General features: G+C 46.4%; 4 protein-coding genes across 8 annotated transcripts; 3 read left to right on the top strand and 1 right to left on the bottom strand.

The window, feature by feature from the left end:
• The first annotated feature begins 3,573 nt into the window (after positions 1-3,573).
• Positions 3,574-4,508, top strand: LOC102513645 (olfactory receptor 24). Its single transcript, XM_014554788.1, is given in 2 exon segments — positions 3,574-3,901; positions 3,904-4,508. Coding segments are annotated over 2 exon segments (933 nt in total).
• Positions 4,509-50,475: 45,967 nt separating this feature from the next.
• Positions 50,476-66,104, top strand: LOC102521301 (mucin-16-like). The gene is made up of 6 exons (XM_032466361.1): positions 50,476-50,610; positions 55,688-58,291; positions 60,708-60,818; positions 62,844-62,954; positions 64,059-65,986; positions 66,042-66,104. Exons 1-6 carry the CDS (start codon positions 50,520-50,522, stop codon positions 66,102-66,104), a joined length of 4,908 nt encoding a protein of 1,635 aa, XP_032322252.1. The 5' UTR covers positions 50,476-50,519.
• LOC102521789 (mucin-16) lies at positions 66,079-122,620 on the top strand. 3 transcript variants are annotated; one of them, XM_032465553.1, is made up of 45 exons: positions 66,079-69,404; positions 71,004-71,108; positions 74,627-78,460; positions 79,223-79,753; positions 80,959-81,083; positions 81,177-81,244; positions 83,759-83,931; positions 85,900-85,935; positions 86,156-86,221; positions 86,898-87,028; positions 87,124-87,191; positions 89,199-89,371; positions 90,787-90,822; positions 91,077-91,142; positions 92,672-92,796; positions 92,964-93,031; positions 95,236-95,408; positions 95,708-95,743; positions 95,999-96,064; positions 97,512-97,636; positions 97,728-97,795; positions 98,710-98,882; positions 99,517-99,552; positions 99,887-99,946; positions 101,118-101,242; positions 101,334-101,401; positions 101,863-102,035; positions 102,304-102,339; positions 104,906-105,030; positions 105,127-105,194; positions 107,146-107,318; positions 108,731-108,766; positions 109,698-109,763; positions 110,667-110,788; positions 110,890-110,957; positions 111,111-111,283; positions 112,694-112,824; positions 113,174-113,241; positions 114,041-114,189; positions 115,295-115,455; positions 115,792-115,859; positions 119,387-119,553; positions 120,680-120,721; positions 120,931-121,010; positions 122,439-122,620. In XM_032465553.1, the coding sequence occupies exons 1-45, from the start codon at positions 66,116-66,118 to the stop codon at positions 122,532-122,534; spliced, it is 11,826 nt and encodes a 3,941-aa protein (XP_032321444.1). In that variant the 5' UTR covers positions 66,079-66,115; the 3' UTR covers positions 122,535-122,620. The 3 variants fall into 3 exon arrangements, with proteins under 3 accessions (XP_032321444.1, XP_032321443.1, XP_032321442.1); XM_032465552.1 differs by having other exon boundaries at positions 74,627-79,753; positions 92,675-92,796; XM_032465551.1 differs by having other exon boundaries at positions 74,627-79,753.
• On the bottom strand, positions 105,304-143,146 carry LOC102522028 (zinc finger protein 709-like). Of its 3 annotated transcripts, none has more exons than XM_032465554.1 (6): positions 137,658-137,791; positions 131,007-131,133; positions 130,749-130,809; positions 128,548-130,365; positions 126,457-127,210; positions 105,304-109,006 (listed from the first exon to the last, which is right to left on the bottom strand). In XM_032465554.1, the coding sequence occupies exons 1-4, from the start codon at positions 137,658-137,660 to the stop codon at positions 128,601-128,603; spliced, it is 1,956 nt and encodes a 651-aa protein (XP_032321445.1). In that variant the 5' UTR covers positions 137,661-137,791; the 3' UTR covers positions 105,304-109,006; positions 126,457-127,210; positions 128,548-128,600. The 3 variants fall into 3 exon arrangements, with proteins under 3 accessions (XP_032321445.1, XP_032321447.1, XP_032321446.1); XM_032465556.1 differs by lacking the exon at positions 105,304-109,006 and having other exon boundaries at positions 127,080-127,210; positions 128,548-129,155; positions 129,240-130,365; XM_032465555.1 differs by lacking the exons at positions 105,304-109,006; positions 137,658-137,791 and adding an exon at positions 142,840-143,146 and having other exon boundaries at positions 127,080-127,210.
• Between the last annotated feature and the right edge of the window lie 448 nt (positions 143,147-143,594).

Below are 143,594 nucleotides of genomic sequence, written 5' to 3'. Positions count from 1 at the left end.
CAATTTTGAAAACCATGAGACCTCTACAAAGAGCATTTCTCTCTCCTTTTTTTGTATATATATTCTTTTTATTGAAGTATAGTATTTTTATTGAACAGTTTGCAACATTGTGTCAATTTCTGGTGTAGAGCACAATGCTTCAGCCATACATGAACGTACATACATTCATTTTCATATTCTTTTTCACTGTAAGTTACTACAAGATATTGAATATAGTTCCCTGGGCTACAAAGAACGTTTTTAAAAGCAGCCCTTAACATGGAGTGTAGGGCACTTTTGTAAACACCCTGAAATGGTATGCAAAGTAATACCAAAATGTGTATTTTTCTGGGGGAAGGCCCTATCATTTTAGCAGAATCTCCAAAGGATCGTGGGACAAAAATTGCTAAAAAAAAAAAAGCCAAAGTGAGAATTTTTAAGATCTATTCTTTCAGCAAGTTTCCAGTATTCAGTACAGTATTACTAACTATAGTCACCTATAATGACTGTATATTAGATTCCCAAATCTTAGTCTCCTTACAACTGAAAGCTTGTACCCTTTGACCCAGCATCTCCCTGTCTTCCACAGCCCTGGTAACTACCCCTCTGCTCTCTTCATGCAAATTATCAGGGTGGAAAATGAATTTGACTTTTTAAAAAATTTCACATATAAGTGAGGTTATCTAATATTTGTCTTTTTCTGCCAGGCATATTTCATTTAGCATAATGTCCTCTAGATGAATTCATGTCAGAACAAATGACAAGATTTCCTTCTCTCTCATGGCTGAATAGTACTCCACTATACATCCACACCACAGCTTCTCTATCCACTTCCCACTGCTAAACACTTAGATTATTTCCATATCTTGCCTATTGTGAATAACACTGCAATGAATGTAGGAGAGCAGATATCCACTTGAGAGATAACTTCAGCTATATATTCTGAAGTGGGATTACTGAATCATTTGGTAGTTCTATTTTAATTTGTTGAGAAACTCACCCTGTTCTCCACAGTGGCCCATGAGGGCACAAGGATTTCCTTTTCTCCATATCATTACCAATACTTGTTATATCCTGTCTTTTTGATAAAAGCCATCCTAAAAGATGTGAAGTGGTGCTTCGTTGTGAGTTTATTTCTCTGATGATTAGTGAGGCTGAGTACCTATTGGCCACTGGTGTATCTTCTTTAGAAAAATGTCTGTTCAGGTCCTTTGCCCATTATTTAAGCTGATTATGTATGTTTTTGCTTTTGAGTTGTGTAAATTCCTTATATATTTTGGATATTATCCCCTTATCACCTGGTTTGCAAATATTTACTCCCTCTCCATAGGTTGATGCACATTTTCACAGTATTAATTTTTCCAGCCCATGAATACAGGATATCTTTCCATTTGTGTCTCCTTTAATTTCTTTCATCAGCATTTTATAGTTTTCAGCATACAGATCTTTCATGTCCTTGGTAAAATTTATTCCTAGGTATTTTATTCTTTTTGATGATAGTGTAAATGGGATTGTTTTATTTATTTATTTTTCAGATAGTTTGTTATTAGTGTATAGAAACACAACTGATTTTTAAAATTGAAATATAGTCAGTTTACAATGCTGTGTTAATTTCTGGTATACAGCATACTGATTCAAATATATATATGTGTGTGCTTGTGTGTGTGTATATATGTGTGTGTGTGTGTATATTCTTTTTCATTATAAGCCATTACAAGGTATTGAACATAGTTCCCTGTGCTATACAGTAGGATCTTGTTGTTTATCTATTTTATATAGAGTAGTTAGTATTGGCAAATCCCAAACTCCCAATTTATTCCTTCCCACCTTATTTCCCCCCTGGTAACCATAGGTTTGTTTTCTTTCTTTTCTTTTCTTTTTTTTGGTGGAAGAAAGGAATTTTAATTTAAAATTATGACTTAATAGGTCAATAGCTAAATGATGGATAGATTTATTTTTAAATTGAATTACAACGTTGTGTCAGTTTCTGGTGTACAGCATAATGTTTCAGTCATACATATACATACATATATTTGTTTTCATATTCTTTTTCATCATAGGTTACTACAAGATACTGAATATAGTTCCTTGTGCTATACAGTAGAAACTTATTGTTTATTCTATATATAGTAGTTAGTATCTGCAAATCTTGAACTCCTAACTTATCCCTTTCCATTTCCTTCCCCTCCTGGTAACCATAAGTTTCTTTCCTATGTTTGTGAGCCTGTTTCTGTTTATAAATAAGTTCATTTGTGTCCTTTTTTTTTTTTTTTAGATTCCACATATAAGTGATACCATATGGTATTTTTCTTTCTCTTTTTGGCTTACTTCACTTAGAATGACGATCTCCAGGTTCATCTATGTTGCTGTAGATGGAATTGTTTTATTCTTGATGGCTGAGTAGTATTCCACTATATATGTGTGTGTGTGTGTGTGTGTGTGTGTGTACATATATATACCCCTGCAACTTTTTTATCCAATCATCTGTCAGTGGACATTTAGGTTGCTTCCATGTCTTGGGTATTGTAAACACTGCTGCTATGAACATTGGGGTGCATGTATCTCTTTTGGATTAAAAGTCCCTCCAGATATATGCCCAGGAGTGGGATTGCTGGATCATAGGGTAAGTCTATTTTCAGTTTTTTATAGATCTCCGTACTATTTTCCATAATGGCTGCACCAAACTACATTCCCACCAACAGTGTAGGAGGCTTCCCTTTTTAAACTTCCTTTTGTTAGTATTTCTTGGCACGTTTTTAGTGTTACGTCTCCCTTCAGCCCTCCTGTGTCATTGCCGCTTAGGTGTGTCTCTTGCGTACATGGGGTGATGGGGATTTCTTTGTCCAACCTGAATCTCTGTTTTCCTAATGATTAGTTTAAGCCATTTAAAACCTTTGTTACAATTACTTATATATTTTGTAATTTTTAATTGCTTCTTTATATCTCCTTTCCTAACTTAAAGTGGCTTGATCAAAATCTCTATTTTGGTTCTGCCCCTGCTATAATTTAGAAGTTATATGTTTCTATACGTGTGATTTTGGTGGTCATACCTAAGTTTTAACAACATACACTTTATGTAGAAAGCCCAAAATGCTGTTGCAACAATTTTATTTTAATTTCCCTTTTTGTCTCATATAATTTGTGCATGGTATTTTAATCCATATATTTACAAACACATTCTCATTATTATTGTTATTAATATTGTTAATATTTTAAAAGTCAATGTTTTGTTCACTTTTTTTCTACGTTTATACCAATTTCTTGGCTAATCATTGCTTCCTGAATAATGTTTTTTTCTTGACTCAATTTGTTTTATCTTGAAGTAAATCCTTTAGTAGTTTTTTCAGCAAGGGTTTATACATAGTCTACTCTCTCAACCTTTGGCTGAAACAGGAATATTCAGGGGAGCATCCTTGAGCCAAAGATTGACATATGAGTTGCTGTAAACACTTAATCATTGGTTCAAGATGCAAGACATATGTAAGTTGATATCACAGACTGGAGATTAAGTGTAATCTCTTCTTATCTTCCAGAACCATCTCAATAACACTCACGTAACTTCCCCCTTTCAATACTTCCAGAGGAAGCACATCTATGGAACCAGACAACCAAACCAGGGCATCTGGGTTTATCCTCCTGGGACTCTCAGAAAAGCCAGAGCAGGAGGCCCTCCTCTTTGCTCTGTTTCTGTGCATGTATGTGGTCACAGTAGTGGGGAACCTGTTGATCATCCTGGCCATCGGCTCAGATGCTCGCTTCCACACCCCCATGTATTTCTTCTTAGCCAACCTCTCCTTGGTTGATTTTGGCTTGGCCACCAACACTGTCCCCAGAATGCTGGTGAGCATCCAGATCAGGAGCAAATCCATATCTTATCCTTGCTGCCTGACCCAAATGTACTTTTTCCATTTCTTTGGCATCATGTCTTAATGGCCGTGATGGCTTATGACAGGTTCATGGCTATCTGTCACCCCTTACATTATGCCACCATCATGAGCCCACGCCTCTGTGGCCTGCTGGTCGGTGGCCCATGGGTGTTTTCCTGCCTCATCTCCCTCACCCACATCCTCCTGATGGCCCGTCTGGTCTTGTGTGGCAACAATGAGTTGCCTCATTACTTCTGGGACCTCAGTCCGCTGCTCAGACTTTCATGCACTGACACCTCGGTGAACGAGATCTTTGTGTTCATTGTGGCAGGGATGGTGATAGCCACACCTTTCATCTGCATCCTGGCCTCCTATGCTCGCATCATTGCGGCCATCATGAAGGTCCCCTCTGCAGGTGGCAGGAAGAAAGCCTTTTCCACCTGCAGCTCCCACCTGTCCGTGGTCACCCACTTCTATGGGACCACCATTGGGGTCTATCTGTGTCCTTCGTCTGTCCGCACAGCCGTGAAGGAGAAGGCATCCGCTGTCATGTACACCGCAGTCACCCCCATGCTGAACCCCGTTATCTACAGCCTGAGGAACACAGACCTGAAGGGGGCCCTGAAGAAACTTTTTAACAGAAAAATCACCTCATCTTCTTGACCACCAGGACACCTGGGAGCTTCCAGAGAGTTAAGATCGAAACATCTGGGTTCTTGGGCAAAAATTTGGGATTGTGTGGGTTGGGAGAGCAACCACTTTGACTTCAATTGCAGAAGCTTTAAAGGTAACCTCACGGTAGCCCTGTAACTATATTTCTCAATTACTGGGGCTACTAAGGGTCCTTTTGGGTCTGTCTCATGCTGCATTCCTACAAGGATTTGTCTAGTTCTAGCAGATTCGATTTATCCTGGTTCAGAACCCATTGAGCACTCAACAAATATTTACTGAGTGTCTATTCTGGGTTTGATGTTAGATGCTGGACATAGTGTCATGAGCAGGAGATACAAATGCCCCCACAGTTTATAGTTGAGTGTGGGAGAAGATATTGAACACTTAGTTATAATAGAATGGAATATGAACCTGAGTGGAATGATGGAGTACAGTCGGAACACCCAGCAGAGTCTGGAAGGAAGAATCAGGGAAAGTCTCCTGGGAGGGATGATCCCAAAACCCAAAGTATAAGATGGTGGTGTTCAGGCAAAGGGAGGAGAAAAAGCGTCTCAGAAAAACACGACGACACTTGGAAAGATGAGAGAGCAAGAGAAAGAGAGAGAAGAATGCATCCATGAAGGGAAAAATCTTGTTACGGTGAATGACTTGGGGATGCTAGGTCATTAGGGCATTAGGACCAACCTGAGTTGGGCCTTTCTCCAAAGAACCAGGCAGTTAACTTGACTTCCAGGGACCAAAGTCAGGGGGCAAGTGGATGAGTTAGACAGCCCCTACCCACTCCCATCACTTATCCTATCTTCTGGCAGAGCAAGATGGCTTGTGCTAGATAAAAGTTGTGTGAGGCACAGGGGAGAAAGAGATTCAGACCGTGCACTAAGAAAGCAGAGGAACCATCGCTGGATGGCATGTATCTTCACAGACAAAGAGGAAGATACCAGTCAATTGAATCATGAATCTCTAAACCCAAGGAAAAAATCGAGGCATGTCTCAACTGACATATGTGCCTGTGGAATGTATACACTGCTTATACCAGGAAGTGAAATTTGTTTATTGCAGATTTTCCTTATGCCATCTTACCACGTTTCTTTGTTTTTTAACTGAAGTATGGTCAATTACAGTATGTCGATTTCTGGTGTACAGCACAATGTCCCAGTCATGCACATACATAACATATTTATTTTCATACTTTTTCATTAAAGGTTATTACAAGATTTTGAACATATTTCTCTGTGCTATACAGAAGAAACTTTTTTTAACCTATTGTTATATATAGTGGCTAACATTTGTAAATCTCAAACTCCCAAATGTATCCCTTCCCCCATATCCCTTTCCCTGGAAACCACAGGATTGTTTACTATATCTGCAAATCTGTTTTTGTTTTGTAGATGAGTTCATAGTGTCCTTTTTTTTTTTTCAGATTCCACATGTGAGTGATATCAAATGGTATTTTTCTTTCTCTTTCTCGCTTACTTCACTTAGGATGACGATCTCTAGGTCCACCCATGTTGCTGCAAGTGGCATTATTTTATTCTTTTTATGGCAGAGTAGTATTCCATTGTATATATACCACAACTTCTTTATCCAGTCATCTGTCGATTTACCACGTTTCTCTGCACTGTCTCATTTCATCATTCTGAAGTTCCTATGAAAGCAGCACATTATATTTATGTCTAGTGTGGAGTAGCCCTAATACACACACAGAGATCTATGACTAGAATGAAATGGGCAGTGACTCTGAATGGGGCCAGAAGTTTTCAAATGGTGCTAAGGAGCTGACACCCTCTTAAGCAGAATGGCTTTGAATAATCGTACATCTAACTTGCTTCTGTTGCTTTCCTTTCAAGAGAGTTAAATTAGGCTTTCTCAGTTGAACAAACAGACCTCCAGCCCTGGCCCTCTGGTAGGTTGGACAGACAGTGAAAAATTCACTTTCTGGTAGATAGTCTGGTGAAGAAAATCCAGAATTTAAGAATACTGGAGGGGGAGGGTATAGCTTAGTGGTAGAATGCATGCCTCGGATGCACAAGGTCCTGGGTTCAATCCCCAGTAACTCTGTTTAAAACAAACAAACAAACCTAAAATTATCCCCCCCATTAAAAAAAATTTAAAAACCCAGCAGAATACTAGAGTTGGCCAAGGGGAACCCATGAATCTTTTTGGAATAATCCCAACTCAGGGGAAAGTTGATTCACAGCCCTCCTGCCACATGAATGTAAGTGGTTACAGTCCTGTGGGGAGCGGACTGGAGTGGCCAGCGATGGGAATGGATTAGAACCTGGGGGCTCACAGAATTCCGTGAACACCTGTTTCTTGTCTGAGTTGAAGCACTTTTTTAACCTCTTTCCCTCTCCTGTGCAATGAGGGATGCCCCGCCCCAATAAAAATCTCTTAAGATTCTGTCAGCCAAACTATCTCTGCCCTGTCTTGTGTTAAGAAGTTAAGGCCACGACTCCAGGTGAGAGTTGTCCTGGTGGCCCTTACAATATCAACTTCCAACATCTGTCAGCATTGATATATGTTTTATGATTCATTCAACACATATTTACCAAGTGCCTAGTTTATGCCAGCTACTGTTGTAAGCACTGGCAATAGAACAGTGAGAGAGAGGGAGAGGGAGAGGGAGATGGAGAGAGACGCCCTTCCCTGTGACTGCAGAGGTTTAGCGCAAGGGAGCTTCTTGGCGGGGAGGGAACGAGGTAACCGTTCTGTATCTTGGTATCAGAACAGTGACTCTGAAGGGGCTAGAAAACTTAAATGGTGCTGCCTCTCCAGATCCCACAAATCTACACGGGATAAACCAACAAGAACGGTACACCAGAGAAAAAGTTAACTTCACTAATACTCATTTAAAAATAAAATTGAACAATAGAAAACAAGTCAGCTATTCCCAGTTCAGCAGGGAAAACACCATAAACAAAGAGATAATCCATGTGCCAAGTCATTACCACGGGTGAGAAGGACTTCAAAGGCATAACCAAGGGTATGTGACAGCGGCCAAGGGGGAGGGTGGTATTTTAATCTGGGGATTTCAGTCTCTATTAAGGTTGGGGGTTTCTGAGAGCAATGAGTCTCTATTAAGGTGACCTCTGAGCTGAGCCCTGAATCAGGCCAAGAGGGAAAGTACTCTTCTGAAAAAAGTGGGAACAGTGTCCCAGAAGAAGGGAACTGCACATGCAAAGTCAGGAACAAGTTAGTATTTAAATAAGTTTTAAGGGGTTGTCCATGTTTTTATATATATATATATTTTATTTATTTATTTTTTTTATTTATATATTTAGTGTGTATGTGTGTGTGTGTGTGTGTGTGTGTGTATATATATATATATATATATATATATATATATATATATATATATATATAAGATTTATTTTCTTCTTAATCCTGGAACACAATCTCGCAAGCGTTATAAACCCAACATAGAACTTGGCTTAAAAAACCAACAGTTATTGTCTTAGAGTTTCTGTAGTGCAAGAAACTGGGCGTGGCTTAGCTAGGTGACTGTGGCTCAGGGTCTCTATAAGGCTGCAGTCAAGACGTTAGCATCAGGGGAGGGGATAGCTCAGTGGTAGAGTGTGTGTTTAGCATGCATGAGGTCCTGGGTTTAATCCCCAGTATATCCATTAAAAAATAAATTTAAAAAAAATGTAATTGCCTCTGCCCCCCAAATATTTTTTTAATATTGTATTTTAAAAAAAGAGATGTTAGCAGGGACTGTGGTCATTTCATGTATTTTAACCTGACACTGAGACGATCTCAGTTCTTTAGTCATTGATGACAGTTCCTGGACATATGGAGCTTTTTATAGGGCAGAGAGAGACAGAGACAGAGAGGGAGGGAGAGAGAGAGAAGGGGGAGACAGGAAAGGATGAGTGAAGATGAGGAGGAGGAGGATGCAAACAAGATATAAGTCACTATCGTTACAATCTAATATGAGAATGAATTTTTAATCATTTTTGCTGTATTCCATTTGTTGCAGGCAAGTCACATGTCCAGCCCACATTCAAGGAGAGGGCATTACACCCAGGGTAAACTCTAAAGGGCAGGGGCCTTTGGGATATTAGCCATCTTAGAGGCTGCCTGATGCACCAACATATTCCTAGAGACATCCTTTCAGGCGGATTGACCCACAGTGTCACGGGGAGGTTGAGGGCCTTCTCTCTCAAAGCTGGACGTTGGTGCTGGCCTGGACGCTCTGAAATCATGCAGTTCCAAATTAAGACACACGGGGGCAGCAAAACACATAGCGAAGACGCCTCCTGTCCCTCAAGTCCTTGGAACTGAAGTTCCCGGAGGGGGGCGCTCTGTACCAGGCACAGACTTACTAATCTTTGTTCCTTACCCCACTCCCACCCCAGCGCCTTCACAAACTCATAGCTTCCCAAGGGCTTCCCCAGTTGGGGCACATTAGGAGAGCGGCCTTAAGTGTTCCGAATTTCCCATCCGTCGCAACCTCAGGCTCCCTGAATCTGTCCCCTCTTCCCACTGCACCCAGGATCCGCAGTGTCTGGGGTCCAACTGGGTAAGGTTCACTGGACCCTTGTTCTTTGCGAGGCGGGGAGAGAGAGAGAGAGACAGAGGCGGTGGGGGAGAGAGAGGGGAAGATACTGCGATCACGATTAAAACTGCAACAACAAACATTTATGGAGTCCAGAGGCGACCTTGGGACAAGGTGGGATATAGTGTCCACTTCATCAGGGGGATGAGGACCAAGGCGGGATTCGGAGGCGGACACAGCGAAGGTGGAGAGACAAGATTGACAGAGTAGTTGGACGTTTAGGACACTCAGCCTTCCCTTAGCAGATGTTCACAGGGGTCCTACAATGTTCCTGACAAGTCTTAGACCTGGGAATACAGTGGATTGCTTGGTGAACCCTCTGTCCACCAGGAGCTAACATGCTAGTGTCAGAGTCCATGAACATAATAAGTAAATTAAGGAAGATATGTGATCCCATTTTTTTGAGGAACAAAATAGGGATGAGGGTGGAGGGGTACCTTGTAATTTTCTTTCTAACAGCTTTATTGAGCTATAATTCAGAAAGCATACATTCACCCACTGAAGTGTACAAGTCACAAAAAATAAATTTCTTCTGTATAGCACAGGGAACTATATTCAATATCTTGTAGTAACTTATAATGAAAAAGAACATGAAAAAGAGTATATGTAGGTATGTGTATGACAAACATGCTGTATGCCAGAAATTGACACATTGTAACTGACTGTACGTCCATTAAATAAATAAATTAAACTTATGGATGGTTCAAAAAATAAAAAATAAAGTGTACAGTTAAATGGCTTTTACATCTTTTCAGAGCTGTGCAACCATCACCTCAATCAAGTTTAAAAGATTTCCATTACCCCAAAAAGAAACTTCATACTCAGTAACATTCCCCATACACCGTTTCCTCCCCACCCCACAGCCCCCAGTCCCGGGCAACCATGAATCTAATTTTTGTCTCTATAGATTTGCTGATTCTGGGCCTTTTTCATAAGTGGAATGTACAATATATGGTCTTTGAGACTGGCTTTTTTCACTTAGCATAATGTTTGCAAGGTTTATCCTTCATTCCTTTGTATGGCCAGGTAACATTCCATTTTATGTTGATTATATGTGCTAAGATACCACATTTTGTTTATCTATCCATTCATCCGTTGATGGACATTTGTGTTGTTTGCACTTTTTGGCTGTTATGAGTAATGCCGCTGTGAACATTCACTTACAAGTCTTTGTATAAACAGGATTTGAAGGTTTTAATTTATCTTTACTGAGGTATAATTGACTTATTTAAAATATTTTTTATTGAAGTACAGTCAGTGTACAATATTGTGTCCATTTCTGGTGTACAGCATAATGTCCCAGTCATGCATATCTGTACATATATTCATTTTTATTATATTCATTTTATTTTATTTATATCATTCTTTTAGTGTTTGTGCCCTGCCCTCTTCCCTCCTGTCTCAGATCTGCGCCTTGCGAGCTGGGTCACCTTGGGCAAAGTCCTTATCTCCTCTATGCCTCAGTTTTCTCTCTGTAAAATGGGGACAATAGTAATAATGATATCCGCCTCTTTGGATTATGGGATGATTAAACATAATGTGCGTGGAGAGTTTAGGGCCACATGACAAACAGTGAGTACTCAGTTACCATCATTACTACTGATGAACCCCTCCGTCAGTTTTCTGGGGGTCCACAGAGCTATTGATACCCTGTTTTAGGGTCAGCAGGAAGAGGCACAAGTTTGCAGCCAGGGCTGGTGGTCAGTCGGAGGGGAAGGCAGCTCTAAGACTCTGTGGTTTTTCCCTCACTCAGCCTCAAGGCTGATTCCCATGAGGAGACCAGAGGCAAATTCAAAAGGCACTGTGTCAAAGCAGGAAGTTAAGTACACGAGGTGTCTGCAGCTTGGGGGGCAGCAGGGAGGGTGTTTTGTGGGCTTTGGGGACCAAGATCGGGGGTCACTGGGGAAGGAGGAGGCCTCTACACAGCTCAGTGGTGGAGGAAGCTGTTCTGGGAGCCCCTTGCTCAAAGGTCTTTGGGGGCCTGAAATCTCCAGCAAACACCATATTGTTAATGAATTTTCTCTGCCCGTGGGAATAAAATCAGCAAGATTGATTGATGATGTCTGCCTGGGCCTGAGCAAATGACGAGTATGGTGTGTATGCTGGTATCTGTCTTCCCTGTTGTTGGTCTCATTCATTCCTTTATGGAGCACTTATGAGTTCCCAGAAATGTGCCAGAGATGAACATCGCCCTGATTGGAGCTATGCCCGGGGCAGGGGCCTGCACAGGAGGGCGTCCGATGTAGGGGTGGGGAAAACAGAGAAGGCTTTCTGGAAGATTACCCCCGCCGAGCTGAGTTAGCCAGGTGAAGTGGGGAGGGGTGGATGAACAGAAAGAGCATTCCAGGAAGAGGTGTACGTGGAGGCCAGAAATCACAATTGTACTTTCTGGGAAGTTGGTGAAAAACAACAATAGAGTCTACAAGGCATATGACTGAAACATTTCTTAGAAAATAAAGTAACTAGCTGGAAAAGTGTCAAGAACATAGCCATTGGTTTGTGTTCCTCTTCCCAAAGCGTGAACTTCACAGGGACAGGGGTCTCGTGTGTCTTGCTTCCCACTGTAACACCACCATCTGCAGCAGGACTGTGGCCGGGCGTGCTGGTAAACACTTAACAACCAGCTCTTGGGGTGGGGTGGGGGGGATCCTGTTTGTAGTGTTTGCCAGTTCCCGTGGTGTCAGCACTCCCGTCATTGGCTGATCGCAAGCAACAGAGTCACGTCGTGGAACGTGGAGTTAGGAAGGGATGTGCAGTAGCTCCGAATTCTCACCATGAAGATGCAATAGACAATGTCAAGCTCATGGAACATTAACATAATTGCTCAGTAACATAATCAGGAAGTGATGAGTCTTGAGTATGTATTTATTACCTTTGTTTTTTAATATATTTAATCCTAAGTTTATATAGTTAAATTTTTAATGATGCCTGTGCTTAAAAAAAAAAAAAAACTTGTTTGCAGGACTCCTGACAATTTGATAATTGGCTCTTGTGAGCTGAGATGAGCCGTGACCTCACTCAGAGCAGATATATGGTGAATATTTGTCGAATGGATAAATTAATTTACCAGAGTCAGGCATTCTTGCTGAAAAGCATCTAGACAATATTGATGAGTGTTTATGAAGATGTGAAAGCCCTCTTTTTATTCCCTCACATACTGGGATAACCACGCTTTTCTGTGTGTCTGTCTGGACATTTTCTGTACAAACACATAGGTCAGAGGAAGATGTTTGTTTTGTTTTGTTTCAGAGGAATCTGTTTAAACATGCTGGTCCCCTTCCCCTCTTTTGATTCTATTTTTATGTCTTATTCTATTTTTTTAAATTTTTGTTTCAAAAATTTTATTTATTTGTCCAACAGTGCACTCTGGAAATTATTCCTCTTGGTCCGTCAAGAGCTACCCTGTCTTCTTGTTGGCTGCTTCCGAGCTCTGTTGTCCAGGACGGCAGCCAGTAGCCACATGTGGCCACCGAGCCCTTGAAATGTGGCTACTCAGTCTGCAGAACTGAATCTATAATTTTGTTTAATTTCAACTTAAATGTGAAAACTGAGACTCCACTCAGTGATCAGAAAACATGTAAGTGCATTTGGAAATAACTTCGGTATAGGAGTCTACTTTTTTTAACTGTAAATTCCATGAAATCTAAATACAGATCAAGTGACTCTAATGAAAATCTGGCATCTGAATTGAGATGCGCTGACCATGTAAAATACACACTGGATTTTAAAGAACTTAGTGTGAAAAAAAGAATGTAAAACATCTCATTAATAATTTGTCATGTTAGGGGAAAGCAGGGGGAGGGATAAACTGAGAGTTCGGAATTTACACATACTACTATACGTAAACAGATGAACAAGGTCCTACTGCAGAGCATAGGGAAGTATATTCAATACCTTGTAATAACCTATAATGAAAAAGAATATGAAAAGGAATATATATATAGATGTGTGTATATATATATAGATGTGTGTATATATATACAACCGAATCGCTATGCTGTACACCAGAAACTAACACATTGTAAATCAACTAGCCTTCAATGAAAAAACAATCATAATTTGTGACGTTGATTATGTGTCGATGCGACAGTACTTTTCGATAGGTTGAGTTCCATAAAATTCATGATCAAAATTAATTTTACCCTTTTCTTTTTACTTTGCAACATGTGGCTGCTAGAAAGTTTAAAACTGCATGTATGGTTCATATTCTTTTTCTACTGGACAGCACTGGGCTAGGTATTTCTGATCTGTTTGGTGACTAAGGTTTTGCCCTGGAAAGAAGAGGTGTTAATTTGTCACGAGCATGTAAAAGGTGCCCCACATCAGGACAGATACTTTTATTTGTTAATAATACTCATTAGAGCGCGCACTGAGTAGCAATTACTCTGCCCTGGACCAGGGATTCTCTATCTTGACACTTTTTTCCCCTTTCTTTCTTTTTTTTTTTTTTACTTTTTAAAAATTGAAGTATAGTCAGTTTACAATGTGTCAATTTCTGGTGTACAGCATAATGTTTCAGTCAGACATATATGTATATATTCATTTTCATATCCTTTTTCATTATAGGTTACTGCAAGATACTGAATATAGTTCCCTGTGCTGCACAGAAGAAACTTGTTGTTTATCTATTTTCTATACAGTAGTTAGTATCTGCAAATCTCGAACTCCCAATTTATCCCTTCCCACCCTCTTCCCTACCTCGACACTCTGGACATTCGAGGCCAGATAATTCTTAGTTGTGGGACCATCCCGCGCCTTGTGGAATGTTGAGTGGTTTCCCCTGCCTCCACCCACAGGGTACCAATGACACTCTCTCCTCCAGTTGTGCCAGCCAGAAATGTCTCTGGACATTGCAAATATTTCCAGACATTGCCAAAAATCACATACACACACACCATTAAGAACCATTGCTCTAGGCTAAGCTGAGTGCCTTATCTCACTGAACTCTTGCCTCCTGTGGTAGGAATCATCTCCACCTTGCAGATAGGCAACTGAGGCTCAGAGAGGTTAGGTGGCTTGCTCAGGGCCACACAGCAGGACTGAGACCCAGACCTCCCTGTCCCTGCTCCGCTGCCCTGGGGGCAGCACCCCCCTGTGCTTTGGCTTGAGCAGCTCACCAGGATGTCACCCACCATGTTCTCCTCGGCTGGGCTCCCAGCCCAGCCCTCCGCGGCACCAGCACTCACTGGCCATGTGCCCACGAGCTCTGAGCCTTAGTTTCCTCATGTATAAACTGAGCTTGCACGAGGCCCTGAGTTCCCTCGGGTGTGATGAGAATCGAATTGTATTCCCAGGAATGAGAGCAGGAAGGGCAGGTTCAAGGCGCCTCACTACTCCTGCTTGTATTTAGTACAACACACTCACAGAGCAGGCCTCCTGTGAGCCAGGCCATCCTAACCTCTTTACACAGCTCCCTATGAGGTGGTTTCTTATCCCCATTGGCAAGTGAGGAGACTGGAGGCTCAGAGAGGTTGAGTAACTTGCCCAAGGTCACACAGCTGGTGGAGAGACAAGGCAGAATTTGGACTCTGGCCATCAGGCTCCAGCGCCCATATACTTGACCACTGGGCTTACCTGGGGGCTGATATGTGTGGCAAATGCACCAGAATTTGGGGAGACAGAACCAAATCCCGGGAATCTAGTCTTTCTTAGCCTGACCCGGGGTCCTGGTTCTGTTGGACCCAGACTCAGATCCTGCATTTACATCGCGAAGAGCTGAGCAGTGTCAAGCCCCCTCCCCCATCCTCCTGACCCTTTCCCTTGGTCACGTGGGAGGAGACAGTGGAGCCACAGCTTAAGGACAATGGGACGGCTCAGTTACTAATGCCGCTTCTGGGCAAGGTTCCTGCACTGCCCAGCAGGACGAGGGGGATACAGCTTCTTGGTGGGCTCGAGGGAGCTGGAGGACTCAGGAGCCAGAAGTTCTGCTCAGACCCTCTGGGCTCTGGGCTCTGGGTCCAGTTTGGCTGAAAAACTCATCCATGTTAAGGGACACTGGTCACCCCTGCCCCCTGTGCTGCATTTGCAAAGGGAGGCTTGTGGGCAGTGTAACCCAAAGGAATCAAGTGCCTCCTCTGGGTGGCCCTCTTTGATTTCCCCTCACTCATGTTGTTACAGAGGCCAAACTCGTTCTGCTCACTGCATCGCAGGCCAATAAATCAGGGGACGAGCTGTTGGGGCAAGGAATAACGACTTTATTTGAAAAGCCGGCTGACCTAGTAGGTGGCAGACTAGTGGCCTGGAAAACCATCTTACCCAAGTCAGAATTTAGGCTCCTTTTATACTAAGAAGTGGGGGGGGGGGGTTGGTTGGTGCAAACTTCCTGGTGTCGGAGTCCTTTGTTCTTGCAGCTGTCCACGTGGGTCAGGTCATGGTGTCCCTGTAAACCTGAAACAAGTGTTATTTTCTATTCTGCAACTTTTTATCTCTATATAAATAGGAAAGTGACCTTTATACCTTTAAAGGTCAGAGCCTTGAGAACGGGCTGTCCTTACATTTCAGATGCTAGGCAACATTTTTTCACAAAAGGTGCAGACCCAGCATGACAAAGCCCAGGAGACAGAGCACACACAGGGTCAGAGTCAAAGGAACAGATCTAATATGGAGTCAGATTCGTTCTTCCTTATTGCAATGTCAAGTACATTTTTACTGAATATTTTCATCCATTCACTCAGCCCCCCATTCATTAATTTATTCATGTACTTACTCATTCAGCAAACATATTCTAAATTGTTATGTACTGGAGATGAGCAATAGGACTGAGCTCTGTCCGTCAGATCTTATTCTCTCCACTCACTTCTGTGTGTCTCTCCCCCTGACTCAGCCACAGTGGCCTCAGGAACATTCCCACCCCAGGGCCTTTGCATTTGCTGTTGCCAACAATGCTCTTCCCCAGGCATTTGGAGCTTTGTCATGTGTATATAACACATCCTCAGATGCCTTCCTTGACCACCCGGCCTGAAGGGAGTGTCCCCTGTGCAACCCTCCTTGATGAGTCACTGACTTCTCCCTCTTTTGACTCCCTTCCTAATAGTTACTGGTATCTGAAATGACCTTGTTATATTTATTTGCTTGTTTAGGATCTGTCTCCCTAGAAGGCAGAGATGTCTGTCTGTTTTGTCCATTGGATGCTGTGTCCTTTGAACCTGGAAAAATGCCCCCTCAACACACACAGTAGGTACTCAGTACATGTTACATGAATGGATGAATGGATGGATGGATGGATGGATGGATGAGTAGATGGAGCTCATAGGCTTGAAACAGAGCAGCCTTGAGAATACATAGGTGCAAAAAGTGAGTTCAGCTGGTCAGAGAGGCAAATAGCAGCAAGGTGCTGGCACAGGGGACAATACGAACAACCTCCTCAGTGGGTCAAGGGCGTACCATAGGGTCTTGTAGGATGAGCAGTCATTTGCTAAGTGGGCGGAGGGAACAGCATGTGAGGCTGAAGGAATAGAAAGGATCAGCATATGGGGCTTTGGGGAAGATACGAGGTTCAGAACTGCAGGGGTGTGAGCTGGTGTGAAGACAGAGCGAGAGAACAATGACCCAGGAGGGAAGCACTGGGCTGCGAAGGGAGCAGAGACCACCTCCTGCACACAGGACCCGAAACCCAACATGCAGGGCCCAGAGCAAGATGAATTTTTTTCAGTGGAGGAGGGGAGCTCAGGAAGGCAGCAAAAGTGCCTGTGGCCTAAGACAGCAGTGAAGGGGCCCTGGGTCTAGGGGACATGCTGGGGAAGTGATGTCTGATGGAGTCTTTCCCTGACATCATGGGGGAGCCCGGCAGGCTACCTCACACCCATGGGTCCTTGTCTTCCTGAGAACCCAAGCAGGCTGAACCAAGGGCCAGGGAGCCAATCAGGGCCTGGGACCAGGCGAGGGGGCCTTTCCCAGCCCCACCCAGGCTCAGAGGGATTAGGCCAATTGAGCACATTTGATACCCGCGGGATCTCAGCCACCTGGTGGCCTGGCCGTGGGGAGGAGGCACCGGTCATGTCTGTGGGCTCAGCCGGGGGGCTGCACCAAGGGCAAGGAGTGGCCCCCATGCCTTCCTGATGCCTTGAATGGCCGGCCCGTGGCAGGGCAGCCCTGGAGGCCGGCAGTGGCTCCTGGTGCTGCTGGCGCTGAGATACCTGCTGCCTACAGGTGAGGGACTTTGCTGGTTCTGGTCCTCGGGGAGAGGGGAACGTGGGTGCACAAGGGCTTAGGCTCATTCTTGGATGGTCTCGAGTGTTAACTGCACTGGGTCTCCCTTTCCAGCTTGGTCTCCCTCCAAATGGTCAACTCTTCCATGTTTCTAAACATCTCACCAACAAAGACCACACTCCCTTCCCTTCTCCCCTTTACTCTCCTTCGGGACACCTGGCATGACATTCCACTGTTACTTATTTACTTGTTTGTCTACCTCTGCCTCCTCTAGCTCATGAACCCCATGAGGACAGTGAACTGTTTTTGTTCCCTGATTTGTCTCTAGAGCCTGGAACGGTGCTTGGCACACAATAGGCCCTCTGTAAATATCTGTCTTGTAACCCAGGTCCAGTCCGGCCAGGGGTGGGGAGCACAGTAGCTGAAGTCTCAAATTTGGGGTTTGAATACCACCTGCACCAGTCACTGGCTGTGATCCTTGAAGCCTCTTGACTCGGCCTTTCTGAGGCTCGGTTTTCCCCATCTGCAAGATGGGCATGATGATGAACAGCCCTTAGCTGGCAGGGCATGTTGGGAGGATTCATGGGATTGCGGAGCTAATGGCCAGCGTGCTGAAAGGTCAGTGAGCACTGATGGTAACTGTTGTGAAGGGGGCAGGGCACACACGGGTGGGGTGAGGGGCAGGGACGGGACCCAGTCTGCGTGGCACCCAGAAGAAGCAGCATTGTCCATGCAAGCTGGTGGGGAGGCGGCAGGTAGGATTTATGATAACACAGGAAGCTTAAAGATACCAGCTTCTCTAATGGCCTCATTTTATTGAGGAGAAAACTGAGGTTCAGAGGGGGTCAGGATTTTCCCAGGGCCACACAGCAGGAGAGGTGAGTCCAGGTCCAAGTCTCCTCTCTCTTAACTCGGCCTACCGTCTTTCTGCCTCCCCTGGGAAGGTCACGTAGCCACTCAATGGGCATTTATTTGTGGAGTCCCTGCCGTGTACCTCCATAGACTAGAGGACGCAGGAGGCCCATGGCGCTCCCAGGGAAAGAGACGCACGCGGTAGGGAGAGGCGAGGAGTTTGGAAGTTGTATTAGCTTCCTGCACCAACCCTGTTTCCAAATAAGGTCACATTGTGAGAGGTCCTAAGGGTTAGGACTCCAACATCTGAATTTGGTGGAGGAGATAGTTCAACACATAACAGGCGATGGGAGAAGCGAAAGCAGCTGAACTCTGCTGGGCTGTGGGGTGGGAGGGGAACCGTCTCCAAGGACAAGGAGTTTCAGGTGAGCCCTGTTGTCAGAGAAGGGCTTGCACAGGCCTGAGGCAAGGGGTGGGAATCCCAGCCCCAGGTGGAGAGGCTTTGTAACCAAGCAGGACCCTGTGGAGCCTGCCAGGGTCAGGCCCCTGCCCCATGTCCTCTGCTGCAGCTCCTCTCTGAAGCACCCAGATAATAGTAGCTCATGTATATTTCCTGAGTTTTTCAGATGCTTAAAACCACCACCAAAGGGAAGAAATGAACTACTTGATGATCCAGAACGTGTAGCCCCCAGAACTCCTGGCGCCTAGGGGTTGACAGTGTTGACCGCCCTGTTAGCTCGGCATCAGCCAATCAGAGAACTGCACGGGCTGATCAGGCACCCTGCGACCCCCTCCCTCACCTGGGCTTTAAATAGGCTTTGCTGACCCCCTTCCGGGGGTGTGGAGTTTTTCTGGGGCCTGAACCATGCGGTCCTCCTTGCTGGGCCCTGCAATAAACTTTTCTCTGCTCCAAACTTCGATGTTTCATTTTGTTTGGCCTCATGGTGCAGCGGGCACGTGAACTTGCAGGAGTCCGTGCCTGGGGCAGGTCGACCCCAGCCAGGGGCAGGTCCTTCCCTGGGCCCCAGTGGCTGCTGGCACTCACTTGGCTCCGGGAACTGGGAGGAACGCTCCTTGACAGGCTCCAGCCGCCCTACACCCTACAGCCCAAGGCTGTTCTGAGCCCAGAAGCCTCTGGGACTACGGTCTACATTCGGAGTCGCCTGGGGGTGAGTTGCTTCAGCTCGTGCCGGCTAGGAATTCTGTCCACGCCATCTGGGCTCACTGGGAGCCACTCTGGGTCCGTTCTCTTTTGGCAGCTGGGGCCGTCTGTTTGGAGGTCGCCATTTGGGAGTGGAAGTGGAATTTTTAGACACCTCTGATTGTCCACGTGACCGTAGCATATTTGTTGTTTTGTGGTTTTGTGTGTATCGTTTTGGGGTGAGCCACTCTGGCTGCACAGGATGAGAAAATTCTACCCGCTCCATCTGGGCTCCTTCCCTTGCAGGGAGTGAGCCACTCCGGGTCCATCTCTTTTGAGAGCTGGGCCAGTCTGTTTGGAGGCCTCTGTCTGGGAGTGGAAGTGGAATTTGGGGGCTACAGCTTGTCAGATCTTTTGTTTGTGGGACTATGTTGTTTTCACGTGTGTGTCACAACTTGCATTGGTCGGTTAAGACGTCTTTGAGTAGCGGGGCTCGTGTGTGATGACACCAGGGTGTCCTTCTCTATTGCGCTGGCCTCGCCTGTGGCGAAGCGTTGGTCAGGATGTTCCCATTCTAGCCTTGGCCTTCCATTCAGCATTGTCTCTGATGGGGCTCTGGTTGGGGTCCTCCCCTCGTGGACTGACGGGCATTGGTTAGGATCTTCCCTTTTGGGCTAGGGAACTGTGACCCTGAGAGACCATTTTTAATTGTTGTTTGCTTGATTTTCTGATAATTATTCAAGGCTGATGTTAAGTGTGGACAATCAGACCTCTGTTTTATCTTATATGTAATCCTCTTAGAGTATATTTTGTAATACTGGGAGATACTCAGCTATGCTCCCATAAATAAAAGAAAATATTTTTATTGTAACACTGTGTGACCTCAGTGCTCCCTGAGATCAGGTAAACAATAGCCCTAATTGCTCTGCTATTATGTCAAAGTGGGCCGTTTACAGTTTGGCTTTTAGCTTGGGTGTGTGGGTGGGGGTGTGTGTGTGTGTGAAGTGTCTTGACACCTGAGTCGAAATCCTGTTCTCTCTTCCTAATTTTGCTGAAAGTGAGGTATCTGAATGTGAGTGAATGATACATATTTTATTGTCTATTACTTTTATTGCTTTAAACTGGAGTGGATATTTGGGAACTGGGGGGAAAAAATCCCTGAAAATAAACAAGATGACTGGGTTTTGCTTAAACCTTTAGAGGAGGAATTTGTATTTCTCTTTCTGTGCCTTTGAGATGTAAATGATCTACCTGGGCTCTCGAGGAAAAGTTTTTTGTTTTTTTTTTTTTTAAACTCAGGCAGGAAAATTGAGATCTCTGGTTCTATCTGTCTTTATGTAAAAATTAACGTGTAAAAGAGCTCTGTTTAATTGACTTAAAAGTAAGCACTTACAAATTAAATACTTCTAAGTATAAAAGAAGCTAGACGACAAATTTTAGGCTCACATGATCTAGGAAATATTCAATATTAAATTAATATCTGATATTAAAGCTTGCTTAAGCTTGTTGGTATTGTTGCAAAAAAGTCTGTTACACCTCAGTTGTGACAGCAACCTGGATCCGGGAGAGACCAAGCAGCACTCGGAGCGTTGGAGAACTCAAGTTTATTACGCCAGCGGGCCCAGAGGAGTTAACACTCCAAGCTCTGGACCCTGTCTGTTTACACAGGCTTTTACAGGCTGCCAGTTTACACTTTGCAACATCATATGCAAATAAGGTATAACAAAAGTTGACTAATTAGGAACAAGCTTTGTAGAAATGGACCAATCAGGAAGGAGAGAAATAACCAATCAGGAGTGAGCTCCATACAAATGAAGTACTACAAGTGGACCAATCAGGAGTTAGCTCAGGGAACTAATAGAATTTCAGGGTAAGTTCCACTTTCCTAGAAGTAAGCCATTTCAGAGTCAAAAAGTGAGATAGAGCCTCTGGGCCAGGGAACTGGATGGTGCTGGCAGGAGAGTAGTGGCCCTGCCTGGGGGTCCTGCCGGTCTTTTTTTATGGGGCTTCCCACCTCAGTATAATCAACACAGACGTGTCTTTTATTGTACCTTGGTTTACTGAAGGTCAATAGGTTCATGTTGTTTCTGTTGCAGAGTTTGTCAGAAAAAAATGCAATTAACTTGGTATGACAAAATTCTTATAAGTAAATTGAATTCAGCTCACGCGCAGTTCTCTAATTAGTTGATGTTGAGGGAACAGTGTGGTAAACTCTACCAACCCCTAGGCGACAGCAAGTCTGGGGGCCAGGTGCTCTCCATCATCAAGTAGTTCATTTCTTCCCTTTGGTGGTGGTTTTTAGCATCTGAAAAACTCAGGAAATATACAAGAGCTACAATTATCTGAGTGCCTCAGAGAGGAGCTACAGCAGAGGACATGGGGAGGGGTCTGACCCTGGAAAGCCCCACAGGGTCCAGCTTGGTTACAATTTGTCCTTACACAGACAAGTTCAGGATGCGAAGTCACAGGGAGCAGAGAGGAGGGCTGGGGATGGTTTGCCTCGTTTTTGTCATTCAGAGGACTGCAAAGAATTCGTAAGAACCAGATCTTATAGGAGCAAGAGTGTTAAGGGTCTGAGGTGAGAGCAACTGAACCTGGCGGGAGGGGGGGGGCGTTGTACAACCTGTTTCATCCCCCTGCTTCTGCTCCCCGGCTCCTGTCCTCAGGATAAAATCCTAACTGGCCTGAAACTGCTGCATTCTGCTCTCCTGCCTCTTAGCCTCTTCCTCCAGCTTCACAGGCCTCTGCTATTTCCAGTGAGGTTTGGGCCACAGGGCCTTTGCACTTGCTATTTGCTCTACCCAAGTGTTCTCTCTGTCACTCTCCTCAAGGCTGGCTTCTTTTCATCATTCAAGGTGTGACCAGCTTCTCTTAGAAAAAATAATACAGGAAATACCCTCTTTTAGAATCTGCAGAGCATTGAAATACCTGAAATTGTTCTAGACTGTATGTTCTATAAGAGTGACACCCATTTGGGGCCCCATGGCCTAGATTGGAATTCCAGCTGAGATGTGTGATGAGGGGCCTCTGTTTCTTCCTCCATAACAAGGGGAACATAGAAAAGTTTTAATAAGGATTAAATAAACAACTCTTAGAACATACAAGAGACACAGAACAGGGACTATACATAACTACACACTTTTATGTTTGCTGTTTTTGTTGTTATAATAATAAGGGCCTTAGCTTGTAGTATAGAATTTAGCCCATATGAGACTCTCATACATGTTTATTGGATGGATGGACAGACGGGTAGCAGGTTTCTGAGCAGAGCAAGGCAGTACCAACCCCTTTCTAAGCTCTGGATGTGACTTGGATCAAAATGGAGAGCCCAGCTGAGGGAGGCTGGGTCAAGGGAACTGTTCTGCCTGGGGCTTTTCAGTTTATACTCCCAGCCTCCAAACTCCCCACTTAAGAGCTCAAATGTCAGATAAAACAAATGAGTGAGAAATGATCTAAGTAAACATGGTCATGTCCGGCTTTGAGGAGTTGGCATCTTTAAAACCAAGTTTCGTTTTAAAGGAGCCCCAGCTGACTCATCTCTCAGCAGCCCTGGGGAGCACACAGCCCTTGGCTGAAAGCCAGAGAATTACTCTCTTAAAGTTTCCATTTGTTCCAACTTCTCTTTTTTTTTTTTTTTTTTCTTTTTTTTGCTCCTCTCCCATTTTTGAAGGGAAAAAAAATGCTCCCTGCCGTGCAAAGGAAGGGGTACCCTCCCACCCACCCCTGTCAATATTGCTTTATTGTTGTGTCCCCGCCCCACCTCCCCGCCCCAGGGCTGCTTTTGCAGTCTGGCAGCAGGGAATGATCTGGAGGCTTCCATCAGTGCTGTAAGCCTCCTGACCAATCCTATTTGGCGAGGATTAAAGAATGTCAGAACTACTTACCTCAAGTCTTCTCAAGGCCTGCCAGGAAGTCATTCATATACTCCAGGCCTCTGGGCGGTTTCTGGGCTCAAATGTCAGTGAGAATGAACAGAGAAAGGATGGAAGCATAGAGAGTGAGAGATTAAGTGAGGTGCCTGTTTTTCTGCCTTTTTATCCCATCTATCAAGTGCCCGCTGTCACAGAGTGTGGCTCGTGGACAGGCAACAAATGTTTGTTGGATGAAGGAGCCAAGATATTTAAATCAGTGGCTCTCAAGCCAGACTGCGTATCTGAATGCCTTGACGCTTTAAAAACAATTCTACACCAGCGCTCCACCCCAAATTGGCATTTTTCTTTAGAAAAGCTTGTGCAGGACATTTGAATGCACAGCCAGGATTGAGAACCACTGTTGGGAATTAAAAGTTTTGAATGATGGCCTAGGGCTGGATTCAGGCCCAGGGGTGATGTGTTTGATTTGCTGCACCATCTTAAGAATATTCGCATTACTCATCAGTACTTCAAAATCTGGTAGTTTATAGAGTTTCCAGGTTTCCAACTTCCTTTAAAAAGTTGGAAGGTCCAAAGGGGAAGGTATAGCTTAGTGGCAGAGTGCCTGCTTAGCACGCATGAGGTCCCAGGTTCAATCCCTGATACCTCCACCAAGAAATAAATAAATAAAATAAACCTAATTACTCCTCGACTCAAAAATTATTTTTTGAAGATCCAGCCATCTGAGGTGTACCTCCCAGCAGAAGCAGAGCAGCAGCTGTCTCTCTAGATGGAGCAGAAGGGGGTCTTCCATTTGCCACAGTCCCCACCACTCTCTGTTGCCCTCCAGATGCTCAGTGAGAGTTCCCAGTTCCCTCCTCTTCACAGTTACACTGCTGGTTCTTCCTGGAATAAAGTTTAGGGGAAGGTGAAATATTCTTGAGTTAGCATCTCCAAGTCAAGTGGGAAACGGGAGCTTCATAGTCCCAGAAACACAGGAAGAAGTATTTCTTTATAGAAGTCAAGATTATTCTTCTGTACTTGCTATGCAAAGCCTGCTTCTCTTACAGTCCACTCGTTCCATCACAGACATATGTCAGTGGGTAAAGTGTGGTGGTTGAGAGAAAGGGTCCCAAAGGCTTCTCAGTACAGTAGCCTCTAGTCACATGTGGCTGTTTATAAAAAAATTAAGTTCTGTGGCCATAGTAGCCACATTTTGAGAGCGCAGTAACCATGTGGGGCTGGTGGTTACTGTATCAGATGGTACAAAACACATCCATTGCTGCTGAAATGGCCAGTGGTCAATCGGACAGCGATACTCTGGAGTGAGGCTTCCAAGGTTCAAAGACCTGTTTTTCTACTTCCTAGTTGTGTGACCTTGAGCAAAGGACTCTACCTTTCCTTGCCTTCGTTTTGTCATCTGTAAAATGGGTTTATTTAACAATATCAACATCAAAGTGTTGCAAAAATTCCATGACTTAATATACGTAGGCTTTTAGAACAGTGTCTGGCACATGGTAAATGCTTATTAACACTGTAAAAAATTTAATATTTAGGTTATATTATTAATGCTATTACATATTTAATAACAATATATTATATTATATTAAATATATTATTTTGTAATATATTATATAAAATTATATCATAAAATTATAAAAATACAGTAAATATATGATAAATATAACAATATATTGTTATATTAATTATAGAACAAATATATAATATATAATTATAATCTATAATTATATAATATATAACAGTATCTATTAATATTATTACTTATTTTACTATAATTATATTATCATATATTTATTATATATTAGTCTATACAATTATATAATTATAATAATTGATTATATTCTTGTAATAGCATTAATTAGCATCTATTATTAACATTAATGTTGTTTATTTTACTATAATAATTATTATTGATATACCTTCCTGTTCCAGATGAGTTTCCCATCCCCTTTTTTTGTTATTTTAGTGGCATAATTAGGTTTATTAATTTATTTTTTAATGGAGGTACTGAGGATTGAACCCAGGACCTCATGCATGCTAAGTGTGTGTTCTACCACTGAGCTGTACCCTTCCCCTCCCATCCCCTTTTAATTTTCATTCATAATCTGTAAAGTGCATATTAATCTACATTTTATCACATATACTCACATTTCTACACTATGTATGAGGAAACTGAAGCCCAGAAAGGTTTTGTCACTTGCTAAAGGTCAACAGCATTGAAAAGGTACAGCTGGGATACAGTCCAAGATTGATAGGTTCCGATACCTGTGCCTGTCCACTCTACCATGAGTTCTCTTGAGGCAGAAAGTTAAGCAAAGGTCCTGGGGTAGACGTCACCAGGTGTGTCCTGCCTGTGATGCACTGGCCGGTTTTGCTGGCATGCAGGGTATGTGGAAGGGAGGGGTGCAGAAGGAAGGGGTAAAAAAAATGAAGCTATGAGGGAGGGGGGTTGGGGCCAGCCAGAAACTGGCAACAACTTAAGGATTTGGAGGCTTCATTTAGGGAGCAATGTAGTACTTTAAAAAGCATCTGATCTGAGATTGGGTTATGCCAGTCAAAATAGCAGCCCACAACTATTGAGTGAAAACAAACCTTGCTTGTGGGCCTTCTCACAAAGTCCTTATAAGAACCTTTTGAGGAAGGTTTTGTTGTCATTCCCATTTTACAGATGAGGAAGTGGGCTCAGAGAAGCCCCCAAAGCTGGCCACTGGTGGACTCAGAATTGTACCTCAGTGCCATCTTCCAGGCCTCACTGCGACACTGCTGGCCAGGGACCTGCTTAATCCGCGACCTCGGGGAAGGTCTTAATCTGGGTGGCAATTTCTGGTGTGACAGTTGTCACTGAAAAATGCACGCTGAAAATGAAAATGAAAAGTAGAAAACGTACAATCTAAAAGTTAAAAATTACGTTTTATCCTGTGGACTTTCCAAGGACTTCTAGCCCAGGAGGCAGCCTCTCAGATAGCTCTGAGGGATCAGAAGAGGTCAAGGAGGAGCCAGGATATATAGGAGTTTTGGGACAAAAACCAAGTAGCCAGAACATCAAAAAATTACTGTTAATTAAAGAAAACCAGATATCTCAAGTTAAGGAAGTTAGCACTTTTCTATGGGGACATGCAAAAAGTCTGGGCTCATTGAAATCATTCCTTTGATAAGCACCTTAGCTTTCTGGGCCAGTATCTTGTTCTTTTCCATCCTGAGTCCTCTCTGGCTGCACTGTTGAGAGTGGCTGAGGGCTTGAGGACCACAGCATCCTTTGTGCCACATGATGAAGTGTTTTCCCTAGAAGAATTTGCATAACAAGGATGCTGAGATATCTTTGACCTGTGAGAACTTCCAAAGATGTGTGACATCACCAAAGTCAGAGCATGACCCTAGGTGGACAGGTCCCTCTCCCCCGGGCAGACTGGCTCCTCCTGCTCCCCCCTTGCCTCCCTCTTCCTCCTCCTCCTCATTCTCCTTCTCCTCCTGCACATTCACTGAAAGAAATCCTCTCAGAGATAACAAGACCAACCCCCATTTCAGGAGACCAGATGAGGAGAGAGTGGTAAACGTTGCCTTAGATTATGAAGAGGCTGCGACATGCAACTTTTGAGGGAGGTACAAACCCTGGTGCCGAAGAATTCCTTGATGCTTGAGAAAATAGAAATAATTTCCCATGTTGGGGCAAAACCATACTCATACAGGAAAAAGCACGAGGGGTGAGAGGATGGCCATGTCCCAGGTCTCGGTTGAGCCCCTGGGATGCACCCTGCCAAGTGTGGGTCCTTAGCTTTGTGCAGGAAAGAATTCAAGAGCGAGCCACAGTTGAGTAAAGGTAGGTTTATTCAGAAAAATACATACTCCATAGACAAGCTGTTTCAGAAGGCAAGAGAGCGGCCACATGGTGTGGGGGTTGTTAGTTGTTATGGGCTTGGTAACTTTGTATGCTAACAAGTGGGAGGGTTATTCCAACTCCTCTGGGGGAGAGGGGATGTTCCCAGGAACTGGGCCATCACCCACTTTTTGACCTTTTATGGTCAGCCTTGGAACTGTCATGGCGCCTGTGGGAGTGCCATTTACCATGTTAACATATTACAGTGAGGATGCAATGAAGCTCAAGGTCTACTAGAAGTCAGATCTCCTGCCATCTTGGGCCTCAAGGTCTACTGGGAGGTAAATCTTCTGCCACCTTGGTGTTAATTGCTGTGTCATTTCTTGAACGGCCGTGCCCTGCTGCCATCCCTCCTGTCTCAATATGGCAAAGAGCTTTGGGTGGAATTAAGAAAGGAAACAAATGTAAGTTGTGTGTAATGTTACATGTGTATCTCCATTTTTTTCAGGAAGAGAGACCATAATTTTTATAGTCCTCACAGGGGCCTATGATTTCCCCCCACAAAAGTTCAATAACCATTTATTCTTTCATTCATGCATTTAATAAATGTCTATTGATTATTGATAATGTGTCAGGACAGACTCAGAGGTCAACATAAAAGGTGGTATCACTATTGTGATTAATGATTCTGTAAGTCATTACAATTATTAGTCATATTAAGCTTAAGAATTATTACAGCAGCTCATTCCACCATTGACTTGATGTTCACACGGTGACTCACTGTGCTGAGAGCTTGACATGAATAATCCCACTTAACCCTGTCAACAGCCATATGAGATGGGATTTCTATTTGTGTACGTTTCTATTTGTGTATGAGTAGTTGAGGAAACTGAGGGTCAGACGGATTAAAGAACTTGTCAGGAAACATGGCCGATAGGTGTTAAAGGTGAGGTGTGAAAATTGAGGTCTTAGGGTCCACACCCCTCTTCTGCAGGTGGATGGTGGTTTTTCAAAGGAAGGAGAGGAAGAGTAGGGGAGAACATTTAGGGGTGGCTAAGGGGAGGGAAAGACCAGGGGTGAAGGGGAGAGAGAGGATGGAAGAGAAACATTTGAGCACAAGCCCCTTTTCACTGTTATTCATTCTACAAACATTTATTGAGCACGGACCGTGTGCTAGGCACTGCACTGGGGATGCAGTGGTGAACAAAATAGACATTGCTTTTGCCTTCCTGGAGCTGATGTTCTGGAGGAGAAGGGACCAACAAACGAGCAAGGAAATGTATGTCAGGTGGTACTAATGCTATGGAAAAAGGGAGACAAGAGAGAGTGGGTGACAGGGATGTTGGGCTGGGGTGGTTTGTGAACAGGTGACATCTGAGTGGAGGACTGACTGAGGCAAGAATGTAGTCATGGAGATATTTGGCGAAAGGAGGTTCCAGGCAGTGGGAACAGCAAGTGCGAGGGCCCTGAGGCAGGAGCAAGCCTGAGAAAAGGCCAGGAGATGGAAGTGAAGGAGAGGAGGAAATAGGGGAGGGGCCTGAGGCGGGGGTGGGGAGGAGAGAGAAATCTATAGGTCCTTGGCAGGAATTTGGCTTTTACTCTGACCTAAATGCAGGTCCATAGAGCTCTGGCCCATCATGCTCTGCTTCTTATTTTGAGCAACCTCCTTCTGGCTGCTGCTTGGAGAACAGATGGGTGGGGGCAGGGGCGGAAGGCAGAGAGGCTGTCGGAGGAGAGGATGATGGCTGGGCTAGGGAGGTGCCAAGAAGAGGTCCACTGGTGAATAGATTTTAAAGACCTTGAAGGATTTGCTGACGGGCTGGCCACTGGAAACAGGGCAGGTGCGTCATGATACGGGGAACTCAGGTGGTTGAGAAGGGAAATTGGAGGTGCCCCAAATTAGTAGGGTCTGGGGGTGAAAACCCTCAGTGGATGAAAGGAATAAGCAAATGCACTTTCGTGGAAGTGGGAAAAAGGCAGTTTTGCTCTTTTTAAAATTTAAAAAAATTTTTTCTAATACCTTTACTGTACAGGAACCATGCCATAATAAACTGCACATATTTCAGATGTACAATTTGATGGATTTGATAGATGTACACACCCATGAAACTGCCACCACAATCAAGATGGCTAACATTTCCATCACTCCCCAAGAGGTGCAATTTCTGAATTCCCAATTTATCCCTTCCCACCCTCTCTACCCCTCTGGTAACCATAAGTTTGTTCTCTGTGTCTGTGAATCTGTTTCTGTTTCATAGATTAGTTCATTTGTGTCCTTTTTTTAGGATTCCACATATAAGTGATATCATATGGTATTTTTCTTTCTCTTTCTGGCTTACTCAGAATGATGATCTCCAGGTCCATCCACGTTGTTGCAAATGGCATTATTTTGTTCTTTATGGCTGGGTAGTATTGTCACCGAGTCAAGACTCATTCTGCTCGCCACACGACAGGCCAACAAATCGGCAGACGGGGTGTTGGGGCAAGGAATAATGACAACATTCTTTTTTTTTTAATATTCGTTTTCATATTTTTTATCATTAAAGGTTTTACAAGATACTGAATATAGTTCCCTGTGCTTTGCAGAAGAAATTTGTTTTTTTATCTATCTTTATATGTAGTGGTTAATATTTGCAAATCTTGAACTCTCAAATTTATCCCTTCCCACCCGCTTTCCCCCCGGTAACCATAAGATTGTTTACTATGTCTGCAAATCTGTTCTGTTTTGTAGATGAGTTCATTAGTGTCTTCTTTTTCCTTTTTTTAGATTCCACATATGAGTGATATCATATGGTATTTTTCTTTCTCTTTCTGGCTTACTCCACTCAGAAAGACAATCTCCAGGTCCATCCATGCTGCTGCAAATGACATTATTTTATTCTTTTTTTTATGGCTGAGTAGTATCCCTTTGTATAAATATATCAAACTTCCTTATCCAGTCATCTGTCGATGGGCATTTAGGTTGTTTCCATGTCTTGGCTGTTGTAAATAGTGCTGCTATGAACACTGGGGTTCACGTATCTTTTCTAATTAGAGTTTTCTCTGAATATACGCCCAGGAGTGGGATCGCTGTGTCATATGGTAAGTCTATTTTTATTTTTTTGTTGAATCTGCATACTATTTTCCATATTGGCTGCACCAAACTACATTCCCACCAGCAGTGTAGGAGGGCTCCCTTTTCTCCACACCCTCTCCAGCGTTTATTGTTTGTGGACTTTTGAGTGATGGCCATTGTGACTGGTGTGAGGTGACACCTCACTGTAGTTTGCATTTCTCTGATAATTAGTGATATTGAACATTTTTCATGTGCCTGTTGGCCATTTGTATGTCTTCACTGGAGAACTGCTTGTTTAGGTCTTCTGCCCATTTTTGGATTGAGTTGTTTGGTTTTTTGTTATTAAGTTGTATGAGCTGTTTATATATTCTGGAAATTAAACCTTTGTCAGTCACATGATTTGCAAATATTTTCTCCCATTCCGTAGGTTGTTGTTTTGTTTTGCTTATGGTTTCCTTTGCTGTGCAAAAGCTTATAAGTGTAATTAGGTCCCATTTGTTTATTTTTGTTTTTATTTCTATTGCCTGGGTAGACAATATTGCCCTAGGAGAACATTGCTAAGATTTACGTCAGAAAATGTTTTGCCTGTGTTTTCTTTCAGGAGGTTTATAGTGTCTCATCTTAAATATAAGTATAGACAACATTAAGTATAGGCAACATTCTTAACTCAAAGCAAAAGCAACAGAATCAAAAGGTTAAAGTAAAAGGAACAAAGCCAACATGGAGTCAGATTTGTTCTTCCCTATTACAAGGATGCTGAGTGTATGAGAGGTAATTGAAGGCATGACATGACCTGGGAGAGTGCCTGGCATGGCATGATCAGAAGGGATGAGATTAAAATTCTTGTGTTGTTTGTACCAGCTAGCAAGAGACAGTTGTGAAATTCTCAGTAACTTTGTAAGCAGGTTGATAAACACAGCCATTATTTAAAAAAAATATAAAATTATAATTGTTACATTAAAATAAAAGCAGTCAATACTCAGAGCTCATCACTTTCTAATTATTTTACAACCTTTTCGTTTTTGAAAAGTCATACAGGTTAGGAGACCCAAGACACTCAGATAAGGGGCTTTTTCATTCCACGAAAATGATCAATATCTTAGTTCAGAGGAGGACGAAAAGTTTTCTGGGTCAATTACATAGGCTCATTTTGACCATTTTTTCTTTACCTGCAGAATAGAGGTCTCCATTCAAATGTATAACACTAAGAAGTACCATCGCTTATTCACTCAGCAAACAGGTATCACATTAGGCACTGAGCTACACCTGGGTCTTCTCACCTTCTAGGAGTTTATGGAACTGAAAATCTAAAAGCTAAGAGAGAGGGGGAAAAAATCATAACCACGCCATACAAAAGCAATTGATTGTTCTGACCTTTTGATATTGTTCTTTTGTGGGTACTTACATCTTTTGGATATTTGAGAGTGTCTTGTTTCTATAAAAAATTTTTTTTTACTAAAGCATTTACATGTCTGTTATCATACTATAGAAAGCATTTTGCATTTTTTTCCATTTACTTTACTTTACATTTTTTTCCATAACTTTTAAAATTCCCCATCAGAGATGTAAGGTATTTCTTTCAAATTAGAAATACAACAGCAACTTTGACCTCTTTACCTGCTGCTCCCAAATGCTTGAGGGTGAGCCTTCAGTTACTCTGATTGCTGAACATTTCCTTTCTTCTGAATGAAGGCAAATTCAATCTATCATGATCTGGAAGTGATGCTGATAATTGATAAAATACTGATTTTACTTCCTTTGGATATATACCCAGAAGTGCGATACTGGATCATATGGTAGTTCTATTTGTAATTTTCTGAAGAACTGCCATATCATTTTCCATAGTGGCTGCACCATTTTACATTGCTACTGACAGTGCAGAAGGATTCCCTTCTCTCCACAGCCTCACCAACACTTGCTATGTCTTGTCTTTTTGAGAATAGCCATCTACCACGTGTGAGGTCATAATTCATCATGGTTTTGATTTGCATTTCCCTGATGATTAGTGAAGTTGAACACTTTTTCATATACCTGTTGGTCATTTGTATATCTTCTTTGAAAAAATGTCTCTTCAGGTGCTCTGCCCATTTTTCAATTGGATTATTTGGTTTTCTTGCTACTGAGTTGTGGAATCTTAAAAAAAAAAAAAAAGTGCTGAACTCATAGCAATAGACAATAGACTGGTGGTTACCAGAAACTGGGGGAGTGGGGAAAAAGGAGACTTTTTTTCTTTTTTAAGTAGCATGGAGATAACAGGGGGTGTGTGGATGGGGTGTCATGGAGCGTTATTGTTTAATGGGATACAGAGTTCCAGTTTTGCAAAACAAAAAGATTTCTGGACATAGATGGTGGTGATGGTTGCACAATAATATGAATGTACTTGTTACCGAGTCCGAATTCATTCCACTCGCCACACAGCAGGCCAATAAATCAGGAGATGAAGTGTTGGGACAATGAATAATGACTTCATTAGGAAAGTCGGCAGACTGAGACTATGGGGGACTTACGTCCTGGAGAACCATTTTCCCCAAGTCAGAATTCAGGCTTATTTTATACTAAGAAGGGGAGGGGGTGTGGTTGGTTGTTGCAAACTTCTTGGTGTCAGAGTTCTTTGTTCTTGCAGCTGTCCACATGGGTCAGGTCGTAGTGTCCCAGTAAACCTCCAACAAAACAAATGTTATTTTCTATTCTGCATCTTGTACCTTTATATGAATGGAAAAGTATTAATATCCTTAAAGGTCAGAGCCTTGAGAATGGGCTGTCCCGTATATTTCAGGCTGTAGGCAACATTCTTTTACAAAAGGAGCAGAACCAGCACGATTAAGCCCAGGAAACAGAGCACAGGGTTAGAGCCAAAGGGACAGAGCGAATATGGAGTCAGGGTTGTTCCTTTCTATTACATACTTAATACCAAAAATACCAGTAAACTATATAGTTAAAAAGGGTTAAGGTAGAAAATTTTGTTATGTATATTTTTAAATAAATAAAATAATAGAAACACCATTGGGAAAAAAGTTTAAATTTTTAAAAATATTTTGCTGTATTGAGTACTACCTAGACACTGTGTCAGACCCACTGTGTGAACGATCTCCCTCAAGCCCCACAGACACCTCAGGCAATAAATGTTGTGTGGAATCACAGGAAATTGCCCATACTGGTTTTTGACCACAAAAAATGGCAATTTAATAAGGTTCTACCCATTATGATCCTCACTTTTAAGCTGAGGAAACTGAATCTTAGAGGCATGAGGTAATCTGGTAAAAACTGCAGAATTTAGGCAGGAAGAGAGGCCAGGGTTTCAGTTCAGGTTTGACTGATTTTTGGAGCCCAAACTTGATTTTCTTCATGGCCTTTCTGCCAACAGCTGCTGGGAGGAAAAAGGCAGCTTTTCTTCCACAGAAGGGACAAGCTGGGAGGCCTCCTAGGTAACTTAGAGGGGTTTCACTGTCACACACGCCCCCCCACCTGGGGCTGGTGAGCCCGGTGGTGGAGAAAGCCTTGGGCAGCACCAGGGCAATCCTTGTTCCCAGCATCCTGCTTCTCAGTTTGCTCTGGAGAAAATACCCACCCAGGAGCTTCCCATTTCTCAGTTGCGTGCCTGAGATCTTTTTCTTTAGCTTTCTTGAGCTACAATGGACATGTAATACTGTGTAATTTAAAGGTGTCCAATGTAGTGATTTGATACACTAATCTATTGCCAAATGATCGCCACCATAGCCTTAGCTAACACCTCCGTCACATCATATAATTATCATTTTTTAAAATTTTTATTTATGTTTGTTTATTTGAAGTATAGTCAGTTTACAATGTGCCAATTTCTGGTGTACAGCATAATGTTTCAGTCATACGTATACATCCATATATTCATTTTCATATTTTTTCATTATTGGTTACTACAAGAATTGAATATAGTTCCCTGTGCTAGACAGAAGAAACCTGTTATCTATTTTATATATAGTAGTTAATATTTGCAAATCTCAAACTCCCAATTTACCCTCTCCCACCCCGTTTCCCGCCAATAACCATGGGTTTGTTGACTATGTCTGTGAGTCTATTTCATTTCTTTTTGTGTGTGTCGAGAACATTTAAGTTCTACTCTAGAGGAAGTGAGTAGATATTTTTCCAAATGAGACCTGCAAATGGACAATAAGCGCCATGCATCACTAATCACCAGGAAAACACAGATCAAAACCGCAATGAGATACCTCCCAGACTGTAGAATGGCTGTCGTCAGAGACAAGTATTGGCAAACGTGTGCTTGAGGGCTTATCCTTTGGGAAAATGATCTGCCCCACGCCTGTATCTTTCTCAAGGGCTTAGGAGTGGGGTGGGGGCATGTCTTCCTGGAACTATACTTACAGTGTTTAATTGTTTAAAAGCTTTCCACTTCAAATTGGGGTCACAGCTTCTCGATGTCTGCTGAGCCCATTCATCTCCCAGGTGTGTGCGTGCGTGACCCCGGTCACCTCATCTGCAGAGGAAAGTGGTGAGTCAGCCCCAGGTCAGGAGGCACCCAAGCCCTCTGGGGATGCTTTGTCCCAGAATAGGTTCGTTCTTTCTGGGCTCTCACACCTGCTGCTTCTTCCCTCTCAGGTGCTGTGCCAGCACTTAGTGAGGCGTGTGACTTCTTGTTTTGGGAAACAAACACCTTTTCACTGGTTGCAGGGAAGTGAGTCTCGCAGACCAAGTTTACACATTGTCAGCTTGGAGTCTGTCCTGTTTCCTGGGATATGCCAGGCCAATCGACAACTATGATGCTTTCCTGGGAATATTACTCTGTTATAAACAAGCACCCTGACACTTGCTAAGCCTCGGCTTCCTTACCTGCAAGGTGTCTTTGGGTAACACCCACCTCACTGGGTGATTGTGACAATTATTATAATTAAATGATGAGAGTGATCTTTACCCAGATCCTGCTATGTAGCAGGCACCAAATCAGAATCAGAAGGCTTTCTGAAACCGCACTGGTATTTGGTAATTGGCTTTTAAAGGATTCTTGTATGAAAAAAAATTTTTGACAAGGCTGAAACCATTTCAACAAATTCTCTATGGGCTCAAAAATTGGGTCCTCAGAGAACCTAAAACTGTATTTTGAAGAAACTGTTGAAGAAAAGAAAAGGGAGAAGGAGAGAGAAAGAAAAATAGAGGGAAAATACTGTCCTCATCTTGGGGTATTCCTTTAGGACCACGAACATATAAATTGTTTGGATTTCTCCCTTTACATTGGCTCAGAGCCAGTTAAACTCAATGTTGATTTAATATAAAGCTCTTTATTAACATGAAAAATAGACACCAACCTTTTTAGACATTGCTTTATTTTTTCCCCCTCTGGTCTCCACACTTAAGTTTTACCTTGTGTGTAGCTTTATATAGCTTCATTTTTACTTTGAATGAGAAGGGGTCTACAAGCATAAATACTATATTAACGAAAAAATACCTGCAAGGTACATGGTCCATCTATTTTTTTTTTTAAATTAGGGTTGTTCAAGCTAAAGTCCATAAACTCCTGGATGAGGCATAAATAGACTTCAGATGGTCAGTAATCTTCCTGTGTATTTAGGAAGTGGGTTTGGGTATCTGTGCATCCCCTCCCTGCCCTCAGAAGATTAACAGGTTTCATCAAATTCTCTAATGGACCCATGACCTCCCCCCAAAATATTATGCACCTCTGCTCTAGGTAGTGTACATGTAATTGATCAAACCAGATCATCAGAAAGTAGGTTGCACCCCTCATTGGTATGATCCACCCAAGCTTTAATGCATTGGGTTCAAACTGGGGTGATTCTGCCCCCCAGGGGGCATTGGATGATGGCTGGAGACATTTCTGTTTGCCACACCTGGGGAGAGGGCAGGATGCTGTGGCGTCTAGTGGGGAGAGGCCAGGGATGCCACTAAACATCTTACGTCGCATAGGGCAACCCTCCACGACAAAGCATTATTCAGTCAGTTCAAAATATCAGTACCACAAGGTTGAGAAATCTAGTTTAAACTAAATTGACTGTTGAAATCTCAGTCCTGGCTTGCAGTCAGAGGCGTTACAGGAACTGACGGTTTGAAGCCAGCATTGCATTTATAGTACCGATGTCTCTGCACATGATCCGTTGGGTATCACTCATCACCGTTCGGGCTGATTGCAGTGACACCTCCAAGAAATTTCTTTCAGGTTCAGCACCAGTTGAAGCTTGGGCTCTCTTGAGCAAGAAGTATGATTTTAATTTCTAGATACAGGGCATCCGATTTGTTCAACAAGTATTTGCTACCTGCCTGTCCATTGCCAGCCACTGTTTGGGCTCTGGGGACAAGCAGTGAACAAAATGGATACAGTCCCTGGCTTCCTGAAGCTTTCACTCCAGTGGGAAAACAGACACTAAATAAGCTACATAATGTATAATTACTGGCTACAAGGGAGAAGGAGTCATTTGGGCACAGAGAGAGCAGTCTGTGCAAAGGCCCTGGGGTGAGAGAGAGCACTGCAGTTTCAAAGAATCCCTGGCAGGCAGAGTTGTGCGTGCCCTGAGGGGGAGAAGGTAAGTAGTGCAAAGCTGAGGAGACAGACAGCAGGCAGACCATGCAGCCTGGACCTCGTAGGCAGTGGGAAGGCTTTGATCTTTGCCCTGGAGACAGAAAGAAACATCTTAAACTCTGAGGAGGATGCACTGTGAGGGGGTAAGAGCAGATGTAGAGGAAAAGGAGACTTTGCAGTTGTTCAGAGGAGAGTTAATGATTGCTTTGGCATCCATCCATTCATCCAGCAAATAGTCACTGAATGTCAGTATTGCCCAAATATTCATGCTTTAAATCTCTGCAAGGACTGTGGAGCAGCAGCATTGTTACCAAGTCCAAACTCATGTCTGCTTGCTGCAGACAGGCCAAGAAATCAGGAGATGAGGTGTTGGGGCAAGGAATAAGGGCTATTCGGAAAGCTGGCAGACCGAGAACATGGCAGGCGAACATCCTAGAGAACCATCTTCCCCAAGTCAGCATTCAGGCTCCTTTTATACTAAGAAGGGGACAGGGTGTGGGTGGTTGTTGCAAACTTCTTGATGTCAGAGTCCTTAGTTCTTGCAGCTGTCCACGAGCATCAGGTCATGATATCCCGGTAAACCTCCAACAAGACAAGTGTTATTTTTTATTCTGCAACTTTTTATCTTTATATGAAAGGGAAAGTGTTATACCCTTAAAGATCAGAGCCTTGAGAATGGGCTGTCCTGTATATTTCAGGCTCTAGGCAACATTCTTTTACAACAGGTGCAGAACCAGCACGACTAAGCCCAGGAAACAGAGCACAGGGTTAGAGCTAAAGGAACAGATCTAATGTGGAGTCAGATTTGTTCTTCCCTATTACAGCATCATCCGTGGGTTTGTTAAACATGAAGAACCTCAGCAAGACCTACTGTATCAGAATCTGCATTTAAACAAGTGGTTTCTGTGTGGGTTAAAGTTTAAGGAGCAACACCGTTAATGTCAGCAACACTGACAACATTGTCATAAAGAGCGGAAGCCGCCGTGGCCAGTACCTGGCATGTGCTGGTGACTGTAAGTGGTAGTGTTGCCATTTTCCATTTGTATTATTGCAGCTTCCAGAACTGAGCGGCTTCTGGGGTAGCTGTTTGCAAGGATCATTTGTAATCACTGGTATTTGTTATTCAGGGAATGTTTATAGAGGAATGCCTCTTTTAAACTATACTTGTGGTTCCAGATTTTCTGAATTACCCAAGAGGTGACACTCATCCTCTCGTCGCTCTCTCTTCTCCCCAGGAGGAGTCACTCACCCTGACACTAGAGCTCTGCTAAGCGTGGATGCAACCGCAGGGACTCGGGGTGGTCACCATGTGCCCACATCTCCGCCTTCTGCAGAGGGGCTGTGCCTGGATGTGCCTGTCTCCCCTGGGAGACCTCCAGGGACGCGCTCACTGTCCAGAATCAGGAACATGAGTGATTCTTCTGCGGGTGCCAAGAGGCAGCCCAACAAGAGAAAGCTGATCAGAAGGGCAGTGTCCATCCCAGCCTCCCCAGGCGCCAGAAGCCAGGGATGGGACCCAGGAGGCACCAGGGCCCTGGTGCATCCAGTGCCCCCTGCCCAGACACCTGCTCCTCGCTCAGAACTGAGGCACCTGCCAGCCTCCCTTTCCAGGACCAGAGACAGTAAGTCTTTGCTGTTTTAATCTTTCAAGTAGGCATTGCCTTGGTAGTTCAAGTGTTTTACTGTCTTTGGTTCTGTGTTCATTGGTTTGACGGATGCTGAGGTTGTGCCTGATGGGAGAGTCACTTGTTTTCACTTGTTTCTTTTTACTTTTGTTGTGCGTGCTACTAGAAGATTTTAAACTACATTGTATTTTAAATTGCATTATGTTTCTACTGGAAGAACTGCTGGAGGGGCACACAGATCAGCCTCTGCTCATCTCTGCCCCTCAGTGCTGTCCTGTGAGCGTAGGTCAAGGTGGAAAGGGACGGAGGGACCAGTGGCTATTCTTATTGGTCTCTGGCTTCGGACTTCCTGGGTTTGAATCCCAGCTCTCCTGCTCCCCGCTTGTGGACACATTTCTTAACCCAACGATCCTCAGCATCTTCAACTATAAATCGTGGGTGGAAGAGCTGTGCCTCTCCTCTGGGTTTCTGTGCACCTGTAATAAGATAACATATGGCAAAGGCTTAGCACAGTGCCTGGCTCATGGAAATCCCCAGCAGGATGGTTCCTTAAAAGCCCTTGGCTGGGGACCCACCAAGTCACCACCTCCCTGGGACTGAATGTATTCTTTGTATATTTCAAGAGAGCCAGAGCATCTTGGCCTGGGCACTCCTGGTCCAGCCCCACCTGAACACTTCCTTACAGCCCTGCCCAGCTGCTTCTGTGGACACTTGGGATTAATAGCCCGTCATGGTATTACCTGAGCTGCCCGACACCCACAGGTGTGGCTGGGAGCCCACGGAGGCCAGTAGGGCGTGACGGTCACTAGACCAATTGTGCAGTAGGAGGGAGTCCTCCTGCAGACGGGAAGTGCCACACATCTCTGCTAGGGATGGAGGGAGTGCAGGCTGACCTCTCCTGCCGGACCAGCCAGCCAGAGCCGGGTGTGTTTTCAGTGCCGGATGTTAGGGGAGGATGGGGCGCCAGCTCCTGCCCCTGCTTTGTTTTCCAGCTCAAAGCATCAAGCAGACGTGTCTCACTGGCACCAGCTTCATTCACTCACTCACTCGTTTGGCAAATATTTATTGAGTACCTGCTTTGTGGCCGTGCTTGTGCATGAAAGAAGCACAGCAAGCAATATGATCAGGGCCTCTGCTCTCAGGAAGGGAGAAAATCAAGGTTGTTTAAAAAAAAAAAAAGTGAACACAGAGCTGGGTGAGTGAGGGGGTGGGGGCAACTTCAGACAAGGTGGTCAGGGAAGGCCTCTCTGAAGAGGTGACATTTGAGCCAGAACTGCAATGGTGAGAGAGACCCTGCAAAGGGAAAGGCATTTCAGGCTGATGGAACAGCCTATGTGAAAGCTCTAAGGAGAATATGTGTGTGGCGTGTCCTAGGGGGAGCTTTAAGAAGGCCAGAGTGGCTGGGGTGTTGTGAAGAAGAGTCATGTGAGATGAGGTCAATAGGGTGGGCATGTGCTAGCTTGGGTGGGGCATTTGTATCAGTCACCTAATGCTGTGTAACAAATTATCCAACCCCCTCCCCCTAAAAAAGTGAAGGCTTAAAATAACATTTGTTATCTTACAGTTTCTATGGTTGCAGCTTAGCTGGGTCTTCTGCCTCTAGTTCACTCATGGGCTGCAGTCATTTCAAGGGGCTTCACTGGGGAAGGATTTGTTACCAAATTCACTGTGGCAGGATTCAGTTCCCAATGGGTGTTGCATTAAGGACCCTCAGTTTCTTGTTGGCTTTTAGCCAGAGACTACCCTCAGTTCCTTGCCACGTGGCCATTTGCTTCATCAAAGCACACAAGCCAGGAAGGCAATAGAGATTCCAACAAGGTGGAAGCCACAGTCTTTTATAACCTAATCACAAAAGTGATGTACCATCACTCTTGTCATATTCTGTTCATTAAGTCCAGCCCACACCCGAGGTGGGGGTTGTCAGGAGGTGAGGATCATCGAGGACCATCTTTGAAAGCTACCTGGTAACTTCATTTATAACAAATTATGTTCATGCCTCTTAGAGCAACTGTGGTTTCAGGGTGGGTTCTTATCTGTGGCTTGAGAAAGCCATCACAGACAGAATCTTTCAGATCCACATTTATGATGCTTTGCTCTGCAAGCCATTCAGGATGTGCAGAGCTTACATTCACAGAATGTTGAAAGTAATATCAACCAGCCATCAAAGCAGCTGCTTCAAGTGGCAGTCACAGAGCAAACTTCTCAGCCAGCAAATGGTGTTTGGGTCTTAATATGAGCACAGTGAACTAAGTAGGTGCTTACCTACATTATTTTGCCAATCTGCCTCTGACAGAAGAAGAAGCCAAGGGGATCTCACATTGGAAGAGAGAAGAAGACTTTGTAGCTCTAGAGGTCAGAATTTGGACCAACAGAGGGACATTATCATGATTAAGCATGAGAATTGAGTGAGGTAGTGAGCTCCCCATCACTAGAGGCATGCAAGTAGAGGCTAAAAGACTCCACATGGGTGGAGAGAGAGTATAGCCCAGTGGTAGAGTGTGTGCCTAGCATGCATGAGGTCCTGGGTTCAATCCCAAGTATCTCCATTAAAAATAAATAAGCCTAATTACCTCCCCCACCAAAAAAATTAAAATAAAAAAACTCTCCATAGGGAATGTTGCAGCAAGCCCTCATATGTTGGGCAAGACCTGAGCTTTTTTTTTTTTTTCATGTCATTAAAATCTGTCACCATGACATCATTGTAAAGTCCACTCTTGGGAAGTTCCTCCTTAAAAGAAAATAGATGAATAGTCCTGAATCCCTCAGTGATCTCTGAAGACCTCAACCTGGATGTGGATCCTCTGCCCTGACCCCTGCACACCTGGGCTCAAGGTCTCCTCAAGGAGTCCTTCCCAGAGATGTCACTGCTGCCACCACCTTGGAGAAGGATTCCTGGGGCAGGACATCTCAGCTGCAGTGTTGTGATGCCTTTGTTAGTACATTTATGTAGTTAACAGATGCGCGCTCAAGTACACGCATGCAGGCTCTGCCCTTGGACATGCCTGGGTTCAAATCCTGAATTTGCCTCTCCTCCATTAAATGATCGATCAAGTCAGATGATTCCTCTGAGCCATGGTTTTCACATCTGTACAAAGGGGAAGATACTGTGAAACTGTTAGGTTTGTTGCCTGGCAACTTGAAGAAATAAAACAAAATCCTGCGGGTAAGCAACTTAGCGTACCGTAAGCCTTCAAAGAGGCGTTAGTGGTGATGATGGTGACGAGGGTTGCTGGCTTGTTGGTTGACTCATCTTTTCACATGGTCCTTCAGCAAACACTTCTTGGAGTCTGGGCATCCCCATCCCTCCGTGCCGCCCGCCAGCGGGGTGCCTTTGGGGACTTAGCGTCACTCCTCCGAGCCCGTGCTGTGAAGTCCCTCTGGACTGGTCCCCCCAGTGAATCAGTTTCCCATGGCCGCTGCACCAAATCACCGCAGACCTAATGCCTTCAAGCAAAACCAGTTTATTATTGTTCAGTCCTGGAGCTCAGAAGTCTGAAAATGGGTCTCAGTGGGTTAACATCAAGGTGTCAGCAGGGCTGAATTCCTTCTGGAAGGCTCTAGAAGAGAAGCTGTTCCTTGCTTTTTCCAACTTCTAGAAAGTGTTCCTTAGATCATGGCTCCTACTTCCATCTTCAGAACCTCTGTGTTTGAAACCAGTAGCGTCTTTGAATCTGACTCTCCAACCTCTGCTTCCCTCATCACATCTCCTTCTCTGACCCTCCTGCCTCCTTCTTAGAAGGTCCCTTGTGATGACACTGAGCCACCTGAATAAGCCAAGATAATTTCCCCAAGATCCTTAATTGAATCACATCTGCAAAGTCTCTTTTGCCCTGTTAATTCATACTTGCGGGCTCTGGGAATTAGGACTTGGGCATCTTTGGGAGGCCGTTATTCTGCCAGCCACACCTGGGTCCCCTGCCTGCTGGACTCTGCCACCTGTCTCTCCAGATTCTCCCAGGGCCTCTCTCCCCTTGAAGGAAACTTCCACCCCAGCTCACCCTAGTCTCGGGGCTAAATGCCCCTCTGCCCTGCCTTTGGTACTTCTCACCCTACACATCTCCACACCAGCCCCAGACTAGGGTCACCACGTCCCCAAATGAGATTAAATTTCCACCTTGTAAATCACCTGACATCACAGTGGCACGCGAGCTGTTCCTTACTGCCTGCCCCCTTCAGATCATTCTAAAGCCCCCTCAAGGCCGGGGCTGTGACTCTTGCTTACCGCTACATCCTCATACCCGGCTAGTGGCAGCCCCTGGGAATAAGCTCAGCCTAAATTGAGTTGGCACCCCCTTCCTCCTGTAGCTGAACAGGACCTTGTGGGGCCTTCCAGGGTCAGACCCCTCCCCCATACCCTCTGCTGTAGCTTCTTTCTGAAGGACCCAGGTAATAGCATCTCATGTATATTTCCTGAGTTTTCCATATGCTAAAAATCACCATTGAAGAGAAGAGATTAACTATTCAATGATCATGAGCACATGGCCCCAGATCTCCTGGTGCCTGGGGGTTGATAGTATTGGCCACCCTTTTCCCTCAACATCAGCCAGTCAGAGGATTGTGCACGAGCAGATCACATGCCCTGTGACCACCACCCACCCCCAGGCCTTTAAATATGCTTTGCTGAAACCCTTTGGGGAGTTCAGGGTTTTCTTGGGCATGAGTCCTCCTTGCTCGTCCCTGCAATAAACCTTTCTGTGCTCCAAACTCCGACATTTTGGTTTGTTTGGCCTCACTGTGTGTTGTATACACGAACTTGGTTTTCCTTCGTAAAGCTCCTGCCCCGCAGCTGGCTTCCCTGTTGCTCTGTCCCGGCGTGCCTGTTTCAAGGCTGCAGTAGCGAAGCACCACAAGGTGGGTGGCTTCAACAGCAGAAAGGGACTGCCTCACAGCTCTGGAGGGTCGGCGCCCACGACCAGTGTGCTGTCAGGGTGCTTCCACCCGAGGGCTGTGGGGAGAGAGAATCCGTTCCCATCCTCTCTTCTCGCTTCTGGTGCTTTGCTGGTACCTTTTGGCATTCCTTGACTTGATGCATCGCCCTGCTGTCTGCCCTCATCTTCCCATGGCATGCTCCCTGTGCACGTCTGCCTCTGGGTCCAGATTTCCCTCTTTTGTAAGGACACGGCCATATGGGATTAGGGCCCCTACTAATGACCTCATTTTAACTTGATCATCTGGAAAGATTCTATTTCCATGTAAGGACTAGGGGTTAGGACTTTAACATTTGGGAGTGGGGCACAGTTCAACCCATAACATAAGGCTTCCATCATCCATCCATCGTCCATCCATCCGTCGTCCATCCATCTTATCTAACCACCTTAATTTTGACACATTCCAAAAAGTTGCATTATCAGTACCATTCACCCTGAGTACATCGTACAGAGCACTAGAGTTCAATATTTGTGTACAGATTTTTATCTTTTGTGATCAAATATATATTCAGTGAAAAGCACAGATCTCAGGTGTAATTTTCTAACTTGGGACAAATGCACACATTGCTGTAATCCAAACTTCTGTCTCATTCATCTGTATATGTCCAAAGCTTGGTGCCTGCTGACTGGTAAGTGAATGAATCAGGCAGTAAACTCCTTTATTATTATGTATTTTTGGCACACCTACTTTGTGTGAGGTGCCCTGTGTGATATTCACAAATCTAGAGGCTGTAAGAGATATAAACACAGATATGCGATCCTGTGATCAGGCTCTTTGGCGGAGGAAGTTGCAGTGTGCACTGGAAACCTGGGGGGGAGTTAGGCATTCTGTCTGTGGAAGGCAGGGGCAGAGGGGTGCCCAACATGAATCACAGAACCTGTAAGCAAAGACTTTGAAGGAATGTGTCAGGTGAAGAGAGGGAGGGCAGCCCTGGCAGAGAGAAAAGGCTCAGGCAGAGGCTTGGACGGGCCAGGAGATGCCACGTGCTGTGTGGGCGAGTGGATGCTCTGGTGTGGCCGGAGCCCTGGTTTCTGCAGAAGCTGTGCTTAGGTGAATGGGGGGCAGGTCCCCAGTCAAGGTGAAACTTAAGAGCCAGGCTGGAGAGTTTGGACATGATCCAGAGGGCAATGAGAAGGCACTGAAGAATTCAGACCAGGGGCGGGGCACGGACAGCTTTGCGTTTTTCAAAGGTCATTCTTTTGGCTAGGTGGAGGGGAATTCAGAGAGGGTGGAGCTGGAAGAAAAGGGTGAGTAAAGAAGCTATTTTAAAATGTCAGAGATGACAAGAGCTTGAACTAAGGTGAGGTTGGGGGCAGAGAGTCAAGAATTACGTAGAAGTTTCCGAAGGGTCTAGGACAGGGCTGAATAGAGCGCGCCCCCTGAGGGCTGATTCCCAAGGCTTCTGTGCCGTTATAGAGCTACATTAAATAGAATAGGCTTCCCTTCTCAACTCCGTGGAGGAAATTCTAGGACTTTTTTTTTTTTATTCAACAAATGTTTCAGGGCCCATTGTGCGCCCTTCACAGGAGATAGAGCCGTGACTAAGATAGACCCCGCCCTACCCACCAGGGTAAACGGAGACAATAAACAAGTAGACCAATGGAGGATAAAATTTAGAAAATTGGCATGTGCTAGTGGGGCATAAACAGAGAGGATGATGAAGGGTCAGGTGATGGAGAAGGCAGGAGAGTTTGGGAGGTGGTGAAGGCAGACCTCTCTGGGGAGGTGATATCTCAGTGGAGGCTTGAGGGATGGGAAGGTACCAGTTTTGTAGAGTCAGGCACAGTGGGAACAGCATGTGCAAAGGCCCTGAGGTGCACCTTCCAGCAAGGAGACCAGTGTGGTAGATCAGAGCAGGGGTTGGGGGGAGCAGAGAGAAAAGAAGACCAAGAGGTGGCTGGAGCCAGACCCGAGGGCTGTGGAGGTCTTGGTGTGGAATTTAGATTTTACTCCAGGTGTGGTACGAGGAGGGCACTGGAGGGTTTGAAAAGATGAGCTGTAGAGAAGGATTCATAGCAGAGCCAGGAGGGAAGCAGGGAGCCCAAAGAACAATGGTTGTCATGGCTTCAGGTGAAAAAAAATATTCTTCAGATGGGTCTCGGTTCCACACTGCCCTCTGCCAATTTGCATTAAAACATTTTTTTTTCCACTTAAAAAGTTTTAAGTTAATTTTAAGAAACTTTTTTGGAGGGATAGCATCTACCCAGTAAAGTGCACAACACCCTCATCATAAAAGCATGACGCAGTGAATTTTTACTTACGTGTGACCTCCGTGCAGCACAAGGTACAGACATTCCTTTCCTTTAGAACATGGTTTTTCAGCCTCCCCAGCACTGATGTTTGGGGTGGGACAATTCTGTATGGGGAAGGGCTGTCTTGTGTGTTGAAGGATGTTGGCCTTGACCCCAGCCACCAGTCACTAGATGCCAGTAGCACCACACCTCTCAGTGTTGCTCCCCCCACCCCCGGAAGTTTGGACCTTTTGACTATCTTTACCCATTTCCTGCACCCCCCACTCCCCACCTCTGGCAGCCACCAATCTGTCCTCTGTCCTATCGAGCATGGTTCTTTAGATTCCACCTGTGAGGTCATTCAGTACTTGTCTTTCTCTGCCTGACTTATTTCACTTAGCATAATACCCTTCACATGCATTTTCTCCTATTTATGGCTGAATAATATGCCAATGTGTGTGTGTCATGCTTTCTTCAGCCAGTCACCCGTTGATGGACACTAAGGTAGTTTCCATGTCTCGGCTGCTGTAAATAGTGCTGCACTGTACGTGGAGCTGCAGATATCTCTTTAAGATCGTGATTTTATTTCCTTTGGGTAAGTACCCAGAAGTGGGATTGCTGGATCATAGGATAGTTGTATGTAAATTTTTTTTAAATGCGCCAATTTACATTCTCACCAGCAGTGTGTAAGGATTCCCCTTTCTCCACATCCTCACTAGCGTTTGTGATCTCATCTTCCACGGCAGCCATCCTAACTGTGGAGGTGACATCTCCTTGTGGTTTTGATTTGCATTTTTGATGGTTAGTGATGTTGAGCACCTTTTCACGTACCTTGTGGCCGTCTGTATGTCTTCCTTGAGAACACTTCTCAGTTTTGATGTCCCCAGGCAGTGCCAAAGTTCCCCTGGGGGCATAATTGCCCCTGATTGAGAACTGCTGCTCTAGAAGTTTCCTTCATGCTCCTTTTCCAGACAGTGTCCCCATCCCCAGTACATTACGGACTTCCATCCCCATCCATTAGTCTTGCCTGTTCCTGAACATATTTTGAAGGGAAACATACTCTGCCTCTCTGCACAGTCTCACGTGAGTTATAGAACTTCATTGTGCCTCAGTTTCTTTCTCTGTGAAATGGGTGGATGAATGCACCACCTCCTAGAACCAAAGGAGCCATTAAGGATCACAGCTTCTCTCAAGCTTCCTCTACCTCCACCTTTTGTGTGATATTTTCATGGAAGGCTCCCCCTTGTCTTCGAAACCCACTCCTGCTGCTGCTGGTCCTGGGACTTCACTGGGTTTCTCCGCCCACTTCTCTGACTGTGCCTCTGCCACTGGCTTTTCTCTCTTTCTGCCCAGGCAGTATCCTCAGCCCTCTTGTCTTGCTCAGCCAGCCAGCCCAGCCTTGACCTTTCCCCTCTGCCCCCAGCAATGCCATCCGAAGGCAAGGCTGGCTCAGGCCCCGGTCGTTCTGGGTACAGCGGAAGCCAGAGGAGGCTTTGCTCCTTCTCTCATCCTTTTCTTTCCACGCACCCACAGAAGGGCAGGCAGCCCTCTGAGAGCATCCACAGACCTGCCTCATCTTCCCCAGGTCCCGAGGGGTCCAGCTGACATAGCCAAGCATCATTAGGGGCAGAGAGGGGAATGTGGATCCCACCCCATCCTTGTCATGTGTGCAAGGACCGCCAAGCTGCAGGGAGGACAGAAAAGAGAGGCAAAGGTATTTATAGTGAATTTGACTGAAGTTAAACCAATCAATCGATCAATCAATCATGATATTATCATAAATAATGAAGACTATTTATAGTGGGGAGTACTCAGATCACAGACCAATGTTATTGAGTAGAAAGAGAACCCCAAAACCCAAGGCACATATAGACTTTCCAGTTACCACATTAAAAGAATAAAAAGACACTGGAGCCGTTCATTTTTTTGTTTAATTTTTCACTTTTTTTGTGCTTTATTTATTTTTTTATTGACATATAGTCAGTTTACAATGTTGTGTTAATTTCTGGTGTACAGCATAGTGATTCAGTTTTATGTATATATAAATATATATTCCTTTTCATATTCTTTTTTTTGTTACAGGCTATTACAAGGTATTGAATATAATTCCCTGTGCTCTACAGTATAAACTTGTTTATCTATTTTATATATAGTAGTTACTATCTGCAAATCCCGAACTCCCAATTTATACCTTTACCCCTCTTCCCCTCTGGTAACTGTAAGTTTGTTTTCTATGTCTGAGAGTCTGTTTCTGTTTTGTAAATAAGTTCATTTGCATAATTTTTTTAGATTCTACATATAAGTGGTATCATACGATATTTCTCTGACTTCCATCACTTAATATGACAATCTCCAGGTCCATCCTTGTTGCTGCAAATGGCATTATTTTGCTCTTTTTTATGGCTGAGTAGTATTCCATTGTGCATATAAACCACAGCTTCTTTACCCAGTCATCTGTCAATGGGCATTTAGGTTGCTTCCGTGTCTTGGCTGTTGTGAACAGTGCTGGAGCAGTTCATTGTAATCATCTGTTGTATTTAGCCACTATATCCAAACAGTCATCATTTCAATAAGGAACCAGTATAAAATGACTAAGGAGACATTTTACATTATTTTCTTGTACGACATCTTCTAGATCTGGTGTGTATTTTAAGCTTCACAGAGCATATCATTTCAGACACTAGATTTTTAATCTGAACTCCTTGATCTGTATTTAGATTTCATAAAACTCCAGTCAAAAACGTGCCTTCCCATGCCCAAGCCATTCCAAGCCTACTCAAAAACAATGTTTTAATAATTGAACTGAGGATTTTTTTTTTAAAACTCAGATTAAGTGAAATGAAAAAATTCAGTTCCTTGGTCACACTAGCCACATTTCAAGGGCTCAGTAGCCACATGAGGCTCTTGGTGGATGGTCCTGTGGGAAACAGAACATGAACACCATCACAGAAAGTTCCACTGGACAACAGTGCGGCTTTAGATCAGGGATTTCTTATCGGTGTCACTGTTGACACTGGGGGCTAGATAATTCATTGTCAAGTGGCGCTGTCCTTTGAACTGTAAAATATTTACCAACATTCTTGCCTTCTGTTCACTAGATGCCAATAGCAGCCCCCTCCCTTTCCCTCATGATAACTGAAAATGACTCTAGACATTGCCAAATGTCCCCCGGGGGAAGAAAAATAACAGTTAGGTTAGAAGTACTGATCTCCATCAAAACTGAGTTCAAAGCCTAGCTCTGCTCTGTGCTAGCTGAGTGACTTTGGGCAGATCCCTAAGCCTTGGCATTCTCATCTGTGCAATGGGGCAATGAGTAGCACGCGGCCACTCTGTAAAGTTGCTGTGAGGGTAAAACCTAGCTGCAGTGATGCGGCGATGACCAGAAGCCATGTCCCTGTGTGGCCAATAAACAGCAGCTGTGATTAGTCGTCATAAACCTAAACCCATTAACCCCTGGGCGCCCCTCGTAAGAGCAGGGCAGCTCCTGGACCCTGAGACCTCACACACTGATGGCGCTTGTCATGTCCTCGTGAGACGGGATTTGAATCACTTAAACAGGCAGAGTTTGGAGAGCCCAGGGGCCTGGGGTCTGGTCCCACCTCTGTCAATGATCTTGCGGGTCCTAGTGCTGTTCTGGTACCCAGTTTTCCCCTCTGAACCCGTGATCTGCCACCGGACCCACTGGCTGGGCCTTCGTTTCTCTGTGATCATTTTCTCAAGGAAGAGAGGGGGTACCTGGCAGACAATGAAGGGAGGGGTTGTGGACAAAGGCCACACTCCACTTCCCCCTTCCTCTGCCTCCAGGCTTGGCTGACGCTGTGTCTTTTTCCTGGAATGCTATCTTTCCTCTCCCCACCTCCCCTGGCCTATCTGGCTCTATCTCATCCTTCAGGACTTAGGGTATGTGGCACCTCCTCCAGGAAGCCTTCCCTGATTCCCTGCCCCCTCCCAGTCTGGGACTGTGTTTCCCACCAACTTCTATGTTTCTGCCACCCCAGCTTGATCATCTCCTTCTTGGCCAGGCTGCATGCCCAATGTGTAGTTGGGGCTCGGTGTGTGTCTATGCTGAGAGTGTGAACAGGGTTAGTGCAAGCAGGAAGAAGAGTAGGTTAGCAGGAAATTGCATTGAGCGTGGGAGGACCTGGGATTTCCGATAAGCTTGCCTTGGCTACAGGTCCATGGAGTTTGGCTCTGGGTACCAGATGCAGGGGAGATGTGAGGTTCCATGGGGTGGCCACTGCCTGCCACCGTCACACCGGGCACCTACATGTGCCGCCCCATGGGCGAGAAGATAATCCCACCTGTCTGCTACTAGAGGTTTGAGGGGTGGGACGAGGGAGGATGAGGGTCTCCTGAGTGCCTGGACAAGGGGGAGCATGGGGGTTTCTGAGGATCATGTACCTAAGGAGGCTCACCTGGCCTTCCGTGCTGGACAGATGGTGGGGCAGAGGCAGTTTCTGGGGGAGCTGTTTTAAGAGCCCAGGCCTGGGGTGATAAGAACCGTATGGAGGCTGAGAGTTGTCAAGGAAGAGGCAGAGGCCCAGATCCCCTCCCTGCACCCTGTGCTCCTCTCCACCCCTGCAGGGGGCAGCTGGAGGGCTTGGCTGGGGAGTGAGGACTGCAGCCCCTGTGCTGGCTGCACAGGGTAGAGCAGGGGACGGGGATGGCATGGGGTGGGCTCTGAGGGGCTCCCCACAAATACAAGCCAGGCCCTCATCTCCCCTGGCAGCCAGGGAGTTCCCACATGGGAATGCAGCCTCCCTTCCCCTCCCGCACATTCCAGAACCCTCCGAGCCAGCCGTGCCTCCCCCAGGGAGAGTCCACCAGGCTGGGTCTGGTGGTGCCAGCCCCTGAGCAGGAAGCTGTCAGGTAGAACCCAGGGGACCTGAAGGAACAGGACAGATCTGTGCCCAGGCCCCTGTCTGCCTTTAGCCCAGCCGGACCCATGGGGGTCTCTTGGTTTGACATCAGGCTTCTTGGGAGCCAGGCTCCGTCTGATGGGTGGGGGTCCCCCTGTGTCCCTCTTCACATCAGCCTGCAGGCGTTAGTCACTACCAGGACACTGAATAATGCCAGCTGAACTCTGCCAGCAGCAGCGCCGCTGCTTCCCCTCGGGCAGGCCCTGCCCCTCTTGGGAAGCTCAGCAAGGCGTGTCCTCACCACCCTCCCAGGATCCTGGCCGGACTGGGCTGGGTTCAGTCGCTGGGACTCATTCAGGGCATGAGGAGCACTGCCCGGGCGGGTGGGCAGGAGCATGGGCAGGGAAGGCCCCGCACAGCCGGGGCGCCATCGGCGAGACTGCCTGGTGGCTCTGACCGTGACCCTCCTCCTCACCTGTGGGCCAGGTAAGCGGGGGCTGGGCTGGGACCAGCGGAGGAGTCGGACAGATTCCTGGAGGAGAGGGGTAGGTGGGACAGGCGCCTCAGGCTTCCTAAGCCCCGCCATGGGGACATCAGGGAGGGTTTTGCTTTTGGGCAGAGGCCACCACCACAGCCAGCCAGGTGAGGCTGCGTTTTCCAGATGGACTGGGGAGAGTTCACGAAACCACTGCATTGTGAATTAAATATCGTGGGATCAGAGATGCCCGGGCAGTCCTTCCTTCTTTCACTGGCTCATTCACACATTCATTCCCTAGGTGGTTTTGTTTTGTTTTGTTTTTTTAATTGACACCTCTGATCCCAGTACCTGTGCTCCGCTCTCAGGTGGGAAATGAGCAAGTCCCAGCCCCAGGCTTCCAGGAGCTCCAGGCTGGTGGGTGAGGCAGAGGGTTGGCCGGTCTCTTGGTACAGGGCCGAGTAGAAGTTTTGCCACCTTAGTGCGTGGAGAAGGGGGAAGTTTGCCTAAACCACAGGATGGTGTTGGGTTGGCAGGATCTCTACAGGCGTGATCAGTGGAAGAGGGGAAAGGGCACTGCTGGCAGGGAGAACCGCGTGGGCAGAGGCCAGGAGGCAGGCAGGTGCCGGGTGGGTTTGGGTCGTTCAGTGTGATGTGAGCGCGTCTGCACTGCCTGGTGGGGGATGCCGAGGGGAAGGGTGGGAGCAGAAAGGCAGCCTGTGAGGGTCAGAGGAGGTGCATTCTTGGATCCCCAGAGTCCCCAGGGGGACTCTGCAGCCCTGTTGGTCATTTGGGGTTCAGCTTGAGCCTTGCTAACCAGAGAACGCCCACCGGCCTCGGGGAAAGGTGCGAGTCCAGCGTGGTGCTGGGGGAAGGGATGAGGCCCTCTCCGTTGCAGAAGGGGGGTCCAAGGTCCTCCACGTATGACTCCAGGGCTGCCCAGAACCCTGAACTCTTTTACTCCAGCTGCCTCCTTGGGCAGCAAGTCAGGCCTTTCCGGGCAAACCTCTCTGGTTTCCAAGGTAACCTAAGGTTTGTAGAACAGATGTCAGCTATGTGCCAGATACTTAAGTATCTGTTCATTTACTCATCCCAGGAGAAAGCACTGTCCTCAATGCTTGGCTGGGAAAGGGAGGCCATCAGGGCCTGAAGGGGAGGGGTTGGGATGGCGGGTCCCGCTTCCCTGTCCAGAGAGGGCTTCCGGCCTTGGACACTGGCAGCCTGGGGGCCACCTGTGGTGTGTGGGACGCCTCCTTGCCCCTCCCCAGACTCAGGCCTCTCTGCAGCTCTTGGAGCAGGTGGAGAGGGTGCCCCAGCCCTGAGTCATCCAGGCCCGCTCCGGCCCCGGAAGAGCTTTGCGGTCGGACACCATTGTGAGGCATTCACACAATGGCCTGGATGGTGGGCGGGTTTGCACAGGACAGTTCCACCACCTCCGATGGGGCGTGTCCCCTGGAACTGTCCCCAGGGCATGTCACCACAAACAGAAACTGCTTAACTGCTTTTGACCCCAAGGCTCATTCAGAGTCTGATGCTGAGGGCTGTTCAAACTGGGCGGACTTCTGCTCCTGCCCCAGGGAGGGCTGGCTGCCTGGACTAAGGCTTGACACCGCTCCGTGCTTCCCCATCACTTCCACAGTACAGGGGACACCAGGCACGGCAGGGATCCCCCTGGAATATCAATTCAGACACCCCTGTTGTTTCCAAGATGTGTAGTTTCCTGCCATTTGGCCCATGCACACTTTTGCCTGCCCATATCTAGCTACCTGCCTGCTCTGACACAGTCCCTGGGTCTGAGTAGATATGCAGTGAATATTTGTTGCATGAATAAAGGAGGCCAAAAAAACCCAAAAAACAAAAAACAAAAAAACCAAACCTCACTTGGTGAGAACTACTGGTCTACCATCTCATTCCCCAAAGTCGTGACAGATGCCCTGACAGCCTTAGAGGATGCTAGTTTCTGTGCAAAGCAAAACCCAAGCTCAAGCTGCCAGCACTGGCCTGAAGACAAGCAGAACATATTTTCTGACAGCTGCAGCCTCCTTCTGAGAGCCCCAGGACAACCCCAGCCCTCAGCTCCCCTGAGACTCCTTTGGAAGCACCCAGCATTGCCACCTCTTCCTCTCCAACCTCCCCCTCCCTATAGGGCCTTCGGGGGGAGCCCCTGGGTCTGACCACTAGGTACTCAGAGGCACCCCCTCTTGAGCCAGGGCTCTGTCCCCGATTCTGTCATGGGTTCAGCTTCTCTGTTTGGGGACACCCTTGGGGACAATGTCCAGCCTATTTTTTGAGTCCCTATCTTCTTCACAGCTGTGTCTCTAAGAACATGGCTTCTGGGGCATGAACCTTGAAGGATGTTCCGAAGACAGCAAACTGTCTCTTAGAAATGTGCCAGCAGCGACCACGCCTGAACCTACATCCCAGATAGCTCACAGCCCGCCCTGCCCCCATGCTGGGGAGACCCAGCTGGGTGAGGGGTAAGCCCTGGGCTCTGCCGCCTCCCAGCATCACTCAGTTTACAAGGAATGAGCCTCTGCCTTCTGCCGTGTGCTGGGCGGTGTGGGCGGGCAGCTTTCCCCTGGGTGCATGAGCAGGAATTCTGAATTCTGGCTGCATTCCTGTTTCAGGATTTCTTCTGGGCTGTCTGAGACTCCCTACTTCCTAGATTGATTACCCTTGTCTTCACAGGCAGTTTCATTTTTGCTTGTATTTCTTTTTTGTTCGATCTTCATCATCTTGTCAAACCTATTATTATTGTTAAGCAGGGTAGCCATAGGGTCATGCTAGCCACCATCTTTCAGGGTATCAAGAACAAACTCCTGCAAGATCCCCAGGAGTCTGGGGGCTCTTGCCCCCAACCGCCACCCCAAGGGAAGCCTTATGTGTCTGATTGCACCCTGCTACTTATAAGCAAGGGTGGGTCCTCAGCTCGAGGGGTGGGAGAGCCTGCAGTTTGCCTGCTGGGGAGGGAGGACCAGGCCTGTGGCATCTGGGACCTGGCAGGGTGGATAGGAACCAAACAAAGAGGTATTTCTGGCAACACTGGAGTGAGATAGGGAGACATCTGTCCCCCTTGTCTTAGTTTATCCGGGCTGCTGTAACAAAAATACCGTAGACTGCGTGGCTTATCCTCACATGGCAGAAGGGATGAGAGAGCTCTGTCTGTGTCTCTCATCAGTTTGGACTCATGGATTTTTAAGTTTTCAGTGTGTTACAGTCAATTACTGTTGAGACTCTCTTGATGCTCGAAGTGTCCCCAGTTGGCCTTTGAGGCTCCCTCACGTTGGCTTCTGTGCCCTTCCATTCATCGAGTGCCTGCTATTTTCTGCACACATTCTTTGTCCCTTCGTTCATTGATGGGCACTTAGGTTGTTTCCACATCTTGGCTATTGTAAATAATGCTGCGATGAGCATAGGGGTGCAGAGATCTTTTCAGTTTAGGCTTTCTGTATTCTTGGGATAAATGCCCAGAAATGAAATAGCTGGGTCATATGGTGGTTCTATTCTCAATTTTTTAAGTAATTGTCATACTGTTTTTCATAGTGACTGCACCACTAACAGTATTGGAGGGTTCAGTGCAATCCCTACCAAAATTCCAATGACATTTTTTCACAGAAATAGATCAAAAAAGTCCTGAAATTTATATGGAACCCTGTATAATCAAAGCAATCTTGAGAAAAAGGAACAAAGCCAGAGGTATCACAATCACAGATTTCAAACTTTATTACAAAGCTATCATAATCAGAATAGCATGGTATTGGCAGAAAAACAGACTTAAGGACCAATGAACAGAATTGAGTGCCTAGAAATAAACCCACACATTCATGAACAATTAATTTAAAACAAAGGAGCAAAGAACATAAAATAGAGAAAGGATAGTCTCTTCAATAGATGGTGATAGGAAAACTGGACAGCCACACAAAAATTTAAAACTAGATCCATGTAATTTTGTAATGAACTTTATAGAAGAAAACAAATGAGCAGTGATGTTTACTGTCCTTCTCAGACTTTCCTGAAAACTCCTAATGTTCTAAAATGAGCTGGTATTAACTTTGTCTTCAGCAAAAAAAAAAAAAGAAAAGGCATCATTAAGATGCAAGTAATGTATGCTCATCGTAGAATACTTAGAAAACTCGGTAGAGACAGAAGAATGAATAGAATAACTAAAGCTGAACCGTAAATGATGACTAGGTGTTGATCTGTGAAAAGGGCGTGGTGATGATTGCAGAGAGAAGGGAAAGCTGAGTGAAGAATTAGGAAGTTTGCCTGGGGAAGTGTAACAATGTCGCCATGGCTTTAAAAAGACAAGTGGATGGATGTCGTAGGTAAGACTGGAGCAAGGATGCTCGGACTCAGCACTGACACGGGGCCGGGTAATTCTTTGCATTATAGGGTAGTTGGCATCCCTGTTTCTGACCACTAGATGGAAGTAGAGTGCCACTAGTTGTGACAACGGAACATGCGTAGTTGATACATACTCTCTGGAGTGAACAGTCATACCTGGTTGAGAACCTCCAGGTTAGAGAGACAAGGAGATGGATCATCAAGGGCAATGATACACTAACGAACTCTGTCCTGTAGGCACTGAGGATCCATTGAAAGATCTGACGGAGGGAACTTTCAGTTTAGGGAATTTTCTGTGCTTCCAACACCCTCCTGTTTCTCTTGCCCAAATTTATGGATTCTCTTTTTAAATATAAATTTAATTCTTATTACATAGTCTTACATCCTTTTGGGGGGAGGTAATTAGGTTTATTTATTTTTAATGGAGGTACTGGGGATTGAACCCAAGACCATGCATGCTAAGCACAGGCTCTACCACTGGGCTATATACCCTGCCCCCCAAAATTTATGTATTCTTGATCAAAGGAGTTGCCCCACCTCCCCCAAACTCCTATACTCCTACAGACACGGCTTTGTCCAGCAGACGCCCAGAGATGTCCCCACTACATCTCGCATCACACACACACACACACACACAATTGCAGGAGCCCTGTAGGTCAGCAGCAGCCAACCTCACTCAGAGGACCGTTTTTAGCCTTTCAGACCAAAGAGCAAATGATGACCCATCCCTACTTTAACCCGCAGGCGGCACTGTGACAGCGGTGACCACCCCGCCCGTAACACTGGGCAGCACCACTGAAACCACACTGAAGAATTCCACATTCACAGGAGCCAGAGACTCAGCCGGCATCAGCACCACCAGTACTTTGATGTCTGAAGAACGGGGGATTCCTGCCAACTTCAGTGTCACCAGTGCTTCAGGAGTGAAAACCACATCTCCGTCTACCACCTCTGTCCCAGACAAGACCAGCGTCCACCCACCCACGACTGCAGAGGTGACTGTGGAAAGTCTGCCTGCATCTGCGGCTTTGTCTGAGCCTGGGACCCCTAGCAGGGAGGACAGCTGGGCTACCACCTCTGCCCCCTCCCCAGTTGCCAGCACCGCTGACAGCGGACCCACAAGTGCAGCTCCGGTCTCCAGAGCACGCCCAGGGGTGGCGCTCACAGTCCCCGCCTCCGCGTCTGAAAGGCACAGGCCCAGCACGTCTCCACCTGAGAGCTCTGACTTCTCCCAGACGTCCACTTCCAGCGCCCAAACCGAAGCATCCTGGACCAGCGCGGGCACACGTCAACACTTAACAGGACCCCAGCTCACCAGGAGGACAGACACAAGTCCTGGAGTGGAATCATCATCCAGTGAGGCAAGTCCTGTTACCACGGTCCCTGCTACCTGGGTGGTACCTGACTCCACCGCCCCAAGCACAGGCTTCACTGAAATAACACCTCCCAGAGAAACGTCTGCAGCCCCACCCACCCTAGAGGCCACATATGGTCCAACCACTGGTGAGTTTGCTCCTTCCACTGAAATCTTAGTGACAGGAAGCAGCGGCGTGGGGATCAGCCAGGATACAACAGAGCTAATTATCACAGCCTCAGAGTCACCTGAAACAGCCACAGATGTGACCCTGGACGTCACCAGTGCTCCAGAGTCCTTGTCTGCAGAGGTGATCACATGGGCTGCTGGCTCAAGTGCTCCGGGAGAGACAGACCCATCCTCCAGCAAGGGTTCTACCGAAATACCTGAGACATCAGCTACAGGGACTGCAGATTCCTGGGAGGGAACCAGGTGGGATGTGACTCCATCACTCCCTGGGTATCACTTTTCTCCTGATATGAGCCCTGCGGGAGACATCACGATACGCACCAGCGGTCCTCCGTTGCTGTCCGCCTCAGTTCCTGATGATACACTATCCTGGTTCAGCACGTCTTCAGACCATTCCATCACCTCCTCTGAGGACCCAGGAAGGACAGAGCCCAGCTCTCCTTTCCCTATCTCTGGAACAGCAAGTGAGGCAGAAACAAGTGCCGAAAGAGTGACAAGCACACCTTCCCCTCTGGCCCACCCATCGCCATCAGGGGAAGCGACAGCCAGGAGCGTCCTCACCTTTAGCACCCGCTTTGAAACCACAGACTCACCCAGCAACTCCACAACCAGCACCTTGGCTTTGGAACACTCATCTGGTTCTGGTCCCCTCGACATCATCAGTGTTCCAGGCGTAAAAACCTCATCTCCTTCCACCACTTCTGTCTCAAAGGAGACCACCACCCATCCATCATTAATTAGAAAGGAGACCAAGGAAACATTCAGTGCATCTGTTGTTCGACCTGAGACCTCTGTTCTTGGAAGAGAAAACAATTTGGATGAAACCTCTCCCCTCTCCCCAGATTATAGCACTTCTGACAGCAGAAGCCCCCACACCGCGTCTGAAAGGCACAGCCCCAGTACATCTCCACCTGAGAGCTCTGACTTCTCCCAGACATCCACTTCCAGCACCCAAACCGAAGCATCCTGGACCAGCGCGGGCACACGTCAACACTTAACAGGACCCCAGCTCACCAGGAGGACAGACACAAGTCCTGGAGTGGAATCATCATCCAGTGAGGCAAGTCCTGTTACCACGGTCCCTGCTACCTGGGTGGTACCTGACTCCACCGCCCCAAGCACAGGCTTCACTGAAATAACACCTCCCAGAGAAACGTCTGCAGCCCCACCCACCCTAGAGGCCACATATGGTCCAACCACTGGTGAGTTTGCTCCTTCCACTGAAATCTTAGTGACAGGAAGCAGCGGCGTGGGGATCAGCCAGGATACAACAGAGCTAATTATCACAGCCTCAGAGTCACCTGAAACAGCCACAGATGTGACCCTGGACGTCACCAGTGCTCCAGAGTCCTTGTCTGCAGAGGTGATCACATGGGCTGCTGGCTCAAGTGCTCCGGGAGAGACAGACCCATCCTCCAGCAAGGGTTCTACCGAAATACCTGAGACATCAGCTACAGGGACTGCAGATTCCTGGGAGGGAACCAGGTGGGATGTGACTCCATCACTCCCTGGGTATCACTTTTCTCCTGATATGAGCCCTGCGGGAGACATCACGATACGCACCAGCGGTCCTCCGTTGCTGTCCGCCTCGGTTCCTGATGATACAGAGTCATGGTTCAGCACGTCTTCAGACCATCCTATCACCTCCTCCTTGGACACAAGGATCCCTGGGACCATGGCAAAAACAGAGCCCAGCTCAGCTTTTGCTCTTTCCAGAACACTAAATGATGCAGAAACCAGCACTCAAAGAGTCAGAAGTACAGCTTCTCCTCTGGTCCACTCATCTCCACCAGCGGAAGGTACAGGTAGGGACGTTCTCATGCCGAGCACCTGTCCTGCTACGACAGACTCACCCAGCATCCCTGCAGCCAGCAGCTTAGCTCTGATATAGTCAGCTGGTCCTGACACCTTCAGCTTTGTCAATGTTCCTGAAATGAAATCTAGATTTCCTCTATTTACCCCCTCCTCCTCAGTAGAGACCAACCTTCGCCTATTTATTACTGGAGAGGAAACAAAAGAATCTTTGAATCCATCTGTGTCTCAACCTGAGAACTCTGCTTGCAGAGTAATGACCACCTGGGCCATCCCCCCTGCCCCCACCCACCGCTTCCCCTCCATGGACACCCAGAGTACACATTCAGCCCAGTTTTCTTCATCCCACCTAGTGAGTAAGCTTAGAGCCCGAAGCAGTGCCTCATTCACAAACTCAAACAGCATAGCCCTTCCAAAATCATCTCCCCTCCCTAGGACGTCTGCTTTGGCTTCTGCAGTAGTGACGCTAGTGTCCAGCTGCGACACCTTTCATTATTCCACTCTGCCCCAAAACACAGCTTGGCCAGAGACCAGTTTTCAATTTGAGACAAGATCCCCTTCAGTAGCAACCACCGTTTCAGCCTCTGCTATTCCTCTGCCTGCTTCTTTGGTCTCTAGGTTCCCTTCCCTGACACCCACCTCCACGGAAAGGACTTCTCTTAGGGAGCCTTCCACAGCCACCCTCACAACAGAGACCACAAGTGGCCCAGTCACTGCCCATTCTACAGCTTCCACCAATATAAAACCCACGAGGGGGTATGACAGTGACAGGAGGCTGGGGACAGCCCATTTTGCCACCTCTCCTTCTGAGACATCTGCAGATTTTATCTCAACGTCTCCATCTCAGTCCACGGGTGCTTCTAGCTCAACCACTCCAAGGACAAGCCAATAATTATTTGGCACATTTTTTGATGTCCTCTGTCATTTGACCCTTTAGGGGTTACAGTTTCTGGGGATGGAACCAGCTCACCTCTGACTCCACAAACAATTGCAGTTGGCTCATCTCCTAAGCTTGGCTCTGCTAGAAGCAACTGGTTCAGCGTTTTGTCCTCCTGTCTTTCTGTTCCGGCTTCCAAGTCACGGTGACCACCACATTTTCAACCAAGAGAGTCACCACCAGCATGTTAATGGGCAAAGCTGCAACTAGTAAATGGAACATGCTTTTCTTATCACAAAGTAACACCCAGCAAGTGCTGACACAGACAAACACACCTCAGCTCCCCCGGGCGCTCCAGCTCCTGCTCCATCAGTGGAGTTGTCAGAAGGGAGACTCTACCCACCAGCACCTACCCTGAATCAAAAAACACATCCAGCTTCAGCCTCAGAGCACACACCAGCTCAGAGCATGCCAGCACCACCAGCCTCACCATGGCTGCAGTAGTGAAACTGGCTCATACACACCCCTCAGTGGAGACCACCGCTTCTGTATCAGTAGCAAAAATGGAGATTAATGAAGTTTCTTACTCTTCTGGGTCCCTACCTGAGATTCCGGTTTCTAGAGCCCATTACCCAGGGGTACCTGGGTCTCTGTCACATACATCACCACTGCAGAGCTCAGGGTTACAGGTTCAGCTCAGGTCTCTACATTCTGCCCCGTGAAGGAGCTCAGAATCACAGACAGCTCTCCAGACACGGAATCCACCAGCCTAGCTACTCACTTTGGGAGTCCTAAAATCCCAAGGATGCCTGATCCCACTAGCTCAGCCACGACAGACCGGACCAGCACAGACACAGATGAACGCTCCGCTCAATCCCATGACACAGATACGGCAGAAAAATCCCTCGGATTTGGGACAATGTTCCAAAACCAGTCTCTGTTGTGTCCTTCATCTCCCCTTTCTGGTTCCACATACCTAATAGGATCATTCTACTGTCTAAATGCAATTAGTGACACTTTCAGCATCCTTAGACCCAAATTCAGTTCCTTCCAGCCGGAGCCTACATTTCCCCTTCCCAGATACAAAGTCTGCATGATAATAACTGTAAAAGAATGATGAAGCAAAATGACAAAATGAGTAATGAAATATTATTTTTATATGTTAACTAATCTGATATAATAATTCCATAATATTCTGATTTTACTTATGTCAAGCCCAAAATATGGGAGGGAAAAATGAGCCAATGGTGAATTCACACATTATAAGTGATGGAGACAGAATTATCACCAAATGTTTTTGCTTGAGACCAATAAATTCAGTAGTCCCACCATCCACAAGAAGCTCTTCAATGATGATGACCTAGGTCTTCTGGTGGGTTTGATTTCTTGCCAACAAGAGAATGGTCCTTTCCAGTGTGGCTTCTCAGAGACGGAGGAGAACATTGCCGAGCCAGCATCTCGTGAGAGCATTTCTTGTGGGTGTACATCTTGAGGGAATGCGAGGCTGACACTGCCACCTTCTCCTCCTTCAGAGTCTGAGGCGTCTGCGGCAGCCACCACCATGGATCTGAGTGAGGGGGCACGTGGCGGCACCACGCGGCCAATGGGTGACTCCACATCTCTGGAGACTGGCATCAGTTCGGGTATGTACGATCGTCCTCTGTGTACATGATGCTTGAGACTTTTCTCCTGGTCGCTGGAGTGAGATGATTGATTGCCTAAGTCCCAGGTTCTGGTAGATGATCACAGTTTTTTGCTGTTGTACTCAGCGGCTGTTGATAATAGTTCTTAGGAAGATCTGTAATTGACTTCTGATGTGGATTGTTTCTATCTGGTAATTGATCTGTTCAAGAGCCAATAGGCTTAGGTGTTTATGCCTTAGGAAGAGGTACAGTGACTCTACCAACCAGCTGACCAACTGTGAAAGGACTTCCTAACTCAGACACCGTCACTAAGGTCAGGGATTGCCATGAGCAGGGAAACGTAAACCTGAGATGTCATACGTTTATTCTATGGGACAATTCATTGCCAGGATTGTTATAAAATAAGTTGGATTATTGTCTGTGGTTAAAGCTTTCAATACGTGGCCCACAGTTGAGAGGAGGTGTCCATGTAAAGTGCTTAGGTGCCTGAGTACAGCTGTCCTGAGTCCTGAAAGCAGTAATCTGACACTTGCTTCTGTGCTAGAAGGTGGAAGGGTTCTGTCATTTTCTGATGAGAGTGGTGAACGAATATGAAAACATACAGGAAGTAAGATGCCTGGAGCTGCCTCTTCTCCTAACCTGTTAAAGCTAAGCCACAGAGCTGCCTTTCAGTTAGACACACAGTTTTGAGGTCTAGGGGAGAAAGGCAGCTACAATGGAGCAGAAGAAGGAAGAGTTTTCCCCTGTTCTGGGTAGAATATTTACCTTCCACTGAGACATGAGATGTGATACATAGGTCTGCCTGGAGGTCACACTGAAATAGCAACTTTGGCCAGTGAAAGCCAGGCTCACAGCCAGCATTAGGCACAGAGGTAGAGAATAGGATTCGTGCCATTTAGAGGAGCAGACTATGGGCAGAGGGGGTGTCCAACCAATTTGTCAAAAGAGAGAGAAGGGAGAGTCAAAACCGGAAGAACCCCTTTTCCACCTCCTTGCAAGCTTCCTAACTGAAGAGCTGTTTTAGTTACAAACCCGCCCATCAGAAGCCCGTGGACACCTGCAGGTATCATCAGTCCAAGCTGCAAGGAGCCCAGGTAGATGGGGGCGTAACCTCACTGTTGAGGGGACCTTGAACGGGACTTTGAACAGTTCGGTAGTTTATGGACCCAGGAGCCGGGAAGAGGAGGCAGGGAGGGCTAGGAGTGAAAAAGTACTGAGTCAGAATGGGGAAAATGTCCTAATGTGTTCCTCTCCTCCTCCTGACAAGGAGAACTCAGCAGAAGGTCTGAAAAAGGTGCCCAGACAGAGAGACCTAGGAATGAAGGCTCCTGGTCCAGGTGCAGGAGCGCAGATATGCATGAGAGGAGCCAAGTCCTTGACTGCAGCTGCCTTGAGTGACTGGAGTGTATTGGCTGCGCACCCAGTCTGGCGTGGGGAGGACCGGTTTCCTCTTCGAAGCTGATATGCTTGAGATAACCGTCTCTGGTTGGGTCTGAAAAAAATCACACACCGGTTTTTAACTGGGAGCCAGACCTCTCAAAAACTGCAACAATCCTGCTTGTATTAAACGCATCTTACGTAGGTATTTTAAAATGAGTAAAGGTGTAAGAGAGTGATGGACGACTTCACTGGTTCTAAGCAGAAAGAACATCTGAAAAAATTTACATGCTTGAGACCAATCAGATCAGCAGTCCCCTCAATTAACAAAAGCTTTCCATCCCTTACGACCATCTTGAGGGCTTGATTTAATGTAAAAAAAAAGACAGTTATTCTTTTTATTATTTTTTGTTTTGGGGGGGAGGTAATTAGGTTTTTTTAATTAATTAGTTAATTTTTAATTGATTGAACCCAGGACCTCACGCCTGCTAAGTACGCACTCTGCCACTGAGCTCTTCCCTGAAGATACTCTATAAATGCCTTCTCAGAGACTAGTGAGGGCCTGCTAAGCTAATGTCTAGTGAAAATGTTCCTCCTGGATCCACATTCTTTTGAATGCAAAAGTAACGCCTCTGTCTTCTGCTTCAGGGCCTGTAGAGTCTGTGGCCACCACCACCAGGGAGCTGAGTCAAGGAGAACCCAGAGGTACCACTTGGCCAACCAGTAACCCCACATCGCTTATGATAGCTATCAGTCTGGGTACGTATGAGCATCATCTCAGTTTCCTTCACAGCTGTCTCACGTGGGTCCTTTTCCCTCATCCCTAAGGCCAAAAGTTGGATTGTTTAAGGAAGTCAGATCACTAGATTTGAAATAGGTTTCTTTGACTTCTTGCCACTCTGAGGATGTTGGTAATTTTTTCCTAGAGATTGTATTCACAGAACACTTTCACTGCTTCACCTTAGCAATGTGTATGATTTACTAACGAATTCCAATTGCCAACCGATTCAGCGGAAGAAAATGCCACAGGGTCAGTTCTCTCCACGCTTCCTCTTGCCCCAGGATGAAGGATCTTTCTAAATCAGAGATCATCACTGGAATCTTGTGTTGACAGGGAGGGCACAGACAGACTGGAGGGGACATGGGTTTCTTTTGTCACAGGAGAAGAAGGGGTCGTGGTCCTTGGCTAAGCCAAGTTGGTGAGAATGATGTGAAAAGCTGGTCCCCGGGCAGAGTGCCCCTGGAAGGTCAGGCTTTCCTCAGCCCTGTGGCAGTTAGATGTCCTTGTCCTCAAGGACGGGGAGAGGGTTCAAAGAGGGAGATGAATTTGAAAGTTGATGAAAGTAAAGAAAAAGATTTCTCTCATCCTTCTGTTCTCTTGCTTCTGAAATAGAACTCCATCCGTGGCGTTTCAGCGAACTAAGAGTTCAGTGATCAGGAGGAGGCTGGAAGTTATAAGCTGAAACTGGTTGAGCAAGGGCAGGCTTTAAAGAGAAGAGTAAAAATAGGGCAAAGAAAGCCTCTTGCCTGGGGACAGTGCAGGTTTATCACGGCCTCCCATATACAAAGAGCCCTTTCGTGTAGGGAGTGCAGCTGACCGAGTTGCAGGGAACAGTTTCCCCTGAGCAAACAAGACGGGCCAAGGCCCTCACCCTACTGTATCTTTGGGGATGGTCACTATGCCCCCGGGTGTCCAGAGTCTTGAAGCATGGTATGGAAGGGTTAACACTGTCTTCTCTGGAGAAGAAGGAAATAAGTTTGAATTGAAATTCTAGGAAGCAACACATGTGATACTGTTAACCAGAAGGACACCCCTTCTCTACCATTTGCGTTATCTCCTACCGACTTGTTTTCTAATCACAGGCATGCCCACAAGAAGCCCAGAAATGGCTACAGCCTTCCAAATAGTGAGCTCCAAGGAGCCCGGCACCAGCCCAGAGGCCGGGCATGCTCTGGGAAATTCCTGGGAGACTTCAACAGCAACTGTCCCCACAGAGACCACAGTGGAAGCAGTCAGCCTTCAGGCCACAGCCACAGGGAGGGGCAGCATCAGCCTCCCTCGCCTGCCCACGGGATCCATGGCGCCAGCCACGTCACCAACAAAAGGGACAGCAACTACAGGAAGCGTCTCCCTCCCCCCATCTAAGGCTTGGACCAGCCCCCTTTTGGGGACTCCAGAAGGGACCCTAGAGTCAGCCCCTAAAGGCACCACAGGGACTGGTCCACAAAGCAGCCCCACTCCGATCCCAAAGCCAACTGGAGTGAATTTCTCCACGTGGTTCGGCTCCCCTGCAGGGACCAGAGTGGACACACATGTCTCCCTGAACACATCTTCCCCTGGTCTTGAAAACTCTGTGGCCATCCCAGACTCCGTGACGATCCAGAAGGTAACCATGAGCTCAGAGACAGATAAGTCTGAATTGATTGCCAAGACAAACATCAGTGCCACAGCCATTCCTCCCACTGTCCTGAGTGAAAAGACAGTGACAGGTGAACAACAGGCAAGTATATCTGTCGGTGAGGCTTATTCATCTGCTAGCCCACGGTCAGAGCAGACAACTGAGAGTGACCTGACTATTGGCAAATCTCCTGAGGCCACAGACATATTGGATACAACCTCCATAGAACAAACCACATTAGCATCTCTGACCTCTGAAAGTGAAGCCACTGCGAGCCTCACCAGTGTTTCAGGAGGAAAAATGAGCTCTTCACCATCCGTCACATTCCCCTCAGTGGGGCCTAAGACGCCGGTGGCCGTTGCAAGTGTAGTGACTAGTGATGTTGCCTCTACTCTTGGGCTCCTATCACGGACCTCATCTCCTGCAGGAGGGAGCATCATGGATGTAACCACAGCCCCCAGTCCAGGTGTCACCACCACCATCACCACCATGGAAACCAACTCAGTCCTGACGACCATGCCCAATGCAAAGGGGAGTGTAAGTGCCACGGACAGCGCCCTGGCCACAATGACCAGCGCATCTGCCCTGGAGCACCCTCACACCTGGTCATCCACAGCCACCCCTGCCCCAGCATCAGGCTCCTGGACGACCACAGACATGGCTTCAATCTTGGGAGTCACAAGTTCTCCTAAAACAATTTCTGCAGTGGGCACAACTTCATCCTTAGCATCAAGCAGTGAATCGGGTTCAGTGTCTACCTTCCATGGCCTTGCGACTGTTGGAACCAGCCTAGCCAGCACATCCTCCTATGCATCTGGTGAAGAGACAGAGGCCAGCACGAGTGTAAGAGCACTGAGTCCTTTGGACACAACTTCATCTCTGCCCATTCCAACATCTGGTGTCAAGCGGATGAGCACCTCAGTTCCTGACATTTTAAGCACAAGTTGGACTCCCAGTAGAAGAGAAACAGAAGCCCTGCATGTTTCAGTGGCTCCTACTGACAATCCAAACACAAAGACTCTCCCAAAGGTCCTCCCACCCACCCCTCTGCCTGGTTCTCTGTCCACTCTTGACTGGGCCACTGGGAATTCTGTGTCACCACTCATAACTGCTACCTCAGCTCCTCAGGGGGTCACAACTCCTCCAGAGCTCCCTTTGGAAAAGACAGTCAGCCTGCCTACCTCACAGCTGCCATCCTCTGTAGGGGACATTACAAGTGGGCTCACACCTGCTACAATGGTAACTCACTCTAAAGTCTCTTTATCAGGGAGGCTAGATCCTGCCAGCACAGAAGCAGTGCAGAGCTCTACCCAGCTTCCCACCACAGCTGCTGCAGATCCAGGGCATGTGTCTAGACCAGAAGCAACAACTCTGGATTTAACTCCATACACAGTAAGAACTCCAGATCCCACTCCCCAGGGAAATGGACTGAGGACTCCTACCGCAGAGGCGAGAGCTGCCTCTCATTCCTGGATGGGGAAAGAAGAACCCAACTCAGGCACGTCTCTGAGCACTGAAGTGATGCCTGTCTCTCTCTCAGGAGGGACCATCAAGGAGGTTACTGACTCCCCAGGCTTCTTAAGGACCACAGATCTATGGCGTGTAAGCTTAGAAGCTGAGACAACGTCATCTCCAAGTTGGAAAAAGAGCACACGTGAGAGAATAGCCACTTCTGAACCTGCTACAGGCAGAGAGGCAACTCGCCCGGCTACAGACACCATAGATACAACAGTGTGGTCCACAGATTCTGCGCGTGATCTCCATTCCTCTGTCGCAGCCCACTCGGAGCCATCTATGGGCACATCTCCAAAGAATACTACCTCCATCACGGTGAAGGCCGCTGTTCCCACTGTAACCACCACCGGGCCAGAATCCACAAGGGCTGGAACAGAGCTGGATCACCCCTTGACCACTGGGCTGGGGGAGTCCAGTACTTACACGGACACCAACTCAACCACAGAGATGAGCATTGTCCATTCCCCGGGTTCTGTTGTCATTACCAGGGGGTCCAGGACAGAAGGCACTACCTCTGACAGAATTTCCATTGCAGCCCTGGCTCAGTCCACAGCATCATCAGACATGGCCAGGCCTTCCACCCTCCCTGCCATGGGAGGATCTGAAAGAATGACCATCACCATGCAAAACGGTCCTTCCGGGACTACACCACGGGCAGCACCCAACTTGGAAAAATCAGCCACAGCCTCCTTATCAGGAACTCACTTGGCTGTGACTCAAGGATTCCCACAGTCTTCAGTGGTTACTTCTTCCACCAATAGGGACATCACTGTTTCCACATCACTGACTAACTCTTCTAACACTGTGACTATTCAGACAGATTCCACATCCTCTCTGGTCCCTGAACTGAGGGAGACGAGCACCATCCAGCGGAACAGCTCAGCCACAGACAAAATCACAGTCCTTTCCAAAGAGCCCACTGCTGCTCTGACTGAGGTCTCTAGGACAGAACCCACCTCCTCCAGCAGCATGCCCACCCCTGGCCCTGTTCAGTCTGCAGTGTCACCAGACACCACAGCAGGCATCATCACCAGGCCCTCTGCCTCCTCTGTCAGGACAGCATCTGAAGAAATGACCATCACCACCCAAACAGGTACCCCTGGGGCTACATCCCAGGGCACACTTTCCTTAGACACATCAACCAAAGCCTCCGTGGTTGTGACTCAGAGTTTGACACAGTCACCCCTGACCACTCTCATGAGCCGAGGTCCTTCCTCTGTGGAAGCAACCAGCTCTCCATCCTCCCCAGTGCCCTTACCTGCTGGGAGGTCACCATCCTCTGAGTCCTCCACATTCCCAGGGAGGAGCCCCTCCTCTCCTACCCCTGCGACCTCAATTCTCACCCATAGCCTGGCGAAGACCACAGACATGGTGAGCACCAGCTTGGAACCTGGAACCAGTTCACCTTCAAGTCAGATCAGCACCAACATTGAGATGCTGTCCACTTCTGAAGCCCCCACAGGCACAGGGGCTCTTCGCCCTTCTGAAAACACAGCTGTGACCAATGGGATCAGCACAAGTTCCGGACGTGAAACACATTCCTCTGCCCCAGCTGACTCGGAGCCACCCAGAGCCTCATCTCCAGCGCTCGCTTCTTCCACCTCTAGCGACACCAGTGTTTCCACATCAATACCTCCCTCTTCCGTAACCACAACCATTGAAACAGACTCCACATCCTCCCTGAACCCTGAACTGAGGGACACCAGCACCATCCAGCAGAACAGCTCAGCCACACAGGACGTCACTGTCTTTTCCAAAGTGCCCACGGGTACTACTACAGAGGTCTCAAGCAGCATGTCTATCCCTGGTACTTTTCAGTCCACGATGTCACCAGACACCCCTGCAGGCATCATCACCAAGCCCTCTGCTGCCTCTGTCAGGACAACATCTGCAGAAATGACCATCACCACCCAAACAGGTCCCCCTGGGGCTGCATCACAGGGCACACGTACCTTGGATGCATTACCTAAAGCCTCTGTGGCAGGAACTCACTCAGCTGTGACTCAGAGTTTGACACAATCACCCCTGACCACTCTCATGAGCCGAGGTCCTTCCTCTGGTGAAGCAACCAGCTCTCCATCTTCCCCAGTGCCCTTACCGGCCGGGACATCACCCGCCCCCGAGTCCTCCACACTCCCAGGGAGGAGCCCCGCCTCTCCTAGCCCTGGGACCTCACATCACACGCCTGGTCTGGTGAAGACCACAGAGCCATTTGGCACAATTTCGGAACCAGCGGCCACTTTACCTCCCACTCTGAGTAGTACCAAAGCTGAGATGCTTTTCACTTCCGAATTCTCCATAGGTTCAGCCAAAGTTTTTCCTTCCATATACACGACAGTGACCACTGCGGGTTCCAGCAGTTCTGGACATGATCGAAGCTCCTCTGTGCCAGTTTTCTCCAAGTCATCAAGCCCCTCATATCCTGTTGGTACTGCGTCCACTCTGGGTGAGACCACTTTTTCCACATCAATGCATTCTTCCTTTGAGACCACAGGATTTGACACCAAGACACTTTCCCGTCTGACTCCTGGACTGAATGAGACCAGCACAGCCCTGGCTTCCGGCTCAGAGACACTCACAAGCACACCTTCGTCTCCTGTGTCCACTCATGTCTGGAGGAGTCCTGAGACTGATGCTACCTCCCCTGTGAAATTATCAGTCCCAGATCAGCCTCTACCTTCACAAGATACTCAGATTCCAGTGGAAACAGTCACACGATTTTATGGTTCTCCTTCTGTTGCAGGGTCTGCTGGCACAGCTGTCCCCACATCTCATCTTTCTGTGTCTGTCACAGAAAGTACTCATCACGCAAGCACAGATACGCTGTCTTCAGCTGAGACCATTCTTGCTGACGCACTGACATCGTCTCCGTCGGAGGCCGTGGCTTCCTTTGCCACATCTGGAGTTGCAGGTGCCATCTCAGCCACCTTGTCAGCCAGTCCATTTTCTAGGACAGAATCAGGCCCTAAGGGTGCTGCTCTGTCCACCATGGCAGAGACGCTACTTTCTTCAACAGCATCCCCCTCTTCAATCTTATCTACCAGTGATGCTTCAACCAGCCCTCTCCCCCGCTGGCTCACTTCCACACCAGCTGCCACACGTACAGCAGACTCCAGCCTCAAGGCAGAGAGCAGCACTGCCAGGGGACCGTTGGTTATGGTCAGTACTTTGAAGACTTGGACCCAGCCATTCAGGACATCTCTGTCACCCATGGCGGATACCAGAATGACAGAGAGTGTTGGCTTGGGACCAGTGACAAGTTCTCAAGTTCTTCCACACTCAACACGGTTGACAAGTAAGGACCCACGCTCCTACAACCTCATTATTTGGGCCTCGTAGGAAATGGCTTCTTTCCTGGGAGGTAAAAAGGAAGCAACTAGGAACATGAGAAATTCTTCTCGCAAACATGTTGATCTCTTCATTTCCAGGCACTGAGATAGGCACTGGGGGAAACCAAGCTAAATAAGCAAACGGTTGAATAATTATAATTATAGTTAGAGATGTTCTAACATCACTGCTAATGCTGACGATGACAATAACATTTACAGAACACTTATTCTGTGTCAAATGCTGTTCTATTAGTTATTTAATCCTCCGTGGAACACAATTGGAGACAGGACTATTATAAGCCCATTTTACAAGTGAGTAAACTGAGATAAGGCTAAGTAATTTGCTCAAGGTCACAAAGCTGGTAAGTGATAAGAGCTCATACTGTATGGCACCGGTAGCCCGTGCCCTGGACCAGCAGGCGAGGCAGGAGTGGTCGGGGAGTCAGGGGAACATGCCCGAGATGCTGGCATCACAGAAGCCATGAGACGGGCGAGTTTTAGGAAGGAGGAAAGGTCCACTTTGTCAAATGCAACAGAACAGCCAAGTTGAAATGAGGTGAGAAGTTCTTTGACAACATATGGGTCTTCAGGGAGTCTGATGAAGGGAACATCAGTGTGTGTCAGAGGGTTGAAACAACACATAAAAGAATACACAGATACAAGAAGGGGTTCCCCCTTAAAACTGAGCATGTTTGTATATTGAGAACAAAGTCCAAAGCAAGGGAAACGCGAAGGGAAAAGGTGAGCGCATGATAATTGAGGGGACAAAGTCCCTCTGGACGTGGGAGGTGCCTGGGACCCAGGAGGAGAAACAGCACCTCCAGAAAAACAGTGGAGAAGGACGGGACTTCCTGTGGGATCCATTCCTCGAATAAGTTGAATTTGGCCCCAGATTTTGTTCTGGACACAAATCCAACAAGACCCTCCAGGTACTCCAGCCCCTGCTTCACTAGACAGTACGGACAGGAGGATGGTTTCGTTCCCTCTCAAACTAGTGTTAACAATTCACAGTAAAGTTAGACACGTTGATGGCTCTGGACCCATGTCTTAAAAACATGACTCAGTAACGAGTGATTGGTGTTCAGTAAGCAAGTGATGAGTGGGACGGCAAGAATGTAGGGTTGTGGTTGGATGGGAGGAAGGAAGAAAGGAAGAATGGAGTGGCAGATAAATGAAAGAAGAAAAGATGGATGTACAGAAGGAAGGATGAAAATAAGGAAGATGGATGGAAGGGAGGATTGAAGGAAATAGGGATGAGAAGTTGAAAAGAAAGGAGAGAGGAAATATGAAATGAAAGAGGCATGGCAGGAAGAAAGGATAAAAGGAAGGATGGATGGAAGAATAAATGAGTAGATAAAAGTAAGGAATGGATGGAGGGTGGACAGGTGGGTGGATGGATCTATGGATGGGTGTGGTCACTCATGGCCCACAGCCCTGGCTCCAGTCCATACGGATGGTTGAAAAGAACTGAGTTGCGTAGTGAAATTAAATGGATCCATTTAGACCATGTTCTCCTTCTGGATGAGATGAGTTACCCTAGGTTTCTTCCCTACCCTCATCTGCAGGGACTGATGGCATTGTGAAGAGCATCACAAAGATACCCAATGAAGCAGTGCATGGAGGTACCACAGTCCATGTCCCCTTGGCATCCACATCTGCTGGTCTTAGAGGTACGTTCAACTTTGCCGACTTCCCAGTCATCCGACTTGTGCCCTTATTTCTTGTTCTAAAGGGATGAAATATTTGCTTCTCTAGAGAAAGAACCAGATGGAGTTGCCATTGGCTTCCCTGTCTTAATCGGATCTTTGTCAAATGGTTACCAACTAGATGTTACCACTTCTCCTTCCCTCATAAAGTGCTGGTGAGTTTAGTTCGAGGTTGGATACATCAGTGCCACAGATTTGACCCAGTTTAACTTAATTCTGAAAATGCTTGTTAATAATTGTGTGTTAGAGACTAGGACATAAACTGAGGATGCACAGATGAAAATACTGGGGCACTGCAGCCATGGAGCTCTCAGTCCAGCAGGGGAGACAGCAAAGGAACAAAACAATAAAATACAAAGATGTAAGATAAAGCAAAGGGAATATAACCAGTATTTTATAGTAACTTCAAATGGAGCATAATCTATAAAAATGCCAAATCACTAGGTTGTACACCTGAAACTAACATAACATCGTAAATCAATTACACTTCAATAAAAAAGACTTCCAATCATCAGAATTGTAGTAGAAGAAATATTAAGATGTAAAAGTCCCTTATCACTGGAAAATTTCAGCTAGAAATTGAATGACCATGTTTGCAAAACTATTAACTTATTCTTGTACTGTGTAGAAGTTTGAGTCAGACTTTTTCTGGACTTTCCAAATATATTTAAGTTTTCTCAAATTGTTCAATCAGCATTTTAATTTCTGTATTTGGATACACAGTTCTCTGGCATATCTCCTTTTATTAAAAACCAAACCCACAGAAAGCATAAAAAATAATGATGATGCAAGTCTAAGGGTATATAATGAATATGTATTTGAACTCTGGAGGGAGGGCTTCATGGAGGAGGTCATATTTGAGCTGGGTTTGAAAGGATGAATAGGAATTTAGCAGGAAGGCAAACAGAGTTGATGAAGACATTCTGGACAGAAGGCAGAGCTGGCATGCAAAAACAGAGAATGGTAAAAATCTGGGAATATTTGGGAGGTACAAATAATTTACCTTTGATAAAGTATGAAATACAAAGATGGGGTGGTGGGAGATGAAACCATAGACATGGGCAGAAAGCAGCATTTGGAGAACCATTTAAGCCTTTGTACTGCTTGGATGCCTTTTAAGAAAAGGACAAAGAAACTTATGGCTGAAGAGTAATTTACTGAAAAAAGGTAAAGTTCTTAGACTTAGATAAATTGCAGTTTAAATCCTGGTCTTGACACGATAGATGTAATTAAATATCAAAAATCTCTGTGCACTGGTTCCAGTACCTACTTGATGATCTTAGATATGTCACTTAACTTCTTATCTGTAAAGTGTTGGTGGGGGGAAATGCCTACGTCAAAGCAGGTGTTGGATGCATTAAATAAAGTGAAGTCTTTGGATGTACCATTAAAAATGTTTAACCTCAATGAAGATCCATAAAATAAGATTACTACGTAACGGGCAACTGTAAAGGTTTAAAATGATAATATAGGACACCAACAAGAGGTCTCCAATTCTGATTTTTTAAATTGAAGTATTGTTGATTTACAATGTTGTGTTAGTTTCTGGTGTACAGCATAGTGATTGAATTATACACATACACACATGTATATATTCTTTTTCATTATAGGTTATTACAAGCTGTTGAATATAGTGCTCTGTGCTCTACAGTAGGACCTTGTTTATCTGTTTTGTATATAGAAGTTTGTATCTGCTAATCTCAAACTCCTAATTTATCCCTCCCCCCCCCTTTCCCCTTTGGTAACTATAAGTCTGTATCTGTTTTGTGGATAAGTTCATTTGTGTCATTTTTTTTTTGGTTTCCACATATAAGAAATACCATATGGTATTTGTCTTTCTCTGTCTGACTTAACTTCACTTGGTACGATAATCTCTAGGTCCATGCACGTTGCTGTAAGTGGCGTTATTTCATTGTTTTTTTATGGCTGAGTAGTATTCCATTGTGTATGTATATACCACAATTTCTTTATCCAGTCATCTGCCCATGGACGTTTAGGTTGCTTCCAGGTCTTGGTTACTGTAAAGTGCTGCTCTGAACACTGGGGTGCATGTATCTTTCCAAATTAGAGTTCCCTCCAGATAGAGTTCCCTCCCAGGAGTGGGATTGATCAGATGGTAAGTCTGCTTCTAGTTTTTCAAGGAACCTCCATGCTGTTTTCCATAGGGGCTGCACCAAATTACATTCTCACCAGCACTGTGGGAGGGTTCCCTTTTCTCCGCAGCCTCTCCAGTTATCGTTTGTAGACTTTTTAATGATGGCCATTCTGACCAGTGTGAGGTGGTATCTCATTGCAGTTTTGATTTGCATTTCTCTAATAGTTAGTGATATTGAGCATCTTTCCATGAGCCCATTGGCCATCTGTATGGCTTCACTGGAGAAATGTCTCTTCAGGTCTTCTGCCTATTTTTGGATTGGGCCGTTTGGGATTTTTTGCTATTGAGTTGTATGAGCTGTTTGTATATTCTGGAAGTTAAGCCCTTGTCAGTCGCATCATTTGTAAATATTTTCTTGTCATATTCTCAATTGTTGGTTCCCGACTAGGGGTGCATATGAAAGACTCACCTGTAGTGACAGAGCACTTGCCCAGATAATAGCCTGATTGACAGACTCAGAATCTCTGTGAGGGTGTATTCAGAATAGATGAATATTTATTCACATTTAAACAAATCATCATCATCACAGCTGTGGTTAAAAATAAGCAGTGGTCTACTTTTCTGGATCCTACCTTTTTCTCTCTTCCTTCACCTACATTCATTCATTTTAGGTTCACGATTATTGCAGCATGGTCCTAAGGTGTTTAAACTCGAATTTGGGCAATATAGCTGCCACCTACGACTGTGTTTAACAAAAAGAGCAATCAGATTTATTTGGAATCTAATTGCTCTTGGAGAGCCCTTTTATTTCATGTACATGGATCATCGTTAAGGAAAGTTTTATTTCTTTTTTTTTTTTTTTTTTTTGCAGGGGGAGGTAACTAGGTTTACTTATTTATTTACTGGAGGGACTGGGGATTGAACCCAGTACCTTGTGCATGCTAGGCATGCGCTCTACCACTGAGCTACACCCTCCCCCTCATTATATTTTTGAACTTTTGTTTCTGTTGTAGTTATTCTGATTTCTACCTGAGGAAAAAATAATAAACCTTAAGTTGGATTTCCATTTGCAATTTTTCCATTGTTCTCTCTTTATTTTCAAGCTCTTAATATATATAATGATCTCAGACACTGATTTTTTTTAAAAAATTCAGTTCCTGTTCTAAAGCGATACTTTTAAACAAAGAAACAAAAATAATTTGTGGAGAAGTTGCAGCCCAAGACGAGTTAGGTGAGGTAAAGGAACGCCGATCACAATTCCTTTTCCCCTTCTAGACGCATCCCAGGCAAAGACATTTCTCTTCCTTTCCTGATGTGGAGAAAAAAGTAAATGATTGCCAGACCAGTAAGTAGTAATCATGTTGTCCCAATTTTGTGTCTATCCTAGGATACTCAGGACTACCAATGGGAGGAACAGAGCAGGCAGAGGCCACTGCCACGGCTCTGAAGACCACCTCCACAGTGACTTTCACTGCCAGAGTCTCTTCTCCAACTTCAAGAACGTTGCCTCCCCTCGGGACATCAGGTCAGCCAGCCAGCACAAGCACAACAGGAATGATTGTCACAACCCCAGATGTTCCAAAGATGACAGCTTCATTGGCCACCAGACCTGGAGAAGAGACCAGCACAGCAGTTCCCATGACAACCCCATCTATTTTCAGTGGAGGGCCAGAGACTACACCCTCACTGGTCCCTCGTTCTGGGGCAGAGACCAGTGCAGCTGTTCCAGCGCTGACCGTTTCCTTTGGTGAGCCAGAGACCACAACCTCACGGGTCACCCATCCTGCAGGGACCAGCCCAACCGTTTCGAGGGCAGTCCTCAACGTTTCTCATGGTGCATCAGCTGGCACACCCACAACAGCTACACGTTCCGGGGAAGAAGTCAGTTCAGCTATTCCAGCTCCAGCCGTCTCCCCTGATGTACTGGGAATGGTGACCTCACTGGTTACTAGTCCTGGGACAGAGACCAGCCCAGCTCTTCAAACTCTGGCTATTTCCCGTGGGAAGCCAGGTCCAACAGTCTCACTGGTCACCCATCCTGGAATACAGGCCAGCTCAGGCCCTCCGACTCCAGCTGTCTCCCCAAGTGTATCAGGAGTGGAAATCTCATCGGTCACCAGTTCTGGGGCAGAGAACAGCACAGCTTTTCCAGCTGTGACTGATGCCCCACATGAATTAGAGACAGCAGCCTCAGGGGTCACGCATCCTGGGACAGAAGCCAGTTCCACTGTTCCAACTTTGACTGTCTCTCCTGGTGAGCCGGAGACAACAGCCCCACAGGTCCCTTCCACAGAGACCAGCACACCTGCGTCCAAAACAACTCTGAATTTTTCTCCTAGTGAATTAGACACCACATCTTCAACAGCCGTCAGTCATGGGGCAGAAGCCAGTTCAGCCACCCCAGTGATGACTGTCTCACCCAGCACACTGGCTACGGTGACCTCACTGGTCATTGGTTCCGGGACAGACACCAGGACAACTGTTTCACCTCTAGCTGAGTCCCTGCGTGAATCAGAGTCAACAGTCTCCTTGGTCGCCCACCCTGCAGAGACCAGCCCGCCTGTTCCCAGGACAACCTCTGATGTTTCCCATGGTGACTTGGACACCAGACCCTCAATGGCCACCAGCCTTGGGACAGAAGCCAGTTCAGCTCTTCCAGCTACACTTCTCTCCTCTCGTGTACCGGATACGTCGACCTCACAGGCCACTAGTTCTGAAAAATATGCCAGTGGGCCTGTTCCAACTCGGGCGGTTTCTCCTGATGGATCAGCAAACATAGTCTCGTGGGCTACTCATTCTGGAGCACAGACCAGTTCAGCCATCCCAACTCTGACTGTCTCTCCTGGTGAGCCAGATGCTACAGTCTCACTAGTTACCCATCCTGGGGCACAGATCACTTCAGCCATCCCAACTGTGACTGTCTCTCCTGGAGTATCAGAGGCAGAAACCTCACTGGTCACCAGTTCTGGGGCAGAGACCAGTACAACTTTTCCAACTCTGACTGATTCCACGCACAAGCCAGAGACAACAGCCTCATGGGTCTCGCATTCTGCAGAGACCAGCCCACCTGTTTCCAAAATAACTCCAACTTTTTCCCATAGTGAATCACATACCACATTCTCAACAGCCACCAGTCCTGGAGCAGAAGTCAGTTCAGCTGTCCCAGCTACGGCTGTCTCCCCTGGTGTACCAGGGATGGTGACCTCACTCGCTACTTATTCTGGAGCAGAGACCAGTACAACTCTTCCAGCTCTGACTGATTCCCCACAGGAACCAGAGACCACAGCTTCACGGGTCACCCGCTCTGGGAAAGAAGGTAGTTCAGCCGTTCCGACTATGACAGTTTCCCTTGGGAAGCCAGAGACAACAGTGTCATTGCTCATCCATCCTGAAGAGACCAGCCCCACTGTTCCCAGGACAACCTCCAATGTTCCCTATAGTGAATCAGACACCACACCCTCAATGGCCACCAGTCCTGGGACAAAAGCCAGTTCAGCTTTCCCAGCTACAACTGCCTCGCCAGGTGTACCAGGGATGGTGACCTCCCTGGTTACCAGTTCTGGGGCAGAGACCAGTACAACTTTTCCAACTCTGACTGATTCCATGCACAAACCAGAGACAGCAGCCTCCTGGGTCACCCATTCTGGGACAGAAACCAGTTCAGCTGTTCCAACTCTGACTTCAGTTTCCCCTGGAGAGCCAGAGACAACAGTCTCATTGGTCACCCATCCTGAGGAGACCAGCCCAGCTGCACCCAGGACAACACCCAATGTTTCCCATGGTAAATCAGACACCACACCCTCAGTGGGAACCAGTCTTGAGGCAAAAGCCAGTTCAGCTGTCCCAGCTATGACTGTCTCCCCTCATATGTCAGAAGTGGTGACCTCAGAGGTCACTAGTTCTGGGGCAGAAACCAGTACAACTTTTCCAACTCTGATTGCTTCCCCACATCAACTGGAAACCACAGCCTCATGGGTGATCCATTCTGGGACAGAAGCCAGTTCAGCTGTTCCAACTATGACTGTTTCCCCTGGGAAGCAAGAGACAACATTCTTACTGGCCACCCATCCGGAAGAGACCAGCCCAGCTGTACCCAGGACAACACCCAGTGTTTCCCATAGTGAATCAGATACCACACACTCAGTGGCCACCAGTCCTGGGACAAAAGCCAGCTCAGCTGTCCCAGCTACGACTGTTTCCCCTCATATATCAGAAGCGGTGACCTCAGAGGTCACTAGTTCTGGGGCAGAAACCAGTACAACTTTTCCAACTCTGATTGCTTCCCCACGTCAGTTGGAAACCACAGCCTCGTGGGTGATCCATTCTGGGACAGAAGCCAGATCAGCTGTTCCAACTATGACTGTTTCTGCTGAGGAGCCAGCTACAACAGTCTTACTGGTCACTCATCCTTCAGAGACCAGCCCAGCTCTTCCCCGGACAAGCCCCAGTGTTTCCCATAGTGAATTAGATAGCACATCCTCAGTGGTCTCCAGTCCTGGGGCAAAAACCAGTTCAGCTGTTCCAACTCCAACTGTCTCCCGTGGTGTACCGGGTAGGGTGACGTCACAGGTCACTAGCACTAAGACAGATGCTAGTATGGCTGTTCCAACTCTGACACTTTCTCCTGGTGAACCAGTGACCACAGCCTCGCTGGTCACTCATCCTGGGGTGCAGACCAGTTCAGCAACTCCAACTCCAACTGTCTCCTCTACTGTGCCAGGGCTGATGACCTCACTGGCCACCAGTTCTGGGGCAGAGACCAGTACAACTTTTCTAATTCCAACTGATTCCCCACACAAATCAAAGACAACAGCCTCATGGGTCACCCATTCCAAAGAGACCAGTACACCTGTTTCTAGAACAACTCCAGGTTTTTCTCATAGTAGATCAGACACCATGCCCTCAACTGCTACCAGTTCTGAGGCAGAAGCCAGTTCAGCTGTTCCAACTCCGACTGTCTCCCCTGGTGGGCCACATATGGTGACCTCACTGGTCACTAGATCTGCAGCAGACATCAGTACAACTTTTAGAACTCTGACTGGTTCCACGCACAAACCAGAGACAACAGCCTCATGGGTCACCCATTCTGAGACAGAAGCCAGTTCAGCTATTCTCATGGTGACTGTTGCCCCTGGGAAGCCAGAGACAACAGTCTCATTGGTCACCCATCCTGAAGAGACCAGCCCAACTGTTCCCCGGACAACCCCCAGTGTTTCCCATGGTGAGTCAGACACCACATTCTCAACAGCCACTAGTCTTGGGGCCAAGGTCAGTTCAGCTGTCCCAGCTACAACTGCCTCCCCTGGTGCACCAGGGACGGTGACTTCACTGGTTACCGATTCTGGGACAGAGACCAGTACAGCTTTTCCAACTCTGACTGATTCCCCGCGCAAACCAGAGACCACAGCCTCGTGGGTCACCCGTTCGGAGACAGAAGCCAGTTCAGCTATTCCAACGATGACCGTTTCTGCTGGGGAGCCAGAGACAACAGTCTTATTGGTCACACATCCTGCAGAGACCAGCCCAACTGCTCCCAGGACAACCGCCAGTGTTTCCCATAGGGAATCGGACTCCACATTCTCCATGGCCACCGGTCTTGGGGCAGAAGTCGGTTCAGCTGTTCCAACTCCTACTGTCTCCCCTGGGGTACCAGGGATGGTGACCTCCCGGGCCACTAGTTCTGAGACAGATGCCAGTACAGCTACTCTACCTCTGACTATTTCTCCCAGTGAGCCAGCAGCCACGACCTTACTGGCCACCCATTCCAGGGCAGAGACAAGCACACAATTTCCTGCTTTGACTATTTTTCCACATTTACCGGAAACCACAGCCTCACCGTCCATCCGACCTGGGTCGGAGACTGGTCCAGCTCTTCCAGTGTCTCTCAGTCCGCCAGAAACCACAGCCTCTCCCTTCAGCACGCCTGTGACCGGGACAGCCAGCGTTGATCTGGGTCTGACTGTTCCGTCTGGTATCCCTGCAGGAACAGCCTCACCCTCCACCCATCCTGGGACACACAGCAGCACGGCTGTTTCAACTTCAGCTCTTCCCCATGGTTCGCCAGAGACCACAGGCTTACAGCCCACCCGTCCGGCAGCAGGGGCCAGTACAAGCGTCCCAGCTCTGACTGTTCCCCCTGGCGTTCGGGGGCCTTCCAGCACCCCTGCGACGACTGTTGAGCCTTACACCGTAACTTCCTGGGGCACAGAGCCCTCACCATCTGCGACCTCAGTTGGACTCCCAGAATCTTCCAAGACTGTTCCAGGGGACACTGTGACCTTGATAACATCAGAGACCTCGGCACCACCTAAAATCAGTCACGGAGAAGGATTAGGTACAACCACTAGCCTGAAAACCACCACTGTTGAGACCACTCATCTAGCTGCCACACGTTCAGGCCCCACTGTGGCCGAGACCACAGCCACCTTCAGTCCGCTGGCTGGAAGTCCTTTTGTCCCTGTGACCACATCTGGAATGTCCACCTTGGCCTCTGTGAGTGTGACATCAGGAACAAGTAAGAACAACTTTTTATTGTGGTGAAATATAAATCATATATGTGCAATATATATTTATATATAATATTATATATAAAATATATATGTGCAATAATATTTGCCATTTTAACCATTTAAAATGTACACTTCAGCAGCATTAATTACATTCACACTGTTGTGCAACCATCTCTACTATCTGTTTCCAAAACTTTTTATCACCATGAACAGGATCTGTGTCCTCATTAAGCAAAAACTCCTCTTTCCCCACTCCCTCTGGCCCCTGTTAACCTCTTATCTACTTACTGTGTCTCTGAATTTGCCTGTTAACAGATGTTTCACATAAGTGGAATCATACAATGTATCTGTCCTTTTGTGTCTGGCTTATTTTGCTCAGCGTAGTGTCTTCAAGGTTCATCCATGTTGTGTGTAGCAGAACCTCCTTCCTTTCTGGGATGAGTCATATTCCATTGTGTGGATATACCAAATTTTATCTTTCCATTCATCTGTTGATGGACACTTAGACTGTCTCCACCTTTTGGCTACTGCAAGTAATGCTGCTTTGAACATGGGTGTACACATATCTGTTTGAGTCCCTGTTTCCATTCTTTTTGGGGACAGACCTAGACTAGAAATTGTTAGGTCATCTGGTATTATCGGTTTGTTAGGGCTGCCTTAACAACGTACAGCAAACTGGGTTGCTTAAACAACAGTAATTTACTGTCTCAGTTCTGGAGGTTGGAGGGGAACCCCAGGAGAATGCGGAGAACGTGCACTTTGGAGTTATCCCGTCTCGGGGGGGTGAGGGAGCTGGGGTATTTATCTCCCACCTCCCATCAGTCACTGCTAGACAGATGCTCCCTGGGCCTAAGTCCCCAGAGACAAAGAGATGCAGGTGCTGGTGTGTGCTGAAATAGTTAAGAGCCAAGGGGACATGGGAGTTGGGGACCAATTCATCCAAGTTTTCCCAGGACTATCTCACTCTTAAAACTGAAAGTCCGCATCCCAGGAATCCACATAGTCCCAGGCAAACTAGGATGGTTGATCACCTGTGTGTGAGGACCCTGAGCAGGAACTGCTGCACGAGGCGTCTCAGGTAGGACCACCTAGGTCAGGCCCCCAGCTGGGCACTGGAGTTAAGGTGTGTCCTCAGCGCCTCGCCTCCCACTCGCACCCAGCCCAAGCCTGACTCAGGACTGGCCTCATTTTACTCTCCCCACCACTGCAGCTGCAGTTCCTTTCTTGATGCCTTTCACTGTCAACTTCACCATCACCAGCCTGCACTACACGGAGGACATGGGGAACTCAGAGTCTGAGATATTCGGTGCCACTGAGAGAGACCTGCAGCACGTGGTGAGGGACCCCCATCAGTGCCCGCCGTGCCCCAGCCCCACCACACCCTGCTGTCTTGGTCCCTCCCACTCATCTCCCTCTTACTCTTTCCAGCTCAGGCCGTTGTTCAAAAACAGCAGCATTGGTTCCCTGTATGCTGGCTGCCGACTGGCCTTGTTCAGGTGAGTCTTCCTCCTAAGCACCTCCAGAAACCCCAATTCTCTCTCCTGCTCTCTCACACCCTGGTCATTCCAGCTATTGGGCCAGTGCCAAGAAGCAGTGGATCCAAGGTGCCTGGGTCTGAGCCCCTCGTCTCCCATTTGTTAGCTGTGTGACCTTGGGCAAGTCGCATAACCTCTCTGTTCTTCAATCACATTCTGAAAAAATGTGATTAAACAGTACCTTACTCTTGGGGTTGTTAATTGTTCATTGCAATGCCTGGCCCATTGTAAGCACTCAGTTAATGGCATCTGGTAGTATCAGCTGGTGTTAGCATGTTTGCCGACTGTGTCACCAGGATCCCTGACACTCTCCCTGCCCCAGCTCATCTCTACCCTGTTGGGGACAAACTCTGAACACCACAGCTCTGCAGTTTATTCCCTGAAAAGAAGTACTGAACCAAAGGGAAAAACAAAACAAATATTGATTACCAGTAGGACATATTGCAATTTTAAAACTCTCAAATGGACCTGAACTCTGCAGAAATGGCCTTTCCCCTCCTCTCTGCCTACATCTCCTCCACGTCCTCTGAGGTCAGTGAACTTGCTCAGGACCCATTCCTTACACTTGGTGATGCTATGGCCTCTCCATGGGGTCCTCCATCTGGTCAACCCAGTCATCCTGCCAGAGAGGTGGGTCCTCTGCCTGCATTGCTCCATGAGGAGAAATTCCTGGAATGCTGTAGATCAAGTGTCCTCCAGTGAACTGAGCCCACCACCACGCCTGCTCCCATCTCTCTGTAAGACGGGGGAATTAATAATGAGGATAATATTGCCGACTCCACACGCCACCCAGTAATCTAAGCGGTTTACATCTTTCCATTGATTTCATCCTCACAGTACGATGGTTATCCTGCCTGGTGATGAGAGCACTGAGGCTCAGAGTGGCCAAGCTAACTTGCTTGGGAGGAGACGGAGTTTGAACCCAGGTTTTCTGGTTCTCCAGTCCCTCCTTTTAACCACAGATACCAGCAGTGCTTAAGTTCTCTGGGCTCAAAAGCTTCTTACATTCTTAAAAAGTATCCAGAACTCCAAAGAGCCTTTGAAGTTGAGGGTTCTATCTGCCCATACTGACTGCATTAGAAATTAAAATGGAGAGATTTTATAAACGTTTATTCATTAATACAGTAAAAGTGATCAACCCATTACAGGTTAGCATAGGTAACATATTTTTATGAATAATAGCCATATGTCTCCTACCCTCCCCCCAAAAAGCATAATGAGAAAAGAGTCATTGTTTCTATTTTTCCAAATTTTTTAAATGTCTGGCTTCATAGAAGAGAGGGTATCTGCTTCTGTACTCCGTATTTTACAGTATTTTACCTTGTGGCCTCTAGGGGGAAAAAATTCACTGTATACTCTGGAAAGAGTGAAAAGTGACAATAATGTCTCAGTATTATCGTGGAAGTATTTTTCACTTGGTGGATACCCTGTACGTTTCAGGAACTCCAGGGGTCCTTGGGCCACACTTTGAGAACTGCTGCGTGACACTCTGGGGACATGAAATGGGAATGCTCTGAACAGCGTGGATTCCCGCCCGAGGGAGGAACGGGGTCTTTCTTCCTACCTGCAAAGTTCTCACTTTCAGTGAATCCCTGTAGGGTCAGCTTAATTCAGGACAAAGATTTTTTTTTAATTTTTATTTATTTTAAAATTTTTCTTGGAAGGGGAGGTCACTAGGTCTATCTATTTAATTATTAGTTGTTTTTTTTTTTTAATTCAGGCACTGGGGATTGAACCCAGGACCTCATGCATGCTAGGCATGTGCTCTACCACTGAGCTATACTCTCCCCCCTCCCCAGGACAAAGATGTTTTTGAACCACATTGCCCTTTATTCTTTCTTAACTCATTTTCTCTGTTTTTCTCCCAACTTGATTGTCTGTCCAACACATGTTCCCCAAGAGTTGACTTTAGCCCTTGGATCTACTAACTTGAAATAAAGTCCCTCCCCTTTCAGGCTCCGTGATGGCTGTCACACGGCATCACAGCCAGCCGTGGGGGTGACTCAGTCACATTCTCCAAGGTCTCTGATCCTCTTGCTTTTCCCTGCCACGTGCTGCCTGTCCCCAAGGTTCTCAGGATTCTCCTCCCTGTCAGCGCCACATCCTCAACCCTAGGGCCCAAGAGGACTCAGCCGTTCCTGGAGTGGACACTGTTGCCATTTACCTCCATGAGTGGATGGGGAACGTGCTCAGGGCGAGTAGTTGAAACAGTGAGCTTGAACCAAATGAAAAGAATGAGGAGAAAAAGAAGAAATGTAGCTAAGCTGTAGCCCTGGAGAGTCCTGCATTTAAGGAGGTGGGGGGATCTGGACCCTGACATGAGACAGAATAAGATGTGTTCAAGAAAGCAGATGAAACTCAGGGAAGAGGGCTGACATAAAAACCAAGAGGTGCACTGGAAGGCAGGGGTCGTCAAGAGTATCCAGCTCTCAAGTGTCTCTTCATGTCCCTACTCCCGTGTCCCTCCTTGCCCAGGGCTGATGAAGACGGAGGAAGTACCAGAATGGATGCGGTCTGCACCTACCGCCCAGATCCCACAGGCTTCAGGCTGGACAGAGAACGGCTGTACTGGGAGCTGAGCCAGCAGACCCGTGGTGTCACTAGGCTGGGCCCCTTCACCCTGGACAGGGACAGTCTGTACATCAATGGTGAGTAAGGCTCTGCTGCAGCCGGGGTCTCCTCCTCCTCCTCCCCAGATGGGGTCTCCTCGCAGTGCAGTTTCTCTGTATCCCCCCTTCAGGGTTGTGGACCAACCTAGAATTTCCATGGGGGCTCAGTGCTCTCCCCCTAGAGCACCTAATACAGAACTTGCAAGGTCTGGAGATAAAGGTTTCCTCCAAAGTCTTCTTCATTCCAGTGACTTTTCACAGAAGTCCAGAGGGAGCACACGGACATCAAGGAAGGAAGAGGGGAGAGCAAGGCCATGGCGGCCACTGGGGTTCACTCTTCCCCGGGAGGTGCTGGGTTCCCAGTGCAGTGACTGATTCCCTCCTTTCTCCTCCTCATGGCAGCTGGTGGCCCTGTACTCACTCTCCAAGCACCAGCTGGAATGACACCCCACCTAAGAAACCAAGAACAGAGCTGTTAGTAATGCTTTTAGCAACAAATTCCTTAGCAACAACACTCACCATAACCACCTTTCCTAAAAGCTAATATTTACCGAGAGCTTCCTATGATCTAGAGCGTTAGGTGTCTCACGTCTTATCCAGTCTAACACTCTGTGAGGCATCATGTATATTTTACAGAGGAGCAAAGAAGGCTCAGGGAGGGAAATTCATTTTCCCAAGATCACACAGCTAATAGATGTGATAAGAGTCGGTGCTCAAACCCTAAATTGACTCTAAAATCTAAGCCCGCGTAATGACTAGTCTACACTGCAGACTAACCCAGCTAGAACAAGCCTCAAATCCCAGGGTGGAAAAGCATATTAAGAAGCCTCTAAATAGGACAATTTAAGCTAATTAAGTAATTACGTCCCCACTATATCACCTTGGACATTTTCTACCTGGATTAAAATCTGTTCTGTATTTCAACAAAATACATTCCTTGGGAATTAGGTAAAAGCAGTAGTTAACCCCTGTGGGTTTGGGAGAATTACAGGCCTTTTGTTTTTTTAAGTGGTAAAGATTTTATTCGGTAACTATCGCAACAGGGGAATACATTTCAGTATAGAAGCAAACTAAATTCCAAATACAACAAAAAACAAGTGGGAGTTTATAGTCAAGGAGCAGAGTGAGAAAATTTCTAAATGACGACATTAAGGATAGGGGAGATTTTTGCTTTAATTAAGTACTAGTCCTGCTTTGTGCTTACTGTGTGGCCCCAGGGCAAGCCATGACCTCTCTGGACTTTTGTCCATTTTGGAATTTTTTTAAAAGTCACCTAAGATTAGTGTGAGGGTTAAATGAGATAAAACCTGAATAACCCAAGTAAATCACAGGGCTCCACTTGGTCCGGTCTCAGAGAGGAGTTTCATTTCAATAATCCCAGTTAGACCATCAATTATAGAACAAGTCTAGTTTTTCCCTGCATCACTCACAGAGCATCAGAGAGGATCCAGTCCATAATCTAGGACCACACTTATTCAAGCCCTCTTTTCCCCCATTTCCTCTTATTCTCCAAATACTCTCTGGTTGACCCGCAAGTCTCACCCTTGCTCTCCCTCACTATCTCAAGTCAACATGACAGAAGTCCAAGAACTATGCTGCCAAGGGTCAAGCTTTGTCTTTGGAGAGTTGGGTAGTGGGAGAAACCCAAAGAGCAACGACAAAATTATATTTCATGAATGAAGAAAATGCAAACGAGGCTGGAAACACTCATATAAAATTACTGTCCTTATTATTCATTTGATGAGGTTGCTATTATTCCAAGCACCTAGTAAACCCCCACAATAATGAGGGTGTTTTGATTATTTTCTTTGCAGTTCATAGTAATAAGGATGAATTTTTATCACAAGCATCAGAGTATGAGGCAGTTAACTCATAAAAAGCAGCCATCATTATTTGTTGCCGAATCCCAGAGAAAGCTCCCAGGAAGGTCTGTGAGCTTTAACTCCTCACCCCTTTCTTAACCTTCCCCCATCATCTTGCTCTTTCCCTCTGCCTCTCTCTCGGCAGGATATAACCATCGGTCCTGGATTCCGGCCACTCGCAGTGAGTAACGAGGGCTTGGGTGTCCCCATGAACCTGGGACCCTTCCTCCCTAAGCCTGCTCCTTGGGAGGAAAGTGTGCCCCATCCCCCAGATGCTCAGCCCCACGACCGCCCCAGATCAGGAAAATCTCAGGTTAAGCCAAGCTAGAGATGCAAATTTCCATTAACAGCTCTAGCCTCTCATTGCTTCATGATAGGACCTCACCATTTGATTCTTTCAGCTCCAGTGACCACCACATTCTCTCCAGGACCCCCAGCATCTCTGACCCCCGTCCCCAGCTCTACAGGTAGGAATCGAATCTCTGGGTCTCATGAAACTTCAACTCCCGTTCAGTAGCTGACAAGATCCTGCATGGTCTGGACCCTGATGTGCACACAGCCTCAGCCTGACCCCTGTCTACCTTGCTCCCTAATCTCTGGCCAAACCAGCCTCATTTCTGTTCCTCCGGGGTTCAGACATCCTTCCATCCTCATGGACTTACTGTCCTTGGAACTGAGCTGGGCTTGGTTCCTCCCTGTCCTCCAGATCTCATCTCAGCACGTCCTTGCTCAGACCACCCCCTATAAGATAGCATTTCCCCACAGCTAACCTCCAGTCTGTCTATCTGAGCATTTCCTTCCCGGAAAGCACTGCTATTTTGCATTTCTTGATTGCTCAAGTATTTGTATTCTAAGGCCTGAGCACAAAGGGTCTTGGTCCCTCCTGTTTCCATAAAGATGTCCATGACATGTTAGCCTGTGGACACTCTGGGATAAGAGGGTTGAGGTTCCCTTTCAAGCTGATGGCACACGTCTAACACGGAGGTCCCGTCCCCTCCCCTGGCGGAGGAGGGAGGGTATCCTGATGGGCTGTCTCAGTCTTCACCTACTGGACGCTATGGGCAGAGAGATGGCACTAGTCCCTTCCCCCCAAAACAGCTCAGGCCTGACTGTGAAGGGTCTCCTGTCTCTCTCTCCCTCCAGTTGCAGACATGGGCCCAGCCCTGCTGCTGTTCACCCTTAATTTCACCGTCACCAACCTGCTCTTTATCCCTGACATGGGGCACCGAGGTTCTGCGAAGTTCAGCTCCACGGAGAAGACCCTGAATCACCTGGTAGGGGCCCATCCATGCCGACTCTGGCCGGCCTTGTCCTCGCCCCACCCCGTCCCTCAGCCCCTCCTGCTCACCGCCCTCTCCCTTCTCCCCAGCTTGGTCCTGTGTTCAGGACCACCAGCGTCGGCCCACTGTACACTGGCTGCAGGCTGACCCGGCTCAGGTGAGACTTCCCTCCCCTACGACACGAAGGGGGCACTGTCACAAGCAAACTCATCTGGAGGTGAGGACCTGAACATGACAACTAGAAGGTGACAATCATAAATGACTGGGGCCTTCCAGGAATTCAGATGCAGAAGGCATCCACCCTGGTTGAGTGGTCAGAGAGGGCTTCCTGAAAGAGGTCTTAAATAATTTGGATAAGCAGAGCCACGGAGCATTCACACTCACCAGTCTGAAAGGGTGGCACTGACTTATTAAGCAGACGTGAAATGAGGTACCTCAGGACTCGCCCTGTGACAGGTGCGACAGGCACTGAGAGAATCAGTCATGGGCCCTCCCCCCGAGATGCCCACAGTGCAGAAAGGACAGCAGCCTGTGGACTCAAAACCATAACCTGAATGGGGTTAGTACAATGATACACAGCACTGCATGGGGCCATGGGAGCCCAGAAAATGGACTTTGATTCTCCATCTCGGGGAGCTGAGTGGAGGTTATTTGGAGAAGGCAATGCCTGAATCAAGTTTTTGAAAATATTTAAATTATTCTTTATTCCTTTCTGTATTTTTGACTCTTTGCATTGACTCATTTTTGAGGGGGGAGGGTAGGTCTTTCTGTCTGTCTGTCTGTCTGTCTATCTATTTTAATGGAGGTACTGAGGATAGAACCCAGGACCTCATGCATGCTAAGCATGCGCTCTACCACAGAGCTATACCCTCCCCACAGAGCCAAGTTTTGACAGGTGAGTGTGCATTAGCCAGAAGAAGCATTGGCAAAGATATTTTCAGGGCTGGCATGTTTTAAGTAATGGGACAGATGTGAGAAATACCATGGTACACGAGGAAAGCTCTGTGAAATTGGAGAATAGAGTATGGGGCAAACAGCAATTGAATGAATGAGGGGGGAGAGGAACGGAGGGAGGGAGGGAAAGAAAGGGAAGGAGGCTGGCTGAGGGGATGGCCGGGAGCGCAGCTGCATGAGTGGGGGATGAGCTGAGGAATGAGTGAGGAGTAGTAAATACCATCGAGAGTTCAGGTTGGAGCTGGAGTCAAAGTCATGCTAAAGAGTTTTCACAGCATTTTGCACAGCAGAAGGTCAAGCATCGATGGTCTCTGGGTCCAAATACATGAAGTCACATCCAGTCTCTGTCACCAGCTGTGGGATGTGTGGGAAGTTCTTTAACATCTACGTGACTCTGTCTTCCCAACCAAAAAGTGGGAATCATATCAGCATTTACCTCATAGAGTTGCTGAAAAGATAAAAGAGACAGCAGATGTCAAAGCAGATCACCCAGTAGGTGTTCCATAAATATTATCAGCCAGTAGGTGGTGTATAAATATTAGTTAAACTTATTCAGAGCTGGGGGAATCTGCGGAGCTGTTGTGAGCAGAGCCCTGACATGGTGTAGTTTATTTTCAACAGAACACTGGTAGGGAGGGGGATGGAACAGTTTGCTGTGATGATGGGGCAGGAGCTGGGGGGAGACCAGTGAGATGTCGGACTGGACATGGATATTGCTTGGATGGGGAGACAAAGGATGGGGGGTGGTCCAGAAAGCCTCCCACATCTCTGGCTCTGGCACGAATATGGAAAAATGGGAGGAGGACCAGGCTCTGTGCTTTTAGTGGGGAAGACAATAAGGTTAAGTTGGGACGTATGGGATCTCATGGGTCTGGATGACATCCTTGAGGCTGCTGCTTCCATGGCACAGAGCTCAGAGAGTGCTAATAAAGCTGGTAGCTGAAAAAGATGAGTATGAAGTGAATGATCCAAGAATAATGAGGGGGCAAAGAGAAGCTGGAGGAGGATGAAGCCTTGAAGATCAATCACTTTAAGGAGTAGGAAGGTACCTAGAGGAAGAGGGCCCAGAAAAGAGCATGGCTGAGAAATCAGACAAGACCCAGTAAAGAGAAATGTCATAAACCAAGGTAGGAGGGGTAAGTCAATCTGAACAAAGCATATAATTCTCTTACATCTCTGAGTGCCCCATTCCCTGTCCCTGCCACCCTAGGACTGAGAAGGATGGGGCAGCAACTGGAGTGGATGCCATCTGCACCTACCATCCTGACCCCTCGCGTCCTGGCCTGGACCGAGAAAAGTTGTACCAGGAGCTGAGTCAGCTGACTCATGGTGTCACCCGGCTGGGCACCTACACCCTGGACAGTAACACTCTCTATGTCAATGGTGAGTGTCTGTGCTGCAGCTGGGGTCTCCTCCAGCCCCAAGTCTGTCTGTACCAGCAGTTCTCAACTGGGAAGATTCTGCACCCCAGGGGACATCTGGCAGTGTCGGGACATTTTCAAGTCAAGACTGGAGGGGTGCTAGTGACATCTTGTGGGGAGAAGCCAGAGTGCTACTAAACATCCCACAATGCACGAGGCAGCACCTCACCCCACCCCAACCCCCCATGAAGAATTCTCTAGACCAAAGTGTCACAAAGGCTGAGTTTGAGAACTTCATCATTCTAGTACAAACCTAGCATTACCTCGGGGGCTCATTTTTGAGTGCTTGACACAGCAGGGGAGGCTGACTTCTCTCCCTTTTCACCTCCTGGAAGGAAATGTTTCCTCCTCCTGAATTCCACCGCTTCCTACAGAAGCCCAGCTGAAATATGCAGATTCTAGGGAAGGAAGCAGGTGATGCCGGACTCTGCGGTTCACCCGTCCCACCGGACAGCAGGTGTCCGGTTCAGCCCTCGCTCCACGTCACTCCCTCCATTATGACAAATTGAAACAATTTTCTAAGTTTCCACAGGCCAGCTGGAACTACACCGACTTCACGGAACACCACCACACGGAGCAAATACCCCATGAATAAGAACTGTTCACACGACACCATCGGCCACTCTGCCCCAACCACGAGGCTAAGACTGAGAATAATCACTGTCACAGTGGCTAATTCTTTTTGTTTGTTTGTTTTGAGACTTTATTTGTTAATTTTTTATTTTAAATGATGAGATTAATTTATGAATCAAATAGACAATTCATCAGGGAAAACCATCCAGATAGCAATGCCACATTTTTTTTACATATACATACATATATATTTTTTCTTTTCAGATTCTTTTCCATTATGTGTTATTGTAAGAAACTGAATATGGTTCCCTGTGCTATACAGTGGGACCTTGTTGTTTATCTACTTTATATATAGTAGTGTGTGTATACAAATCCCGAACCCCCAGTTTACCCCTCCTCACCCCCCGCCCCAGTGACCATAAGGATGGACCTGGAGATCATCATACTAAGTGAAGTAAGCCAGGAAGAGGAGGAACAATACCATATGATACCACTCATGTGTAGAATCTAAAAAAAAATTTTTTTGAAGGTTATAAATGAACTTATTTATAAAATAGAGACAGTCTCACGAACATTATTCTTGTACTCTGATTTTGGCAGTAATAATGGCAATGATGCTCATTATTCTTTTCAAAGGCCAAGGCACACAAAGAATAAAATTGGGAGTAAAACATGGCCATTATTGTTTATGTGGCTCTCAGAAACTTTGTTCATGAATTTCATTTCTAGGCCCACCATCCAGCTGTTTCTTAACTCTGACTGGTCGTTAACAGTCCTTCTGTGCTGTGTTCTCCCTTTCTGCAGGCTACCACCGTCGGTCCTGGCCCCCTACCACCAGCAGTGAGTATTCTAAAGTGTGCAATGTCAGTGCCCACTGGACCCTTACTCCCCAGAGCACATCCTTCAGGAGAGAAGCCACCCACGCCCCGTCCCTAAATGTCCAGCCGCAGCCTCAGAGCAGCCCTAACCCACCCAGGTTTTTTGTTTTGAGTCAGGACAGAAGCCCAAATTCCAGGGAACAGCTTCTGCCCACGTTCCTTCCAGATGGGGCTCAAATCATTTTCCCCACGTTCTTCTTTTTTTTTTTTTTTCAGCTCCAGTGACTTCTACATTCTCTCCAGAACCTTCCTCATCTCCGGCCCTCATCCTCAGCTCCACAGGTAGGAGTCTGCTTTCCGGGGCCTGTGAGAGGAAACTTCAACCCTGCATGGTCTCGCGGTCTGGTCCCTGATAGCCACCCGGCCTCAGCCTGTGCCATTTACTCTCTCTCACTTTCTAAACTTTGGCACATCAGGTGCTTGTCCGTTCTTCTGGGAGCTGTTCCTGGAGATCAGACATACAAACAGACATCTATTTCTGAGCTAAAGAGACACTGTAGCTGTCCCATTTCTTTGTCTGTGGGACGTGGGCAAATTTTACTTTCTCTGAGCCTCAGTTTCCCCATCTGGAAGATGGAAATGGTAATACTTACCACTCAGGATTATCAGATACTCTGCGTGAAGGGTCCAGCACAAAGGTCAGTACACAGTGCTCCACAGATGAGACTTGCAGAGGGGACAGTCACCCAGCTCAGATTTCTGACCTTTTTCACACCTTAACCTCAGGATGGCTATACAGTTTTGTTTTTTTTTTTCATGCTGGACACTTTTGAGGAAGAAAGAGGGGACTGAACTTAACGTTTACATGACTGCCCCTGCTCTGCTCTGAATTCCTCAGGAGCGGAAGATGTGACTTCCTCATCTGTCTAGCTCTGCTGACCAATTTACGTACCCTCTTGATGCCTCTGTTTCTTCATCAAGTCATTGTGAAGGTTAAATGAAAATGTGTAAAGAACACCTAGCACAGGGGGCACCCAGGAATTCAGTCTGACAAATAATTTTTGGGTATGTGTTCTGGGCTGGGCAGAGGGGATAAGATGTTACGTCAGGTGTAGTCCCTCCCCTCACCAAGTTCACAGTGTTGAGAAAGACTAAAGTTGAATGTGCAGTTATAACATCGATTCTCCCTTCTGTCTCTATGAATTCATCCATTCTAGGTACCTTATGTGAGGGCAATCACACAATATTTGTCCCTTTGTGTTTGGTATTTCACGTAGCACAGTGTTTTCAAGGCTCATTCATGCTGTAGAAGTATCAGAAGTTCATTTCTTTTTATGGCTGAATACTATTCCATTGTATATGCCACATTTTCTTTATCCATTCATCTGTTGAAGGACACTTAGGTTCTTCCCACTTTTTGGCTATTGTGAATGCTGCTGCTATGAACATTTGTTTTCAAGTATCCAAGTCTCTCTTTTTCAGTTATTTGATGGTGTGTACCTAGGAGTGAAATTGCTGGATCATATGGTAATCGCAGGTTTAACTTTTTGGGGAACCACCAAGTTGTTTCCCATAGCAGCTCCACCAACAATGCATGAGGGTCCAAATTCTCCATATCCTCGCCTACGCTTATTTTCCTTAAAAAAAAAAAAATTATAGCCATCCTAGTGGATGTGCATGCTACTGCATTTAACAGCATCTTGCTTTGCTCTTTATTTAGCCTTCTATCTTTGGTCCTAAAGTGGCCTCCCTGTCTGCTGTGGATCCCTGCTTCCTCAGGTCTGGGCCCTCCATCTCTGTCCCCAGAAGTTGTCTTAGCGCTCAGCCTGGGTCTGACTCAAGTGGCCTCCTTTTTCCTTCCCCTGCTGCAGCAGCAGTCCCTTTCCTGGTGCCTTTCACTGTCAACTTCACCATCACCAACCTGCGCTACGAAGAGGACATGCAGCTCCCAGGCTCCTGGAAATTTAACGCCACGGAGAGGATCCTGCAGGAGCTGGTGAGAGCCCCGCCCACCAACACCAGCCCCGCCCACTTCCACAGCCCCGCCCACCAGTGCCAGCCCCGCCCACCCCACCTATGCCCTAGCCTGCGACACTTCTGCCCCACCGCTCTTGCTGACTTCCCTCAGTAGCACCTTCTCAGCTTCCTCCTCCTTTCTGATAGCTCAAACCTGCGTTCAAGAACAGCAGTCTGGGATTCCTCTACTCAGGCTGCGGACTAGCCTCGCTCAGGTAAGACCCTCCCCAAGAACACAGCCAACGAGTGCACAGGACCCTAAGTTATGGGCTCCCTAACTTTGCCCATACTTAGAACATCTGCTGTTCACGGAAACTAAGCATCAACAACAATAATAATACCAACAACTAACAAGTGCTAAGTAAGACCCAAGGCACAGTGCTATGACTTTATACTTCACTTCATCAGGCCTCTCAGCAGCCTCACGAAGCAGCAACAGAAGGTGAAGCGGAGGCTCAGCGGGATTAAGCGGCTCGGGCAGGTCGCACAGAGCAAGCCCAGCATTTCGGGTTCTAGATCCAAACTCCTGGCCCTTAAGCAGCACTGCCTCCTTTGCCCCCATTCTGTCCCGGCAGGGCGTGGAAAATACCAATCTGACAACCTCTCTGAAGGAACTTGCCAGAGAATCTGAGAGGGGAAAGCAGCAAGAGATACAGAGAGAAAGCGTGCTGCTCAGCTGAAGGGGGCGGGGCTGCCCTGGAGTGGCTGGGGGCTGGGAAGACGCCATCCCTCAGGTGCTAGAAAGGGCACGTAGACGTGCAGCCGTTTCACCCCTGGCGTTCTCACCTGCCACGCCTCTCTCACAGAATCTCTAGGTCTGGCCCTCGCTGGTTCACACTTCATCACAGCCATTTATCTCCAGCTCCCCTTTCTTCCTGAGGGAAGAGGAGGCAGAGGGGCCTAGTGGCTAAGAGCCTTGGTGAGGACACACAGACCTGAGTTCAAATCCCAGCTCTGCCATTTATTCTGGGCAAGTGCCTGAACCTTTCCGTGCCCTGTTTCCTTGTGTGTTACAATATATTATATCTATATGTAATATATTTGTACATACACAATATGTACTCATAAAAAATAGGTATCATTATAATATATACCTATTATACCTATACCTAATACATATTATATTTCAGATATGCAAGCTATATATAGATCTATATTTCTATATTATATATTTATGATATGGATATAATATAAAATTGTATATAGATATATGTTATATGTATATTAGGTATAGATATATAATTACATAAAGCTATACAATATATAAGTACACCATATACATGGTATACTTATATGGCATAATACATATTATACATAATTATAATTATATGTATAATACATATTATATGCTATTATATACTATATATAATACAGGTGTAATAATTACATATAGGTATAATATATAATGTATATAGGTATAATATTAAACATGTATTATCTAGTGTAGGAATGACAGATATAATATATAATACAATTTTATATGTAATACATAATATAATAGTAAACTATATTATATAAATACGTATAATCTATAAGCATTATAGATTAATGCTCTGTGTTAATATACATTTATATATAATTGTGTTATATATAACATATAGTACAATGGGCATAATAATTGTGGGAACTGAGCAATCGAGCTCATAGAGATGCTTTGAAGTTTAAATGAGATCATGAATATAAAATGCTGGGCCTGCTGCATACTCAGGATGTAATAAATGGCAGTTGTTATTATTGGCGGCAGTCCATCCATGGCCCTGGGGCATGAGAGCCCCCTTCTCTCCCTCCCTCAATAGCCTATTGACAGGGTAGGTGGGTCAGTGTTCTGTGGCTGGAGAGGGGTGCAGAGACACAGAGGCCCTCTGTTGGACAAGTCATGCTTTCAGACAGACTCACCAAAAAGGCATCTCTCTCCAGCCATTTACTCCCTGAGTCTCTTTAGAAATATCCAACCCCTGCTGGTACATAAGACCTAGAGAGGGTGAACGCAGCTGTCTGATGCCACCATTTGAAAACCAAAGTGTCACTGGCCATGCCTTGGTCACTTGTCCTGGGGCCACTGCCACCCACTACAGCATGACCCTGGCACCTAGGTGTGTCCATCAGGACCTGTGACATGACTTGGCTGTCATGGCTACATCTGGCATTCTCTCGGACTGCTCGCCCCCATCAGTGGTACCTTCTCTGTGTCTGCCACACATCACACACCCAGTGCTTTCAGTGGATTCTCTCCCAAGCATGCAAAGGCTTGGAGACCCACGGTGTCCTAGCTCTTTGTTTATGGAGGGTGTCTCCCTGAAGGTAGCAGCTTCCTTCTTAACTTGGGCTCCCCAAGTTCCTGCCTTAGGGGTGGCAAAGAGAGGGAGGAAAGGATGAACAGAGAGATGGTTGGAACAACCATGTGGAGGTTCTTACCCAGGCCTGAAAAGGACGGGGCAGCCACCAGAGTGGACGCCATCTGCATGCATCGCCCTGACCCTGAAGGCTCTGGGCTGGACAGAGAGCAGCTGTACTGGGAACTGAGCCAGTGGACCCACAGCGTCACCCGGCTGGGCCCCTACATGCTGGACCGGGACAGCCTCTATGTCAATGGTGAGCAGCTGTGATGTGGTTGGAGCCTCGGCTCTCTGACTTGAGCCTCTGTCTTGCCCTTAGAGGCTTGGCTGTGTGCTCTGGTCAGGTCTGGGCCTCACGGCTTCTTCCTACTCTTAGACTGACCCCACCCTCATGGCCTTCATTCCTGATAAAAGAATGCTGATGCCTGGTAGCCTCCGCCCCTGTTTCACCGTTCTGGTGAAGCCCCCTCCATTACACCAGAGCATCCCTGACCCTCTGTGGTCCCCGACCTCCCCCTTAACCCTTACCCGCTATCCTCCCGCCTTTCACTACAGGTTTTACCCATCAGATCTCTGCACTCAGCACCAGCAGTGAGTACTCAGCTGATGACCCCCAGCCCCAACACACACCAGGCAGTGGAGGAGCTGAGTCCTCCTCAGCCTGTTTACATCCTCAGGGGGAAGGAGCTCCTGGGAGGGCACAATTTATTTACTCACCCCTCTGCCCCAGATCCAAAGGGAATCCCGGCTCAAGCCCCCCCATGCAGCAAGCCCAGTAATCTCTCCTGCGGCCATTTCTGTCATGCGAGTGTCTTTCTGCTTTCACTCATGAGGGCTTTTCCTCAGCTCCTGGGACCTCTGCAGGGGACCTGGGAACCTCTGGGACTCCGTTCTCCTTCTCCAGCCCCACAGGTGAGCACCAGTCACCGGCCCATTAGAGAGTACCTGATCAATGTAATCATCTCGGACATTACTCCCTCAAATAAAGATAGAAAGTCACAGTAAATCTAGTGGTATTGAGTCGACCAACAACCCTTACTGAGAACCTACTCTGTGCCATGCCCTAAGGGATACAGCAGGGAACAAAAAACAGGGAAAACTGCTGCCTCTAGAGAGCTTATACTCTTGTGATAAAAACGATGATGGTGGTGGTGGTCGTGATGCTGGTGATGGTGATGACGGTGGTGACAATGAGGATGATGTGGTAGTGGTGATGATAATGATGGTGATGGTGACAGTGATGATGATGTAGGGGGTGATGATGAGGATTATGATGGTGATGATGGTGGTGATAATGATGTTGAAGATGTGATGAGGATTATGATGGTGGTGGGGATGATGGTAGTGGTGGGGATGGTGATAATGATGCTGAAGATGGTGGTGATGGTGGGGATGATGCTGCTGAAGATGTGATGGTGACAGGGATGATGGTGGTGATCTCTCCGCCACTTCCCACTATTATTACAATAAAATCCACATTCTTCATCATGATGCACAAGTCCCTGAATGACCTCATTCTTGCTGCCCTTTCTGACCTCAACTCCTTCGACGCTCCTCTCTGCTCACTGCAACCTGGCCATTGCTCTTTCCAACTATATGGAGTTTTCAATTCCTGTTACTTTGCTTGGAAATACTCCCTCTGGCTTCTTACATAGCTGCCTCCTTCTCATCCTTTAAGTCTGAAGTAAATGCAAAGTTGTCATAGAGACCTTACTAGACTCCTTTATCTAAATCGGACTAAGGTGTTATTTTTTTTAAATCCTCCACAGTACCTACCACACTTTCATTGTACTTTTTTGTTTTCATGTTTATTGTCTGGTTCTTGTTTCCAGTGTGCCACTCTCTTGTCCCTTTGTCCCACCAGCCCTATGGCTTCTTGATTTAGCTAATCTCTGTGTTATCCTTTCAGGGTTTCCTCTTTCATATTAAATTCCTTCTATTAAAATACCTGCCAGAAAGTCTGCTTTCCTAACTAGAAATTTGTGTGCCCAGTGCCATGATGCTGCCTCACACGTAGCTGGTGCTTATTTGTTCAATGAGTGAATGAATGAACTAAAACTGTAACCATGAACCTGAGGCATGAGTCTTGTCACATAACTAGGCCAATATGGGGAAGTCTTGGGGTCCTATTAGGTACCCCAAGTCAGAGCTCCTAGGAGAAGAACCAGTTCTAGATCCTAAGAGCCGTTGGATAAGACTAACGTGATGGTCCCTGCCTGCACTGGTGCTCCTTTGGAGCCCCCTAGTGGAGAAAATCAGAGCCCGTATGTGTAAGGGCTCCAGGAGGCTCAAGGAGGGACTGGACAGAGAGCCCTACTGGGGCCAGGACAGGTCCTCTTACCTGCCTCTTCTGTTGCAGCCACGAGCCCTACCCTGGTGCCGTTCACCCTCAATATGACCATCACAAACCTGCAGTACACGCCAGACATGGGGCGTCCAGGATCGGCCAAGTTCAACATGACGGAGGAGGTCCTGCGGCACACTGTGAGCCCTCAGATGCCTGCTGCCCACGCCTCCTCACCCTCGGACGGCCCCCTCTCCTCCTCCTGTTTACCTCCCTCTCCTTCCTCCCCAGCTTGGTTCTCTGCTGAAGAGCACCAGTATCGGCCCACTGCATTCTGGCTGCAGACTGACTGCACTCAGGTGAGATGCCCAGGAGGGGATGCTCACATGCCCCTGCCTCCCAGATTCCGTTCCTCCCCTCCACCCGCTGCCTGTTCCCCACCCACTCAGTGTAACAAGCCCCGGGCACCTGGGGAGCTGCCTCGGCTGAGCCCTCTCTCCCTGAGTTCCTGTCTCCTTAGGCCTCTGCTCGGTCTCCCTTCAGATCCCAAATGAGGTGCAGAATATCTCCTTAGAATTAATGCTTTGCAATTTCCAAAATTATACTGTCCTGAGGAAAATTTTTTAAGCAAAAATGGACAGTCCTGTGTCATACATATTTCTTAACCCACATTTAAGGTGCTCAAAGATGATGCAAGATCTTGGGGCTGCCCCTACTTTTTTTTTTTTTTTTCTCTTCCTCCTTGGCCTCATCTGAGAGTGGGATGGCAGGAGACTGGGACATGGATGATGAACAAACACTATGCCAACTCAAGTCCCAATTCACCTTGTTATTAATCTATTGATCTTTTATAAGTTCTAGATATTTTGTCTCTTTCCTTCCTTCCTTCTCCCTCCCTCCCCTCCCCTCCTTCCTCCCTTCCTCCCTCCTTCTCCTTTCCTTCCCTCCCTCCCTCCTTCTTTTCCTTCTTTCTCCCTCCCTTCTTCCCTCCCTTTTCCTTCTAAGTAAGGTGATTTCAGCTTTGTGGCTTCTTCAGCTATTACTCTTGCAGGTCTCCCTCATCATCAGTCCCGCGTATGCCCCATCCCCATGTTCCTCCCTTCCCAGGCCCCAGAAGGACGGATCCCAGGTTGGCTAGAAGTCGGTGCCCTCAGAGAATCTAAGCCTGACTTCTTACCGCTCTCCCAGCCCTCTCATGTCCTCTGCCCCTTCCTGTCCTGCCCCCAGAGGCTTCATTTATCATCACCTCACCCCCCTCTCCCAACCTCCCCAGGCCTGAGAAGAATGGCTCAGCCACAGGAGTGGATGCGGTCTGCACGCATCGCCCTGAGCCCACGGGCCCCAGGCTGCACAGGGAGTGGCTGTACTGGGAGCTCAGCCTGCTGACCCATGGTGTCACCCAGCTGGGCCCCTACACCCTGGACCAGGACAGTCTCTATGTCAATGGTAAGGGGTTGCCATCGTTTTTTTAATTTTTGCATTTCAAGAGATCACACATTCTCCCCATCCTTTTCTCCTTTGACCTATCCTGCCTCCTCCTCACCCTTTCTCCCTCTTTCTGTGTAGCTCAGGCCGCCAACCCCAGCAGTGAGGGCCTCAGAAGTCTCTAACTCTCCATCTGAGTCCCAGCCTTAAGGAATGAAAGAAGCCAGGGGCCTCTGCCTTCACTCCCAGCCCCATCTCACCTCCAGCCTTGGGAAAACCCATTAAAGCCCCAGATACAGGCACCTCCTTCCTGGCTTCTCCAAGATGACGAGGTCCCCAGCCCAAGCACCTGGGATATGCTCTCCCAGCTTCTGTGACGACAGTGTTTACACCAGCCGTGAGGGGCTTTGGGTGGGGGGGTGCTCTGCTGCAGCGGGTTCTGCACCGAGTTCGGACTTGCACCGGGGCTCACATTCCAGGGCGCTTAGAGCAAGGCCTCTGTCCCTCTGGAGTCAGAGGGCAGCAGTGGACTTTGATCTCTTCCGGGTGAGCACTCAGTCTTCCTTCTAATGACTCATAGCTGTGGTGGCCCAGCTGCCTCCCCACTGAAGAGCTCTCACTTCCTACTTCCCACCATCTCTCCCTCTGTTTACAGGTTACACCCATCAGACCTCAGCCACCACTCCCAACAGTGAGTATTTCAGACTTCTGTATGTCTGTGCCCACCTCCCTTCCCCTGAAAAATCGGAGCTGCTCAACCAGCCAACTGTCCCCTCCTGTTACACCGCTATGAATGGGAGGGGTCCAGAGGACATGCATGGAAATGTGGGCTGCACTGGGGGTGGCAGGAGTCACCTCTCCTCCCCACCCCAATACACACAACCGAGAATGATGCCCTGACACCGGGCTAAATGGGGCACAGAGAGAGGCACATTTTTATCACCAGAGCCACCCCCACTGCCTCCATTTCCTTACAGGTGTACCACTCTGAATTTCATTTCTGGTATTTGGTTTTTTTCCCTCAGCTGCTGTGACCACCACACCCTTCCCGATGTCCTCTCTGGCTCCACCCCGCAAGCCCACAGGTAGGAATGCCCTTCCTGGTACCCACACCATTTCTACAACATCACTTACACCAGGTCACTTCTTCCCTCACTGCTTACTCACCTTCTCTGAGTGAACTCATCCATTTCCACGGTTCAGGGGCCAGCTGGCTCAGAATCGAACTCCTGAGTCCAGCCCACACCACACAGCAGCTCCTGAGCCTTGGGCCACCCCTCTGCCGGACGTCACGCAACCTCTTGGTCTCTGACCCTGATGTTGTCAGCTTCTCCCAGATTTGCTCCTTCTCCTCATCACCGAAGGAGGGACACGGGCACCAACTTTAACCCTCCCTCTCACTCACCACCCACATCCATCCATCACTGAATCATCTCTTCTTTCTGAGTATCCTGAGTCCTTCCTTGTCTGCATCTCCATCACCCAGTCTTTATTCAGGCCACCAGCGTTTTTTACAGGACAACTGCAGTAGCTTCTACACGGGATTCGAGTCCTCCACACAGCAGCTGCAGCGTCCCCTACAGGGTACCTCTGTCCGTATCACTCCCCTCTTGTGGACCACCTTTGGATGACTCCATCTGGTCTACAAATCGCCTCCAAAGCCCTGCACTGCATAGTCACTGCCTCAGTGTTCTGGGCTCAGAGGACCCCTCCAAGTCCCCAGTCTACCCTTCCCCACAGCCATAATGCACTTCCTCGTGGCCAGTGCACTTCACTGAGCACAGCTGCTCTGTCCTCCTGCCAGGACTTTAGCCAGGCTGTTCCTTCTGCTTAACACTTGCTCAGTTCCCATTCACTTAACTCTTACACTTTTGGACACACTTAAAATGATGCTTCCTTCAGGAAGCTCACCTCAGTCACTGGTTGGGTGTCTATCCTGGACTTGCACACCACCACCCCCCAGCAGCATAATGGTCTGATCACTCTCCTGGCCACACTGAGAGACTATGCGCTGCTCATCCTTGGACCTGCAGAGTCCAGCACAGAACCTCACACACATTAGGCGCTCAATAAATGCTCACTGAATGAATGAGTGGAGGTCCCCTATGTCTTAGGAATTCCATAATGTCTCTCCTTCAGCTCGGGTAGCCCACGGGTATACTTAGTCTACAGCCGGTCCCCGTGGTTACAGCCCCAGGAAACCTCAGCATTTCCATGGCCTAAACTGGACATCTTTCTCTTCCTCCTCCACTGCAGCTGCTGACCTTCACCTGGTGTCCTTCACCCTGAACTTCACCATCACCAACGTGTACTACACAGAGGACATGGGGCACCCAGCTTCTCTGAAGTTCAGCTCTACCGAGAGGATCTTACAGCACCAAGTGAGAGCCCTTTGATGCTGTTAGGTCCACCAGATACCCGCCTGCATATCCCCTCTGCCCTTCTGCTCACCTCTGTCTCTTTCCCCACCAGCTCAGGGCCTTGCTCAGTAAAACCAGTGTCGGCCCCCTCGACGCTGGCTGCAGGCTGGAGTCGCTCAGGTGAGAAGCCCAGATGGAATGATTCATCGTGGCAGGTAGACGCTCGTGCGCTGGCCAGTGGGGCTCAGGTGCTAGGCGTGCCCCTGGACATGCTGAGCTCCAGGCCCACCGTGACTCCTTCATGCCTGCTTCACGCCTAGGGGGGGACATGCTCAAGTCTCAGAAATGAGGCATCGCGTTTTTATTTATGAAATCTGTGTGATATTTTGTTTTATACGAAGGCTCTCCTCTTAGAAGCAGTGGGGTAACCACTGCAAATTCCTCTCTGCAAATTCTGTTTAAATGTTTTCCATCCTTAATTGTGAGGGGGCTAGTCTCCAATGAAAGACACTTAGGAGAAGCAGGCTTCAGAGCTAAGTCCTTCAGTATCTCCCTCAGCCTCCCCCTTTCACTTTCTTGCTTTCCACACCCCGGAGGACCCGTCCTTGGTACATGATGTTCCCATGTCCTTTCTTCTCCAGGCGTGAAAAGGGTGGAGCAGCCACTGGTGTGGACATGGTCTGCACCTTGCACTCTGACCCCGCGGCACCCGAGCTGGACAGAGAGCGGCTGTACTGGGAGCTGAGCCACGAGACCCACGGCGTCAGCCAGCTGGGCTCCTTCACCCTGGATGGGGACAGCCTCTACGTCAACGGTGAGGGGCTGTCTTACAGCTGTGGCCTCCCTCCCTGTCTCGTGCTGTCATTGCATTCACTTCTCTAAAATCAGCTTCACCTTCATTACGATGAAGTCAGAACTGGGTCCAGGCACTTTCAGTCTCGTGGCCCAGCTGCCTCGTCCCTGAACATCCCTCTACTGTCTCTTCCTCTTTGCTTCTTCTACAAGGTCCTCACAGCCTCCCTCACCTAGTCCTTTATGTTCACCCCAACTCTGATGCAGCCTCTCTCGCCTTCTCCCTGCAGGTTACACCTACGGACCCGCAGCCGCCACCACCCCCAGTGAGTACCCCCGCCCTGCTCTCCTGAGCCCGCCCCCACGCTGGGGTGGGAAAGCAGCCGTTCTCCGTCACCTCCTTCCTCGGTGAGGGAAGCACCCCTTCTCTCTCTCTCTCCTGGATCCTGGCAGAGTTCCAGGCCCAAGTGGGGCAGCTGCAGACACGGTCGTGTTCTCCCACGGTCACGTTCTGACCCTCACAGGGCTTTTTATCTCAGTTCTCCTGAAACCTTCTTGCCCCTGTGCTCTTTTCTGATCCTTCTCTGCACATCTCTGTTTGTTGTTCTGAGGGTTCCTCAGCATTGGTGTTCCACCTGTTGCTGGGTTTTTAGTGAACGCTGATGTAAACTGCCTGCCTCCCAGATCCTGTGCTAAGTTACATGCTCTATTAGTCAGCTCGGGCTGCCGTAACGAAATACCAAAGACTGGGCGTCTCAAACAGCAAAACTTTACTTTCTCACAGTCCTGAGGGTTGGAAATCCAAGGTCAAGGTGCCAGCAGAGCTGGTTTCCCCTGAGGCCCGTCCTTGGCCTGCAGGTGGCTGCCCTCCTGCTGCCTCTTCACATACTTGTCCCTCTGTGCACACACTCCTGTGTCTGTGTCCTAATCTCCTCTTCTTATAAGGACATCAGTCATAGTAAATTAGTGTCCACCTTGGAGGCCTCATTAAATTAATTACCTCTTTAAAGCCTTATGCTTCAAATACGGTCACCTTCTGAGGTACTGGGGACCAGGGCATCAACATATGAATTCTAGGGGGGACACAATTCATTCCAAAACATACACTCTATACTTTAATTCTCACTACAACCATGTGACTTTGCTCCATTTTAGAGCTGAGGAAACTCAGAAAGGCTACCAAGCCACACGGCAAATAACAGAGATCCTGTGACTCCACAACTCACTCTCCACGCTTCATACATCAGTTAGTTTATTCCACACCTATTACGTTCTAGTTCATGGGCCAGATTCCCCTGCCATTCCCAGTAAACCCTGTGATGAGAACCTTGTAGGTTTTCAAAAATCAATTGCCCTTGCCTTAGGAGTGTGCTACTTGAACCCTCTCCAGCTGTCCTTGGGTCCATCCCTGGTCTTTTACACCACAGCACCCTCCCTCGCTCCTTCCGACTACAGCAGGGTCCAAAACAACTGGTTTTCCAAGTAAGAAGAAGCAAATAAGAGGAAAACTAAGTTAAAATCAGCTCTGTGTTTTGTCTGTCACTATGCGGTCCTTGGGCTAGTGCCTGGAGCATTCTAGGACCAATTCAATGTGCATGGAAAGAAGGCAAGGTGGATGGGTGGAAGGAAGAAGTGATGAAGGGAAGGAGGGACAGAGAGAAGACGGATGAGCCGATGAAAGGCAGAAAAGATGGACAGAAGAGGAAAAGGATAAGGGAGGAAGGTGTAGAAACAGGAAAGGAAGGAAACAGGGATGTAAGGAAGGAAAGATGGATGATGGAAGGAAGGAAATGACGGTGGGGGACAAAGAACGATGAATGGATGAAAGAAAGCAGAGAATGAAGGAAAGATGGACAGAAGGATGCATAAAAGGAGGTATAAATGGGGAGAAGGAAGGAAGGGAAGGCGCGAGGTAGGAAAGAAATGATGTATGGATGGATGGACGGATGGATGGACAGGAGGATAAATGGACAGATGTATGGGTAGATGGGTGGAAGAAGAAAGGACAAATGGATGGGAAGAAATATGGAAGGATGGAAGGAAAGCTGAACAGAAGGAAGCCTGGAAGGAGGCAGGCACAGAAGGGAGGGTGGGAAGAGGGGAAGTAAACCTCTCTGCCAGGTTTTGTCTTAATCATTTAGCTCCTGCAATGCTCGTCTAGTCAAGTCAGGGGGCCTCTGGTCTCCCCTGCATCACATGCTCATTTATTCTGCTTCTTCTGGGGTCTCTACAGGTCAACCCCACCTATTGATCAGTCTGTGCCCAGCACTGCGCATAAACATTTTACAGAAATTAACTTGTTTACGCTTCATGATAACCTCTGAAGTAGGGATCATTATCTTACACATCAGTAAACTGAGATGCAGAAAGGATGGCTATAGCTGCCAGATGGTTGGGATTTTTTTAGCCAAGGCATAGAAGGCTGGCACACCTGGCTGTGAGGGGAGGAGAGAGACATATATGCATACATATTTTTATATAACTCTATAATATATGTTACATACTTATATATAATATACATTCATTAATATATTTATATATAAATATATGTGCATATTCATAGAGACAGAGGCACAGAGAGAGAGAGAGAGAGGCAGAGAGGCAGAGATGGAAAGTGGAGAGACTGCGGATGTCTGGGGTCACCAGTGCCTTTTCTCCTGGGAAAGAACAAAGCCACCAGGGTTTTCACGGAGCTCCCCATGCCTACATCAGGGTGCAAATGGCCCATCATGCCTCCCCAAGTCATTAAGCCTGCCCTTACTGGCTGCTGGAGCTGTCACCACTTACAAGCGGCCCTCAGGTTAATCAGGAGGAGGACAAAGGGCCCTTGGGAGCCCCACCCCGGGGTGGACACTGGGCCTCCTTCAGCCTTGGTTCTCTCTGTATCTTTAGCTGAAGAGGTCAGTAAGGAGCCATTCACGCTGAACTTCACCATCGACAACCTGCGCTTTTCGGCAGACATGGGCCGCCCCAGCTCCCTCAAGTTCAACATCACAGACACCCTCATGCAGCACCTGGTGAGATGCCTGCTTCCCCCTCTCACCCCTTTGAGCCCATCCTACAGGCCGATGCTCACCTAGGACCACCACTGGCTGTCTCTTCTTCCTCTCCAGCTCAGCCCGTTGTTCCAGAGGAGCAGCCTGGGTGCCCGCTATGCAGGCTGCAGGGTCACCTCGCTAAGGTGAGAACACCGCCACCCGCCACAGCCCACCACCTAGGGACATGGACTCCTGGCTGGGGGCTGCCCCAGATGCAGGAGGCTGTTCTCACAGGGTCCTTTTCTGCATCCATTTTTTCATATCACATTATTTATTTCTTACATTGTGATAAAGTAAATATAGACATGAAATTAGCCATTTTTAATTATATAATTCAGTGACACTGATTACATGCACAATGTTACACACCCATCACCACTATCTACTTCCAAAACTTTTCATCACCCTGAGCAGAAACTCTGTACCCACTGAGCAATGACTCTCCCGTCTTCTGGTCAATTTGTGACCTGTTGGCATTTGTGAGGCACTTTTCCATTCATATTTTCATACAAATGGCATAGACCCTGAGGCAGGCAGGAGTCCGGGTACCAGGCACTACTCCTGCCCACATCTAGTCTAGAAAACCGATACCTAGCAGGAGAATAAATATTTAAGTAAAGTGATGTCAGACACAGTCAGAGTGGAAACAGACGGGAAAGCAGCTTTGCCCAGGGGAACAGGGGGTTCTCTCTGTGGAGGTGACATCTGAGTTGTGTCCCAATTTGACAAGAAGGATTTGGCCATGAATACTGTTTCAGACAGAGGGAACCGTGTGGGCAAAGATCCTGAGGCGGGAATGGGCTTGGCATGTTCAATGAACAGCAAGGAGGCCAGTGTGGCTGGAGCAGAGAGAGCAAGACAGAGGGAGGGAGGGAGAAGAGATTCAAGACAGTCAGCAGAGTCGACACCACATAGTCTGGGAGAAGTTGTTTTTGTTGTTTCTTTTTTTGCTGAATTTGGGGGGGGTGTAATTAGGCTTATTAATTTTTTAATGGAGGTTCTGGGGATTGAACCCAGGACCTTGTGCATGCTAAGCGCACACTCTACCACTGAGCTATTCCCTCCCCCTGTTTTTTTTCCCAATTGTGGTAAAATACATATCACATGAAACTTACCATCTGAACTGTTTTTAAGTGTACAGTTTGGTAGCATTAAGTATATTCACACGGTTGTGCAGCCACTCTCCAGACCTTGCAAACTGAAACTCCATACCCATTAAACAACAGCTGTCCATTTCCACCTACCCCTAGATGCTGGCAACCACCATTCTATTTTCTGGGTATGACTACTGTGAACTTGACTACTTGGGGCACCTTACAGAGGTGAAATTATACAGTATTTGTCTTTTTGCGACTGGCTTAATTCGTTCAGCATAATGTTATCAAGGTTCATCCATGTCGTAGTGTGTGTCAGTTTCTTTTTTTTTTTTTTTTTTTGCAGGAGGGAGGTAATTAGGTCTATCTATTTATTTGGTTTTCAGTGGAGGTACTGGGGACTGAACCCAGGACCTCATGCATGCTAAGCTCGTGCTCTACCACTTGAGCTATACCCCCCGCCCCAGTTTCCTTCCTTTTAAGGCTGAATAACATCCCACCATATGGATGGCCTACCTTTTTAAATCACTGGGACTTAGATGTTTTCACAGAGCAGGCAATGTGCTAGGTGCTGGGGGTTCCACACAAAAACAGTGAACTAGACTGTCTCATTCCCTGACCTCACGGAGGTCACCATCTGGAGGAAACAGGGACAGATACTATATGCTCACCTAGAGGGTAACCAGGGCTGTGTTGGGGGAAGCACGAGGTGTTGTGGGAACCAGAAGAGGTCCCTGACCCAGCCTGGGAGAGTTCTTGGAGGAGGAGGAGGTATCTAAGTGGAGACCTGAAGGATGATCAGGAGATCACCCAGGCAGAGAGAAAGGGAGAAACAGACAGCAGTGACTGCATGTGCAAAGATCCTGGGGTGAGTCTGGCCAGGTGGAGACAGAGAATGGTTCAACAAAGCTGGAACACAGGAAATGAGGTGTGCAGTGACCACAGATGGACAGGTGCCAAGTGGACTGCATCCCCCAAAGGTCAACCTTTCCTTCCCCAGGTCTGTGAAGAATGGCGCCAAGACAGGGGTGGACATCCTCTGCACCTACCAGCAGCCCTCCAGCGGCCCGGGTCTGCCTGCCAAGCAGGTGTTCCATGAACTGAGCAGACAGACCCGTGGCATCACCCGGCTGGGCCCCTATTCTCTGGACAAGGACAGTCTCTACCTCAATGGTGAGCAGTTTTCAGTCTATCTCACTGGGTTCACACCCTAACTCTGGAAGGGTTTCCCTTGACTAGTCAGCTCTCTAGGGGAAACCCTGAGACAAACTCCAGTGGAAACCTCAACTCCACACTGACCTCACACAGCCACCCTGCAAGGCTGCTCCTTGATTAAACCCATTTTACAGATGAAGACACTGAGACTCAGAAAGTTTAAGTCATTTGCCCAAGTGGATGCAGCTTGAAAGTGAGGGAACCAGGGCATGAGTCCAGTGGTCAGCATCCAATGCTGTGCTCCGTTCCACATACTAACTCATGCAAGCGTCTTTCTAGGGGAGACTTAGGGAAAGGAAATCCCCACATCTGTCTCCTCTCCCCACTTCTCACCCTGACCAACATGGGCTTCTCTCTTGGTTGGGACCTCTATGCCAGGAAGGAAAGCAGATGTTCTGAACATCTTGGGGGTCCAAGCTTCAGACACCCTGGGTATCAGCCTAGAATCCAGGAAGAAACAGCATTTGAATGGGTGACCCTTAATGAGAGGGTCCTGGTGGGGCAGAGCACAGCTGTGGTGAGGTAATTACGACTGGAATTACTCAGCTTTCCTCCTCTCTGTCCCCAATCTGGGAACGGAGCTTGGCAAGTCACACTTTCTTATCACGACTGCCCCATCAGGTGGGCAGGGAGACGTCTGGGTCCTTTCTGACTCCCATTTTCGCAAAGAGGAAGGAAAAGGGAAACACAGAGAAGGGAAAGGCACTGTCCACCCCCACGGCAGGTTTTGCGCCAGTCTAGGTTTTGAAGTTCTTCTGAGTTTACATTCTTTTCCCTTCACCTCGGCCATTACAGGAGCCAGTTTAGGATTTCCCCTTTTGTAAACTGCACAACTTACATGCTTCAATGTGTTCACTCATTCAGCATGTACCAAGCATCTGCTATAAGCCAGGCCTGGTGCCCGGCACCAGGGACAGACAGGCTCCATGTACAACCTATCCTAATGTAAGCTCCGGCAGGGCAAAGGCTGTCTAGTTCAGCAGTGTATTCCCCAAATGTAAATGGAACCCGACACACTGTAAGCTCTCATTAAATATTCATCAGATGTAGCGACAGGTTGGAGGGAGGGTGAAGGGCAGATGGCGGGTTGAACAGATATGTGGTGGTGGGAGGGGACTGTGTGAACATAAATGGGATGAGAGTCTCTCTTGTTGGGGACATGCTGGAGGGTGGGTGAGGAAGGGCTGTTTCTAATCAAAAGGTCAGGGAAGCCTGTGCAGTGGAGATGACATTTGAGCCTGAGCCTAGAAGATGCACAGGTGCTGACCTGGCGCAGAGGGCAGAGCGTCCAGAAGGGAGCCCCACGCAAAGGCGCAGACACCTGGGATTGCTCCTCGGCCTCCCCTTACTGTGTGACTTTCTGTTGCCAGGTTATCATGAACGTGGTCCAGATGAGCCTCCGACAAGTACGTATCTTTTCATCCACTGCCCATTTCAGCCTCCAGTGGTCTTGAGCCAAGCTTTTCTTCTCCCTGACAAAGAGCGCTGGCCCCAAACCCGGGCTGGTCTCCGGAGTGGAGGCGGGGTGTCAGTGGGAGGAAGGATGCTGGGTCCTCGGTCTCCTTTTGGACTTGCAGCCATGGTATCGGCTTTCCGCATTTTCTACACCCTTGAGGGTCGGAGGAAGAAATCTGAACAAGCATTTCCTACAGGAATAAGGGTTGAGGTCAGATAATGATCTTGTAGTCTGTGCCTCCTAATAACAAAATCCCTTATAGGAGCCCCAGAAGGGGCCTCGGGGTCAAGTTGTAAACTCTTGGCTACTCGTGGTTGGCCAGATTTGTCCACTCACTCATCCGATGATCACTTCATCTATCTTTTCACCCATCATTCTTCCAGCCTCCCAGTTATCCCTTCTCCCAGGCCCCTTCCTCCCTTTCTCCCTCCCTCCCTCCTCCCCTTCCTCCCTTCCCTCTGTCCATCTGTCACCTATCTTCTGCCTAGTCACCTGTTCTCCTTCCTTCCATCTACACTTCCATTCACCTCTCAACTTGTCCTCCTTGTGTTTCTTCTTCTTCCTTTCGCTTTGACCCTCCTTTTGTCCGTTCTTCCTCTGTCCTTCCAGGTACCCCATCTATCTGTCCACATTTCTGCCCATCCATCTGTCCATCCTCTTTGTTCAGTCTCTCTCGGTCACTCAGTCTCACTCTCTTGGGCTCATTCATTCACAGGCTTGCTCATCCCTCTACTCACACACTCACTCCTTCCCTCACATTAATGGTATACCCATGAATGCTTGTCCTTGGACAACCACTTCTGGAGTCCAGGTGAGCTGGAGGGAGCTTCTCCCACTCTGTGGGGGTCTTGGTTCCTCCCTGATGACTGCCCTTTCTGCAGCTCCTGAACCATCCACTACGTTCCTGCCTACTTCATCATCACCTGTGCAACCAGAATCCACCACAGGTATCTGGGGGGGTCCCCTTTTCCTTCCCAAGAGAAGCTCTCCAGCCCCACACATCTATCAGCCAATTGTAACACAGGAGCTGGGAGGCCAGGGTGTGCAATTCTGGTCTTAGGGCGAACATTATACCAACAGTCAGTCCGAGGCTGGCCCTCATGGAGCCCCCAGGCTTGTGAAATTAACAGACTGTTACTACACTTTGTGATCCCTCTCTTGGGGTGAGGCACCTGGTGTAATTTGGAAGGGAAAGGCTTTCTGAAGAAAGTTTCACCTGACCTGAGTCTTTAAGAAAAAGTAGGAGTCATCCAAGTAGAGGATGAAAAGTTTTCCTGGCAGATGGGATTCCACAAGCAAAATGTCAGTGGTCAGTGTATGGGGAGAATTAAGAGAAAATTGGTTTGCATAAGCTTAAAGCTTTACTTGGAGCAGATGGATAAATGAAGCTGAAAGGTTGGCAAGAACCAGATTTAGAAGGACTTCGAGTGTCAGATCAAAAAGTTGAACTTAGTGCCAAAGGCCATAGGGACCCATGGGTGGTACCAGAGCAGTGGTGACGAAAGTGAGATTTTCATTTAAGAAAATTTCTTCTAGTGTTCGGTGTAGAGAACATCCTTCAGGCAGGGCATCCAGCGAGCCTGCTGGGGTGCTGGTCCAGGTCAAAGAAGAAAAGAAAGACCTGGGCTGGGACGGGGACGGAGAGGAGGGGTGTATGTGAGAACCACTCTGCATGTAGAGCTGGTGTTACTCGGAGAAGAAGCTGAGCAGATATGCTGGTTTTGACTTGGGTGGCTACACTGGGGGGTGATGCCCCGGAAGAGAAGACAACAGGTAACGAATGCGTGATTCTGGTGTGGTCCCAGGCCAGCTCTCAGTGAGAGCCATCTATCCTCCCCATCTTGTTGCAGCTGTGGGACACAACCTGAAGACCCTCACACTCAACTTCACCATCTCCAACCTTCCATATTCACCAGATGCGAGCAGTGGCTCAGCCATATTCAACTCCACCGAAAGGGTCCTGCAGCGCCTGGTGAGATGCTGGTTCCAGCAACCCTGGTGGGATAATTAACCCCCCAGCCCCGCCCCCAGCCCCTGTGCTTCCTGCTCCTCATCCTTCTCCTGCCTCCCCAGCTTGGCTCCTTATTCCAGAAGACCAGCCTGGGCCCCTCCTACTCGGGTTGCAGCCTGATCTCCCTCAGGTAAGACCTTTTCCTGAGCACTTGCCAGGAAGGACCACTTTGGGTGACCCACCCCCTTTCTCTGCCTTCCCACTTGCTTCTCCCTCTTTCCGGCCCCACCCTCCAGAGGCTTCGGGGCCTCTCTCTCGAGTCCTCACACCCCTCTCTCCCCAGACCTGGGAAGGATGGTGCAGCCACCAGCGTGCATGCCGCCTGCACCTACCACCCTGACCCCTCGGGCCGCAGGCTGGACAGAGGGCAGCTTTACTGGGAGCTGAACCAGCTGACCAGTGGTGTCACCCAGATGGGCCTCTACACCCTGGTCAAGGACAGCCTCTTCGTCAATGGTGAGTGTTCATGCTGAACTTGGATTTACAGTGATCTTTACTTTCCCTGTTCTATTTAATGTCCTCTTTCTTGAGTCGAGGGGTGATTAAGTTTATTTATTTATTTAAGGAGGGACTGGAAGTTGAACCCAGGACCTCGTGCATGCTAAGCATGCACTCTGCCACTGAGCTATACCGTCCCTCCCTCTTAATGTCCTCTTTAACAAGACAGCCCAAGTTCTGGTTGCGGGGTACCCTCCCCAAACCTCCAGTGGAGAAGGTCTCTCCTGTCAGCTCAGGAAAACAGCATGAAATTCTCTGACCAAATTAATGTAACGAATTTTGATTCAAAACCAGAATGTCTGACCTGTGGGATCTCTTGGGACAGAGGTTCTTCTATGTGCAGTTCCCCCATGACAGTGGTTCTTCCCTGGGGGCAAGGAAACACGCAGCAATGTCTGGAGACATGTTTGACTGTCACAGTGGGGAGGGGGCTCCTGACATCTAGTGGCTAAAGAAAGGCCAGATACGTAGCTAATATCCTCCAGTGCCCAGGAGACCCTCACCACCACCAATTATATAGCCTCAGACACCAGCTGTTCTGAGGCTGAGAAGCCCTGCTGAACACGGTCCCATCATTTCCAGATGAGCACCAGATGGACGCTCATCATACTTCACAGCCATTATTTATGTAATAACCCAATTCTACAAAATTAGTATTTGTTTCAAGTGGCGCTGAATCCCCAATTCTTAGTATGTCGGCACATCGTAGTACCCTGGGAATGAGTGAACAAATGAAAGATGAGTATCTCAGCCCCTAATATCTGGGGGTCCACTGCAGTTCACACTCACTCACTCAACAAACCCACATGTGCAACCATTCTGTCCCAAGTCACGTTCTGGGTATGGAGATAGAATACACAGGTTCTGTCCCTGAAAAAAGTCATAATCAAGTGATCTAAAGATGATTTAGGGACACAAAAGAAGTCAGAGACACCATTATTAACAGGATGCCAGGGAGTGCAGAGGTGGGGCAAGTCACGGAGTGATTCCTGGAGGAGGTTATGATGTGCCTGATACTGTACTAGGCGCTGGGACACGACAAGAACAAGACACGAGTGCCTGTTCTCATGGAGCTCCATCTCACTGGGCTCCTGAAGTAGGAATAGGAGTTTTCTTGGAAGAGGGTGGCAGAGCATTCCAGGAAGTGGGAACTGCGTAAGCACAAGCAGAAAAGCTCAGCTCAGGTGACTCCTTATAAGATTCCAGGTTCCCCTCTAGGCAGTGACTTTCAATTTGGGAGCCCCTGTAGTCCCCAACATGTGGGCCTGATTTTGGCTGATGACGACAGTAGGCAGGGGACCCCTGGGCCACCTGCCTCTGTGCTAAAAGCTGAGAGTCTCTGTCTTTTTCCCCTCTTGGTGGCTGCAGGCTACGCGCCCCAGAGTTCCTCTATCCGGAGTGAGTACCAGCTAAATTTCCGCATCGTCAACTGGAACCTCAGCAACCCAGACGCCACGTCCTCAGAGTACATCGCCCTGCTGAGGGACATCCAGGACAAGGTGCGCTCTCTCTCACTCCTCCCAACTCTCTCTGCCCCGAGGGGCCCCTCTGATTCGTCAGTCTGACCTACATCTATTAAGTGGTTGTTTCAACTCTTCACTTTGCCTGTGGGTTCTGGGTTCTCTCAGATTCCAGGGGCAGTGACAGAGCTGCCCTCATTTCTCAGATGGGCAAACTGAGTCTCAGAAAAGGGAGCACTGTGTCCAAGGTCACACAGTGAGTTAGGGGCGGAGCCAGGAACTCAGGTCTCCCTTGCTGCAAGGTTTGTGTTTGCTCCTCCACTGGCTTCAGTCGCCCCCTCCAGCCCCAAGAGACCCCCATCTCACCCCCCCACACCCTTTATCCTAGGTCACCACACTCTACAGAAGCAGCCAGCTACAAGACGTATTCCGCTTCTGCCTGGTCACCAACTTGACGTAAGTTGAGGAGGTTGGTGGCATTGTCTGAGCTCCTGCGGCACATCCTTGGACTGGAAGTCACTGGCATGGTGTCTATTCTGAACCCCCACATCCCTGCCAGCGAATCTCACCATCTCCTTCCATAGGTCTTTGGGGTGCAGGAAAGGGATTAACCTCATGGAGCCACCCAGCCCCTGCACTCATCTCCTTCTTGGGAAACATAGCTTGCTGCTAATATCAGTCCAATAATAACATTTACCACTGCCAGGCTCCCTGCCGAGTTCTTCCATGCTTGATCATCTCACTGAATTCCCATAACATTCCCCCTGGGAGGTAAAAGCAATGTTCACCCCCATTGTTCACATCGGAAAACAGGCTCGGATAAGTGAACAGCTCCAGAACTGTCAAAGTTGGGTTTGAACCCAGGACTCCGAGTGGTGGGTGGAGGAACTAGAGACAGAGGCTCATGGGACACGGGGCTGACTTTGAATATGACCAAACTGCAGTCCCTTTGTCTTCAACGTGGGGACAGTTACAATACTAGCTTCCACGGCAGTGATGGAGAGGGAATGTGTGGGTCACTTCTTAGAGGTGAACAATGGATGGTCATTACTGTGACTGTTGTTGCTTCTATTCCCAGCTCCTGGGAGCCTTCCCTTTTGGGTCAGGGTCTCTACTCTTCCCTGGGGGAAAAGGCAGTCAGGTAATCCCCCACTGCTTGCCCCAGGTCTTTGGCTCAAAAAGGCCAAAGGAGCCAGACTCAGGAGGCACTGCTGGTGTTGGGTGCTGGCTGAGTTCCTATGGTCTCTGTTCCTAGGTTGGATTCCATGTCAGTCACTATCAAGGCACTGCTCTCCTCCAGCCGGGACCCTGGTGTGCTGAAGCAAGTGTTTCTAGACAAGACCCTGAACGCCTCATCCCACTGGTTGGGTGCCACCTACCAGCTGACAGATGTGCATGTGACAGGTGTGAGATTGGGGGGGGGCGGTGGGGACAGGTTCATGGCTGGAAGAGATTGTTTTATGAGGGATAGGGCTTCTGGGTAGCAGTGGAATGGATGGAGGCTGCAGAGGAAGTGGGGGGCTTTCTGGAAGCCCATGTTGATGATTCATGGCAATGTGGCATCCAGCAGGTGGCAGGAGGAGAAAATGCAGCGAATGCACCCAAGGGAATGGTTATTCCACGTGTCAATTGTTCTAACCCAGAATGTGAAGGCTCCTAGGTTTCCTTCTTAGGCTCAGTTACGAGTCGTGTCTTGGTTGACTGGTTGATTGACTGACTGTTTCCTTCAGTGTACAGCCCATGCAGATAAATAGGCACTCGTGATAACACTGTGGTAACTGCTATAGTAGGGCAATTCCTAACATTGGTGGGAACCCCAGGAAGGGCTACACAACTCTCTTGGACAGTTTTCTACAGAAAATGAAGAAACTAAGATCTGAAGGGGGACAGGACCTAGTTGGGGGGAAGAGCTGGGGAGCTGAGCTACATGTGTGCCTATAACCCAGAAAGTGAAAAGAATCCGTCGCGTTTGGGGAAGCTGTAGGACGTCTGGTGTGGCTGGAGTTTACACTCTGACGTGAGACAGTGACCACTGTGGCTGAAGATATGGGCAGGGGCTTTCTTGGGCACTGAATGGTTTGTGGAGGAACACGACACACTCAGAGTTCTGCTCTAGAAACTCATTCTCCAGGTGCCGCATGGAGAATGGATGGGGCCAGGGAGACACATTAGGAACCCGGGTCAGTAAAGGTGTGTGGCAGATGTCCCCTGGGGTGGTCAGCACCCGCACCTGCCGACTCTGCCCCAGAGAAGCCCAGTCTCTTCTTCCCCACATCCTAGGGTGCTCTCACAATGCCTGGTGAAGTGTTGGACACAAACAGATGGATGGATTCAAGTTGGACAGACGGATGGAGGGTCTTCTGTAGCCGATTTTTAAAAACCCAGCTCAGTCCACGTTGCCAGGAATAAATAGACTGGCTATAACGACTTCTTTCTGAAAAACTTCCCTGATGGGGAACTTTCATTCTTTTTATTCTACACGTGGACTTGTATTCTCTTTTAATTCTAGAAATAGAGCCAGTTCGTCTACCAACAGACCAACCAACAAGCAGTCCCAGCTTCCAGCACTTCCTGCTGAATTTTACTGTCACCAACATACTCTATTCCCAGGACATAGCCCAGCCAGGCACCACCGAACACCAGCGGAACAAGAGAAATATTGAGGATGCGGTGAGAAGGGTGTCGTGGGTCCACCCTGTTCCCACGGAGAGACTGACCTATGACCACTGGGCAGTCAGACGGTGACTTTTTGTAACAATTCATGAAGACAGGTTCTTATTCCCATTTTACAAATTAAGAGACAGGCACAGAGAGGTTCAGTTTCTAGCCCAGGGTCATAGAGCTAAGTCATACCCTGGATGGGACATCCTTTCATATACGTACCTGGGCTAGTGTTTTGGAGACAAGGGAAAATAAACAGATGGGGAGGTGTGCTCATTGGCTAAAAATTCTCTAATGCCACTGGGCCGTGGGTTCTGACCAAGGAAATGTTGCCCTGTCTTTCAGCTCAACTGGCTCTTCCGAAACAGCAGCATTGAGAGTTATTTTTCTGACTGTCAAGTCTTAGCATTCAGGTGAGTTCCAGCTCAGGACCTGATCACTCTGTAGACTTCCACTGTCCTTTAAAAGTGTCCCCATGCCACGGTCTCTCAGTTCCTGGCTGTTCTGGAAGAGAGCACTAGGACTAGGAAGCTGTTATCCACACACCAGCTTTTTCCTAAACCAGTGAGAGCTGTGTAAACCTCAGCAGACATGAAGGTTCTTGGTGCTGGGACCTACAGAATATAGAGTGTAGCATTCATGTCTTAAGAAATCAGCTCCAAAAAAAAAAAAAATCAGCTCCTGAAGCCAGAATCCATGGGAGATGGGGGTTAGATTCCAGATGACTTGGAATCCAGGAGTCTAACTGTGCTGTCCTATAGTGGAACCACTAACCATAGGAGGCAAATACAATTCACACACCATAAAATTTTTGATGTGCATTATTTGTGGTATATTCTTAGAATGGTGTAACCATCTGGTTGTCTAATGGTGGGATATTTCCATCACACCAAAAAGAAATCTTGTCACCAACAACAGCCACTCCTCATTCTTCCCTCACCCCCACTCCCCAGCAAACAATAATTTACTACTTTCTGTCTCTGTGGGCTTGCCTATTCTAGACATTTCATATAAATGGAATCATACACTATGTGATCTTTTGCAATTTTCTTTTGCTTAGCATAGTGTTTTCAGAACTTATCCAGGTTATAGCATATATCGATCTTTCGTTCCTTTTTAGGGGTGAATAATATTCCGCTGGATGTTTGGACCACTTTTGTTTATCTGTCCATCCATCAACGGACATTGGATTGTCTCTGCTTTGGGGCTATTATAAACAATGTTGTTATGATCATTAATGTAAAAGATTTTATGTGAACATATATTTTTATGTCTCTTGGGCATACAGAAATAGAAGTGGGTATTGTAGGGTCATACTCTGTTTAATTTTTGAGGAACCACTGAACTATTCTCCACAGAGGTTCCACAATTTTACATTTCCTCCAGCAATGTATGAAGGTTCCAAATTCTCCACATCCTCACCAAGGATCAATATTGTCCTTTTCTTTTTTTTCCCCACTTACAGCCATCCAAGTGGGTGTGAAGTGGTAACTCACTATGGTTTTGATTTGCATTTCCCTAATCATTAGTGATGTTAAGCACTTTTTCATGTATTTATTGGCCTTTTTTATATCTTCTTTGGAGAAGTGTCTGTTCAAGTCCTTCACCTATTTTTAAACTGATTTGTCTTTTTAATATTGAGGTATAATAGTTTTTTATATAGTCTGGATACTCAACCCTTACCAGATATATGATTTGTAAGTATTTTCCCCTATTTGAAAGGCTGTCTTTTCACCTTCATGATAGTATGTTAAAGCGCAAAAGTTTTTCATTTTGCTGAAGTCCAATTTATTTATTTTTCCCTTTGGATTCTTGTGCTTTTAGTACCATATCTAAGTAACCAACGCCTAATCCAAGGTCATGAAGATTTACTCCGATGTTTTCTTCCAGGGGTTATTTAATTTTATCTCTTATGTTTAGGTCTTTAATTTATTTTCAGTTAACTTTTGTATACGATGTGAGGTAGGGACACAGTTTCCTCCTTTTGCAGGTGGATATCTATTTGTCCCAGCTCCATCTGTGAAGGAGCCTATTCTTTCCCAAATATTTTGGAACCTTTGTAGAAAATCGGTTGTCCATAATTGCATGAGTTTGTTTACACACAGTAAATGTTATTCCATTGATCTATATGTCTATCCGTATGCCAATGGCACAGCGTTTTGATTACCATAATTTAATGGTAAGTTCTGCAGCTGGGAAGTGGAGTTGTCCAACTTTGTTCTTTCTCCATATTGGTTTGGTTATTCAAGTCACTTGCAATTCCATATTAATTTTAGGAACAGCTTATCAATTTACATAAAAGAGCCAGCTAGGATTTCGATAGAGATTGCATTTAACCTGTAGATCAGTTTGCGGAGTGTTGTCATCTTAACAACACTGAACCCTGATTCATGAACACAGGATGCCTTCTCATTTATTTAGCTCTTTTAAAAAGTCTTTGAACAAAGTTTTGTAGTTTTCAGTGTACAAATCTTATACTTCTTTTTGTTAAATTTATTCCTAAGTTTTTAGCACTTTGCTGTTTGATGCTATTGTGAATGGAATTGCTTTCCTAATTTCATTTTCAGAATGCTAACAACCAGTGTGCAGAAATGCAGTATAGATATTTGTATATTGTTCTCATATACTGCAATGGTGCTGAACTAGTAGGGTTTAGGTGTGTGTACGTATTACTAGGGAACTTCTATATACAGTATCATGTCACCTGCAAACAGTTTAACATCTTTTCCTGAATGCCTTTTACTTCTTTTTCTTGCCTAACTGGCATCATAAGCTTCTTCAGTATAATGTGACTAACATGAGATGAGGGCAGACATCCTGGTCTTAAGGGAAAAGGTTTAAGTATGATGTTAGGTGTAGTCTTTCCATGAATGTTCTTTATCAGGTTTGTAAAGTTTCTATTTCTGAGGCTCAGGTTTTTCTTTTTAATCATGAAATTATGTTATATTTTGTGTCAAATTCTTTTCTGTATCTACTGAAAACATGTGGCACTGTCCTTTATTCTATCAATGTGGTGTATTACACTGATCAATTTTTTTTAGCTGTTAAGCCAAACTTTCAGCTAGAGTAAGAGTTTAAGACCTTCTCAAGTTTTCCTGGGCATGCACACAGCCCTGCACACTTGCGGTCTTCTAGATCCCCAAAAAATGCACCGGAGCTTTTCAAAGTCCCCTGTAGACATCTCATTCCCCCAGTTTTACTTTCAATTTATTGGCTCACCTCTTGCCTGCCTGTGGGTTATTGCTCCCGTGGGCAGACTCAGTGTAAAACAATTAGCACTAATTGTTTGAAGCAAGTGCCCTGGGGTTAGGTCTTCCTCACTGAACAGGCTCTGAGTCAAATAAAGAAAAGCCCTGAAAATGAGGCTTTTTTTTTTTTTCAAAGAGCTGCCAGAGAGGTCAAATAGTGACAATTCAATGGGGATAGGTTTTGGGGGGAGCTCTAAACTTATTACAGTTTTCAAAGTTGAGGCCCTTGGGAGAGCAGGAAGAGGGCTGTGCAAGTTATAATGCCATAAAGTTTGCTCCATTTTACCAAGATTCAACCGTTTTTTCTTAACTAAATGCTGCTTGGTTTGTTGCAAGGCTTTGGTTAATTTCTAGACTTCTCAAAAAGTTGCCTTTGATGCTGTTTGCCAGCGTTCTCATTGTTTTTCTGGATTTTCAGAGGTCTCTACTCCAACATTTCAAAAACGTTCTCCCCGTAGCTATTTACTTATAAAGTTAACTCAATTAAACAAAATGTGCCATTCAGTTTCTCACCTACACCAGCCATATATTAAGTGCTTGTTAACAACATGGGGCGAATAATGACTGTATTGGATAGTGCAGACAAGTGTTTACATCACTCCAGGAAGTTCTCTTGGACGAGACTAGAAGCAGGGAACCTAGAATTGGGGAAGCATTCCAGATAACCTTGTTCATCCCTTGTGTCCTTCCAGGTCTGTCCCCCACAGCAACCATACTGGGGTGGACTCTGTGTGTAACGTCTCACCATTGGCTCGGAGACTAGACAGTGTTACCATCTATGAGGAATTCTTGCGGCTGACCAAGAACGGTACCCAGCTGCAGAATTTTACCCTGGACAGGAACAGTATCCTTGTGGATGGTAAGGCTCCTGCTGGGGCAAGAGTGGGGACTTTTCCTGGATATCTGGAGATCTGGGGATGTATCAGAGATGACACAGTCCCATAGGCTTTACCCACTACTGAGGGAGAAGAAAGCACACAGTGGGATATAGGAGACACTCGCCTTCTCCTAGACAGCACCATGCAATAGAACCTTCTGCAGTGATGGCAGTGTTCTATATCCGTGCTGTCCAGTGCATAAGCCACATGAGGCTACTGAGTATACGTCAAGCATGGCTATTGTGACTGGTTTTTATGGTTACTGATTTTTAATGGCACTGAGCGCTAGATTTTAAAAATTTTGTTTAATGAAAATTAATTTTAATTTAAAAAGGCACTTGTTGCTGCTCGCACTGGACAGCATATCTTAAGAATTTGCCCAGGGAAAGACCATATGAGCAGCAGGACCTGCAATCCTCCCCTCTTGCCCAATGGATGCTATGTCCTTACCCTTAAGGAGTTAATGTTGTATTGGAAATAACAAGAATAGGCAATTATAAATAATAGGAAATTATAAATTACTTGATATGAACCAATCCATACTGGGGAGTAGTAATCAGAAGGCTTCCTGGAGGAAATTACCATATAGGCAAGCCCTGTGCAGTAAGTATTAAAAAACTCAGTCAAGGAGAAGGGAGTGAATGTATTCATCGGCAGAGAAGAGAGCTTTTAGGTGGGAATTTATAAATTTAGAGATTTCGTGGTCTTGTCAACTGTGATGACCCATTTGCCCCTCTACTAGCATAAGATGGGCCAGCCCATCATCAATCGTCCATTCCCAGAGGTCTGATTTGAAATATCACACTCTTGTAGTATGACAATGGGTTTGTTATTATGTAGCAAAGTGTACTCATTTTCAATCAGTGATGCAAACTAAAATGGCATGAAACATCATTACGTCTACATGGCTTTACTATTTCAGTTAAACTATGGGATGAAGCAAGGGCACCAAGTGTTACTAATTTATACACTGGATGTAATATAGTTTCTACTGGATGAAATACAGTTATTTCTAGGTGATGGGTGTTTGTGATGTGGTTTTATTTTTCTCTGTATTTGAAACGTGTTATTTCAAAAAGTAACATTCTCTGTTTCATTCACCTTCAGGGTATTCTCCCCAAAGAAACGACGTCTTGAGTGAGAATTCTGGTAAGCCTCAAAGACGCTCCAGCCCAGGATGGGGAGGGAATATTTTGATTCTGTGCCTTACAAAAGAGAACCATGTACCCAGGGTACTGGATGATGATGAAAGTTGGCCAACGGATGCCAAGGACTGTTGAGGCGCAGTGGGGGAGGGGAGAGGCAGGGGCCCTAGGGGAATGACAGGAGGTGGCTCACACCAGCACTTGTCTCCCCAGACCTCCCCTTCTGGGCCATCATCCTCATCTGCCTGGCGGGACTCCTGGTGCTCATCACATGCCTGATCTGCTGTTTCCTGGTAAGCCAGGAAATGTTGCTGTCTTTTTACTATCAGGTTGTAAGGGGTTCTTTATATATTATAAATACACATCCTTTGCTGGGGATATGTTTTACAAATATTTTCTCCCAGCCCATGTGTGGTTTGCCTTTTCCTTAACAACATTAGTCATTAGGGAAATGTAAGTAAAAAGTCATAATGAGAGACCACTACATGCAAGAATGGCTGAAATTTAAAAGACTGATATAATAAATGTTGAAGATGTGAAGCAACTGCAACCTATACTTTTTACATAAACATCTATGTACCCAACTTTTAGTAACATTACCTCTTTATGGACATTATCACTTTACCATTAGGAGAAAAACTTCTTATATTATGAGCCTGTTCATTATCATCACTACATTTTTTTCTCTTAAATTGGGAATTGTGAAGACAAACACAGCCCTAATCTAAAACTGGAAGGGTAAATTATTGGCTAGTAAAAATTTTAAGTATACACGTGAACACAAATAACAACTGACAGTAAAAGTGTCAAAAAGACCATTTTAAAATGTTAAACAACATTAAACTCTATGCAACCATAAAAACATGATTAAACTATGCAACCATAAAAACATGATTAAACTATGCAACCATAAAGAAAAAGACATGAAGCAACCAGAACTCTCATACAGTGCTGGTGAAAAGTAGTTTAGATGCACCTCTAAAAGTTAGTTTGTCCAAGACAAAACATATGTCTATACAAAGATTTGTACACAAATGTTCATAACAACTTTACATATACTAGCCAAAGACTAAAAACAACCCAGAAGTCCATCAATAGGTGAATGGATAAACTGTAGTATTGTATCGCCCCACAATGAAATACTATTTAGCAATAAAAAATGCATTAGTAATACATGCAAAGATGAGTCTCAAAATAATGATGCTGGATGAAAGAAGTTAGATAAAAAAGAGGACCATTTATAAACCAATTCTAGAAAATACTAGCTATAGGGCTATAAATCAGATCATAGTTGCTGGGGAATAAGAATGTGTTTGCAAATGACAGGTGAGGAGGAATTACAAAAGAGCATGAGGAAACTTTGGGGAATGACGGGCTTTCCTTTTCTTGATTGTGGTGATGGTTCAGTAAGTTCTAATCCAAACATCAAATCATTCACTTTAAATGTAATGCAGTTTACTGAATGTCACTTACACATCAATTAAGCTGGGGTTGATGGGGATGTGAAGGGGATATCAGAGAGAACAGGGCAGAAAAGGGGAGAGAGGAGGAGAGAGAGAGAGGTGAAAGAGGGAACAAGGGAAGGAAAAGGACTGAGAAAATGAAGTGAAAAAAGGGAGAGACACGGGAGCATCAGGTCTCTGGCTACCCGCTTCCCTCGTAGCCCCCCATCCTTGGGCAGCTGAGTGCTCCATTCTCATGCCGCCTGCTCACCCTCACAGGTCACAGTCAGGCGGAAGAAGGAGGGAGACTACGAGGTTCAGCAGCAATGCCTGGGCTACTACCTGCCGCACCCAGACCTGAGGAAGCTACAATGATGACACCTGCCAGAGCCCCCCCCCTTTCCCAGTCAGGTTCCCAAGGGGCTTTGGCTGGACGAGAAATAAACCACATTGGTCAGACACAACCTCTGGGCCTTTCTTGACTTGGCCCCTGAATGGTTCACAGTGGACTAAGATAAAACTTTTCCCCTTCTTTAAGTCCTAAAGACAACTTCAACTTCTGTCTGGTGGTTTCACACCATTTCCTCCCTCAGGGACACCAGCACTGGTGAAACAAGCACAGATGCAGCCAACGTACAAAATCGACGTCACACTTCAGTGTGCGGTTCCCCTACCCAGTCGCCCACTCCACTTCTCCACTCGTGCAGCTGTCACCCCATCTCCAGTCCTCCATATTCTGCACCTCTTTCCCCGAAGCCCTACAAGTCCCAAGTTCTCTTGCACTAGACTCTGATGTGCATATTCACAAGGATGTCCAGAAAATCTGCCTTGGTGGCTTCTCTCCCTCATCATGGGCCTTGCAAGATGGAAAACAGATCAAGAAGGAATAAGTAGCTCAGACATGACACTGCCATTAGCCTTGGGACCTGGGAGCTGAAATGACTGGGTGTCTGGGAAGACTGAATCCCAGAGTAGTAACCAACTGTAGAAAGATGGTGTCTGTGTTGGATGTAAAAATGAATAAAACTCAGGGGAAAGCTCTGAGAGAAATGAAAGTCTCTTTTCCATTTTTTTTCTGCATCCGATCTAACTGGACATTTATAGCAGAGGCTCCCCAACATGCAGCTCAAAGCACCCCGGGCATGACACAAATACTACAGATGTTCTATTATTGCTTAACACATCGCTCTCAGACACTACAACTCTCTGACAAAGGTAAGCCATCATACACCTAAACAAGCAATTCGCCAGTGAAAACATACAAATGGCCAATAGGCACATGAAAAAATGCCCAATATCGCTAATTATCAGAGAAGTGCAAACCAAAACTACAATGAGGTATCACCTTACAGCAGTCACAATGGCCATCATTCAGAAGTCCACAAACAATAAATGCTGGAGAGGGTGTGAAGAAAAGGAAATCCTCCTACACTGTTGGTGGGAATATAGTTTGGTGCAGCCATTAAGGAAAACAGTATGGAGATGCCCCAAAAAACTAAAAATAGACTTAGCATATGATCCAGCAATCCCACTCCTGGGTATATACCTGGAGGGAAGTCTAATTCAAAAAGAAACATGCACCCCAGTGTTCATAGCAGCACTGTTTACAATACTCAAGACTTGGAAGCAACCTAAATGCCCACTGACAGATGACTGGATAAAGAAGTTGTGGTATATTTATACAATGGAATACTACTCAGCCATAAAAAAGAATAAAACAATGCCCCTTGCAGCAACATGGATGGACCTAGAGATCATCATTCTAAGTGAAGTAAGCCAGAAAGAGAAAGAAAAATACCATATAATATCACTCATATGTGATACCAAAACCAAAAAAAAAAAAAAGACACAAGTGAGTTTATTTACAAAATGGAAAGAGTCCCAGACATAGAAAACAAAGTTATGGTTACTGGAGGGAAAGCGGGTGGGAAGGGATAAACTGGGAGTCCAAGATTTGCAGATACTATTATACATAAAATAAATATACAAGTTTCTTCTGTATGGCACAGGGAACTATATTCAATATCTTGTAGTAACCTATAATGAAAAAGAATATGAAAATACGTGTGTGTGTGTGTATATATATATATATGTGACTGAACCATTGTGCTGTACACCGGAAATTGGAACAACATTGTAAACTGCCTGTATTTCAGTTACCAAAAAAAAGTATGGTTTCACACTCTTTACAAAACCAAGACATGAAAGCAACCTAAATGACTGGATAAAGATGTGTATATATATGGAATGGAATACTAAGCCATGAAAGATAATGAAGTAACGCCATTTGCAGCAATACGGATGGACCTAGAGGTTATCATACTAAGTGAAATGTCAGACAAAGACAAATATCATATGATATCATTTATATATGGAAATTAAAATGTGACACAAATGAACTTATTTATAAAACAGAAACACTCACAGACATAGAAAACAAATTTATAGTAATTGAAAGGGGGTGGGGGAGGGATAAATTAGGAGTCTGGGATTAGCAGATACAAACTACTATATATAAAATAGATAAAACAACAAGATCTTACTGTACAGCACAGGGAACTATATTCAAAATTTTGTAATAAACCATAATGGAAAAGAATATATACACACACACATATATATGTGTAAGTGAATCACTGCTGTACACTAGAAACTAATACAACATTGTAAATCAACTATACTTCAATTTAAAAAAAAATTATGGCTTCAAGTTCCCAAGTCTGAACAAAGTAAGCATACACGGAAATCCTTCAAGTCTTGTTGCCTTCATTTAAAGACCTCCGGGCAGAAGGCCCAAGAATGGCCACAGCTGTAGAACATGCAAGTGTGACTCTACTCCAATTGTTAAGAATTAGGTTGCAGCTAGACTGTTTCAGTGTGATCTAGAATGATTCCCAACAGAAAGACTTTACTTAGCTTTTGAGACAGCACTGGCAATGCCAATGTGCGATACAGAAGCATTCTGAAATCAAGGGCACACGTCATTAAAGAGATCAGATAAAAACAAGGGACAGACTGTAAAAATTAAAGCCTCACAGGAAAGCAGACAGTAGCTCCGCAGCAGATCCAAGCAGTATCCACCAGCCTGCTGCCGAATGATCCCACAATCACCATACCATACTTTAGGACCGTCACCAGATTTGGCACTGACAACACCACGTGGCACTTACTTGTGATTGCTGTCACCTGTCTTAATTGATGAACGCATTCTGAAGGAGTGTTCTCCAAGCAAGGAGACTGCAGCCACATAAAAAGACTTTACATCTTGAATTCAATTGCATCAAGTGTGACTAGCAAAATAAACACCTTATTATTGAAATATGCTTCAAGACTAAGATTTTACCACGAGCAAAACATAAGTGAGGAGGAAGGGGCAATGAGGGGGGAAAAAATCACAAGACCATCACCAAAGCCTTACATTTTAAAAAAGGTTACCTTCACTATTCAGGAAAGGGGTTAGATGGGGAGTGGGCAGGAAGTTAACAAAGTCCTACCAGGGCAACCCTGTTTGGCTGCTTCTGTAGTGGATACTTTGTGGGGTGACACCAGCCAACCCCATGTGCGACCTGTAGGTGAACATAGCCAAGCAGGTTTAATTAGATCAGACACAAGGGGCTATTCCCTCCTTTGATAACAAATAACGCAGCTGAAAAGTGCCTACCACAGCAAGCGAGAAACAAAGGCGGCAAAGCAGAACCGTAACTGAATCCTTCTCCTAGATGGCCCTTGACAAGGATTTACTTGTAACCTGGGAAGTGGTGGGTGGTGTAGGAGGGAACAGGTGATTTAGATAAAAGCCAGCTCCAGAAGATGAACTGCTTGGGAATGGGGAGGAGGGAGATGACAGCAAAGTCTCTGTTTTGTAGTCCAAGTTTACACTATTTGTTACACTTTTAGCTGCTGCTTGGTCTCATGCTCCCAGACCTGGTCCTGGTTTCCCACACCAGTCTTGCACCCCAGGAATTCCATAAAATAAATCACCCTAGCCTCCCGGATTCCACACACAGCTCCGGGGGAGTAGCGCCACCACAAACCTGGCTCCGGAGGCTTTAGTACAGAGCATCCTCTAAGCCCAGGCTGGGGGCGGCGGGGAGCGGGGGACGAAGCGGGCAGGAGGCAAAGGGAGGCGATGATACTTCGAAACCTTCTCCACCCCCACGCGCGTTAGAATGGTCGATTTTTGGATCCAGGTCCAGCAGGAATTAATTGGCAGGCAAATCCAGAGTTTACCCCACTTCCGAAAAGGACCACAGACTGACTGGCGGGAAGGAAGCTTTCGCCCCCAAAGGGCTCCTACCTGCTCTGTATTCCTCCTTGGTCCAAGATAACAAGCTCAAGCCAAAAGCGGCTGCGCAGTTCGCCAACTCTCCGTTTTCCAAATGGCCCAGGGGCCCATACAGGGCCCAGAAGGTGGTGGTGGTGGTGGAGGAGGGAGGGAGGGAGGGGAGGGAGGGAGCAGCGGCTGCTACAAACAACACTCCCAGCCCTGCGCTCAGCCTGCCCATCACCGCACCGCCGCCTCTCAGTCCTCCTCCTCCTCCTCCCGGCCGGCCGCCGGTGGGGCACCTGGGAGGCGGCGTAGCCCGCGCGGCGCTGCGGTCGCCGCCCTCCAGCTTCGCGGGGTGCAAGTGCGTGGCGAGCTCCTGCGGGGCCGCGGCGCGCGCCCGAAGCGGTCCCTGTGCCCCTTGTCCATAATCAGGGGGGTCCAGGCTCCGGAACCCGAGCGTGCGGCCGCGCTGTGCTGCGCGGAGAGCCGGCGCCGGGCTGCGCAAGCTCTCGGAACTGCGCACGCTCAGCTCGCGCTCCGCGGCGCCCACGTGCGCCGGCGCTGCGCACCGCGGGGCAGGGGGCTCGCGTCCGTCCGGAAGCGGCTGCTCATCTCCAGCTGCTGCAAGGGCACCACCTGGAAGCTGCCCACCATCGCAGTGCGTGCGGGTGCTGCGCTTGCCACGCGAACTACACCACTTGTTGAGCAGGTTCTCCGCGTTAGCACTTGATGGTTTACAGAACAGTTAATAAAATGTTTCTGTGAAACAATTACAGAAGCATTCCTGTGACAAAAAAAAAATTTATATACTTCGGCTTACATACAAACATAATTTAAAACACGCTGAGATTACATTCAGCTACAGGGAACAGGACACCCCAACACAAGGAAGGAGTCTATTCTCTCAGGGCAGGACCAGGTGAAGGCAGTCAGCTTACACGGCAGTAGGGAAACAAACTCCCATGCCATTCTGTTGACTGCACCATGATAGATGTCATGGTGTATCAGGAAAATAGACTCACTAGCACCATTAACAGCATAAGGTGTTTGTTACACACATTAGACTTTAAATGGAAATAATCTAGAGAAGAGGCAAATCAGACAATACTCCCAAGCATTAAAGGCCACAGTAGTTTCCTGGTAAATACAGGAGGCCTTACAGAAAAATTCAAACTCTAATGGATCTTTGCTGTAGATCCTGGGAAGACATCAGTGGAAACCTACAGCTCTGCGAAAATGGAAATCAAACAACTGGTGGTGATTTTGAGGATACTCGGGATTGGAAGGTCAAAGAATCCAGAAAATGGGCTGGAAGATGGCATCCTTGAAGCTCCTTGGGTCTCTCTTCCTGTATGGTGGCTCCAAACTCTCACTAATGCCTTGTTTGTTCCTGCCTTCCAAAACCTACACAAGTGAGGCTACTGGCGAATTCTAACATGGAATCATAAAGGGGATGAATTCTATAAAATTTAATTTCTAACATTACCCACAGGGTCAGATAGCTGATCCATCACAGCTCTCTCTCTTAAAATCTATTCACCAAATACCAGTCAGAGGAAGGACAACAAGCAAAGGCGGAAATATGAAAATAATACTTCACATGAACCTCCAAAAAAGGAACTTTGTCATTAAGAAAGGTAGAATATATATAATAGACCAGATATCCAGGCAAAGCCAGAAGGAAAATTCCAGTAAGTACCATATTTTCCAACTCCCCCTTAACACAGAATGAAACTATAAAAAAGAAAAACCTGACTGCACATTAGAAATACATTTCAATTCACCCATGGATCCAACAGACTTCAAAATGGAGAGAGAAAATATTAACTGATTCAAGGAAAAAACATTACACATTAATCTCATGTACTATTGTTGAAAGACGACTTACAAAACTATCTCACCTCAATATTCATTTATGAAACTAATTAGTAGAAATCCACACTCCAATGATGTACTTTAAGAGGCTTGAGTAATGGAAGAGAATCTGAAAAAAAATCTATATATGTATATGTATAAGTGAATCACTTTGCTGTATGCATGAAACTAAAATTGTACATCAACACTTCAATAAAAATAAGAATTTAAAAATGAAAGAGGCTTGATAAACACAACATACCTTACAACTTAATAACAATTCTTTCATGTTGAAAGTTTTCCAGAATATTGCACATGGATTAATTTTCATCAAGCTTTCTCATCTTACATTTATATTTATTTCTGGTGGGAGTGTTAACATGTAAGGATGAAGGCCAACTGAAGTCTTTCCCACGCTGTTTACATTCAAATGATTTTATCCTGTGAGTCCTTTCATGCCTTCGGAAGGAAGTGGGATGATTGAAGGCTTTCCCACATTCTTTACATTCATAGGGCTTCTCTCCAGTGTGAGTTCTTTCATGTCTTCGAAAACTCTGATACCACCTGAAAGCTTTTCCGCATTGCTGGCACGCATAGGGTTTCTCTCCTGTGTGAGTCCTCTCATGTGTCTGCAAGGAACTGTAACCTCTGTAGGCTTTACCACATTGTTTACACTCATAGGGCTTTTCTCTAGTGTGAGTTCTTTCATGTGTTCGAAGGTAACTCGGACACCTGAAGGCTTTACTACATTTTTTACATTCAAAGGGTTTTTCTCCAGTGTGATTCCTCTCATGTCTCCGAAAACTCTGATAACATCTGAAGGCTTTTCCACACTGTTTACATTCATAGAGTTTCTCTCCAGTGTGCGTTCTTTCATGTATTCGAAGCAAAGCTGAACAACTAAAAGCCCTTCCACACTCCTGACACTCATAGGGTTTCTCTCCAGTGTGACTTCTTTTGTGTTTTTGAAAGGAAGGGTAGTATCTGAAGGCTTTACCACACTGTTTACATTCATACGGTTTCTCTCCAGTGTGACTCCTTTGATGTATTTGAAATGAGCTGGGAGAGATAAATGCTTTCTCACACTGCTTACATTTATAAGGTCCAATGCCAGTGTGGGTGATCGTGTGCGCTCGGAGGCTCGCGAGAGCTCTAAGGGCTTTCCCACACTCCTTACATTCATACGGTTTTTCCCCAGTGTGAGTTCTTTCATGTTTTCGAAAAGAACTGGGACAACTGAAGGCTTTACTACATTTTCTGCATTCATAGGGTTTTTCTCCAGCGTGATTTCTTTCATGTATTTGGAAACCTATGTTAGAACTGAAAGTTTTACCACATGGCTTACACTCATAGGGTTTCTCCCCGGTATGAACTCTTTCGTGTGTCTGGAAGGACGGATAGTATCTGAAGGTTTTACCACATTGTTTACACTCATAAGGTTTCTTTCCAGTGTGAGTTCTTTCATGTATTCGAAGAGAACTGGGACAACTGAAGGCTTTATCACATTTTTTACACTCACAGGACTTCTCTCCTGTGTGAGTCCTCTCATGAGTCTGGAAAGTCTGGAGATGTCCATAGGGTTTTCCACAGTGTTTACATTTATAGGGCTTCTCTCCAGTGTGGGCTCTTCCGTGTACCTGAAGTGAAGTTGAAGAACTGAAGGTTTTTCCACAATCCTTACACTTACAAGAGGCAGCTCCAGTATGTGTTACCATGTGTCTTCGAAAAGTTTTGAGCCACATGAAGGCTTTCCCACACTCGTTACATTTATAGATTTTCTCTCCTTTGTGATTTCTTTCATGTTTTTCAAAACACTGCAGATAACTAAAGCCCTTCCCATATACCGTGCATTTATATGGCTTCTCTCCGTATTTCTGATACCCATATGGCTTGCGTCCAATGCGACTCCTGGTGTACCCATTATGGGATGGATGATCCATGAAGACTTTTCCACTCACTTTGTGTTCCCATTGTCTCACTCTGATAAGAGTTTTCTTCTTCAGACTGAGGTTTGGAATAAGGCTCAAGTTTTCTTCATATGGACTATCTTCTTTCTCTTCACAGATTCTCCCAACCTTACAACTTCTGTAAAACCAAGAAGGAATTATTAATGATTTCTTTATTAGTGATTTCATCCTTATTAGAATATGTCAGCTACACTTTTATGATTTATAGCAAAAGTACAGGTTTTTCCTGTCTCTCATCTGAATTATTCAAAATTGAATACACTGAATGCAAAAGGACTCATCAAAACAGTAATACTCATATATACGGTTTATTAGAACTATTTCCAAGGGAATTATTTTGCAAACAGTGAACATCTATGTCACATATAAGAAAGTATTTGGAAGGAAATTTTCTGGGAGGCAATAAATGTAAAGCAGGGATTGCTTTGTTTCTTTCTAAAATTTGGAACCATAATGTAATTCTCACACGCGACACTGCTTTCTACTGTGAGCATCACTTACCTTAGTTTTCTCCCCTGGTGTTTGTACTGGTCTTCAATGACATGATCTTTCCATGTTTCCCCTAGAATGCAGACCCAAAAAAATGATTCCAAAGTTTTACAAGTTGTATTATTAGACTCAAGTTCTCCAGTGAAGTGCAACCACGCCTAGCTTATTCCCCAGTGTCCTCCCTTCCACATCGCACCTCCTAGAACAACACTGATGGGCAGAAAAACTTGTCTTCTGAATGACAAGGTAAAGGGAAGTTGTCATCCTTACCTAATGAGGCCAGGTTCCTGAAGGTTTCCCCCATCACATCTCTGTAGAGTTTCTTCTGTGAGAAATCCAGTAAAGCCCACTCCTCCAGGGTGAAGTTCACAGCCACGTCTTCAAAGGCCACTGGGTCCTAAAACGTCCCAAATATGTGTATGGTAGGGTAAGACAGACAGACAGCACTGGACACCTATACGCCACTTATAGGATGGTTATACATGATTCTGTTATCCCTAGACATCTATCCCAACTTGATCAACACAAACATACTCTCTGTCCACACTTACTTTCTCATAAACTTAACAGCATCATGAACACATGGAAATTATTTACATAGTTTTTACTGTGATCACATTACATCTCATTGCTCTCTAATGGGAGAGTCCAGAGTATGCTGGGAAATGACAAAAATGCTACATAAGCAAAATAAATACTATCTATTTAAGACCACTGATTCCTTGTGAGAAAACTCTTTCCTCTCCTTCCTTATTACCCACCATTTATGGCACTCTGAGGCAGAGGGACAAATCTGCATGAGCTTAAAATGAATAAAAACATAGTGAAGAACTATAAGCTTTTTGTTCTATTCTGATTACCAAACATGAGAGTTCAGGAGGCCTGTGGCATCCAACTTTTCACAAGGTCCAGCTGGCCATATTTTCCTAAGTTCTCTAAGTCACTGGAAGTAACCAGATGCAGATAACTGAAGGAAAATATTCTTGTGGAAAAGTATAGCTTTCACCTTGTGTAACTTTTATCACAGACTCAGTTTTTTCTTGTTCTCTCTGTTCAATTTGATGGGTTAGAAGGTTACTTGTAACTTACAGCTCAAACATGGGAAAGAAGGCATGAAAACCGAAGATTACAAAATCCCTACACTTGCCTATCTCAGAACTGTTGCCAGCCAATTTCTGGTGTGCATGTGCTCACACGTGTGCATATACACACCGACAAACACACACACACTGAGATAATAATATACCAGAAGGCTGCTTTCCTGCAGAACTGTTAACAGTGTATCCTGAGCCCTACTGACTTTTTTTTTTTTAAAGTTAAGAGGCTGCACATCGCAAGAGAGTCCACTCTAGTCCACAATGGTTTAATGGTGAATTTGCCCACGATTATAAAATATGTAAAGGTGTCAGCAGTGCCTTCCTCCAAACAAACATAAAATCGCCATTCTCCAATCAGGCAGAGGTGTTCCCTGACCAGCCCCTCCAGAGGCTGCCCTCCTATGTTGTCATAGCCCGACTCCCCCAGGGAATGAAGGAGCATCACAGCTCAATCCCTGAGCTTAGGGATTCCTCAAGTGATGACATCACACACATCCAACATGGCTAGAAAAGGTTTATTCCTCCAAAATCGAGATCTCTGGGGACAAATAAGGTAGGTCTCTCAAGCAGGCATGAAAGCTTTAAGAACAAGGAAAGGTGCATGGACTCGGGTTTTACTGAGGTAGGGGTGGGCTAGGGTGAGAGTTCACACACAAGGACAGGAGCGTGCATTGATTCAATCTCCTGCAACTGCCAAAGGAAGGAGCGTGCAGATTTTCTTCCTGCCTTGGGTACAGGTGCATCAGAAAGGTAAGGAGGAATGGTGTGTGGTCTGAGGTGTTTGCATGACCAGCGACACGGTACAGTGTTCCTTGACAGAGGATGTGGCTGAGCTGTAAGAGTACACAGGAAACTCAAGGGCAAGCACTCAAAAAGTTCAAACATATATGTAATAGATATGCTAAGAGAGGAGCAAAAAAAAATAAGAATAAAGTAAAATGCCAGAGAAGGCAGGAAAAAGGGGGAAAGATAAAAAGAAACAAAGGACAGGGGTAACAAATAGAAAAGAGTGAGAGGTGTGGTAGATACTAATCCAACTGTACTACCCACCACTTTCATCATCAGTGATCTCAGGACAACTGAAACATACTGTAATAACAGATTTTTAAAATCACACTTAAGTCATATGTTGATGAGAAACCTACTTTAAATAGAAACATAAATGAAAGTTAAAAGTATTGAGAAAAATGTCACATGCCAACACCAATTAAAAGGAAGCTGTCTGGAATAAGTATATGAATTTATGACAATGCAGATTTCAGATCATAAATTATAAATTCCAGCAGGCAGAAGATTAGGAAAGACAGCTGAAATCAACAGGCACCGCGGAACAACTGGATTTAATTGTAATCTATGCAAATCACATTCTTCTCAAATTCTTTTTTTTCCCCTCCTTTTTCAGTTTTATTAGGTAGAATTACTAGTTCAACTGCACATACACATTATATTGCATGTAAATACATATATTCAGTATATTGCACTTTTTTTGTTTACATGTATATACTAATTATTATTTTTAAGAACAGATTAGATCTTTAGTTTTTTTAAACTTACAAGTTTTTAAGGAACAGTTACCAAAATAGAGCACATTCTGGGACATAAAACATGTGTTAACAAATTTGAAAGAACAGAAGTCATATAAAATATGATCTCATACCACACAGGCATTAATCTAGAAATCAGTAACAGGAAGATAGTTGAAAACCCTCCAAAATATATGTGGATTCAACAAGACATTCCTAAATAATACATGGGGTCAAAAAAGAAATCTCAAGAGAATTAAAAAATTATTCTAAAGTAAATGAAAATACAACTTATCAAAGGCTGTGGGATGCAGCAAAAGCAACAATGCCTAAAGGGAAATTTATACCACGGAACAAATACATTAGAAAAAAAGAAAAATCTATAATCAGCAATGTAAACATCTACCTCAGGAAGGAAAAGAGAAAATTAAACCCAAAGTAAATAGAATAAAATAATAAAAATTGGGGGGGAGAATCAATGGAGTATATTAAAAGAAAAAAAGCTGGCTCTTTGACAAGATTAATAAAACTGATAAACATCTGGTGAACATAACTAAGAGAAGAGAGAGACAGAAGTTACAAGGTCAGGCTTGTGGGTAACAACCCCAGGAGGTGTGGGAGGTGGGTGCCAAAGCCTTTATGGTGAAGGAGTCTCTGAGGACACTACTGGGTGTGCCTGTTATGGCAAATTAAACAGCCTTGAGCCTTTTATGGTAGGGGTGCCCATTCGAGGGGGGCCAATCTGCAAGTTAACAACATAAATGGACCCCAGTGCAAACAAAGGATGTGTTGCCTCCCAAACATCACAAGAATCTAGACCATGCTGCAGGTGCTGAGAGGAACGATCACTATTTCTTCCTGGTGTCAGCAGCCGCTCACAGAGCAGAAGCCTCCAGGCTTTCTCACCAGCCTGGCCAGGTAAGAGGCACTAGGGGGAAAGGGAGGGGCGAAGCTTAACTTTCAGCAGTCAGACATCAAATACGTGGACCCCTGACCGTCCATTATAAGAAATCCAGCAAGAAAAAAAGGCATTCCCACTGGCTTCTTTTTACATAAAGAAACACAAACGAAATGATCTAGAAGTATTTCAGGGTGGCTGGAGTAAGAGCCGAGGAGGAGAGCAGAATATGTGGGTTAGTTTTCTATCTTAGGAATTTTTTTAAAAATTCAACCTTTCCATGCATTACTTACTGAAAATGAGGAGAGAAATTTACAAATGCTGTATATTCCTACGATTAATCATTATTTTTAATTAGCTTTTGCTTTCTAAAATTCATTTAAACTTTTCTACATAGGAAACCACTTCAAGATTTAATCCTTTAAATACTAACAGATATGAAACTGCAGACTGTAAAAAACTGGACAAATCCCTTTCTACCTCAAAGAACAAGGGAGTTACCAAGATAGGCCCAACTTGCAATGCTTCAACTTGTGATTTTTCAACTTTACTATGGTGTGAAAGCAACGTGAATTGAGCAGAAACTGTACTTCCAAGTTTGAATTTCACTCTTCCCAGGCTAGTGAAATGCCTGACAATACCCTGTGGTGATGCTGGGCAGCAGCCGTGGGCACAGCTCCCAGTCTGCCGGATACAACTACAACCATCCTGTGCCCAGACAGCCATTCTGTTTTTCATATTCAGTACAGTACTCAATAAAGTACAACAGATATTCAACACTTTATTATAGAACAGGCTTTGTGTTAGATGACTTTTCCCAACTATAGACTAATGCAAGCGTTCTGAGCACGTTTAAAGTAGACTAGGCTAACCTATGATGCTCAGTAGGTTAGGTGTATTAAATGCATTTTCAACTATCGATATTTTAAATCTACAATGGGATTATTGAGATGTAATCCCATCATAAATAGAGTAAGATCTGTAATAGTTCCTCCCTCCACTATATTTAACAGAAAATATTTTCAGTATGAGTAGCATATGATAATACATTAGGGGTTTCAATTAAGCCCTGAAATGTACTAGGAATTTCAAAGATTCCCATAAGCTTTGAGGTGAATTAAATAGAAATTCCCTCCTATGAATGAAAATAGAAATTCAACTGCTTTTTCCTCACATCCGTTAAAATAGGAATTCATTTGCCTGAGGAATAGTACAGACTCTAAAAAGTCAAAGTCAAGCACTGACCTAAAAATGGAAAAGGCACCCGAAAACTTAAACACCAAGATCACACATCTTGAGGTTCTCTTGCCTAAATGGAGCCAAAATTCTATTCGGTTCCACAATTTCCTTATCTTATACTGTATGTATCAATCAACTTACTTATTATAACCCCAAGTGCCAATGCAAACTAGTTTCAAAGGGCTACAATAGTCAATGGACAAAGGAATCCAAAGGAAAGAAGCACAAATATTGGAATCAAAACAGATATGCAGCATGCTTCTCTACAACTCAGGGGGGAAAAAACCCCAAACCCCACATTCAGAAAGCTGAACGTAATTGCAACTTGAGGTCTAAAGACTCCCGGTTGAGATGTAACACCTGGAGTGGGTCGGTCCCTGGTGAAAGAGGGTCGGACACCTGAGCAGCCACAGGAGAAGAACTCCAGGAGCTCCCCTACTCTCCCCTGTCTTGTAAGTATAGAAGCGCTCTCTTTAGGCTTCTGTTCTCACAAGTGAGGAAACTCTCAGCCAGATTCTGCTTAAGGTTCTGACCCAAATGAACTCCCAAAGTCATAAACCCTTTGTCCGTGAGACAAAAGAACTGATCTTCAGGCTTTCTCAATGTACACCAATTACAGTCTGAACGCAAAACTCAAACATAAGGTCTAAAAGTGTCTAGACCTAAGGAACCACAACTAAAAACTCAGAAATAGCATCACTATGCCACCCCCACCCCTCCAAACACACACACCTCCACCCCGTGTGCACATGAAACCTCAGCATTCCAGGGTCTAGTAGCTTTCCTCGGTATAAAGGACTCCCGGAGGTAAGCAGGAAGGACACCTGCAGAAGGGGGCTCCCCAGGAAGGATACACAAGGCCTTCAGGTACTGCCCCGTGCAGGCAAGGGGAGCCAAGCTTGTGTCAGCGACCACAGCTTCTGCTCCACTGTGCAGCGGCTTTAGAACACGGTTGACACTTTAAATGACACAAACCCAGTGTGTGAACAATCCAAAAAAGTCATTCAAACCCAGCATTTATGCAGAAACAAGGGGATAAAATTGTAAGGCACTTTGACCAGTTCAAATATCTATTCCTTTCAGAAAAAGGTGTCAGGTAAGTATTGTCTCCAGTGAAAGAAATTGGTTCATAAATAACTAATTATACTGGAAGACTTCTGCTCTGCAATTCTAAGCCTGAAAATTTACTTGTAAACACACAAAAGTAGAGAACAGGCCTCAGAAACTTCCTTTACATGCTCAGGGAAATAGAGTGAAAGAATCCCAAATAAATGGAACGTAATACTGGGATAGATTATTTTTTTCTCAAATTCACCTCTTTCTTGCCTGTTTGGAACTATTTTGTACTGTCTTTCAAGCTCTATTGATTAAATACATTTTACCGCTATAGAAAAACTGAGACTTAAATTAGTGGAAAAAAACCTTCCCGAGGTGAAAAATTCAGGGAAGACTAGTGCTGACAGGACAAAACACTCAGGGAAAATTTCCAAAGAAGAATCTCCACCCAAAGCACTTTCCATAAGATGTGTGTCCAGGAAAGATCCTAGGGAGTAGAGTCAAAGGGATTTGATGCAACCTAGTTCCAGATGGTTATTCTCCGCTTTCCTCTCACAAAAACAGCCATAAGCAAATATAAATCTTTTTTAAAAAGGGCATTCGACGGCTCTGGAACAAAAAAAGGTAAAATACTGGATCTGTCTGACATGCTGCGGGAGGACAAATAGTTGATTCCAACGTTGTGAATTAGAGAGGGAAGTTGGCTTTGGGAAGGAGGTGAGGAATCTGAACATTAAGTGATTTCTTATTAGTCCTAGGACGAGCTAGGGTCGGGTGACAGGAGCGTGGATTTGAGCCCCTGCTTTCCGACTATTTGGAAAACTCAAGAGAAAACAGGAGACCCCTAAGAGAAGAGAGGGACCAGGAATCCCACAAACTACAGCTCCTCCCACGCACGAACCCGACACCGAGGCCTGACTGTCACTAATTAGCCGCCCCGTGGTCGCAGCACAGCCTGGGGAGACGCGGGGATGCGAGCACAGGGGCCGGTCGCCGCTCAGTGACGTGACAAGACGCCCGGGGCCTCGGCGGCGGGCCCGCCCCACGCTACGAGCTGGTTGGGACTGAGATTCGAGTCCCGCCCCGCCTCCTGGGGCGGCACACTCACCATTTCTAGGTTTCCCGAATCTCCCCGAGTCCTTCCTCTGTCTCCCAAGACCAGCGCAGATCACAATGCAACTCAGACCGCAGCCGACTCACCAGGATCCGTGAACCACCGGTGACACACGACCCAAAGCTAGGCTGGAGCCAGTAAAGAAGTCCCCGCCCGTGCGGTGCGTCGCCCCCACCCACCCGCACCAGCGGCGCCCCTGATTGGGTAGTCTCAAATGCCACGCCCCCTCAGCTTGCCTGACAGCTGGAGGTCGGACACTCGGCTCAATCGAACCACCTTTCGCCAGTGGATGGGAACATGACCCAGCCAGGCTTATATGTATTGAGAAAAAACTTTCTCCTGGCCTGAGGCTGCCTCTACAGTTTTCTCCCAGCTCTTTCTCCCATGTGGGCACAGCTGTTTACAGGTAATTCTTGGCTCAGTTTTCATAAAACTAGCACAGAGCACGAGGGTGCCCTAGGCCACGCAAGAACAGAAGAATCTTGTCTCTAGGGCTCAAGGGCTTGGCTTGGCGTAGGGCTATCCGGCTATTCACGGAACTGTGACCCTTGTTTAGCAACACAAGGTGACCTCACCATTTATAATAAAGAACCCGGCTCTATTTATCTTGATCCTTGCAAGAGCAGAGCCTTACACCGATTCCTTTCCCACTCTCCACTCATTTGGTACTTAAGTGAAAGAAACCCAGTGCACCTGGCACGGTGGGAAGATCGAACCCAGCAGCCCCAGCCTGGACGCAAGGACTCAGACTAACCACAGGATATGAGATGTGTTCATTAGACTATCAGGTGATGAAATAAAAATTTGTATTCTAAGGCAAGAGAGGGAAAATTTAAACACTTTTCCTCTGCCCTTTGGCCTCCTCCCTCCCCTCTACTTGGCACTGTGTATCTGCATTATGCATCGACCAAACCTCCCCAATGGCAGAAATACCTAAACCTAAAGAGCAACATTCTCCTATCATCAAAAAGATAACTTCTTAAGAGATAACCTTCCTGCTTAACCCTGTACGGGGCCACAATGACCCACAACCTACTATTCATACTTGCTTTGTACAGGCAGAGCTGGATTGTGTAAACTGTCAGTAATATGTCATTTAATGTACACCCCCTGTCTCAAAACCTTTGGCCTCTAATGGGCAAAACAGTTCTCACAGCTTTCTGAGGGTCTGTTTCCAGGTTATAATCCTCAATTTGCCTTGAATAAAATTTTCCACTTCTTTCTTAAATCTACTGATTACCCTTTTCATCAACACAGGTTTCATTAAATTTACATTTTACACTGGAAGGAAATTTAGATCAGATTTTGCCTGTGTTTCTAGAGAACCTTGAAATGTGCATGGCTATGATATTCCTAAGGCAACTGATTCAGATTTTCACTGATAGAAAAATAGTAAGTCTTTATGTAAGCAGGGGAAGTATCTGGAAATCCCCCTCCCCACCAGCTTTACTGAGGTATAACTAACTAATAAAACTGTCTGTAGAGATTACAATGTGATGATTTAATGTATCCTACATTGTATACTTGAAGTCAGATAAGACAGTGGATTAAGTGATCTCACCACACACACAAAAAAGTAAACATGTGTGGTGATGATGGATGTTAATTAATCTGGAAACCTATATGTCTACAAGATTGAACTGCAAAACTCTTAATGTATCTATTTATATGAACACATTTTTGAGACATAATGTACATACCATACAGTACATCACATTGAAAAGTACAATTCAAAGGTTTTCAGTATATTCCCAGATATGTACAATCATTCCCACAGTCAACTTTTAAAGATTTTCATCACTTCAAAAAGAAATTCCTCTACACTTTTTCACTCCCATTATCCCATCTTCCTCCTCCAATATTCAGTCTTAGGAAATCTTAACCTACTATGTTTCCATGATTTCCTTATTCAGAGCTCTCAAATAAATGGAATTATATAATATATGGGTTTTGTGATTGATTCCATTCACTCAGCATAATTGTTTTCAAGGTATATCCATGTTGTAGCGCTGATCAATACTTTATTCAATTTTATGGCCAAAGAATATTCCATTAGAAGAATGAAATGTTTTGTTTATCCTTTCATCTGTTAATAGATATTAAGATTATTTCCACTTTTTTGGCTACTATGAGTAACACTGCTATAAACTTAATGTACAAATTTCTGTTTGACCATGTTTTCATGGAGAGTTAAGAGCTGCAATATTCAATATACACAGGTATATACAGGGAAAGAAATGCAAATATTTGAGTCAAGTGAGATAAGCAGTCGGTTTCCCCTAGTTCAGAAGAAAACCCAGATTCCCAACTAGCAGCCCAGTCTCCCCATGTTGGGCTACAATCCCTGGAGTCAGTTCCTGGTGATGGAGGATTGGGGGTACGGGGGAACACCTGAGCAGCTATAGGAAAGAACTCTGTGAACTCCACACACTCTCTTCTCAGGGTATAATGAAAATACTCCCTCTCTCTAAGCCTAAGGCTTCAGTTCTCACAAGTGAGAAAACTCTGGGCTGGATTCAGTTTAAGGTTGTGATCCAAATTGTTGCTAGCAATTGGGTTCTTGTCTCACACAAAGAATTCAGAGAATAGACACAGAGGTTAAGAAAGTAAACGAAGGATTTATTAAGGGATAGACAGTACACTCTCAAGAGGAGAGTGGGCAGGCTCAGGTGAGCTTTCTTCAGCAAGATGGTTACATAGGGTGTAAAAATGAATGGGCGGAATATTCATTGGGGAGGGAGGGGTTTGTGGTCATATCCCCGATTTTCATCCCAGCTCCACCTTTCTGAGGGGATGAGGGATTTTCATCCTTATTTCATCTGGATGGGAAGTGTCATGGCATCAGTGCATGACAGGCTCATTTTACTGTAATGAGGACATAATGAACAAAAGGTCATATTCGGACACTGGAGTATTCCCGCCTTTCTCCACCTTTCTTTGCCTGCCTCCAGGACACTTGCAACCCAAAATGTGTGGTTTCTTATCAGTCCAGAGGTTCCTGCTTTTCTTCTGCCTAAGGACCCCTGTTGTTCATATGCTGTACGGTTTCCTGCCATTTGGCCCGTGCCCCTCCTTTCTCTGCTCATATCTAACTACCTGTCTGCTCTAACAAAATGAACTCCCCAATTCATAAAACTTTTATCCAGAAGACAGAATTCCTGACCTTCACAGACTCTCTCAAGGTACTCAAATTACTCTGAGTGCACCTATGCTGTGGATGCAAAGCTCAAGCCCACCTCTCCCATAGTTACAACCTCAGAAAGGGTGTCACCTCCCCACCCCCTACACACCTTCCCATGTGCATCCCCAGTTGCCAGGGCTCTGTAGCTTCTCTCAGTACAGAGGCTACTTTCCATGGTGGGTGCGAACAAGTAGGACACTACAAGTGGAGGCTCCTCAGGAAGAAACAAGGCCTTCAAGTACTTTTCTCTGCAGGCTCAGGGGGGCTTTAGCTGGGAGACACTGACCTCAGGCTTCTCTTTCCACCTAGTTGCTCTGGACCGCTACTGGTACTTTAAATTGAGAAACCTAGTGTTTGAACAATCCAGAAAAATCATTCAATCCAATGTTTATGTGTAAAGCATGGAAGATAGATGTAAGGTAATTTTCTAGTTCAAAAACCCCCACAAATATCTATTCCATTCAGAAAATAAATATGTCAGTTAACTATTTCCATGCTAAGAAATTGTTTGGAAATAGTGTATGATTGCACTTAAACATGGAATCTAAAACACAAAACAAATGAACAAACATAACAAAACAGAAACAGACTCATAGACACAGATTACTGGTTGCCAGAAGGGAGGGGGATGGGAGATGAGTGAAACAGGTGAGGGAGATCAAGAGATACAAACTTCCAGTTATAAAACATATTAGTCATGGAAATACAGCAGAGAGAATATAGTCAATAATACTGTAATTACTCTGTATGATGACAGACTGTAATTAGACTTACCTTGATCACTTTGTGATATATACAAAGTATCAAATCACTATGTTGTAAACTTGAAACCAATATAATTTTGTAAGTCACTTATACTTCAATAAAAAAGAAAGAAAAAAGAAATTGTTTGGAAAACAATCATATTGAACACACTTCTAGGTGTTGCAAGTCTAAGTCCTGATACTGTATTTGAAATCACCCAAAAGAAATGGCTAGATCTCAGAATATTCCTACGCTGTTCATGAGGAGGAAAAAAAAAAAGAAAGAAACAAAAGTATTAACACTGGAATGTAATAATAAAATATTTACTTTTTCTTATATTCACGACTCTCTTGGCTCTTTAGAAATATTTCATATTTTCTATCAAGATCTATGATTAAATATTTAAATATTTATTTAAAAAAAAAGAGTTTAAAGAGTAAGTGACAAACTCATGCAGGGACAGTGCTGATATGGAACTGTCAGGAAAGGACACATCACTCATGAAAGTCACTAAAGACGAACCTCTACCCAAAGGACTCCCATAGGATGTCTGTACCCAGGGAGATTCTGGGGACAGAGACACTAGACCTTTATACAACATAGCTGAGGTGGTAAATCTCTGATTTCCCCTCATGTAAAATATCCACAGGTGAAAAATAAATCTGTAAAAAGAAGATTCATGGCCCTGTGGAGAAGTGATAATTAAAATACTGCCTGCATACTTAAAAAAAAAATGCACCACAGAGGATAGTTAAAAATGAAGCTATGAACTGGAGAGGGGAAGATGGTGTTTGTGAATGTGGGGAAACACCTGGAAATTTAGGTATTTATTGCCAGCCCTAGGAAGAGCTAGGTGGGAGAACAGGCTCGTGGATTTGTGACCCTGTTCCTCAAACATTTGGAAAAGTGAAGGGGAAAAGAGTCCACCCCTGGGGAGAAAGGAGACACTGATGGCCCCACAGACCACAGCCCCTCCACCTCAGGTACCCCGAACACTGAGTCACAAATGTCGCCTGATAACCCTCTCCGTGGTCACCGCACAATCTGGAGCAGACACGGCCGCAGCAGCGAGCGGAGAGGCCGCCCTGCGTCCCGACTGCCGGCCGAGCCCGCACAATCCGTGCCGCGCCCCTGGCGGACTCGGGTCCGCTGGACTCGGGTCCGTTGACCGCAGGGAGGCCCGGGTCCCACCGTGGCCAGTTCCAGCCAGTCCCTCCGCCCCGGTCTCCCAACACTCGGCCCCCAACTCACCATTTTTCGTCTTCTCGATCATCCACCTCACGACTGCCGCGGCAAGCGCAGGTCACAGCGACAGAAGACGCCGCGGAGCCACCGTAAGCCTTTAAATGCATAATCCAGCGGCGCGGAGCGAGGCCGGACGCAGCAGCGACTGAGCCCACAATCAGTTAGAGCGTAGCCCACACACGTACGTAACCAGCGACCCCCTTGATTGGACAATTTGCAAGGCCCCGCCCTTCCGTCCCCGAGTGACAGCAAGGTGGAGGGCGTGTCTCTGAGCCAACCTTGTTGGGTCAGTGGGCGGAAACCGTCCCCATCACAGACACAGCTTTGGAACAGAAGTCCACCAGTCAGGATACCGTGACCCTTCTTCACAAACATGGACACGTAAAAGTGACCTCGCCATACATAATAAGGAATCCAGATCCATTTTCCTCTTTGACCATTTCCTGTGAGGCCTCAGATGCTAGAATGTGACACACTCACACAGAGAAACCACCGGAAGACCTTTCCAATGACATTCCATTAGTACTCACTTGTTGAAAGTTCAAGGTGGGAAAACTGAAGGAACACTGATGAGTGAAAAAGAATAGATGGTAAAGGTATGAAGACTAGACAAGGAATATCAGTGGACTATCACTGCCCAGGCCATTTATGAATTTTGATGATTCCAAGGACACGTGTATTGTTATTACCAAATCTTACCATAAAACATGTTGTACATTCTTTTCTGAGTGTTTTTAATGATAAAACTTTTAAGAACTAAT

This window comes from Camelus ferus, chromosome 22 (genome assembly GCF_009834535.1).
Source record: "Camelus ferus isolate YT-003-E chromosome 22, BCGSAC_Cfer_1.0, whole genome shotgun sequence".
Classification (NCBI taxonomy): Eukaryota; Metazoa; Chordata; class Mammalia; order Artiodactyla; family Camelidae; genus Camelus; species Camelus ferus.
This window is presented reverse-complemented; position numbering and strand designations above follow the sequence as displayed.

Coding starts and splice junctions, on each gene's coding strand:
- LOC102521789 (XM_032465551.1), top strand. CDS start 66,116: ATGCCTGTCTCTCTCTCAGGAGGGACCATCAAGGAGGTTACTGACTCC. Junction 81,084..81,176: donor AGAGAGACCTGCAGCACGTG/GTGAGGGACCCC, acceptor TACTCTTTCCAG/CTCAGGCCGTTGTTCAAAAA. Junction 87,192..89,198: donor TGCAGGCTGACCCGGCTCAG/GTGAGACTTCCC, acceptor CTGCCACCCTAG/GACTGAGAAGGATGGGGCAG.
- LOC102521301 (XM_032466361.1), top strand. CDS start 50,520: ATGGGCAGGGAAGGCCCCGCACAGCCGGGGCGCCATCGGCGAGACTGC. Junction 60,819..62,843: donor GGAGACTGGCATCAGTTCGG/GTATGTACGATC, acceptor CTTCTGCTTCAG/GGCCTGTAGAGTCTGTGGCC. Junction 62,955..64,058: donor TATGATAGCTATCAGTCTGG/GTACGTATGAGC, acceptor TTCTAATCACAG/GCATGCCCACAAGAAGCCCA.
- LOC102522028 (XM_032465555.1), bottom strand. Junction 130,810..131,006: donor CAGGAACCTGGCCTCATTAG/GTAAGGATGACA, acceptor TCTGCATTCTAG/GGGAAACATGGAAAGATCAT. Junction 130,366..130,748: donor CACCAGGGGAGAAAACTAAG/GTAAGTGATGCT, acceptor TTGGTTTTACAG/AAGTTGTAAGGTTGGGAGAA.